The sequence below is a fragment of the Phyllobates terribilis genome, unplaced genomic scaffold, assembly GCF_046119375.1.
Source record: "Phyllobates terribilis strain yellow unplaced genomic scaffold, ASM4611937v1 Scaffold_470__1_contigs__length_1423970, whole genome shotgun sequence".
Taxonomy (NCBI): domain Eukaryota; kingdom Metazoa; phylum Chordata; class Amphibia; order Anura; family Dendrobatidae; genus Phyllobates; species Phyllobates terribilis.
Genome location: NW_027363230.1, coordinates 1,022,910 through 1,167,088, shown reverse-complemented (window position 1 = coordinate 1,167,088; position 144,179 = coordinate 1,022,910). Strand labels below are relative to the sequence as shown.

The 144,179-nt window shown below is 46.5% G+C and overlaps 2 protein-coding genes and 1 long non-coding RNA gene across 3 annotated transcripts; all 3 read left to right on the top strand.

Moving 5' to 3' along the window:
• The first annotated feature begins 25,016 nt into the window (after positions 1–25,016).
• Positions 25,017–29,784, top strand: LOC141229265 (gastrula zinc finger protein XlCGF66.1-like). Its single transcript, XM_073667451.1, has 5 exons — positions 25,017–25,075; positions 28,922–29,056; positions 29,186–29,365; positions 29,456–29,579; positions 29,663–29,784. The coding sequence occupies exons 2-5, from the start codon at positions 28,979–28,981 to the stop codon at positions 29,782–29,784; spliced, it is 504 nt and encodes a 167-aa protein (XP_073523552.1). The 5' UTR covers positions 25,017–25,075; positions 28,922–28,978.
• A 24,816-nt stretch (positions 29,785–54,600) lies between these two features.
• LOC141229264 (uncharacterized) lies at positions 54,601–127,570 on the top strand. Its single transcript, XM_073667450.1, has 16 exons — positions 54,601–54,626; positions 55,161–56,556; positions 88,325–88,429; positions 88,626–88,907; positions 111,271–111,426; positions 111,556–111,732; positions 111,816–111,939; positions 112,023–112,120; positions 112,319–112,409; positions 116,722–116,879; positions 119,359–119,508; positions 119,638–119,814; positions 119,888–120,011; positions 120,094–120,191; positions 120,389–120,479; positions 123,488–127,570. Exons 1-16 carry the CDS (start codon positions 54,601–54,603, stop codon positions 125,431–125,433), a joined length of 5,199 nt encoding a protein of 1,732 aa, XP_073523551.1. The 3' UTR covers positions 125,434–127,570.
• Positions 56,931–61,406, top strand: LOC141229257 (uncharacterized). Its single transcript, XR_012295971.1, has 2 exons — positions 56,931–58,667; positions 60,869–61,406. It is a non-coding gene; the product is annotated as an uncharacterized lncRNA (long non-coding RNA).
• Positions 127,571–144,179: the final 16,609 nt, after the last annotated feature.

Here is a 144,179-nt window from a genome sequence, read left to right as displayed (position 1 = left end):
GCCCCTGATATGCCCCTCATCATTAGTTGGTGAAGAAATTCTATGGTTACATCTAGTCTGGCTTGTTCACATAGGTCGACCCGTCTGCCTGCTACTAATCGTGTCCAGTCTTCCCATGCCTTACCGTATGCCTTCCACGTTGACGGGGCGACTGATGCTCTGATTAATGGCATCAGCTGTTCGCCACTATATCAGTAGGGAGGGTGGGCAACTGGTGCCCGACGGGTGGGCGTTGGGGAGGAGCTCTCTGAAAACCTACCAATTGAATTGTGATAAAGCGTTAGCAGCAGCATTAGACTCTTCAATATTGTAGCTCGCGCAAACCCATATATTGTGTTTTAGGCACAGGAATGCTAGCCGGCGTAGTAGGCCTAGCACTGGGAGAGACGATGATGCCATCTTATTAATGCAGTGCACTAGGCTGGTGTTATTTGTTATGAAGCGTATATTTTTGTTAGCTAGGTACGTGCTCCATATTTCTATGGCTACCACTATTGGGAAGAGTTCCAGGAGTGTCTGTTTTTTTGTTAATCCTTGTTCAGACCAATATGGAGGCCATAAGCCTGTGCACCATTGGTTGTCTAGTATCGCTGCATATCCGCCCGCTTCTGCTGCCCCGGTGAAAAGACTTAGTTCAATGTTGGACTGTTCTGCTGACATAAATAACGTGTGACCATTGAATGATTGTAAGAAGTTTTTCCACACCTCTAAGTCCGCCCGAAGCTGCCTGGTGATTCTGATTCTATGACTCGGTTGTAATGCACGTTTTGTTGCAAGGGATAAACGACGAGAAAAAACCCTTCCGGCTGGCATCACCCGGCTCACAAACACGAGGAGGCCAAGTAACACTTGCATTTGCTGTAAAGTTACTTTCCGTACCGCGCAAAATCCCTCGATCTGGTGTAATGTTTTTTTATTTTTCCGTTGGGACACGGAAGAACCCTGCTGTGGTGTCGATTTCGATGCCTAAAAACGATAGCTTTGTTGTGGGGCCTATGGTTTTTGTAGGGCATAATGGGACTCCGAACCGTCGAGCGATGTTTGTGAATTCGTTAAGTAATGATTGGCATTGATTTGAGTCTTTTGGTCCGACGAATAGGAAGTCATCTAGGTAATGTGTGACGGACCTACTGCCGGTTTCATACCTCAACACCCATTCTAGGAAAGAACTGAATAGTTCAAAGTAATAACAAGAAATTGAACAACCCATTGGGAGGCAAGTGTCGTAGAAGTATTCATTGTCCACTTGGCATCCCAGCAGGTGGTAGCAATCTGGGTGCACCGGTAGTAGGCGAAAGGCGGATTCTATGTCGGATTTAGCGAGCATCGCCCCGGGCCCCGCATCGCGTACTAACATTACTGCTCTGTCGAATGACGCGTAGGAGACCGAGGCGTCTTCAGATGTAATACCGTCATTTACAGACTCTCCTTTTGGGTAAGATAAATGATGGATAAGCCGGAATGAACCCGGCTCTTTTTTTGGTATTATTCCTAGAGGGGAAACTCTTAGGTTACTGAATGGTGGTGTTGGGAAAGGACCCGCCACTCTGCCTAGAGATACTTCTTTTTGTATTTTTTGCCTAAGTATTTCAGGGTGTTCTTTTGCAGATTTAAGGTTATTTGCAAAGGTGGGCGATTTATTAAGTTTGAAAGGGATGAAAAAAACGGATGTGAAACCAAAACGTAACTGCCCCGCTGCGTCTTTCCTAGGATATTGGTCTAGCCAGGGGCCCATCGCGTTTACGCTCACCGGGGTCCTTGGATTCTGACTGTAGGAGTTTAATTGATAATTTGCTTGCGGGACGAGAACATCTCGCTGCAGGGTGGGCTCCTCCACAGGCTGAACATTCATGTTTGTATCTGAATAAGGCGTAGAAGCGACAGTGTCCCTCATTGTACTGCCAGCAGGCCCCTGGTCTATGTACGACCACTGAATTTTGGCCTGCTGTTGCCGGTTGTCCAGTAGCCGTTGTTGAAAAGGGATGGTGTTTCTGTGACAGCATTAGTCTCAACCATACTTCTGTAGCTTTTACCCCCCCAGCCTAGCTGTGGTTGCAGGGCCAACCGCCTCCGGAACTCTTCATCGTAGCGCCACCATGCTGAACCGCCGTGGGCTTTGTACGAGTTATACACTGTATCCTGGTATATGAATAGTTCCGAGCAGCGTTCCGGATGTTTTTGGCCCATGATGCAACCCAGCACAGAAAACGCCTGTAACCAGTCTTTGCGACCTTTTGTCTGTTTCTGTCGAATGGTCGGTCGGCTACACTTCTCTCTTTGTCTATAGTATGTTGGTCAGCGGTTACTAGTGACCAAATGTCGATATAGTCACTATTCCATATTTTTATTCTGGTTTCCTCGCCTATGTGTGAGCCTAATGGGCTAATCCCGCAAAAGAATGCGTCCTTGTGTACGCTGGCTAATGGTGGAGTTGTTTTGGTAGGATTATGTATTGCGCCTGGTGGCGCGGATAGTTTTTCGACTATGGCCTTAAGGGCCGTTATTAAGTTGCTGTTATTATTTCCCATTTCAGTTATACTTATATTGCACTCACCCATTTCTGCGGCTGGAGGAGGGACTCCGATGTTTGGAGACACCAGTCTCGCTCGGGGTGAGCGGTGTGCCTCTGCTTGTAGACCTACGTGAACTCGCTTCATCGTGCAGGCTGTATCATCTCTGCCCCCCGAAGGACGGGATCAGTGCAAGCGGCTGTGGCTTGACGATGGTCCCGACATCTCTGATGCGGAAGATGGTGAGTGCCACCTTGAGGACCGCGACCTATGACCCCTCCTGTGGGATGCCGATCTCCGCTTTGCTTGCGGCGACCTCTTCCTTCGCCGGTGATTCGTGTGTGATGATGTAGATCTGTCGGAGGAGGAACTACAGCGAGTTCGCCTGGAGCGAGTATGCCTGGAGTCTCTGTGTCCCTGACGGTGTATGTGGGGTTCTGCGCAGTATACATGTGTGCTGTCGGGATGAGGCGGTGCAATTTGTGTCCAGCTAGAGGGCGATGCTATAGCGGTGTCAGGCGCGTGAGTCGCTGCGCTATCAAAGGGGTATATGGTATTGATCATTTGACTGGGCGCTGGATGGGCTGTGGTGATTACAGGGGCAGCCATGTCCCCTGGATGTGTAGGGTCACGTGTGCTGTTTTGGGAACTTTTTATTTTATTTTTAATAGGGGTTTTTCTGCGGGGGGTGTTTGGGCGGTTGGCAGAGCACAGTCCCCGGCAGAGGATTCCTGTCCAGAGCTGTGCTCCACCACAGCGCCTGCTGTGTGTTGAGGGGGAGGTGATGGATAAATGTATGACCCGCAACTTCTTTTCTGTGGCAGCGGGGTGCTGTGCCTAAAGCGCTCTGGAGGGCGGGAGTGCCTGCTGGACCTCCGCTCTCCAGGGCGCCCTTCGGCAGGATGCGGGACGGGAGTGTTTAGGGGTTTGGGGTTAGATGTGCTCGGTGCTGTCTCCAGCACCGGCGGCAGGCAGGAGACCTGAATCCCCGCTGTGCCCGCAGCTGACACAGAAGACAACCCACAATCGTAGACTAGTGCAGCTGTGAGTGCGGCGCAGGATCCTCTGCTGCACCAGCTGCCGTTCCTGTTCCATGCTGGGGGAGGCGCAGGCCACGCCCCCCAGTCCAGAATGCCTCTGCAGCCTAGTTACATCGCGCGCCCGCCTCCCTGCTCCAGCGCGCAACCGCCAAAGGAACCCCCCCGCAACCCAACGCCAGCGCGAACACACCGCCCTGCTCCGGCCACCCGCTCCCTCGCTCCTGCAAGAACACGAAGAGGCTCCGCAGCCGATCGCCGTCCAATGCCGGGGGGCGCCTGCCAAACCGCCCCACATGATAGCTCTGCCTCGACGTCGCGTGGCCGCCGAGGTGCGACAGCTACCCGAACCCCCGAGACAGGGGGTGAGCCACGATGAGTGGCCTGCAGCTGTGCATCTGCGGCGGCCGGACGAGAATGGAGGACAGGGCCAGACAGTGGCAGAACTGCAGCCCCTCGTCCCAAAGGATTCGGCTGCAGCACGTTGAGTGGTGAGTGAGTGGGCCCAAGGGGTGAGGGGATTGGGGGATGTGATGTACCCTTAAGGGGTTGAGGGCCAGGGGAAGGGTTATCCGGAGAATTAGAGCTGGGGCCAGGGGGGTGATCGCTGAGCCCCAACATGAGGGCCTGTAACCAGCGCTCGCCCCCCTGTGCAAACCCAGCCCGGAGGGCCTCAGCAATCTGACCTGATCCTGAATTCTCCATGACGTTCCACTCTGGGATCAGCAAAGAAAGGAAGTAACGTGGGATGTCCCGGTGTTTATGTATCCATGGGACGGCTTGTAGCGTCCCCTTTCACTTCTTTGGATCCTTCCGGGGGCATCAGGATCACTGGTCAGTAAGGGGCAGCGAAGGGGGGTCACCAATCGCCACGGCCTGGGGAGGGGCCACCACAGTCAGTGACTCCTTCCTTATTTAGTATGGAGTCTTCCATTCTCTCACCATTCGTATCGCATTCATTCTTTATTCTGAAAACCTTGTATCAACACCTGTATTGAATGTCATCTGAGTTCCCAAAAGCTTCTAAATTAAAAATAAAAATTCACTCAAAAGGTTATATTTTTTTTTTATATTTCTTTTAAAATAAATATGATTATGATTGGATTTGTTAATACATTTCCTGCTGCAATTTTTGCTGAAGACTGTGACCAACTAGTGATGAGCGAGCACTAAAATGCTCGGGTACTCGTTGCTCGGGTCGAGCAAATTGGAATACTCGGGTGGTTGACCCGAGCAACGAGCCCAATGTAAGTCTATGGGAAACTCGAGCATTTTTCAGGTGGTTCCCCCCAGCGGTCTGCAGAGGGCCTAAAAATTGCCCAAATTGATGGGAACAGTGCTCAAATGACATGGGAACAGCATGGGGAACACCCCTGGAAGCGTTTCTGACTCCCAGGTCACTGCTGTCAGCAATGTGGTCAGAGTATTACGCCACTTTTATGGACTCACAATAAAACATACAAAAACTAAACCAAAATGGATTTTCCTGGGAAATATGTTAAGAAACATCCTTTCCAGGGTAATGACTTGTATATAAGGCAAAATAAATAAGGAAAAACAAAAATACTCCTCCACAACTTGGGCTATGTTCACACAAAGCGTTTTTGATTCGTTTTTGCACTTTTGCATTGCTTTCAACCAAAACAAATGCATTCACCAGGTAATCTAATTTTAACATTTTACAACCTTACCTGGCCATGTGGTGTGTGACACATCATCAGACACATGCATACAGTGCTGAAAAGACATGGGAACAGCATGGGGAATACCTCTGGAAGCATCTCTGACTCCCAGGTCACTGCCTAAAAGTGTGCCCATCATAAGTGATCCCTGGCGGATGCGAACATGCCTCCCGCCATGCACCTGTCATTGCAGACTTGCAACAATCACCGTCCACGTCTTTGTCCCAATACAGCGTTCAGTTGTCCTTACCGCATTCCTTGGAATGCAAGCGCAAGTATGCAGTCAGCCACCCACCCACAGGCTGCAATACTATACTGCCAAAATTTTGACAGCTGCTTGCACTTGAAATGTGGCCTTTTAGGCTCATGGAGATGGAAGCTGTCCACAATCTTATGGCGGCAGCGACCGGATATCCATACTCAGTCCCCAGCCGCCACTATTTTTCCCGGTATCGTCTCTGCCTTCCACAAGCACGGGTCCCACAACATTACCCGTGCCCTCCCCCGTGCACTTACTGGGAAGGACCGCCTACCCACAAACAACTGGACAAGTGAATGTTGCCAGGGACGGTACGGAGCCAGTCCACAGCTTTTTTTGCTGAGATTTGTATTTAGCTCGGTGAAAGGACTAGCATAGAGGGAAACCGTATCTACTCTGGGTGTCATTTCTCCCAGGAAGTCCTCTAATGCAGCTTGTTGCAGAAGCAATGGCAGCCCGTCCAACATCAACTCGCACTTGTCGGTGGTGCTTTGACACACACACATCTTTATTTGTGCATTTAATTTCATGACTACAGAGTGGGCCTGATCTGCAATGCGATTTGAGAGATAACATGCATAAGCACATCTGATCTGCATTAAAAAAAGCAGCCATAGAGTGTCCGGGAACCTTCCCCCATACTTTTCTTAGCCAGGACTGCTTCTCGGCAGGGTTGGACGGTCCCACCAGAGAATCCTCTGGTGTGCCTTGGCTTCTACCTCAGGAGAGTTCATGATAGCGCTAACTATGGGGCTCTTGAGCGGGGGAGAAAGGTGAGCCCTCAGAATCAAATCCTCTGCTGGGCACAATGTTTTTCAATCTGAAAGAGCTTCTCAGTGGGAGTTGTATTTCACCACAGTCATATCCTTTAGCTCGGTGAAAGGACAGGCATAGAGGGAAACTGTATCTACTCCGGCTATCATTTCTCCGTCACCAGGTTCCACCCATTGTCACACACGACCATGCCTGGCTGTATGTTCAGCGGTGAGAGCCACAGATCAGGCTGCTGTGTTACAGCTTTCAACAACTCTGCAGCGCTGGCCGGTTTGTCACCTAAGCATTAAGCATGTTATCTTCACCACAGCCTGTCAGCTTGTCACTGATGTGGTCATTTCGGAGATGGAGGAGGAGGTGCAGGAGCTGAACAATGTGATTACATTGAGGTTAAATTGGTGACGCTGTTTTTTATACTAAAAAAAGATCCTATTGTTTTGGTTTTTTTAAGTTATTTTTTTTAAGACAAATGCATTCACCGGGAAATGTAATTGTAACATTTTACAACCTTACCTGGCAATGTAAGAGAGGAGGAGACTTAATAGCTGTCTACAAATATGTCAAGGACTGTCACATTGTAGAAGGATCATCTTTATTCTCATTTGCACAAGGAAAGACTAGAAGCAATGGGATGAAACTAAATGGGAGGAGACACAGATTAGATATTAGAAAAAACTTTTTGACAGTTAGGGTGATTAATGAGTGGAACAGGCTGCCACGAGAGGTGGTGAGTTCCCCTTCAATGGACGTCTTCAAACAGAGGCTGGACAGACATCTGTCTGAGATGATTTAGTGAATCCTGCTTTGAGCAGGGGGTTGGACCAGATGACCCAGGAGGTCCCTTCCAACTCTACCATTCTATGATTCTATGATTCTATGAATGTGCTGTGTGACACATCATCAGACACATCCTGTTTTATTTATGATGGAGGGACTCTGAAAGTCTTAAAGCCTATTTTTATAGGGCTATCAGACGGCCCTTACAATTCTTAAAAGGCCAGCAGTCGGCCCTCGCTATTGTTGGAGAGCCATCAGCCGGCTATGCTTTGTTGTTCCCATTATTTAAAAGTGGGTCTCCTATACTGTTATTGCGTATCCAGTGATTGCAAGGGCTGCCAAAAATTTGGACGCAACCCAATACCCCTTTGAAGAGACATAGAGAAGGGTCTCAGTAAAAAAAAATTTCCCATTATAAAGGAGCGGGTCTCCTATAGTGGTAATGCCCATGCTGTGACTGCAAGGGCTGCCAAAATTTGGGAAAAACCCCACTAAGAATTTAAAGACTCATAGAGCAGGGCCACAGTAATGACAAATTCCCGTTAGAAAGGAGAGAGTCTGCTATACAGTTATAGGGTATGCAGTGTGTCCAACGGCTGACCAATTTTAGGAAAAACGCCACTAAGAATTTAAAGGCACATAGAGCAGGGCCACAATAACAAGTACGACATGTTCCCATTAGAAAGGAGAGGGTCTGCTATACAGTTATAGGGTATGCAGTGAGTCCAACTGCTGACCAATTTTAGGAAAAACCCCACTATATAGGTACTATACACATGATCAGTTTTTAAATACATCAGTTAGAGACTGCTCTGATGTGGGTTACATTGACGTTGATAGAGCGGCTTAGTATACATTTTTTTACAAAAAACGTGTCAACCAAATACCCTGTTTTTTATAACCAACAGAGTATTTTTATATGTTTGTTTTACTTTGTCCTTGTGTGTTACAGTTATAGGGTATGCAGTGAGTCCAATGGCTGACCAATTTTAGTAAAAACCCCACTAACAATTTAAAGATACATAGAGCAGGGCCACAGTAACAAGTATGACATGTTCCCATTAGAAAGGAGAGGGTTTGCTATACAGTTATAGGGTATGTAGTGAGTCCAACAGCTGACCAATTTTAGGAAAAACCCCACTAAGAATTTAAAGACACATAGAGCAGGGCCACAGTAACAAGTATGACATGTTCCCATTAGAAAGGAGAGAGTCTGCTATACTGTTATAGGGTATGCAGTGAGTCCAACGGCTGGCCAATTTTAGGAAAAACCCCACTAAGAATTTAAAGACACATAGAGCAGGGCCACAGTAACGACAAATTCCCATTAGAAAGGAGAGAGCCTGCTATACAGTTATAGGGTTTGCAGTGAGTCCAACGGCTGACCAATTTTAGGTCACATAGAGCAGGGCCACAGTAACGACAAATTGTCATTAGAAAGGAGAGGGTCTCCCATAGTGTTGGCCTATGCAGTGAATGCAAGGGCTGCCAAAAATTGGGAGGCACTCCAATGTCCTTGGAAGAGACTTAGAGGGCCTCATAAAAAAATGTTTCCATTAGAAAAGAGCGGGTCTCCTATACTTGGAATGCCCATGCACTAAATGTATGGGCTGACAAATATTTACACCTGGGGGGTATACATGAACATACTGTATAATTATTTTTTTTTACGGGCATCATAAACACCCTTTAAAAAAATTATGTGGGTGTTGCATCACGGACCACGGTCACCCTGGTAATATGGTAGTGGAGGATGAGGATGAGGAAGACAAGAGCAAATAGCCAAAATCAGGAAGCGTATACCCATGTGTGGGTGTGAAGAGGTGCATAGGAATACACCTCCCAAAAAAAGACACTGGATTTGAGTTTATGTTACGCTGCTAGAATTCAGTGGTGTTGAGAAGTCTGGCCCAATCCAGCCCTTGTTCATTATTATAAGAGTCAGCCTGACAGCATTTTCAGGTGACAGGCGGATGCACTTATCAGTTATAATTCCACCAGCGGCACTAAAAACCCGCTCTGATAAAATGCTAGCGACAGGGCAGCCAGGACCTCCAAGGCGTAGAGAGTCAGTTCATTCCACGTATCCAGCTTGGATACCCAATAATTAAAAGGCACAGAGGAATCACGGAGGACGTTGGTATGGTCGGCAAGGTACTCTCTCAGCATCTTCCCAAACTTTGCACTCCTTGTGAGAATACCCAGCGCCTCAGGGCCTGTGCGATGGGAGGGTCTGAGAAAACTGTCCCAGAACTTTGACAGTGTTCCCCTGCCTCTGCTGGATTGCATTTGTGTCTCTCTCGCCTGTACTCCTTGGTTGTCCAACGAACTGTGACCTCTGCCGCCAGCGTTTTCAGATGGGAATTTTTTAATAGTTCCGCAACAAGGGCCTTCTGGTACTGCCCATTTTTGTACACCTGTCCGCCTCAGGAATAAAAGATATAAAGTTCTCCTTGTAGTGTGGGTCTAGAAGTGTCACCAACCAGTAATCACTGTCACCCATAATGTTGAGAACGCGAGGGTCATGGGAAAGGCAGCGTAACATAAACTCAGCCATGCGTGCCAGACTGCTAACAGGCAAGACTTCCGTGTCCTCACCAAGAGGATGACTGACCATGCTCTCATTCTCCTCCTCCTCTCTGTCCTCTGGCCATCCACGCTGAACAAACGGTATGACAGTTGTGCAGGTAGTACCGTCTATAGCACATGAAACTAGTTCCTGTTCTTCCTCCTCCTCCTCCTCATTGTCACCCAATCCACGGAAGCTGCAAACGCTGCTGAAACATAGCAAGGGTGGCGGAAGCTGGAGGTGAGTTTCTAAAATGGGCACACAGGCGGCGTACTTTAACAAGCAGATCCGTCAGCTCCGGGTTGGATTTGAGAAACCGCTAAACCACGAGGTTAAGCACATGGGCCAGGCATGGGACGTGTGTGAGCTCGCCTCGCCTTAGAGCCGCCACCAGGTTTCGCCCATTGTCACACATGACCATGCCTGGCTGTAGGTTCAGCGGTGTGAGCCACAGATCTGCCTGCTCTTTCAGAGCGGTCCACAACTCAGCATTGTGCGGTTTGTCACCTAAGCATATTATCTTCAGCACAGCCTGTTGCCGCTTGGCCGAGGCAGTGCTGCAGTGCTTCCAGCTTGTGACTGATGTGGTCATTTCGGAGATGGAGGCTGAAGAGGAGGAGGAGGCTGAGGAGGATGATATGCAGGAGCTGTAGACTGTGGGGGCAACCCTGATTGACCTAGGGCCCGCAATCCTCGGCGTCGAGAGGATGTGTTCCATCCCAAGGTCTGACTGGGTCCCGGCTTCCACTGTTAACCCAGTGTGCCGTCAACGAGATGTACCATCCCTGCCCACAAGCACTTGTCCACGTATCCGTGGTTAGGTGGACTTTCCCGGTAACTGTGTTGTTGAGGGCATGGCTAATGTTTTGGGACACGTGCTTGTGTAATGCAGGGACGGCACACTGGGAGAAATAGTGGCGGCTGGGGACCGAGTACCGAGGGACAGCCGCCGCCATCAGGTTGCGGAATGCTTCCATCTCCAAGAGCCTTAAAGGCAACATTTCGAGTGCAAGCAGTCGTGAAATGTGGGAATTTAGTACTGTGGCCTGTGGGGCGTTGGCTGCGTATTTGCGCTTGCGTTCCAAGGACTGGGGTATGGACAACTGAACGCTGAACTGGGACACAGGGATGTGAACATGCTCAAGCTACTACTTGAGAGTATGCAATGACAGGTGCAGGGCAGGAGGCATCTTCGCATGCACCATGGACAGGGGATTGGCTTGCATGCACAACAGCGGAAGAAGCAACGGTGCCAGCCGCAGACACTGTTCCTGGACCCTGGGGTTCGGCCCACAAAGTCAGGTTCTTTGCTGCCATGTGCCTGATCATGCTGGTGGGTGGTGGTCAGGCTGGTCGTTTTGCAACCCCCGCTGATGCTGGCCTGGCAGGTGGTGCAAATGGCCTTTTTGGGGTTATCGGCAGAGTCTTTAAAAAACAACCAGACTTGGGAAGACCTAACAGTTGTACTGGCAACTTCCTTCGTGTTGGTGTTACAGGGAACGGTTGAATGCCTTCTTTCTGCGGCCACCACTCTGCTTCCTGCCTGTTGGGGTGCTCTGCCTCCTTCCCCCTGTGTGCTGCTGTCCTCGCTCTGCATGTCCTCCTGCCAGGTTGGGTCAGTTACTATATCATCCACCACCTCGTCTTCCACTTCTGCACTCTGGTCCTCCTCCTGACTTTCTGGCAATTGTGTCTCATCATCGTCCACCTCTTGGGACACTTTCCCACAGTCGCCTTGGTGTGACCTTGGCTGCTCAAATATTTGGGCATCGGTACATGCGATCTCCTCTTGCCCCGCTTCACCCGACTTGACCGTGTGGAAGACAAGGTGGGGGTAGTGGCTAAGTGACTGGAAGCATTATCTGCTATCCAACCAACAACCTTTTGACACTGCTCTGTGTTCAATAGTGCTGTTCTGCGGTCCCCTATTAATTGGGACAGGAAGGTCGAGTGAGAAGATGTGGGTGTTTGTTTTGGCAGAATTTCAGCTTGCCCACAGCCTCGGCATGCACCATCATCACCATCAGGTCCAGTTCCTCGTCCCTTGCCATGTGCCTTGCCCATTTTAAATGGAGGACAATATCTTCCACGCTCAAAACAAATGACTGAATTTGGAGCGAACTTATATGTGATCCATGTGACGGACAAACCAGTTTTAAATACCTGGCTTGTAGGTAACTATTTTGAACATCAATCTGGTGTCAATTACTTCACTGACACACTGAAACAAATTTTTAATGAAGATCCTAAATGGCAGTATTTTCTGAAAACGTGTATGTGATCCGTGTGACGGAGAAAACACAGTTTTAAATAGCTGGATTTTTAGTGCTGTAGTATGGAAAGGACCTGGCTGTATTCTGCAGTGCCTACAAGCAAATGGTGCAGAAAAACGGTGTTTTCTGTATTGCTTTTTAAGCAAATAATGAGGATTAAGATCCCAAAAAAAATATTCCTGGCCCCTGAGACCTGGGCCTTTGTCTAGAAATATCTAACAGCAGCAGAAGGCAGAACTGGAATGGAGCCTCTTGTGCTATATGCACTGCAGTCTGCTATATACACTGTCTGCCTGATATCTCTGCAGATGGATTAGTCTTCAGAAGGACTGTTTGTTGAGGTGGATATGTGTCTCTAATTTAGTCTGTACACCTACACTAACTAGACACAAGCGAATCTCTCCCTAGCTCAGCAGCAGCTCTCCCTACACTGTCTGATTCCGGATTGACTGTGACGAGCATGGCGGCCTGATGGCGCTGTGTGGCCAGCCAATCACTGTAATGCCACAACCAACATGGCTACGGCATTACAGTGAGTGGCAAGCAATCCCTGCATGTTCATTGGCTCTCTAAAGAGCGCAAAACATGCAGGGAGGAGACCCAAGCTCCCGCCGAGCAACCCCGAGCATGTCGAGCAGTGAGATGCTCGGGCGAGCACCGAGCAGTAGCAAACAAAACATGCTCAGTCATCACTAATCCTAACCACTTATTTACCCACAAATCTGTATGATTTAGCGCAAAATTATATTCTGTAGGCAAATTTCTCATTATTCCTAAAGGTGTAATTCCACTTTGTAATGCCTGTGCATTTGTGCAATCATTTTCAGACTGGTGGAATATTCAATCTGAATTTCTAGACATGCTCTGGCCACTTGGGATTCCTGCTCACTTTCTATTAGAGCTAAAGTAGCATCTTGTAGATGTGACACTGAAGATCCCAGCATAGCAGCAGTGTTGAAAACAATCTTTTCAAGAAGTTGATTCAAACTTTTGTGAATTTTTACTCCTTTGCCTCCATACCCAATATTTTCCAAATCTGATTTAAGTGTATGAATGTCCATAGTATTAAACTTCCCACTGTTCCTAATCCCCCGAAAATATCTTCTAATATCCCCTCTTACTTCTAACCTGTGTTGAAGTTCTTTTCATTCTTTGTAATGTAACATCAATAATGGTAAAGACTTATGGACAGACCACCTGACAAAGGCGCTTGCCGAAACGCGCGTCGGGGTGGACGCAGCCCGGGATTGAGAGCCTTTAGATTGTAAGTCTTTACCATTATCTATGTTACATGCCAATGATGTGGTCTAGTTCCTAATGATTGCTTTACCATAATGATTATTTGACTAAATTTGCTGCTGCATTTCGCCTCTACAAAGCCTTTTCTACACATTCTGTATTTTTTGCATATCTTGGGAAGTATATATGCACTAGCACTTTACATACTTCTCTATTGCATTTACCCTGCTTGAGACTCTATTGTGTCTGTATTATTAATATTGATATGCCTATAGATATACATTGATGGACTCATATCTATATAATATGTAATTTAGATTTATAGCTATTTATTTGTATATATTCAATTGCAGCAGCATTTATCATTTATTATATATCATCTATTACACAATTTTAGTATTTATTTAGTTTTCTTGCTCCACTTGCATGGTTTTGGCATACAATACATATGTATACTGTATTTTATTATTTTTTGCATATGTGACGTTTATATCTTGCTATTTATTGTTTGTGAGATTGGCTGTTCCCATCATGATTTCTATATACTTCCCGGACATGCGCCCCTGTTTTTAGTGTATTTATTTTATATTTTTTTGCCATTGTTTTGTTATCCATTGTTGTCACCTGTAATAAATAAACTTATTTTGATTTCCACTGCACATGACGTTTTGGGACTTTATGGTCGGACTGCTCTCCTTTTTCCTTCCTTCATTTTTCCGACTGTTCTCTGGTTTACATTAGTCTGGATTTCTGATTAGACAATATTATATACCACCAGGGTAGGAACTTTCTTATAATAACCGTTCTCAGGAATCTAATCTTTCGCTCACCCTTGTTTTGCTGTTTTATTATCTATTAGATTTTGTATACTTGATCCTCTTGGTTTCCGTGAATGTAAAGTTCCTTTGATATGTCCATCCACTTCACTAGTATTTGTTCCATGATATAAAATGTCTTCTGCGTAGATCAGAATTGAAACAGTACAAAGTAGCAGAAATGTGGTTCCCATCAGATAGTAGCTTTTCCTGGGAAACGTCTTCTTTTCTTGAAGGATTGGTGTTGAATCCCTTCCATCAAGGACATGGTATTCCGTATTCCAGCTCTTATTGGAATCCATTTCTTCCTAAAAGAAATGCAGTATCATTATTTTGCAATATACAATTTGCATTGATCGACGTGTACCCACAATTTTTGTTGTCTGCGGGTATTTTTAACCACATTGGATGCTGGTTGCACTGGGATCATAACTTGTCCCATGGTGTCGATTATTTCAAAGGGACCTTCCCAGTTACTTTCCCAAGGTCCACTCTTCCTGAAAGTTTTAATCATGACTAGAGCCCCTTTTTTGAATTTGGATTCATATGGTGGCTCCATCCTCTGCATTCTTGATGCAGCATGTGGAAGAATAGTTTCCAAGTTTTCCTGCAACAATTGCAACCATTTGGACCTTGCAACAGCATCTTTTTGAGGTGTGGACAAAAATGGTTCATGTGGGAAAATCAATGGCATTTTCCTTCCTGTCATTAGTTCAAAAGCAGTAAACTGAGTTGTGGAGGAAGTTTTTCCTCTAACACTCAACAGTACAAAAGGTACCGCATCCACCCAAGTATTACCTTTGTCCAATAACATTTTGGCAATTCTGCATTTTATTGTCCTATTCATCCTTTCCACAATACCAGCAGACTGTGGATGGTAAGGCACATGTTTGTAGAATAGTACCAACTGCTCGCATGATTTTTCCTGTGAAGTGACTTCCTCGATCAGAGGTAATCATTCTTGGGATCCCCCAAGTACAAAAGACACGATTAACTAATGCTCTAGCTATAGACAAAGCATCATTTTTCTTGACAGGTAAAACTTCAACCCATTTAGAAAAAAACATCTACTACAACCAATGCATACCTGAGACCATTTTTACCTGATGGTAATGGACCAATGTAGTAGATTTGTAATGTAGACCATGGACCATCGGCAGGTGCGATTCGCAGTAGTGGCGGTTTCTGTCCTTTTGGTCTTGGATTAATTTGGGTACAAATGAGACATGATTGAACAATACTTTGTACAGTCTCTTCCATCTTTTCCCAGTAAAATTTCTCTCTGAGAATGCCTAACAATTTCTGTTGGCCCAAATGACCCAAGCTTTCATGATTGTATCTTGTAAACTCATCCTGTAGATGTTTTGGTACAACAGGACTCAAGTCCCCATTTAAGTCATGACACAAAACCCCGTTTTCACAAACAAAGGGAGGTTTTGGATCAACCCGGGAAGCAACAAGAGTTGTATCTTTTTCTTGTTCTTCCGCAAAAGAAGGGATATGCGTGTCTGTTCTTTGAACTGCTGAAACCTCGAGAGGTTCAGGTTCAAACACTTCTTCTCCTGTTAGGGCTGCCTCTTTGGCTAACATATCTGCGGTTACATTTCCGACAGATAATTCATCATCAGACTTTTTATGGGCAGGAACTTTGACAATAGCAAAACCATTAGGGGTTTTTGAAGCTATTTCAAAAATTGTTTTCAGTGTGTCACTATGTACAAGAGTCTTGTTAGAAGAATCTACATAGCCTCTTTTTTTCCCAAACTGGCTGGTAATCTGTCAGTGATCTCACAACATAGGAGCTGTCACTGTAGATTACAATGGGACACTGATCGTCAGCCTCATTCAGCTGTAGCACCATTTTTACTGCTTCTAGCTCTGCCCTCTGAGCTGAAAAATTACTCGGTAACTTGTGCTTTACCACCTGTCTTCTTGTGGGTTAAAAAATGGCATATCCTGTATAATAGTGCCCATCTGAATAGAATCGGGAACCATCTACAAAAACTGCTTCATCAGTTACCTCTGCCTTCTGTCTGAAAAGTGATGGACTTGGATCCTGAAAAGACTGGAGACAATCATGAGTTTGCCCTTCATATTGCATCAACTGAGGAAGAACATATTTGGTCTTATAATCTACCTCCATTTGATTGGGAGACAATGACAGTAACCAATGGGCAAATCTCTGATGTGACACACCTGGGATATTTTTTTCAAAGAGAAGTTTTAGTGTAGAATGAGGAGTTTGCAGAATGATTTCGTTGAAACCAACAATGTGTTCAGTTGCTCTGACTGCAAAGTAGATGCCTACCAAGTGTCTGGCACAAGTTTCAAAACCTCTTTCAACAGATGAGAGAAGCTTAGAAAAATAGCCCAAAATTCTCCACTCTTCTCCCTACAATTGTAACAGAACAGCCGACACCGCTGTCTCTGATGGGTGAACTTGCAAAGCAAATGGAGCTGAAGGATCTACTGTGGACAAAGCAGGTGCATTCTGTAAATTCATTTTCATTAGTTCAAATGAGGTTTGTTGTTCAACATCCCAAGGACCAAAATAATCATTATTTTCACCTTTCAAAAGATCGTACAAAGACCTGGCCTTTTCAGCAAAATCCTCAATGAAATCCCTAGAATAGTTTACAAGACCCAAAAAATGTCACAATGCCTTGTGTGTGGTTGGGATTGGGAGAGAAGCGATTGCCTCTATTCTTTCCTGCAATGGCTGTCTTTTTCCTGGACTCAACAACACTCCCAGAAACCTGACCTCGGTCTGCATCAATTTGACCTTTTTAGTGTTAAATTTCAACCCTGCATCATACAACAGTTGAAACAATTCTGTCAAAAGAGAAACATGCGACTCCTTATCCTCAGTAGACAACAGAATATCACCACATATTGCTGTATGCAATCAGGCCTAGAAAATCTGGATAATACCCTTACCAACACCTGATGAAAAACACTAGGTGACAAATGTGCTCCTAGAGGTAACCTGCAAAACAGATATTGCTCATCCAAGAAAGTGAATGCAAACTTGTACTGACAGCTCTTTTCAAGAGGTATACTGAAAAAAACATTACTGATGTCTAGTACAGAGAAATATTTTGTCTTTGCATTTAGCCTTGCCATCATGTCATGAGTATCAGCGACAATGGGAGCAACATTGGGAGTATGTTTATTAAACATCCGCAAATCCAATATCATTCGATATGTACCATCAGATTTCAATACACACAATAAAGGATTGCTACTTACAGAGTTAGCCTTAGGTATGACACCTTGAGCTAGCAATTCCTGTATGATCTTATACATAGAACCAATTGAATCTGGAGGCAATTTATACTGACGCTGTGGAGGAGGATCACGTCCTTCTACATTCACAACAAAATCCTTCTTTGTACCCACCTCATTCCTGAACTGAGCCCAAAGAGAAGGAAAACATTGTACAATTTCAATCAGTACCTCATCACCACCAGTTTCAGGCCATAAATGATCTGATGACACAACATCATTCAAGCAAATACTTCCAACATGGCTATATTCACTAAGGCCAATGACTACAGGTTTACGTCCATTAGAATCTTTCCAGATCACTTGATTCCCTAGATCAATTACCCATCCAAATTTCTGCATAAAATCTATGGCATGTATATTTTCAGAATCACGACAATACCAAATGTCAATTCCTGTTTTGAAAGAACAAAGTATTTCCAACATACCATTGGGAATGAGCTTTGCTTTTGTTTTTCCTTTTCAGCTGAATCCGATAATATTACAACTTGGAGATTCTGGTTTTACCATCAACTCAAGGATAGTAACACTTAATTGTGCCCCTGAATCAATAAAAAACACAGCACTTTGTTCTGCCAAAATCACATTGAGAAATGGTCTTCCACATTCATCCAATGTAACACTAGTCACAAATTCCAATGGATGGGGTGTGGGAGCGTTCTTTGCTAGTCAGAGAGATGGAGATGGGAGCAGACCAGTGTGTCTTTTAAAAGCACTGTCCCTGCAATTTGACTCCTTCACTGTCATTTCTCTGATCTGTCTGATTAATGGAGCATACTGTGACTGTGTTTGTGTATTGTCAGTGTGAGGGGATGTGGGAGAATGGAATGGAGGGGCGGAAGGTTTGTTGGATGATTTTGGAATAAGTCAGTTTCCCCTTCCAAGCTTACCTGTTCCCGATGTACCTGCCTCTGATTCTGCTCTCAAAAATTTTCTGCATTGACACTTTAAGTGTCCAGGTATACCACAAAAATAACAATTAATATTGCTCCTCTGTGTGATATTTTTACCTCTATGTTCAGTGTAATCTCTGTTCCTAGATGTTAATGTGGGTTTAGGTTTTGGTTGAGTTTTTTCTGATGTCAGTTATCTATCTTTTTCCTCATGAACTACAGCTATTTTTGCCTTGACCTGGTTCCGCTTCATGGATCTCCTAATTTTGTCGATAAAAGTTGTTGCCTCCTGCAATGATGTCTGAACACTAGCCAAATGCACTGAAACAGGATCTAGGTACTTGAATTTTGTTACATACAATTTGATCATCAATGTTGGTTCCTCATTAGACCCAACAGGCATCACCATTCTATAGGCCTGTTCAAATTTGACCAAAAAAGCAAACGGGTCATCATGGATACTCGCACTCAAATGATGCAAAATGTCAAGAGAGGGCGAGTCTCCTGTGGTAAATAATAGCAATTGTCTAAGTCTGTCTTCTTTTGTAGTATGTATCAGTTCATTATCCTCATTTAATCTGTGTGTGGTCTGTAATCTTTTTGCCATATGTGAGGGTAACCATACTCTGAATGTCTTGTCTTTTTTGTTCATCATTAAGATTGAATTTATCTTTATTAGATTCAAAAATGTCGGCATTATCAAAATCATCCATCTTCTCATTGTACTTTGGAATGTCTTACAATTTTCATTAATGGATCGTGTATTTTAAGCCTGATTCGTGCTACTCTGTCATGTAATTTTTTCCTTTGTAATTAATTTCCCTGTAAAGCTTCTCCTGAAACATCTGGATTTTGTGTGTCTGGTACAAATGATGTGGAGGTATTATCTTCACTTTTACTATTGGATCTTGTATGAACAGAAACCTTTTTTATGTCTTGGTGTAATTTGGACAATAACTCTGTCCGAGTATCAATTTGATCCTCCAATTGTTCAATATGTTCTGCTAAAATCAAACAATTTGGACAATCAAAGTAATCCCCGTCAGTGTCTTGTGTCTCAGTATGACTGGTCTCTTGTGTGTCCACCTGTTTTTTCGAAGACTAAATTATTGTACACACGGACCATAAGCATCACATTTTGAAGTTTTCTCTAACTTTTTTACAGAGAGAAACCTTTTATCAATACTAAGATTCTCTGCTTCACATTGGCTATACAAATAGACCATAATTGTGCATCTGTATGACTATGAACAAACTTAAACTATATGTTACTTTTCTTAGAATAGTCAAGAATAAAATCCATTTCTCACCTAAGGAATGGCTTTTCCCCTCCTGGATTGATTCAACCGTCAATGGATGGTCCTTTGTGGCTTTTCTGAGTTCCGCAGACCTCCACGTGGTTGTATGCTTTGGAAACACACTCCTCACCATCCTGTAGATTCCATTTGATCTTTGTGAATATGTGGAATTCTTGATACTTGGACAACAGGTTTTTGGTGGGTTTTTTTAGCAAAAACTCTCCTCCCCCCATAGAAGTGACCCCGCTCAGTCCACTTCTATGGGAGCAGTGGTGTAAGGTGTAACCCCGCTCAGTCCACTTCTATGGGAGCAGTGGTGTCATGTGTGACCCCGCTCCGTCCACTTCTATTTGAGCAGTGATGTCATGTGTGACCCCGCTCCCTCCACTTCTATGGGAGTAGTGGTGTCATGTGTGACCCCGCTCCGTCCACTTCTATGGGAGCAGTGGTGTAATGTGTGATCCCTCTCCGTCCACTTCTATGGGAGCAGTGGTGTAATGTGTGACCCCTCTCCGTCCACTTCTATGGGAGCAGTGGTGTAATGTGTGACCCCGCTCCGTCCACTTCTATAGGAGCAGTGGTGTAAGGTGTGGCCCTGCTCCATACATTACAAACTGTGTATCTAATCCCATCCTGTATGATACACTCTGCTGAGTTCAATATCTAATCCCATAATGTGATATACTACACTTAGTCCTGTATCTAATAGCAGCATGTGTTACTCTAAGCGTATCTAATCGCGCATGTGATGCAGTCCACATATCTAACCCCAGTTTATGATACAGCGAGCAGCACCATCTATCAGGATCAGCTCTGCCGGCCGTCCTCAGTGACACTGTACTTGTCAGTATCGCTGGCGGTCACCAACAAAATGTGCGATACTCCCCAGACCGGTGTATTTAATCTCGTCATCGTGTGCGCTATGCCCCGGACCGGGGTATCTAATTCCGTCATCGTGTGCGATACGCCCCAGACTGGTGTATCTAATTCCATCATGTGATACACTACACTGAGCCCTATATCTAGATATGTGTAGTGTATCATGTGCTGTGAATAATCCCAGTGTGTGTAACACTCCGCGTATTGTTATGGTAAATATTTATACTTTGCTTTGATTATTATTTTAGACAATTAAATCTATCTACCGTATTTTTCGGACTATAAGACGCACCAGAACATAAGAAGCACCCCATATTTTAGGGTGGAATATAGAAAAAAATATTTTTTATAAGATGGGGGTCCATCTTATAGTCTGAATAGGTATTGTATCTTACCTGGGGGGCAGTGGAGAGAGGGTCACAGGAGGCAGGGTCCCTCAGGAAGTCAACGGCTGCAGCAGAAGAGGTCAGATGCTGTGGAGCCGGTGCCGGGCCAGGGCCTGTGCCTGGCTGAGGCCCTTAGCCTGGCCGGTTCCTGTGCTGGGGCCTGTGGCTGAGGCCTCTGGCTGGGGCTGAGGCCTCTGGCTAGGGCTGATGCCTCTGGCTGGGGCTGAGGCCTCTATATGGGGCTGAGGCCTCTGGCTGGGGCTGAGGCCTCTGGCTGGGGCTGAGGCCTCTATATGGGGCTGAGGCCTCTATAAGGGGCTGAGTCCTCTGGCTGAGTCTGAGGCCGGGGCCCTGGACTGGGGCCTGTACCATGCTGAGACCGGGACCTCTAGGTTTTTCAAAGTAGCCATCTTTTGCTTTGATGACTGCTTTGCACACTCTTGGCATTCTCTTGATGAGATTCAAGAGGTAGTCACCGGAAATGGTTTTCACTTCACAGGTGTGCCCTGTCAGGTTTAATAAGTGTGATTTCTTGCCTTATAAATAGGGTTGGGACCATCAGTTGTGTTGTGCAGAAGTCTGGTGGATACACAGCTGATAGTCCTACTGAATAGACTGTTAGAATTTGTATTATGGCAAGAAAAAAGCAGCTAAGTAAAGAAAAACGAGTGGCCATCATTACTTTAAGAAATAAAGGTCAGTCAGTCCGAAAAATTGGGAAAACTTAGAAAGTGTTCCCAAGTGCAGTTGCAAAAACCATCAAGTGCTACAAAGAAACTGGCTCACATGAGGACCGCACCAGGAAAGGAAGACCAAGAGTCACCTCTGCTTCTGAGGATAAGTTTATCCGAGTCACCAGCCTCAGAAATCGCAGGTTAACAGCAGCTCAGATTAGAGACCAGGTCAATGCCACACAGAGTTCTAGCAGCAGACACATCTCTTCAACAACTGTTAAGAGGAGACTTTGTGAAGCAGGCCTTCATGGTAAAATAGCTGCTAGGAAACCACTGCTAAGGACAGGCAACAAGCAGAAGAGACTTGTTTGGGTTAAAGAACACAAGGAATGGACATTAGACCAGTGGAAATCTGTACTTTGGTCTGATGAGTCCAAATTTGAGATCTTTGGTTTCAACCACCGTGTCTTTGTGCGATGCAGAAAAGGTGAACGGATGGACTCTACATGCCTGGTTCCCACCGTGAAGCATGGAGGAGGAGGTATGATGGTGTAGGGGTGCTTTGCTGGTGACACTATTGGGGATTTATTCATAATTGAAGGCATACTGAACCAGCATGGCTACCACAGCATCTTGCAGCGGCATGCTATTCCATCCGGTTTGCGTTTAGTTGGACCATCATTTATTTTTCAACAGGACAATGACCCCAAACACACCTCCAGGCTGTGTAAGGGCTATTTGACCAAGAAAGAGAGTGATGGGGTGCTACGCCAGATGACCTGGCCTCCACAGTCACCAGACCTGAACCCAATCGAGATGGTTTGGGGTGGGCTGGACCGCAGAGTGAAGGCAAAAGGGCCAACAAGTGCTAAGCATCTCTGGGAACTCCTTCAAGATTGTTGGAAGACCATTTCCTGTGACTACCTCTTGAAGCTCATCAAGAGAATGCCAAGAGTGTGCAAAGCACTCATCAAAGCAAAAGGTGGCTACTTTGAAGAACCTAGAATATAAGACATATTTTCAGTTGTTTCACACTTTTTTGTTAAGTATATAATTCCACATGTGTTAATTCATAGTTTTGATGCCTTCAGTGTGAATGTACAATTTTCATAGTCATGAAAATAACGAAAAATCTTTAAATGAGGTGTGTCCAAACTTTTGGTCTGTACTGTAGATATATAGTAAATTAGTGCCTCCCAATTTAGTTTGGCTATATAATTTACCATGCAAATAGAGAGTGTGTCTGAAACTCTTAACACGTCAGGATGACAATCAAAATGTCAGATATTAAAAGTAAAACACTCCTGTAGTTTGTGTTCTAAACAGGCATAATTTAAAATAATAATAATATTCCTAATGGGATTTGAACCATAATACTGCAGTTTCAGAGGCTGATGCCTTACCATTGAGCTATCCAGTCAAGTGATAGTAACTGGCAGCTTTACTTGTCTTATGAGATTCACCATGAAAATACTCACAGTGACAAAAAGTCATTGTGATTCTGATTTGAAGAAAATCACACATCAGACTCACACATCAAAATCAAACATCATTTGAATTTGGCTTGCTTGCAGTCTGTGCATAAGTCCCAATGAGTTTTATTATTATTACAGTTGTAAAAGTCACTTGTCAAAGTCACTTGTCAAAATCACTTGTCAGAATCACTTGTCAGACAGGGTATTTAGCCTCAAACTGACATCATTCTGAGGTTTGATTTTGATATCTGATCATGTCCTAAAATGGACACTGTACTACAGAGACCCCTGTACGGAAATATTAGGGCTCCAGCGACATCAAATCTATTATACAGAGAATAGCGCTATCTCCAGAGCTCTGTACACAAGGACATAGAGACCAGACAAAGTACTCATATTCAGGCAGCTTCTATTTTACTCCAACCCTCTTTATAAGAACAAGATCAGAATCTCATTATACCGAGCAGAGAAGCTCCAGGGACAAAGACCCCGTCTGCTCCTAACACGCTGGGGGTCTCATTTGTGGCCCCAGCGTTTCTTGTACAATAAATCCCTTTCTCATCCAGTCCTGTAGTAATGACTTTGTTATCAGGTTTTGTAGGAGGGTTCGTCTGACTCCATCATATGTTATCAATATCTGTGCGAGAAACAAGAGACGTCCAAGTGTCTCGCCCAGGGGAAGATATGGGGGAAACTCGGTACCCAGGCCTTTACCTTCTGTGGGATGTCACGGCAGTCGGCTCCCGGGCCCGTACCCTGGGGTCACTCTTTAAAAGGGGGAAGTTATTTATAGGGGAATTGGTGGTTTTTGGAATTTAGAGTTCGGGACGCCACCTGTGGTTCCTGGTAACGGATACCAGCACTGCTTCAGACCGCCGGGGGTGATGGGATGGCAGCTGAGTTGTTTCTGCTCCCCACAGGCGTAGCGGGTCCCCCGGGACAGGGTTAATGGAAGGGATGCAGGTGAGAGGTGGCCCAGTCAGGTCAGGGGAGAATGATCGACACGCACACAGGGGTTTGCTTCAGTACCTTTACTGGTGTAGACAGCAGGTATGGTCCAGGGTACTTGGTAGGAAGGGTTCACTTCTGGACTCTCCCCAGTGAGTGGGTATAAGGCCTCCTGATCCGTTTCTTCCTCTCTCTGAAGCTTCTGACCCGCCTGGAACTGGGCCTAGCTTCTGTACTGTTCACTCTTTCACCTGTCTGCTTGGTGGTAAGAACTTTCCTCCACTATCCCTGGACGCTGGGGCCTTCGTGGTTCCTAGTTCTTTAGATTTTTGTAGCTTCAGGTTGACCAGGGGTCTGGAACCCTCCTGGCATACCGGTTGTTCCTACTGGGCGTAGAGGACCCTGTAGGCACGGACCCAGTGTCTGGCTTGTATTCTGGGGTGAGCCTCAGATGCTCCTCTGCCCCCTTATCACTTCTCTCTCCTTGCCTCCGGCCACACTCGAGGCCCCAGGCTTCAGCACGTGCTTTGGGCCTTCACTTGCCCTCAGCACAGCAGCTGACAGAAGCTGCTTCTTCACTGAGCACAATCTCTGCTCACTAACTAACTAACTAACTAACTCCACCCTCCAGTATATATCCCTAACAGGCTCCCTCTGGTGGTATGAGGTGGAAGGGTGGAGGTGTCTGTGTGTAATGAGGGCCTCTTGTGGAGAGGTCCATCCATGCCCCTTTTGGGTCCTGTGGTACCTGTGAATAGCAGGGTGCCACACAAGCGCAGTTTTTTTGAATGTCCAGTGTCAGTTCTTCTCCCGTCTAATAAAGAGCCGTGGTGTCTCCGCCCGAACATGGGAGTATACAGCGGTATACAGCGTACACACACAACTCCATATATACACCGCTCTGTACACACACGGCTCCATACACACACGATCTGTACACACGCGGCTCTGCTCCGTACACCTCATACACACGCGGCTCCGCTCCGTACGCCTCGTACACACGCGGCTCTGCTCCGTACGCCTCGTACACACGCGGCTCTGCTCCGTACGCCTCGTACACACGCGGCTCCGCTCCGTGCACCTCGTACACACGCGGCTCTGCTACATCCACACTGTAAACCCCTCCTGACCCCACACATAAACTTCAGCTCATCCAGCACCATGACAACCAGCACAGCAGAGTCCTGCATCCACTGAGGCCCCTGATCATGTGACCCCCTGACTCCTCCCCTCCTGTGACCTCATCACAGGTCCTGTGCGCACAGAGCAGCCATATATGTGGTGGCGGCTCTGCAGGTGGAGGTATGTGGAGACCCCATTACTGGGCGCAGGGGGCATTAACCCCTTCAGCACGGAGATTCTTTTGGGGTCTCTGTGTGGTGTGAACAGTGAGGTAACAGCTGTGGACAGAATGCGGCTTAGCTGGTTCCCGTCCACATTAGATCCATTCAGACGACTGCAGGATGAAGGACAGAAGCCCAGAGAAGTCTATCAGGCACCCCCATTACTAAACCAGTAAACTAAAAGAAAGAAAACACCCAAAAATATTTTTTTTGAAAACAACTCCCCGACAGACAACAGAGGAATAAAGTTCAGAGAAGAAGCTTCATAGAAAGACATTAAAGTTACAGACGTCATTTAACTCTTTGGGAGAAAGTGATTCCAGGGAGTAAATCCAGAACACGTCTCTGTAGAAGTTTACTGCGTTGTGATTGTGAATCCGCTGCGGTCGTTTCTTCTAACACCGACCATCGGAGATCAAAACTTTTATCACCATCTCCGGGAAATGTCTGGCCACGGTGGTCTCCCCAAACTTCTGCTCTTCTTCATTCTTTTCTTGCAGCGGCCGCAGTGGATTTCATCCTAGACTCATAGAGCCGAACAGAGGAGTGTTGTTTCTTCAGTCTGATTGTAATTGATCGTGACGTTTGTCCAATGTCCACTTTAAAGAATTTGTCCACTACTTTATATGAACCCCCCAACGTACCCCCCCCCGGGGCCCAGAAATGTTTCTGTAAATACCTTGCGGTGCCTTTTCTGCCTCCTTGCGGCACTACCGCTGGCCACTCAGAGGCATCACGTGACCCGTCACTGATGTCACATCAAGTGAGACTAACATCAGTGACGCGCTCCTCGCGGTGGATGCTGGGCTGTGGGCGGGGTTACCCCGTGCATCACACCCAGCATCCCCCGCTCGCTTTCCCAGTGAATGAGGAGAGGAAGAGCGTGCGGTGGATGCCGGGTGTGACGTGCTGGGTAACCCACGCCACAGCCCAGCGTCCACCGTGAAACGTAGAAGTGAGTACCACCTTCTGCAGCCGGAACTTGACGTGACATGAGCGGATGTCAGAGCTGGCTGCAGCCAGGGGTCACGTGATGCCTGTGAGCGGCCAGTGATAGCGCCACTCACAGGCAGAAAAGGCACCACAAAGTATTGAGAAACACTTATGGGCCCCGGGGGAATACATTGGGGGATCATATAAAGTAGTGGACAACCCCTTTAACACAAGGGCACTTTACCGAGTAAATCACAACAGAAATGTAGCAGGTAAAATTCACCAATATCCACAGGTGTCCCATCTAATTTGTGGGAAAACTATCATCTTTAATAATCCTCCAACAGTTCTTGAATGACAAACGCGGAAAAGTGCCCTTTTATGGATTTGAAAGAAAGTCTGTTTAGACACTTTAGCTTAATAATAAAATGGTTAGAAAGCGATTTATCCTGAAGATTCACAAATTGTGGGGTGGTTTTAAAAATGTTATGTTTAGGGTGTTTTTGTGAATGAATCATGTATTGCTCCCATAGTACAGTGCCCCTTTCTTGGCCCCCACACACAGTATACTGTTCCCCTAGTACCGCCATCCACCCACACACTGTATAATGTTCCCACAGTACCTCCATCCCCAATTTTATTTTTTGGGGGTGTTTTTCATATAATATATGGAAACCTACATGAAAATGCTAAAAAATTCCTATCCTATCCAGAGAAAAAAAATACATTGTATATGGAGAATTTGGCATCAAATACCTCTTGTGTTGGTGTTCTTACAAACAAGCTTTTATAATGTCTCAAACTTCTGTGTGTGAATAAGACATGAGATCTAACGTGTTAGAAGATGACAGTCCGGGGAAGACGGGAAACATTCATATAGACGGCCGGTAGTGATCTAGTGGGTGACAGGACTCTGGCCAAATATGTTTCTAGAGCCGTAGTTGAAGATCAAAATGTCATCCTCATCATGAAGTAGTTATTTCTCATGTCACGTGTAATGAATATCTCCTGCAGTATTGTTAATGCCGATTCCAGTGTCGATAAATGAGACGAGAATTAGCAATAAGGAAGATGAGTCTATGAGAAACGTGTTCAGCTACAGACTCCAAGGAAGAAACTGCTTGTTGTCTGTGGCCTAAAATATACAGTGCCTACAAGTAGTATTCAACCCCCTGCAGATTTAGCTGGTTGACACATGCGGAATTAACTTGGCATTGTGACATTTGTACTGTAGATCAGCCTGGAAGTGGGAAATGCACTGCAGCAAATTTTTTTTTTTTTTTTTTTTTTAAAACGTTAAAAGTTAATTCAGAGTGTCATTTATTATTCAACCCCTCAAACCACAAGAATTCTGTTTGGTCCCCCAAAAGTATTAAGAAGTAGTTCAGGCACCAAGAATAATGAGCTTCACATGTGTGGATTAAAGATCTCTTTTGCCAGCCTTTTCTGACTATTTAAGACCCTCCCCAAACTTGTGAACAGCACTCAGACATGGTCAACATGGGAAAGACAAAGGAGCAATCCAAGGCCATCAGAGACAAGATCGTGGAGGGTCACAAGGCTGGCAAGGGGTACAAAACCCTTTCCAAGGAGTTGGGCCTACCTGTCTCCACTGTTGGGAGCATCATCCCTAAGTGGAAGGCTTATGGAACTACTGTTAGCCTTCCACGGCCAGGACAGCCTTTGAAAGTGTCCTCCCGTGCTGAGGCCAGACTTGTCCGAAGAGTCAAGGCTAACCCAAGGACAACAAGGAAGGAGCTCCGGGAAGATCTCATGGCAGTGGGGACATTGGTTTCAGTCAATACCATAAGTAACGTACTCCACCGCAATGGTCTCCGTTCCAGACGAGCCCGTAAGGTACCTTTACTTTCAAAGCGTCATGTCAAGGCTCGTCTACAGTTTGCTCATGATCACTTGGAGGACTCTGAGACAGACTGGTTCAAGGTTCTGTGGTCTGAGGAGACCAAGATCGAGATCTTTGGTGCCAACCACACACGTGACGTTTGGAGACTGGATGGCACTGCATACGACCCCAAGAATACCATCCCTACAGTCAAGCATGGTGGTGGCAGCATCATGCTGTGGGGCTGTTTCTCTGCCAAGGGGCCTGGCCATCTGGTCCGCATCCATGGGAAGATGGATAGCACAGCCTACCTGGAGATTTTGGCCAAGAACCTCCGCTCCTCCATCAAGGATCTTAAGATGGGTCGTAATTTCATCTTCCAACAAGACAACGACCCAAAGCACACAGCCAAGAAAACCAAGGCCTGGTTCAAGAGGGAAAAAGTCAAGGTGTTGGAGTGGCCTAGTCAGTCTCCTGACCTTAACCCAATTGAAAACTTGTGGAAGGAGCTCAAGAATAAAGTCCACATGAGACACCCAAAGAACCTAGATAACTTGGAGAAGATCTGCATGGAGGAGTGGGCCAAGATAACTCCACAGACCTGTGCCGGCCTGATCAGGTCTTATGAAAGAAGATTATTAGCTGTAATTGCAAACAAGGGTTATTCCACAAAATATTAAACATAGGGGTTGTATAATAATTGACCCACACTTTTATGTTTAAAATTTAAAAAAATTCAACTGAGCAACATAACTTTTTGGTTTGTAAGATTTATGCTTCTGTTCATAAAACCTACTCTCGTTTGCAGTTTGAAGGCTCTAACTTATTTGCATCTTATCAAACCAGCTAAATCTGCAGGGGGTTGAATACTACTTGTAGGCACTGTATAGGTTTTATTACTAGATGTAAAGAAGAAAACTAAATAGTAGAAAATAGTAAATCTCATATGTTTCCCTTATTATCTCCAGTGATTGTATTATTACTCAGGATTTTTATGAATTTACATCGGCTCATGTTCTTCTCATTCAGGTCTCTACAATATCGGATCCCCTAAATAAGAAAATTTTTCTGATTCATTCATTAAGCATGGATATGGACAGGGACAAGATGGCGGAGAGGATATTACGCCTCACCCTAGAGATCCTCTTCCAGCTTACTGGAGAGGTGAGAGATTCTGATGATGTCAGATTACATCATTCTTATCTATGGGAATAACAGATGGACAGAACTGGAGAGGTGAGGACTCTGGAAATGTCTGTAGTGAGATTTATTAATGTGTCTCTCCATAACTAGGGTTACACAGTAGTGAAGAAGACCTCTAGTGAGCGCTGTCAGGACCCTGTGTCTGAGGAATGGAGGAGACCCCTGAGCCCAATCACAGGGCCTCCACCTCACCCCCTGATACATGAGGACATCAATGATCAGAAGATCCTAGAACTCACCTACAAGATGATTGAGCTGCTGACTGGAGAGGTGACACTGCTGGGAATGAGGAATGCTGGGACATTATACAGTAACACTATGAAGGGATCGGGGGGATGACGGTATCATTTTCTGTGTCAGGTTCCTATAAGATGTCAGGATGTCGCTGTCTATTTCTCCATGGAGGAGTGGGAGTATTTAGAAGGACACAAAGATCTGTACAAGGACGTCATGATTGAGGTTCCCCAGCCCCTCACATCACCAGGTAATAGACAGGACTAAATACACACGACCTATAATTATCTGTATTTAAACAATGAATTCAGTCCCTCTATGTGTTTCCTCCAGATCTATCCAGTAAGAGGACAACACCAGAGAGATGTCCCCGTCCTCTTCTTCCACAGGACTGTAAACAAGAAGATCCCAATGTTCCTCAGGATCATCAGGTAGATGGAGAAAAGGTGTCATGAGATCTCCCCTATGATGTGTAGACAGCTGTGAAGGTCTTGTGCTCAGTCTTGTTTTATCCACCAGTATTATATGTTTTATACTTGTGTAATGAGAACAGTGGAGATGGCAGGATTAGAGCTGATCATAGATGGGACTTCTCCATCTGTCTGTGACTCTTACAATATTTGTTTCAGGGTGAAGATCTGACCCATATTAATACTATAGAGACATATGTGAGGGGTGATGAGCGGTGTAAAGAGGATATTCCTACATATGACTACCCAGGTGAGTAGAAACCACTAAATGCAGAGAAGTTACAGATTCATCTCAGATAATAGTGTAGAAAACCGCAGCACTGCTGGAATAGGTGAACAAGTAGGGTCAAAGCCATTCAAATAGCAAATGAATCTTGGCACTCAGACAGGCATAATTTTAATGTATTTAATTGCAGTCCAACACAGATACTATTGTTTTGGTCCTTAAAACCTTCATCAGTGTGTACTGCAGCATAAAGACAAAAAAATTAAAAACTACATATATCAGACAAAAGCATAAAAAGTACCGTATTTTTCGGACTATAAGACTCACCGGACCATAAGACGCACTTAGGTTTTAGAAGAGGAAAATAAAAAAAAAATGTAAGCAAAAAATGTGGCCATGATGCCCTGTTAAGTGGTGGTGAATATTCATTGCCTTTAATAGCGGTCACTCTGAGCGCAGCAGGAGCCGCGCTGCGGCTACAGTGTGCGCGCTATTAGGGAGAATGAATGGTCACTGCTCCCCACGCACACAGTCCCGGCGTGGGGATCAGTGACTATTCAGGCACATAGCGTGACACAGCACTGGAGGAGAGAGGAGGTGAGTATGAAAGTTTATTTTTTTTTTTGTGCCGCGTGAGGGGGATCAGGGGGTGCCAAGCATACCTGGATGAGGGGGCCATACATACAAGGATGAAGGGGGCCATGCATACCGGGATGAGAGAGGCCATACATACAGGGTGCCATACTTACCAGGAGCTGCAGGCACAGTGTGCCGGTTATTAAGGAAAATTTAATATTCACTGCTCCCCACGTCCATGGGCGTGGGGAGCCGTAAATATTAATTTTCTTTAGTAGTGGGCACAATGTAGGCTGCAGAAGGTGGCAGTTGCCTCCTGCGCACCGCTACTCCGCCACTGTCACTTCCCCCACATCCCCCACCACCCACAGCCACAGTATTTTATGTATATCGGACTATAAGACGCACCCCCCCCTCCTCCAAAATTTTAGAGGAAAAAAGTGCGTCTTAAAGTCCGAAAAATATGGTAGTAGAAACAAACTGTCATAAGGTATTTCTGAAATTCATATAATCATCTGAAAATCAATAACATTACAATAGAGAGCTCATAATAATAAGTGTGATCTACTAGACTGCTAGGAATATAGTTAAAGGTGAAAGCAGGAAGGACACAGTGTCTCAGTGGAAAGACAGGATCTAGGGAGACAAACAGCTATAAGAACATCAGCCTCATAGGGAATTATCCAATCGGTACCTGCAGATATATGTAGAAACCTACCCAGTAGTGAGAGCAGGAAGTATGACAGGCGTGAAACGTGGCATCCGCCGCTGGTTCCAAAGGTCGCCATGTCAAGGGAGGAGAAAGCCTAGTATATGTGGTCAGAGGGCGGGACCTAATGTCCCAGGAGACCAATCAGAGTGAACCGCTGGTGTAACGTTCCTGGAAGTGGACTGAAGCGATAGGAGGCGGTGTCTGGATAGCAGTGACATCACCGGAAGTGACGCCGTGTCGAGTGCCGCTATCAATTGCCTGAAGGCATAGGAGGCGTGACTGGAGAAACTGAGGGCGAACGTGCGTTCCACGGTGCAGGACGTGCATGTCAGAGGCTGCGTCCTGCGTTCCACAAGCAAGAAGACTGTGTACTGAGTGGGTAGAGTGCGTTACAGAACAGGGGAGTTTGCGTTCCACTGTGGGATGAGGGATGGACGCCGTGCAGGACTATAGGACAAAAGAATAATAAGCCTGGAAATATCACAGGAGGTGAACAGGTGTAAGTGGATCAGCCTGTGGGCCGTGGAGGATGATGATCAGTGATTAAAATAAGGAGAAGCCGTTCTGCAACATAAAGAATACAAAATAAATACCATGATAATGAGAGAAAATTAATCTCTCTAAAATGACATGCAAATACTGTATCTCAAAACACATACAGTACAGACCAAAAGTTTGGACACACCTTCTCATTTAAAGATTTTTCTGTATTTTCATGACTATGAAAATTGTACATTCACACTGAAGGCATCAAAACTATAAATTAACACATGTGGAATTATATACTTAACAAAAAAGTGTGAAACAACTGAAAATATGTCTTATATTCTAGGTTCTTCAAAGTAGCCACCTTTTGCTTTGATGATTGCTTTGCACACTCTTGGCATTCTCTTGATGAGCTTCAAGAGGTAGTCACCGGAAATGGTTTTCACTTCATAGGTGTGCCCTTTCAGGTTTAATAAGTGGCATTTCTTGCCTTATAAATGGGGTTGGGACCATCAGTTGTGTTGTGCAGAAGTCAGATGGATACACAGCTGATAGTCCTACTGAATAGACTGTTAGAATTTGTATCATGGCAAGAAAAAAGCAGCTAAGTAAAGAAAAACAAGTGGCCATCGCCCAAGCATGCTTGCTGAAAGGGTTAACAGAACATACTCGCTCATCACTAGTTCTAATTTATTAATTTGTCACCAGTAAGAGAAACTATATTCTCTTTTCCATGGTATCACCTATATTCATTGATAATGAACACGTCCACTAGAGGGCGTCTCCTGCTAGTTCGACGTTGTCTCACTGCCAATAGTTCCCATATAATGAGGGACTAACCACGTTACTGGTAGCACAGAGGCTCTGGAAAAGTGAAAATGGCTCCTTGCTCCTCAAAAGAAATTCAGCAAATTCTGCTCTCCCAAATGCAAATGCTCCCCTTCCTTCTGAGCACCACAGTGTGCCCAAACCGCAGTTAGTGTCCATATGTTTGGCATTTGTGTAGCGATGAGAGTCGGCCTAATTAACGGGTGCATGTCTCCAGAAGCATGAGCTAGGCACAATATACAGGCACTACAACGTACTGGCCACTACAACGTACTGGTCACTACAAAGGTAGTTTGCAATTTTCACTCAGCAACATCCACTGCTGCTTGTTTCTGGAAAAAAAAAAATATGGAGTGAAAATCTACACTACACCTGTAGATAAATTCCCAAAGGGGTATATTTTACAAAATGGGGTCACTTGAGTGGGGATTCTGCTCTTCTAGCACTTATGGGCTTTGTATATGGAGTCCTGCTCCGTCCTTCCCGAGTCTCGCTGTGTGGCTAAGCAGTAATGTACAGTCACATATGGGGTATTTCTACATTGAGCAGAAATTGTGGGATACATTTTGGTGCCATTTTTATCCATTTCCCAGTGTGAAAATGCAAAATCTAGGGCTAAAACAAAATTTTAGTGGGAAAAATGTTATTATTTTTTCTTCATTGTCCAATAGTATAAAATTCTGTGACCCCCCATGTGGTGTCAATATGATCACTGCTTCCCTAGATGAATTCATTGAGAGGTTTAGTTTGTAAAATAGGGTTTCTTATGGGGGAGGTTCTATTGTTCTGGCACCTCAGGGGCTCTGCCAATGTGATATGGCACCCTCAAGCCAGTCTAGCAAAATCTGAACTCCAATATGGCACTTTTTCCCTTCTGAGCTTTGCACTGTGCCTCAAAAGTAGTTTTCGTCCACATATGGGGTATCAGCATACTCAGGAGAAATTACGCAACAAATTTTGGGGTCCATTTTATCCTGCTATCCTTGTGAAAATGAAAAAAATTAGGGCTAAAACAACATTTTTGTGGGAAAATATCTTTTTTTCATTTTCACAGATCAACGTTGTAAAATTCTGTGAAGCACCTGTGGTTTCAAGGTGCTCACCACACATCTAGATAAGTTCCCTGAGCGGTCAGGTTTCCAAAAAGAGGTCACTTGTTTAGGCAAATCAGGTGTTCTCCAAAAGCGACATGACACTCGCAGACCTGAAAGGTCTTGGAATTACTGTTGCAGAAGGTCCTTCAGCTGCTTGGCTCCTGCAGCCTCTGTTCTGTTGGTAAGCTTCCTCTCCTGCTCTTCACCGGTCACATAGATCAGTGCAGAGCAGAAGAATAGACAACAGCTCTTTCTGTGATTGGGGAGGATGCGGTATCCACTTTCTACTCCATCACAGGAAGCCGCCTCTGAACTATAAGACGCACACACTTTTAAACAAGAGTTTTTTTCTTGTTAAAAAATGCATTTTATAGTCCACATAATATGGTAACTAAATTCCTTAAGGGGTATAGTTTCCAAAATGGGTTCACTTGTGGAGGTTTTCCTCTGTTCAGGCACATCAGGGGCTCTCCAAACACGACATGACACCCGCAGACCACTCCATCAAAGAAACGTCATTCCTTCCTTTCTGAGCTGTGTCGTACGCCCAAACAGTAGTTTCTCCCACATATGGGGTATCTGCGTACTCAGGAGAAATTGCAGAAGAAATTGTGTGGTGCAATTTTTCTTGTTACCCTTGTGAAGAAGCAAAATGTGTGGCAAAAAAACATTTTTGTGGGAAAAATTAGATTTTCTGTATTTTCACGGCTCAACATTATAAACTTCTGTGAAGAACATGGGGGTTCAAGGAGCTCACCATACTTCTAGATAAGTTCCTTGAGGGGTCTAAAAATGGTGTTACTTGTAGGGTGTTTCCACTGTTTAGGCACATCAGGGGCTCTCCAATCGCGACATGGCGTCCGCTAATTATTCCAGCAAATTTTACATTTAAAAAGTCAAATGGCGATCCTTTTCTTCGGAGCCCTGCCATGCACCCAAACTGTTGTTTTCCCCCACGTGGAGTATCAGCATGCACAACAAATTTTGGAGGAAGCCTAAAAATTTCCTTCCACATTCCATTAATTCCTGTGAAACACCTGGACGGTTACTAAACTTCTTGAATGTAGTTTTGAGCACCTTGAGGGGTGCAGTTTTTAGAATTTTGTCACTTTTGGGTATTTTCTGTCATATGCATATTGACAAATTACCGAGAGGGTAAAAAAAACCCTGGTTGAGGGGTGTATAAAAAAATCTCTTTTATTACTGCTTTACTAAAATGTGGTAAAGAAGTAAATTAAAACTACACTAGTTTGTCTGTGCCCTTACTCTGATATTAAGTCTCTAGAAACTGTATAGTATTAGAATACATCTGATATCATGAGCTCATTATATTCATTATAGTTTTCCTTTATGTCTGCAGTTCATAGATTAGTTGATCACATTATTTACTAGGACATACACAGGTTCCCTAGTGCTACCGAAAATATATACATAGCCACCCCAACAAGTTTCGCCATGTCTGGCTTCCTCGGGGGGCTGGGGCTATTATTGGCTGGACAGAGCCAGCGCCACCCAGAGCTTGTTCTTCCGACGTCTCTTCCATCACCAGCACTGCTTGCAGAATGAATAAATGGTAATTACTTACCGGTAATTTTTTTTTCCTGAAACCCATGACAGCACCATACAAGAGAGTAGTATCCGCCCCTATTACTGGACAGGAAGCCATGAGCGAAAAATAAAAAGGCAACTCCCACTTCCTCCTTCAATGTGGTTTCCAGGAGTCAAGTAAGAGTCACCCAATTCATCATCATTTTTATTTATACATTCACTCAAGCACATTCTTCATTGTGAGAAGAGAAGACTAAGAACCATCAGCCAAAAGTCAGAGGGAGGGAAAATTAGGGTGCTGTCATGGGTTTCAGGAAAATCAAATTACCGGTGAGTAAATATCGTTTTTCCCTCCGCCATAACAGCACCATACGAGAGACCATAGCAACGGAGTCCTTCAATAGGGAGGGAGCACCCCTGTAGGATCTTACACCTGAAGAAAGATACCCAGAATATCCTAGTTTAACAGATAGTGCTTCAAGATTGAATGATATCTAAAAAATTCACAATCAACATAATGTCTATCGATTTGGAGCTTAAACCAAAAGCGCCAAAAGAGTAAACAGGATTTTTACAACACTCTGTCCTCTTTATCTCCCAGAGAAAGGTCTATATTTAGAGACCTCACTTATATACATGGTTGAATATCTTTTGATTTGATTAGATATTGATTTGATTTGATTTAGATTTGATTAGATATTCTGTTTTCATTAAATCAACTAACCAACAACTGAAGTATATAAGAACTGGTGCTAAGACTCGGCGTGTAATAGAAGCAGAAGTTAATTGATTCAGGGAACCTGGTAACCTTAACTAGGCTTTGACTAGGGTTTCTACCTTAATATTTTTGGCATTTTCAATTGAAGGCCCCACGTAAGGCCAAGATCTGGGCCATAAGAATCTTTTTTAGGGTCAATGATCACATAATCGTTCAAAACTACTCAACTCTATGCTATCAAGAGTAGATAGAGCATCCCAGATTGCCAAAATGGGGATTTCAAAACCAGCAGAAATATTTAGTACTCTATATCCCTTAAGGTGTAACGTTAAGTTCCCCTAAGAAATGTATTTAAGCTGAACGGACACTTATAGTTCGAGATTTCCATCCTGGGGAGTTTCTGGCTACCACAATCTAGCCAAGTACCTAGAAAGGGTAAGACACAAATCTAAGCTATTCCAAAAGAAAAGTCACAATCCACCGTTCATGCAGGGATGATCGTATTTACGCTATTCTCCTATAATAGCATCAATTCAGCAACTTTATAATCCAACCATGGAGATTGTTAGATTAAAGTACTTCAAATGCCAAATAGTTTAGTTTTCAAGCAAAGAAACTAAGTAAACCGAGTGATAACCATCACCTCTGATACACTTTTTTTTTTTTTTCCAAAGCAACTCATTCAGAAAGAGATCTAGATCTCTTATGGTATTGGTCAAATCTCAGATGGTCTTAAGCTAAGGTATTAGCATCCCGTCCCGTTAAACATGTACCATAAGTACGTATCATCCTGTGCTTGAGTAATAATCAGAACGGTCTTACCTCAGTGTGAACGCATTTGTCTTAACTTGCAAAGATGCTTCTCCTTCACCACAGGAGTCTCACGGGTACGGGGACATTTTAACTCATCCACTGATTCCTCCTTTTATAGGTTTATTGCAGCGCTGCCGTCTTATCACTCCCAAGAGCGCACTGACTGAATATTTAACCAACTCGCCACTTAGTTGAGTCTACCAGTTTATGACTTTAATCCCAAGAATACATAGTGTAATATGGCTCCATTGACTTAGTTTCCAATTAGTCCATCTGCACTTCTAACTGGGAGAATACACTGGTCTTGAAATAATTTTACCAGATCCGGTATAATCGTGTCTGTCGGGCAACTCCATTAGGAGGATGGACTGGGATATTTACCGGTTCGTCAGTCCCATAACGGCGAGTCCAACTCCTACCTCCCTTAGTAGGGCAGACCGGTAGTGCTGGCCAACTCAATACAATCAAGTTTATCTTACCATTCCGAATCAGGAGGGTAGATTGAGGCAATGTTTTGTTTATCAACCATCGATACCGGTGAGTCCAGCTCGCACTTCCCTTAGGAAGGCCGATCGGTATAGTGCTGCCTTACTTGGCACAATCAAGTTCATCTTACCATTCCATACCAGGAGGGTAGATTGAGGCAATTGGTGGTCTATCAACCAACTCATACCTCCCTTAAGAGGTCAGACCGGTATAGTGCCGCCCTCTTGGCACGATCAAGTTTCCTATCACTCTAAACCAGGAGGGTAGATTGGGGCAAATGTTGGATTTTCAGCCCCCCACCGGTGAGTACAACTCGCAGCTCCTCCTACCATTTCCTATTTGGTATAGAGAGTTTAATCACTTAACGTCCAAAAGGTCATTCGAAGACTCTAGGTAGGAGTTTTAAGTGGACTTATAGTGGTTTCTTTTAAGCTTAGCGCAGGAGGAGGGGGGGGGACTGAGCTGTAGATGTTTATCAGCCAGTTCATCTAAAGAGATTGAGGCCTCTCATATGATGAGAGGTTGAAAAAGTTGAGCTTGTTTAGCTTAGAAAAACGACTCCTCAGAGGGGATCTCATTTACATCTATAAATATATGTGTGGTCAGTACAAAGGACTAGCACATGACTTATTCCCTCCAATAACCATACGAAGGACCAGGGGCACTCATTACGGGTGGAAGAAAGCCGATTCCAGCACCTAAAATAGGAAAGGGTTGAACTTTATGGACCTAGGTCTTTATTCAACCTATGTTACGTTACTAATGATCCTAGATTGTGAAGATCAACTGGACTTAAATTGTTATTATTCTTTTAGCGCCCCCATTCACACCTTTACCAAGAAGACCACTGGGACACAAATGTTAAATGCAGACTATTTCAATATGCTATCCAAGTATGAGGGATTGACTGAATCTGGACTCAGCAGCTATCCTTTGGACTGTATTTAATAGAATCACCCCAGACCGAGGGCATCGACTAGAAACCTTCCTTACCAATATCAGTAATATTGCTAGTAAAGGGTAGTGAAGCTTTGAGACCTTAGTGAAACAGATCTACAGGCCCCAAGTTGCCTGGCTAATCGGGCAACCCCCTGTGAGGCAGACAGCTGAGGAAAATTCTAGACCTAACGTGGCAGGTTTTTCCACAACTATGAAGCGGTCTGAAAAAACCTTCAGACAGGCCAGCGTTAGACATAAACCCACACCTGAATTGGCATGAGGCCTAGCCCTGAGGCTCAATACGCAAGCCCTGAGGCTCAATACGCAAGCCACGAGGCTCAATACGCAAGCCACGAGCCCTAGCCGTGAGGCTCAATACACAAGCCATGAGGCTCAATACGCAAGCCACGAGGCCTAGCCGTGAGGCTCAATACGCAAGCCCTGAGGCTCAATACGCAAGCCCTGAGGCTCAATACGCAAGCCACGAGGCTCAATACGCAAGCCATCAGGCCTAGCCGTGAGGCTCAATACACAAGCCATGAGGCTCAATACGCAAGCCATGAGGCTCAATACGCAAGCCACGAGGCCTAGCCGTGAGGCTCAATACGCAAGCCATGAGGCCTAGCCGTAAGGCTCAATACGCAAGCCATGAGGCCTAGCCGTGAGGCTCAGTACGCAAGCCATGAGGCCTAGCTGTGAGGCTCAATACGCAAGCCATGAGGCCTAGCCGTGAGGCTCAATACGCAAGCCATGAGGCCTAGCCGTGAGGCTCAATACGCAAGCCATGAGGCCTAGCCGTGAGGCTCAGTACGCAAACCATGAGGCCTAGCCATGAGGCTCAATACGCAAGCCATGAGGCCTAGCCTTGAGGCTCAATACGCAAGCCATGAGGCCTAGCTTTGAGGCTCAATACGCAAGCCATGAGGCCTAGCTTTGAGGCTCAATACGCAAGCCATGAGGCCTAGCCGTGAGGCTCAATACGCAAGCCATGAGGCCTAGCCGTGAGGCTCAATACGCAAGCCATGAGGCCTAGCCGTGAGGCTCAATACGCAAGCCATGAGGCCTAGCCGTGAGGCTTAATACGCAAGCCATGAGGCCTAGTGACTCGCCCCCTGGGCCGTGGGGCACTCGGATCCGGACAATAGGGAAACGGTGGGAGTAGTAGTGGCAACCCGGTTCCGTGGCTCAGGGTGGTCAGGCCAGTGGTAGTCCGTTATGTGCTGTTGATATTATCCGACTACGCCACCCGTGGATTTGCGGTCATTAGGAACCGCCGCTGCAAGGCAGACCGCTGGGGCTGATGATGTATGCAGCTGGGATGGTGTGACTTCCCACGGGAAGAGTGCGGCCCCAGGGCAGTGTAGTGGATGTTGGGAGTGATGGTAGTGAGAGTCCCAGTGCTGATAGTGCTGGAGGAGCAAGGAGCACACAGACAACAGGTTGCAGTTCAGGGTCTTTACTAGAACAGGTAAATTGACCCACAAACAGTCCCGGCTAGGAGGGGACCTGGATGTCTTAGAGCAACGGGGAAATTGGCCCTGGTCAGGGTGAGGGTGTAGGCCTACCGTGCTTTCTGTGCTCCTTCTGGCTATCTCCTCCTTATAGGGTAACAGCCCACGTTTCCGAGCTCTCCGTGTATTCTCGCCTGTATGGCCTGCGACGTGGGTTCCTTTCTGCTCCCAGCCTTGTACGGCTTTGCTGGTCCCTTCTGTTGTGGCAGGGCCTCCAGGCTTCTTAGGCCAAGGAATATACAGTCCCCTGCGAACTGGTTATCTGCTGGGGGATGTGGAATCCTCCCAGCCTCAGACACCAAAGTCTGGTAGATTAAGTCCTCTATCTGCCAAGACAGGCTCACTTCGCCTCTTGTCTCTGGCTTGTGGCTCTCCTCCTGCCACACTTCCTCTTAGGTGCAATACAACTTTCTGTCCCTGCTCTGCTCTGGGACACGTCTCAGTCCTGAGACAGGTCATTCGGTTCTCCCTAACCCTGCCCCCAGTACCAGCTTTTATAGGGGCAGCCAGCTCCCCCTACTGGCCTGAGACAGGAGGCATTGCATGCTAATGTTCCCCTGACTAGAGAACCTCCCCCTTGCTCTCAGACACAGCTTTAATATATTTGTGGCATCCAGGCCAGGGTGACACATTCCCCCCTAGTGAAATTTAGTACTCCGGGACTAAACAATAAACAAAGACAATATGCATAACCATAAAACATTAACAGACAGACGACGCACAGATTGAGTTCTTAAGGTCACAGTGTGGCCTGTGACCGGGTGTCCATATCACCAGCACAACGGGGAGCCTTAACCAGGTGGGGGTCTGTCCTACCCCAAGTCCTTTACAGTCTTAGTTCATTCCTGGGCTAGGCTCCGAACGCAGTCCATACAAGGTCCCGGTTATAAAAAGTCCATAACCTTTGAGTCCTTACGGTAGCTGCAAGAAACTGAAACACAGAATTACCAAATGTAGTGCCGGCGTCCCTGCCCTCTGCTAGGCAGGGACGCTGCTCCTCTCACCGCTCTGCTCCGTGCCCGGCTTCCTCCCCCCGCTCTGCTGTCAGCGCGCGCTCCGTCCCGGCGTCCTCCTCCTGCTCTGCTCTCAGCGCGCGCTCCTTCCCGGCCCCTGTGCTTAGGGTGCGCGCGCGCGCGCTCCCCTCCTCTTAAAGGGGCCGCGCGCGCCGCCCTAAAGAGTCCCCGGCCAATGGCCGGAGGACTTCATCATATATAAGGCACCTCCTCCAAAATGGAGGTGCCCGAGCAATGTTGTTTGCACCTGTGACTCACCTGTGCTTCAGCCCTCAGGTCCCGTTGCCAGTTTCCTGCCAGTTTCCTGCCAGTTTCCTGCTAGTTACCTGTCAGTACCTGCCAGTTACCTGCCTGATTCCTGCCTGAATACTTGTTACCTGTCTGCCAGTCTGAGGTCCGACGGTCTGCCTTACTACTCCTGTCAGTCTGTCTAAAGGACCAGCCTGCCCGCTCACCTGGGAGCGCATATCAGCTACCTGCCTGCTTGCCTGAGGTCCGACGGTCTGCCTTACTACTCCGGTCAGTCTGTCTATGGACCAGCTTGCCCGCTCACCTGGGAGCGCTTCTCCGTTATCTGCCTGCTTGCCAGCCCGGAGGCTCCGTTGTCACGTGCTGTGACCACCAGCTACTCCAGACTCTTGCCCGCTCACCTGGGAGCGCATCTCCGTTACCTGCCTGCTTGCCAGCCCGGAGGTCCCGTTGTCACGTGCGGTGACCATCAGCTATTCCAGAGACTCTTGCCCGCTCACCTGGGAGCGCTTCTCCGTTACCTACCTGCCTGCCAGCCCGGAGGTTCCGCCGTCACGTGCCGTGACCACCTGCTATTCCAGAGACTCTCGCTTGCTCACCTGGGAGCACACATCTACCACCTGCCTGCTAGCCTACCCGGAGGCTCTGCCATCACAGGTCGTACCTACCCCTTACCCAGAGACTGCCCTGATCACTTGCCGTAACTCCCTGTCCGTTCACCCAGAGACTGCCACCCGCTCCCTTACAAGGGCCGCCCCCTTGTATAGTAGCTCAGAGGTTCCGCCTCCCGGACCCGTTACAGTTTGCTCGGGCACCGGAACCCGGTGGCACCCAAGCTCCCTCACTCTCGGACCTCGGTCTTGAACTGTCCCGTCAGAGGTCCCAACAGGAGGCCATCCTGGGTCACCTGCGGAATGTTAATACTCGCCTGAACACTCTGTCTGATCCACCAACAACCTCCGCCAGTGCCATATCTTGCAATCCGGCGGCTCCGCTGCTCACTAATACTATGGTATCCTACCCCGGACCCCGGCTTTCTGCACCTCCTCGCTTCGGAGGCGACCCCGTCCAGGCTCGGGGCTTCTTGAATCAGTGCACCCTGCATTTTGAACTTTTGTCCTACCAGTTTAACTCCGACCGGGCCAAAATTGCCTTCATCATGTCCCATCTCACCGGGGAGGCCCTGGCCTGGCTGAATCCTCTATGGGAGAGAGGAGACCCCCTGGTGTCCAACTTGCCTGCTTTTCTCACGGCTTTCCGGAAAGTCTTCGACGAACCCGGACGGAAGACCTCATCTGCATCATCGTTGCTACGCCTCCGTCAGGGGAGTCTCACCGTGGGCCAATATGCCATACGGTTCCGTACCCTTGCCTCGGAGCTGGCCTGGGATAACGACGCTCTGGTTTCCGTCTTCTGGGAGGGTCTGTCCGGCCGTATTAAAGATGAACTTGCCGGTCGGGACATTCCTACCACTCTCGATGACTTAATAACTCTTGCCACCCGAATTGACCTACGGTTTCAGGAGCGTGCCAAAGAGGTCACCCGTGAGAGAAGGATTCCACGTTTAGCTCCTACTTTCCAGAAACCCGTCATTCCCTCCATCTCTCCCCAGGTACACTCTCCTGAGCCTATGCAGGTCGACCAGACCAAGATGGTCAAAACCCGTCAGGACTCACGCCGTGCCGAGGGGAGCTGCTTCTACTGTGGCAGTAAGGAGCACCGGATCCGTGCCTGCCCGGAGAGGTTGGGAAACGCCTGTGTCTAGGTTCGCTCAGAGAGGTCCACCTAGACAAGAATAAATCCTCTCCATCCCTGCTGTTGTCAGTTTCGATCATCTACGGGGAGAACCGTTATTTCGAACTAGCCCAACTTGACTCTGGAGCAGCCGGGAACCTTATTTCACAGTCCCTGGTTGAGAAATACCGCATCCCCACCAAACCTCTGGCTGTACCCTTGTCTGTCGCTGCCGTGGATGGGGGGCCTCTTACCTCGCCCCATTCAACTCATCACCGAATCCATTACCCTGCAGGTGGGAATGCTGCATTCTGAAAGTATCTCCTTTCATGTTCTGCCTGGACTCTCTCACGCCCTCTTGCTAGGTCTGCCCTGGCTCCAGAGACATGCACCCGTGCTAGACTGGCAAACCGGAGAGGTCCTTCGCTGGGGACAAGACTGTCATAAAACCTGCCTGGTTCCCGTCCATCCCGTCCGTCCCTCTCCTACCCCAGCTAATCTACCTGGACTTCCGATTCCTTATTGGTCTTATGCAGATGTCTTTAATAAAAAGGAGGCAGAGACATTACCACCACATAGACCATACGACTGTCCCATCGATCTGCTACCCGGTACTACTCCTCCCCGTGGGCGTATCTATCCTTTATCCGCTGCTGAGACCCGGTCAATGTCCGAATATATTGAGGAGAATCTGGCCAGAGGATTCATCCGGAAATCTACCTCCCCGGCGGGAGCAGGCTTCTTTTTCGTCAAAAAGAAGAACGGCTCTCTCCGTCCCTGTATAGACTATAGAGGCCTAAACCTGATCACGGTGAAGAATAAGTACCCCCTTCCGCTCATTCCAGAATTATTTGATCGTCTGAGGGGGGCTAGGATCTTCACCAAACTGGACCTTCGTGGGGCGTACAACCTGGTTCGTATTCGTCAGGGGGATGAATGGAAGACGGCATTCAACACCCGGGACGGCCACTATGAATACCTGGTAATGCCCTTTGGTCTCTGTAACGCTCCTGCCGTCTTTCAAGAGTTGGTCAATGACATCTTCCGGGACCTTCTCTACTCCTGCGTAGTGGTGTACCTGGACGACATCTTGGTCTTCTCTCCGGATCTCCAGACTCACCGGAGGGACGTTCGTCAGGTCCTGCTCAGGCTAAGGCAGAACCATCTCTACGCTAAATTTGAGAAGTGCCTCTTTGAGCAGACCTCGCTTCCGTTTCTGGGCTACATTATCTCTCAGACCGGCCTTCAAATGGATCCTGAGAAACTGTCTGCCATCGAGAAATGGCCCCGACCGGAGGGGTTGAAGGCCATTCAGCGTTTCCTGGGCTTCGCCAACTACTACCGCCTCTTCATACCACACTTCTCTTCCCGGACGGCCCCAATTTCTGCGCTCACCCGTAAAGGTACTAATCCCAAAGAGTGGCCACCCGAAGCAGAGGAGGCCTTTCTTTCCCTTAAACAGGCCTTCTCTTCCGCCCCGGTGCTGCATCGCCCAGATGGCAACAAGCAGTTCTTCCTGGAAGTTGACGCCTCCTCCTCTGGAGCCGGAGCGGTACTTACTCAAAAATCATCTTCCGGGAGGATGGTAACTTGTGGCTTCTTCTCTAAACTCTTCTCCTCCTCTGAGCGCAACTATTCCATAGGAGACCGAGAGTTATTGGCCATCAAACTGGCATTGGAGGAGTGGCGTTACCTGCTCGAGGGGGCTCTTCACCCGGTAATAATTTACACTGACCACAAGAACTTGGCTTACCTCCAGCATGCCCAGAGACTTAACCCGCGCCAAGCCCGGTGGTCCTTGTTTTTTGCTCGTTTTGATTTTGTCCTTCATTTTCGCCCGGCTGACAAAAACGTCAAGGCGGATGCCTTGTCTCGATCCTTTCTGGTGTCTGATCTCGAGGAGGATCCGAAACATATCATCGATCCCGCCAGAGTAATGCAGGTGGCTCCCGTGAGTCTAAATCGTCTTCCTCCTGGTAAGACGTTCGTACCAGTACCTGATCGGGAGAAGATTCTACACTGGGGTCATTCGTCTAAACTAGCTGGCCACGCCGGTCAGAAAAAGACCCTCCAGCTTATTACCCGGCACTACTGGTGGCCTAACCTGCACAAGGATGTAATAGACTTTGTTTCTGCCTGTGTGTCCTGCGCCCGCAACAAAGTTCCGAGACACCTGCCGGCCGGCCGCCTCCTACCTCTGCCAGTACCTGCTGCCCCCTGGCAGCATATAGCGATGGACTTCATTACTGATCTGCCCGTCTCTGCCGGTTGTACGGTCATTTGGGTGGTCGCTGACCGCTTCTCCAAGATGGCTCACTTCATTCCACTGCCAGGTCTTCCGTCTGCACCCGAGCTGGCTAAAGACTTTATCCGCCACATCTTCCGTCTTCATGGCCTGCCCCGTCACATCGTGTCGGATCGTGGGGTACAGTTCACTTCCCGTTTCTGGAGAGCCACTTGTAAATTGCTGGACGTCACCCTGGACTTCTCCTCCGCTTACCACCCACAGTCTAATGGTCAAGTGGAGCGGATCAATCAGAACCTGACCAGTTACCTTCGGCACTTCGTTAATGCCCACCATTCTGACTGGGTGGATCTCCTGCCATGGGCCGAATTCTCGTACAACAATCACGAGAGCGAGTCTTCCTCCAAATCCCCGTTTTTTGTAGTCTACGGTCAGCATCCTCGGATCCCGTTTCCCGTCTCCACCTCGGCGGACAATCCGGCTGCGGAATCTCTTGTTAACAAATTTTCCTCCATATGGGAGAGTACCCGGTCCGCACTCCTTCTGTCATCCGAGCGTATGAAAAGACACGCTGACAAAAAACGTCTGGACCCTCCTCAATTCCGCCCTGGGGATAAAGTCTGGCTCTCGTCCAAATATGTCCGGCTCAAGATCCCTTCCTATAAGTTAGGGCCTCGGTTCATCGGCCCACTGGAGGTCATCAGTCAGATCAACCCGGTGGCCTATAAATTGAAACTCCCGGCCAACTTACGGATCCCTAACTCCTTCCATGTGTCTCTCCTCAAACCTGTGGTACTTAACTCTTTTTCCAAGTCTACAGGTACGCCTCCTGCTCCGGTTTCTGCTGAGGACGAGTTTGAGGTAGAGAACATTCTTGCCACCAAAAGGGTAAGAGGAAAGACCTTTTTCCTGGTAGATTGGAAGGGGTTTGGTCCTGAGGAGAGAACGTGGGAGCCCCGGGAGAACATCCATGCCCCTCTCATCCTAGCTAAATTTCTGTCTGGCCTAAAAAAGGGGGGGCCTAAAGGGGGGGGTACTGTAGTGCCGGCGTCCCTGCCCTCTGCTAGGCAGGGACGCTGCTCCTCTCACCGCTCTGCTCCGTGCCCGGCTTCCTCCCCCCGCTCTGCTGTCAGCACGCGCTCCGTCCCGGCGTCCTCCTCCTGCCCTGCTCTCAGCGCGCGCTCCTTCCCGGCCCCTGTGCTTAGGGCGCGCGCGCGCTCCCCTCCTCTTAAAGGGGCCGCGCGCGCCGCCCTAAAGAGTCCCCGGCCAATGGCCGGAGGACTTCATCATATATAAGGCACCTCCTCCAAAATGGAGGTGCCCGAGCAATGTTGTTTGCACCTGTGTCTCACCTGTGCTTCAGCCCTCAGGTCCCGTTGCCAGTTTCCTGCCAGTTTCCTGCCAGTTTCCTGCTAGTTACCTGCCAGTACCTGCCAGTTACCTGCCTGATTCCTGCCTGAATACTTGTTACCTGTCTGCCAGTCTGAGGTCCGACGGTCTGCCTTACTACTCCTGTCAGTCTGTCTAAAGGACCAGCCTGCCCGCTCACCTGGGAGCGCATATCAGCTACCTGCCTGCTTGCCTGAGGTCCGACGGTCTGCCTTACTACTCCGGTCAGTCTGTCTATGGACCAGCTTGCCCGCTCACCTGGGAGCGCTTCTCCGTTATCTGCCTGCTTGCCAGCCCGGAGGCTCCGTTGTCACGTGCTGTGACCACCAGCTACTCCAGACTCTTGCCCGCTCACCTGGGAGCGCATCTCCGTTACCTGCCTGCTTGCCAGCCCGGAGGTCCCGTTGTCACGTGCGGTGACCATCAGCTATTCCAGAGACTCTTGCCCGCTCACCTGGGAGCGCTTCTCCGTTACCTACCTGCCTGCCAGCCCGGAGGTTCCGCCGTCACGTGCCGTGACCACCTGCTATTCCAGAGACTCTCGCTTGCTCACCTGGGAGCACACATCTACCACCTGCCTGCTAGCCTACCCGGAGGCTCTGCCATCACAGGTCGTACCTACCCCTTACCCAGAGACTGCCCTGATCACTTGCCGTAACTCCCTGTCCGTTCACCCAGAGACTGCCACCCGCTCCCTTACAAGGGCCGCCCCCTTGTATAGTAGCTCAGAGGTTCCGCCTCCCGGACCCGTTACAGTCCGCCTCCCGGACCCGTTACACCAAACATGCATGTAACTTTGCAAACAATTCAATATTTGGCAACAGGGTCATTTACAATCTTAGCGCGCTCTATATTTTCCAGCGAGCGGGTATCTGCCCCTTTGTGCTCCTGGTTGACCTACGTAGCCCACTGTCTGGTGGTGGACCAACCTGGCTTTCCCCACTAGCGTTAGGGGTACAGCTACCAGCTGGGTGTACAGGTAGGGCAGGCAGCTGTCTGCGGGTCCTTTGGCTTACCGCAGGCATGGCAGGCTCACTGTCAGCAGAGGGTTGACTCTCCTGGGCTGCTGGTACAGGCTCTTCTGCCTCTGGAACTGCTTGCTCCTCTTCACCTTCCGGCTCTGGTGTTGGTTGTTGCTGTGCCGGTTGCAGGAAATGCAGGACGGGTACCACTATGGCATCATTTATGCGAGTCCAGGACTGAGGGAACTCTCCGAGAACGGTGCTGATCATTTCTTCCTTGTCCTCTGCGGGTTCAAGGTCACTCTGATCCTCTTCTGCACTACGGAGTTGCTCGGGGCATCTTTTGAGGTGGTCCCTGGAGACAACACTAGTGGTTTCTCCTCCGTCCTTGGTGATTACGCACACCTTTGGGTTGTCATGGTCAGACTGCAGTACGGTGTAGGGTTCCCTTTCCCACTGGTCGTCCAACTTATGTAGCCTTCTCTTCCACTTCAGGACCTGCTCACCAGGTTCTAGGGGACCAGCAAGGGCGTGTTGGTTGAAGAGTCTTTCTTGCCTTTCTCTCACCTGGGCCAGGCTCCTCTCCACACTCTCCTGTACCTTCTTGTACAGCAGTTGCCTTTCTGTATCCCAGTCTGCATCCAGGGAGGTGTCCTCAGGCGTTAGGACTCCCATCTCCAGGTCTACGGGCAGCTTACCTGGTCTGGCTCGCATCAGGTAAGCCGGGGTGCAGTTTGTAGCATTCACAGGGATATTGTTGTATAGGTCTACTAGGTCCGGCAGTTTTTCTGGCCACAGGCTGCGTTCCTCCAGGGGCAACGTCTTCAGGAGATCAATGACTATATTGTTCATCTTCTCACACATCCCGTTGGTTTGGGGGTGGTAAGGCATTGTACAAATCTTCTTACAGCCATAGAGGTTGCAGAACTCTTGGAAGATTTCAGCCTCGAACGCTGGACCCTGGTCTCTCAGGACCTGTTCCGGATACCCGTGTGGACGACAGAAGTATTGCTGGAAGGCTCTGGCCGCTGTTTGGGCTGTCAAGTCTTTTACCGGGACCACCACGAGAAAACGGGAATAGTGGTCCACGATTGTCAGGGCGTAGATGTACCCTGACCGGCTTGGAGCCAACTTGACGTGGTCTAGAGCTACCAGCTCAAGAGGCTGCGTGGTGACGATGGGCCTCAAGGGTGTCTTCTGGCTGGTGCGGTCCTTCCTCCTTAGGTGACAAGGGCCACAGTCTCTGCACCACTTCTCCACAGCTCCTCTCATGCCGACCCAAAGGAACCGTCCTCTTAGCAGGAACTCCAGTTTCTTCCAACCGAAGTGCCCCGCTCTGTCATGGTAAGCCCCCAGGACCATAGCTGCATCCCGCCTTGGAACCACGACTTGCCAGGTCAGCTCGTGCATCCGGTGGTTGACAATCCTTCTGCACAACTTGCCTTCGTAGAGGAACAGCTTGCTCTTCTCTTTCCATAGCTGCTTAGCTTCCTCTGGAGCATCCGGATCCATGCGGGCGTCTTCCTGGGTCAGCAGATCTTTCACCAGGCGGATGGCAGGGTCACTATCTTGGGTCTCAGCCCAGCTGTGGTGAGGTAGGGGATTGATCGTCACGGTTGTTAGATCCTCCTCCTTCACGCGGTGGGAGTATTGAGCGGCTCCATACCGGTGAAACGCGGGGAGTTCTATCTCCTCCAGCTCTTCTGGGTCTTCGTCACCTTCAGGTAAGTGAGGCTTCCTCGATAGGGCGTCAGCGTTGGCATTGGTTTTGCCGGCCCAGTACTTGATCACAAAGTCATAGTTGGAGAGACGGGCCATCCACCGCTGTTCTAGGGCACCCAGTCTTACATTGTCCAGGTGTGTCAACGGGTTGTTGTCCGTGTACACGGTGAACTTTGCGGAGGCCATGTAATGCTTGAAGCGTTCCGTTACGGCCCACACCACTGCCAAGAATTCTAGCTTGAAGGAACTGTAATTCTCCGGGTTCCTCTCGGTGGGCCTCAGCTTCCGGCTGGCGTACGCGATCACCCTTTATCTGCCCTGTTGGTTTTGGGACAGTACGGCTCCCAGTCCCACATTACTGGCGTCCGTGTGGAGAATAAAAGGCTGGCCATAATCAGGGTAGGCCAGGATCTCATCCCCCGTGAGGGCCATCTTCAACTGGCGGAAGGACTCCTCTTCCGGTTTATCCCACTTGAAGGGTGGCTTTTGACTTCTGGACTTAGACTGTCCGATCAGGAGGTCCTGCATAGGAGCTGCCATCTTAGTGAACCCGGGGATGAACCTTCGGTAGTAGCCTACCAACCCGAGAAACTGTCTCACCTCTTTGATGTTCGAGGGGCTTGGCCAGCTCTTGATTGCCGTGACCTTGTCAGGGTCGGGGGCTACTCCTTCCGCACTTACCACGTGCCCTAGGTACTGGACCTTTGGTTTCAGCAGGTGACACTTCGATGGTTTCACCTTCAGGCCATAGCCTGCCAGGGCTTCGAACACCTCGGCCAGGTGCTTCAGATGGTCCTCGTAGGTCTTCGAATAGACGATCACGTCGTCCAGGTAAAGGAGGACCGTCTCGAAGTTTCGGTGCCCTAGACAGCATTCCATCAGCCTCTGGAAGGTCCCTGGTGCGTTGCAGAGCCCGAAGGGCATACAGTTGAACTCACTCAGTCCCATCGGGGTGGTGAAGGCGGTATTCTCCTTGTCAGCCTCTGCCACAGGAACCTGCCAGTACCCGCTAGTAAGGTCCAAAGTAGAAAAGAAGTTAGCTGATTTTAGTGCGGCTAAAGACTCCTCTATTCAAGGCAGCGGGTATGCGTCTTTATGGGTGATACGGTTGATTTGTCTATAGTCTACGCACATTCTCATGGTGCCATCTTTCTTTTTCACCAGAACCAAGGGGGCTGCCCAGGGGCTACAGCTATCTGTAATGACCCCAGCTTCTTTCATTTCTCTTAGCATGCCCTTTGCGTTCTGATAATGTGCAGGGGGTACAGGTCTGTGTCTTTCTTTTATCGGTGGGTGGCTCCCTGTGGGGATGTGGTGTTCTATCCCCTTTACTCTGCCAAAGTCTAGCGGGTGTTTACTAAAGACTCTCTCGTACTCCTGTACCACCCGGTAGACTCCTTGTTTTTTGTGCAGGGGAGTGGAGTCAGCACCCACATGGAGTTTCTGGCACCAGTCCTCCTTTTGTTTCTGGGAGCCGTTACCCTCCGCCTGTGGAGATGGAGGCAAGGGTTCCACGGCCCTGATAGCTTTGTGTTCGACAACAAACAGTTTGGCGAGTGTAGCGTACCTGGGTAAGTGTACTTCCCTCTCACCAATGTTGAGGATGCGGACGGGCACCCTCCCATGACGGACATCAACCACCCCCCGGGCTGTCAAAATGGTGGGCCTGCTGTCCGAGTATGCGGGTTCTACCATGGCTTGGTTGTCTCTACCTCTCAACCCGATTGCAGTCCGACATCAGATCATCATTTCACTTTTCGGAGGCATGGAAATGGGGAATGGGTCACTCAGTCTTACGCTACCGATCTCACCACCAGAAAGTTCTACCTGCTGCCGTCTCATCAGGGCTTTTATCTCCTTGTTGAGGACTCTCTGTTGGCTGGAACAAGCATTCACCGCCACCTGTTGTAGAATTACAATTACCTCTGAAAGACAATTTTCAATCACGTTAGTACCCACAGTTATTTTAGGGTGACTTTCACGACGGTCAATTTCCACAATAATCACTCCCTGTGCCGGTAGTTCAACTTTACCAATTTTAATGGTCATCTCCTTGAACCCCATCTGCGGCACGGGTAAGCCATTACTGGCGATGATGCTCAAGTTACTGTCTGGATACCGTGTGATATCAGCATCAGTCCAATACTGCTTAAAAAGTACATAAGGGATAGTGGTTACTTGTGACCCAGTATCCAGCAAGGCACTCATGGGGATACCGTCCAGCACCACGAGTAAAACCGGGCGCCCCCCAGCGTACTTATCACGCCAATTATAAGGGCCTGGTGATCTTATGCCTGGGGGTTGGCCCTCTGCCCCAGGTTGGACCCGTTTAAATTACAGTACCTGGAAATGTGTCCGGGCTGGTTGCATCGACGGCAAATGGGCTGTCCATCCTCTGCGTAGGGGTCTGTGGGCCTCCCTCGGAACGACGGGATCCTCCTCTGTCGACGCCACGGGACATCCTCCGGACTTGAAGCCAGCTCGATGGGTCTTGACGGGTCCACTTGCAACGCCTGGACGGTCCTGGTCAATGCCGCGACGCTCCTGGTCAGCTCCTGGACTTGGTGGTGCAGGTCTTTCGATGGGGCTTGGTTCAGGGCCTGTGCATCAGCCCCCACGGGGTCCATAGAGGAGGGCGCCCCTCCTGGTGGTAGGTGAGAGCAGGGGGCCGGGGGTTTATAGCGCCACTGGTTGCAGGTTCACGGAGCACCCTTATGGTCCTGTCCTTAAATTGGGCAAAGGTCAGATCAGGGTTCTGAAAGAATATGAGGCGCAGTTGGGCCCTGTGGGCGCTGGACAGCAGACCTTCTATGAATTGTTCTGTTAGTAGTCTATCCGTTTCCTGCACACTGCCAGGGTCAGTTTGTTGGATGGCCCTTAGGGCTTCCTGCAAATTTAGGGCATAGTCTCTGATGCTGTCCTGTGCCCGCTGCTTACATCCATAGAACCTCATTTTAATTTCAGCTTAGGTACGTGTGTCAAAGGTACCCCGCAGCCGGGCCAGAATACCCTTCACGGTTCTTTTCTCCTCAGCGGGCCATGACTTTACCTCCCTTTGGGCTGCGCCAGTTAACTGCCCTGTTAATATGCTAACCTTCTGTTCCTCTGTCAGGGGGTAAACCTGGAACAAACTGTACAGCCTTTCCTTAAAGTCAGTTAGGGCATGGGGCTCCCCTGAGTACTTGGGCAGCCAGGTCGCTCCAGGGATGTAGGGCAGGGAAAAGGGCATCACCGCTGCTGCAGCCGCGTTGGTGGTAATGGGTGCCTCTGTGTCCGACATCTTCCTCCCCCCTAGTTAAGCGTGGCCTACCTTCCGACGATCCTCTTCTGTAGGCCGCGGCTCCGCTGCTGCTGCTCTGGACGAGGACCTTGTGTCGCATCCTGATGACGTCAGCGTTGCTCTCTCTCCCTTCCAGGACCTTGCGCAGCGTCGGTGCGTGGGGCGGAGCTTCGGATCTCGGCGGTTTGGACGTCCACGCCCCTCTTCTTCCCGTGCGGCGTACAGAAGATGGCGTCCGATGGCGGGAAAACGGCTGAAGATGGTGGGAACCGATGGAAGATGGCGGGAGATGGCTGGAAATGGCGGGAAATGGCTCAGGACGGCGGGAAACCTCTTTTCAGGTAAGTGCAAAGTCTTTTTCAGGCACGCAATACCCGTTTGTGGCGGGTTGGTTGCAATCCTGCCGACTACGCCAAAGCTGACTCGCCCCCTGGGCCGTGGGGCACTCGGATCCGGACAATAGGGAAACGGTGGGAGTAGTAGTGGCAACTCGGTTCCGTGGCTCAGGGTGGTCAGGCCAGTGGTAGTCCGTTATGTGCTGTTGATATTATCCGACTACGCCACCCGTGGATTTGCGGTCATTAGGAACCGCCGCTGCAAGGCAGACCGCTGGGGCTGATGATGTATGCAGCTGGGATGGTGTGACTTCCCACGGGAAGAGTGCGGCCCCAGGGCAGTGTAGTGGATGTTGGGAGTGATGGTAGTGAGAGTCCCAGTGCTGATAGTGCTGGAGGAGCAAGGAGCACACAGACAACAGGTTGCAGTCCAGGGTCTTTACTAGAACAGGTAAATTGACCCACAAACAGTCCCGGCTAGGAGGGGACCTGGATGTCTGAGAGAAACGGGGAAATTGGCCCTGGTCAGGGTGAGGGTGTAGGCCTACCGTGCTTTCTGTGCTCCTTCTGGCTATCTCCTCCTTATAGGGTAACAGCCCACGTTTCCGAGCTCTCCGTGTATTCTCGCCTGTATGGCCTGCGACGTGGGTTCCTTTCTGCTCCCAGCCTTGTACGGCTTTGCTGGTCCCTTCTGTTGTGGCAGGGCCTCCAGGCTTCTTAGGCCAAGGAATATACAGTCCGGTGCGAACTGGTTATCTGCTGGGGATGTGGAATCCTCCCAGCCTCAGACACCAAAGTCTGGTAGATTAAGTCCTCTATCTGCCAAGACAGGCTCACTTCTCCTCTTGTCTCTGGCTTGTGGCTCTCCTCCTGCCACACTTCCTCTTAGGTGCAATACAGCTTTCTGTCCCTGCTCTGCTCTGGGACACGTCTCAGTCCTGAGACAGGTCATCCGGTTCTCCCTAACCCTGCCCCCAGTACCAGCTTTTATAGGGGCAGCCAGCTCCCCCTACTGGCCTGAGACAGGAGGCATTGCATGCTAATGTTCCCCTGACTAGAGAACCTCCCCCTTGCTCTCAGACACAGCTTTAATATATTTGTGGCATCCAGGCCAGGGTGACACACTAGCAGTGAGGCTCAATACGCAAGCCATGAGGCCTAGCCGTGAAGCTCAATACGCAAGCCATGAGGCCTAGGCCAAACAAACGTAGGTAGGTACGGAATCATTAAATTTAGATTCTTCCAGACTGATGTTATCATTTCAGCGCCCAACTGGGCCGCTGCTTATTGCCACTCACTAGAGGTTGCTATAGAACACAGCATGGTGTTTCATGATTCACTGGTGTTCCATGATTCACTGGTGTTCCATGATTCACGGCTGCTCCTGCCGTGAGCTCCAGGCTTCTACATCCTTGAGGATATGAAACCACATTGAAGGAGGAAGTGGGAGTTGCCTTTTTATTTTGTGCTCAGGGCTTCCTGTCGGGTAATAGGGGTGGATCCTACTCTCTCGTATGGTGCTGTCATGGGGCTCCCAAGGAAAAAGATGGCTCCTGGTGACAGAAGCACATGTTGCAGTTGGAGATCCCAGAGGAGATGGGACCCACCATTTGCAGAAGCCCTTATATGACAAAATGGCAGAAAACCAGAGCAGTAGAAATCACCATAAAGTGGCTCCATTTTGGAAATTATATTCCTCAGTGAATTAATCTATAGGACAAGTGACTATTTTGACTCCAAAGCCACTTTCCTGAAATTAGCACGCAGTGGATCTTGTAGAGTGAAAATTGCACATTTGTCATTTTATAACCCAACACATAGTGACCAGATTGTGCTCCAGGAGACACACACCGTAAATTAAGTGGGTTCTTCTCACTATAGTAATGCCAAATACATGGAGGCTAAATGTGGTTTGGGCGCACTGCAAGGCTCAGAATGAGGGGGAGATTTCACTTTGAGAGGTAAGATATTGCTGGATTGGTTTATGGAAGCCATGTTGCTTTTCAAGAGCCTTTGAGCCACTAATAATGTGGAAACCTCTGTTTTTCCATTAACAGATGATGGACCTGAGCGGTGACTTGTTTTTTTGCGAGTAGAAGTTTTTATTGGTATTATTTTCACCTACATAACATTGGTGGCTTCTTATTCCATATTTGGGAGGCAGAATGAATAAACAGTTGAACACTACACTCTTCTGGTTCATCCTATGAGGTTTTCTATTAGACTGTGAACTGTCATTGTCTTGGTGAATAATTAGATTTTTTTGCATAACTTCCCATTTTTACGGACAGTTTAAGTAGAAATGTTCAAAAATATATAATTACAAGGATTTTTATTAAAAAATAATAATTGGTTTTATTATTGGCAGATGTCTGTACCAGGAGATCAGAGGGACACCTGACATCTTCAATTTTCAAATCAGATAATTTTGAGATCCCACAGGATACAATTGAAATGAATGCCATTACTCCAGATATACCATCATCCCTTCACAGCAAAGATCTGTCATCTGATCCTATGAAACAGGTCCTGTCTTCTGATTCATTACCGACTACTAAGGAAAATCAAAGTCACAAAATAAGCATTAAAAAACAAATTGCTACTAAAGCAAAGAAGCCATTTTCACGTTCAGAATATGGAAATAGTTTTCCCCTCAAAAAGTCTTTTCTTAAACATGAAAAAATTCACAAAGCGAAGAATAGATTTTCTTGTTCCAAGTGTGGGAGATGTTTTAATCAGAAATCAGATTTTGTTAGGCACCTGAGAACTCACACAGGGGAGAAGCCATTTTCCTGTTCAGAATGTGGGAAATGTTTTACAAAGAAATCAACTTTCATCAGACATCAGAGAACTCACACAGGGGAGAAGCCATTTTCATGTTCAGAATGTGGAAACTGCTTTACAGCGAAATCAAATCTTATTGCACATCAGAGAACTCACACAGGGGAGAAGCCATTTTCATGTTCAGAATGTGGGAAATGTTTTATAAAGAAATTAACTTTTATCAGACATCAGAGAACTCACACAGGGGAGAAGCCATTTTCATGTTCAGAATGTGGGAACTGCTTTACAGAGAAAACATATCTTATTGCACATCAGAGAACTCACACAGGGGAGAAGCCATTTTCATGTTCAGAATGTGGGAAATGTTTTGCAAATCAATCAAATCTTATCAGCCATCAGAGAACTCACACAGGGGAGAAGCCATTTTCATGTTCCGAATGTGGGAACTGCTTTACAGAGAAATCAAATCTTATTACACACCAGAGAACCCACACAGGGTTGAAGCCATTTTCATGTTCAGAATGTGAGAAATGTTTTGTACAGAAATCAAAACTTATTGCACATCAGAGAACTCACACAGGGGAGAAGCATTTTTCATGTTCAGAATGTGGGAACTGTTTTACAGAGCAATCAACACTTATGGAACATCAGAGAACTCACACAGGGGAGAAGCCATTTTCATGTTCAGAATGTGGGAAATATTTTGCAAAGAAATCAAATCTTATAAAACATCAGATAATTCACACAGGGGAGAAGCCATTTTCATGTTCAGAATGTGGGAAATGTTTTGTACAGAAATCAAATCTTCTCAAACATCAGAGAACTCACACAGGGGAGAAGCCATTTTCATGTTCAGAATGTGGGAACTGTTTTACAGCGAAATCAACGCTTATCGAACATCAGAGAACTCACACAGGGGAGAAGCCATTTTCATGTTCAGTATGTGGGAAATGTTTTGCAAAGAAATCAAATCTTATCAAACATCAGAGAGCTCACACAGGGGAGAAGCCATTTTCATGTTCAAAATGTGGGAAATGTTTTAACCAGAAAGCAAATCTTGATAGCCACCGGAGAACCCGCAAAGAGAAGAATGCCGCAACTACACCCAACTAGTCTCTGTACAGATTATAAAGGCCCTAGCTGCACAACTAAAAACGCCACGGACCTAACTCTCTTAATAGGCCATTGAGGAGTTTTTTGTACCTCCTGAGGAACCAGAGGGGAGGCCACAACACGCTGTCAACCAGGGGAAAGGAAAGTATAAAGTAAAATATGAAAACCCTGAGTGAGAAACTAAAATACATTCATATACACTCCCTGACAGAAGTTATGTCGCTTATCCATGTTATGTAAATAAAAGATTATAACCTGACGTTAAATTCATCCATTGGTTTTATAAATTACTCTTTTGAAAGCTGAAACCCTCCCAAATTTGGTTTCGGTTAAGAAAATAGATTGGCATCAATGGTGAAATATTGATCATTTAATGAACACCGAATGGTCAGATTTTGGCAAGACCAAAGTTTTGTCGCCCACAGAAAGTAATGTGATATTCAAGCAAATAATTATCTTAAAATAAAAATATATGTTGCATAACATTGATGAATGAAGTTGTGGTGCTATTAGAGTCATATTTAATATTTTGTGTGACTTCCATGAGCTTGAAGGACTGCATCCATGCGGTTCAACAATGATTCATACAATTTATTAATGACGTCATCAGGAATAGCAGAGAATGCAGTCTTACATGCCTCCCAGAGTTCATCTAGATTCTTTGGTTTTGTCTTCCAAGCTTCCTCTTTTATCCTACCCCAAACTTGCTAAATGATGTTCATGTCTGGTGACTGGGCTGGCCAGTCCTTGAGCACCTTGATCTTTTTTGCCTGGAGGAACTTTGTTGTAGAGATGGATGTATGAGATGGAGCATCATCCTGCTGCAGAATTTGACCCCTTTTATGATTTGGAATGTAAGAGGTAGCTAATACTTCTTGATATTTTAGGCTATTGATATTGCCTTCCACCTTGCACATGTTTCGCACCCCCCCATACTGAATGTAACCCCAGACCATGATCTTTCTGGGTGTATTTTGGATCCATACGGGCTCAAGTAGGGCTCCTGCAGTATTTGCGGCGGCTGTGGTGTAATTCCACTGAACATTCATCAGAGAAATCCACCTTCTGCCACTTTTCCAGCGTCCATTTGTTTAGCAGGCTGTGGGACTTTGCAAATGCCTCATGGTTTTTTATTTGTCTTTTGTTTAGTGCTGGCTTCTGGGCACTGATTCGACCATGGAGGCTATTTCGAGACAGAATCCTACAAACTGTTCTAGTTGACACAGGGACTTGAGGTGACCAGGCCTGTTGGAGCTCTGCTGCAGTGGAAGAGGGGCTTGCTTTGGATTTCTAACCAATTAACGTTCATCCTGTGCAGTTGTCTTACGGGGTCTGCCTGACCTGGGCTTGTCAAACACATCTTCAGTCTCTTCAAATCTTTTTTTAATTCTTTGTACTTGACGCTGAGACACATTAAAGGTGCCAGCCGCCTCTGCAGTGGATCTGGTCTCCAGCCTCTTGATAATCAAGGCTTTGGTCGCAGGGTGGATTTTTGGCATGTTGTCAGAGCTCAAGTTGCAGTTCAAGTGAAGGTCTGGGGTGCTGAGTTTCTTTTTATACACACCCACTAATTAACCGATCATTTACTGAGCACTGGTGAGGATGTAAATTAGGATTGGGTGCATTATATGACCAGGCGACAAAACTTTTGTCTTACCAAAATCTGACCATTCTGTGTTCATTAAATGATCAATATTTCAGCATTAATGCCAATTTATTTTCTTAACCTAAACCAAATTTGGGAGGGTTTCAGCTTTCAAAAGAGTAATTTATAAAACCAATGGATGAATTTAACGTCAGGTTATAAGCTTTTATTTACATAACATGGATAAGCGACATAACTTCTGTCAGGGAGTGTAGGGCAAAGAAGGCAAGCTAAGGAGAACCAAAAATAAAAGGAACAAGTATAATCTCCCAGAAACCTAACATTGTTAGAATGAAAAGGTACTGGGAGGGAAAGCAAACTGACCGGGAGGATATTTTCACCTTTGTGGTGAAACTTACAAAATTCATCCTCACCAACTGTAAATGTAAAACCTGTCCATGTGTAATGACCACGGACAAGATAAAGATTCCCAACTCACATCAGGACCACAAGATCCCAGGTACTTTCAGCTGCATCACAACTAATGTAGTGTACTTAATTATATGTACCAAATGTCCAACTGGGGGTCTGTATGTAGGGGAGACAGGGCAAAAACTTAGAACAAGGATGAATTCTCATTGTCACACAATAAAAGAAAAAAGAATAGATCTATCTGTGGCCAAACATTTTTGTATCCCTGATCACAGCATCATGGACATGAAATTACTTGTATTAAAAGGTAACTTCAAATCTCAGAGAGACAGAGTTATGACAACCTTTTACACACTCGGAGCAGGAATGAATGTGTCACTTGGATTTATGTCTTTTTACTAGTGATGAGCGAATACATTCGGCACTATTCGTTACTCGCACGAATAGTACACAATTCAGGCTATTCTGCAAGTAATTACCTATTCACCTCGGTATATTCGAGTGACCCGCCCAGAATTTTTGGCGCTTTATTTGCAGCCAATGAACATGCTGGGCTTGCTTGCCAATCACAGTAATACCGCTGCCATCTTTGTTGTGGCATTACTGTGATTGGCTGGCCTTACAGCATCGTAGGGGGATATTTAAGCCCTGCCGGCGCCATTTTGCACATAGTAAATGAGGAATCTACGTAGTGTGAGAGCAGGGAGAGTGAAAGCAGCGTATAGGGAGTGTTTGAGTCCAAAAAGCTCTTTTAAGAGCTATTTAGAGTGAAGATTAGTTCTCTAAATTTAAAAAGCCATTGCGCTGATACACTGAGGAGGATAAGTGAGGATTGTTGGAAGGATAATAATGAATGGGTTTTCAAATGTTCAGTGAATTTTATTATTTTATTAATTCATTAAAATACTGTTAGAGATTTCATAGATATATAAATTAGTATAAAACCAAGGAGTCGAGCTATATTAAAAAAGAGACCACTTGGTCAGTCTTCCAGGGATCCAGAGCTGATTAGGACCTGTAATAGGATATATAAAGACTGTGATTACTAGCCTGTATAGGTTAGATGTTTTATGGTAGGACTACTGTACATGTATTTACCTTAAAATGTGAGAAGGTCTCTGTAGATGATGAAGAGGAGGATGAGGAGGGGTGTGGGTCCTCTTGTGAAGTAGGATGTCAGAATTGATGCTGAAATTAGAAATCTCATTAAAGAGAAGAAGCTCTGTCTTGTTTCGGTTAATTCGATTATTTTGAATTATTAGAGGACTTACATAAAGAGCACAAATCTTGATGTTTAATTATTATCCAGGGGTGTCCCCCAGGTGGAAGGGTGTATGTTCCTGTGGGGCTGTAGGAGGTTGATTCCGATTGATGTAGCTGGTTGAGCCTGTGGCCTAAACCGAAAATATACAGTTTTATGGTGTTTAAAGCTTATTGTATGTTGTATCTGGTAGTTCGAAGGTTTACCTGGTTATGCTAGGGTGTTACTTATGGGTGATCCTTGAGGGCCCTATTAAGGTTTTGCTTTTATCCTGAAGAAGCAAGAATCCCGGTGTCAGCTACAATAAGATGGTGCCCTAGGGTAGTAAAGTTGTTTAGGAAAGTTCGTATACAGTGTGGCTCACCTATAGAGATGACTTGGCGACCTAAGCGATGGGCATCTGTAACTGGCAGATAGCCCCCTTCCGGGGAGTAGCAGCTGGATAATAATTAAACATCAAGATTTGTGCTCTTTATGTAAGTCCTCTTATAATTCAAAATAATCGAATTAACCGAAACAAGACAGACGCCTGGGAAGCCAGGAGGGTGAGTAGCCCCGCGCATGCGCACCGCCAAACCAGGAGGCCAGGTATAGTTACCAAAATACTCTTGTCCACATATGCATTATATCACCATATGATCATAATGATAAAATTTGTTAGATGGATCATCACCCTTAACACTCTGGCACCGCGGGGTTGGAATGAAAGTTTGGGCTTCTCACCTTTTTTGTGACACATATCGTGCTTTTTTGTCCTGCGCCTCTATTGGATTGACGGTCCTTACAATCCCCTTTTGGGTAATATGGAGGAACAAATTTTATCATTATGATCATATGATCATCCTCCTTTTGGATACTATTTACTATGCAGCCTATGCGCCATTTACTGCATGCTCTCCTGTGGCCCCTTCTGTACATATTTCCTCATAGGCAGTGAGCCTCCGTGGCTCATGTTGTTTTTAATATTTATTAGTATGGATTTATTATTTTTAATTTCTTAATTTCTTTCTTTTTGTATGTATATATAGTGTCCTTCTCTGTGGACCTTATACCTATCGTGCAGCCTGCTTCCAGTGATATCCTCCCTCTCGCTGACAAGATCGAAGATAAGGAAATGGATTGATTTTTGACATCTTCAGATACTGCCCCCAGGTTGCCTTTATGTCATGGACATTTCCACCTCCCTTTTTCTACATTTGCATCTATTGTCTCTATGTATTTCAATTTGTGTAGTTGTACTCACTTATATATGTTCCATGTGAGACTTATTGCATTTGATTATGGTGATATAATGCATATGTGGACAAGAGTATTTTGGTAACTATACCTGGCCTCCTGGTTTGGCTGTGGGGTCTTATATAGACAGGTGTGTGCCTTTCCAAATCAAGTCCTATCAGTTTAATTAAACACAACTGGACTCCAATGAAGGAGTAGAACCATCTCAAGGAGGATCACAAGGAAATGGACAGCATGTGCCTTAAATATGAGTGTCTGAGCAAAGGATCTGAATACTTATGACCATGTGATATCAATTTTTCTTTTTTAATAAATTTGCACAAATTTCTACATTTCTGTTTTTTTCAGTCAAGATGGGGTGCAGAGTGTACTTTAATGAGAAAAAAATGAACTTTTTAGAATTTACCAAATGGCTGCAATGAAGCAAAGAGTGAAAAATTTAAAGGGGTCTGAATACTTTCCGTACCCACTGTATATATTAGTATAAAAAAAAACTATACATTTAAGAACCACATCTAACATAGTGATACATTAATTCACATAGCCGACTATATTGTCACTGTAGTCTTCTATCCCACACGTATAGAGTCATCCGCGAGGATAGACGTGCAACTGCCTTGCTCGTACAGTTGAGCTGGTCCCCCAGCCACTGGAAACAGACATCCCGCATGACCCATCAACCCAGGCAAAAGCTTTCCTAAGGATGAATAAAAACAATTAAAAACAAGCACCAATACATATACAATAAAACCATAAGATATTAAAAGAAACCCCCATCTACTCTTTAGCCTCTATTATAGGAAGGAACTGAACCCAAAGCTTTCATTAAGTCCTGCCGGTGCTAGGGTACCCAGTCGATAGATCCACTTACTCTCCAATTGTGCTAAAATCTTCCCCAGGTCCACTCCTCTTGCTCCCATGGTGACTTGATCAATATCTATGATGCGGAATTCTCTTGGGCTGCATTGATGGTGATGTAAAAAAAGGCGTGGTAAAGTTTTGAGAGTGCTAGGGTCTTCCACCGTTTTGGCTTTGATAATGTCCCTAACATGCTCTCTTACTCAAATTTTTAATTCTTTAGTAGTAAGTCCGACATATATCTTTTTACAAGGACATTGGGCATAATAAATTACGCCCTTCAAGGTACAATTTAAATGTGCTCTTATTTCAAATGTTTTGGAGCCACCAAAATTATCAAACTTCTTTGCCTTCTTCAAATAACCACACGCCTTACAAAGCCTGCATGGGAAACAAACATTAATTTCTTTCCTGTTTATCTCTACATCTCTCCAGATTATAGTGACTGTAAACCAACAGATCTTTTAAGTTTGGACTTCGCTTCGCCACCATTGAGGGTGCTGGGGGGGAGGATTTGACAGAGGATAGGATCTGTTAATAGAACTTACCAGTGCTTCTGTATTATTGATCTCACTTCAGGCCACTGATTGTTATATACCAAAATAAATCATACCTCCTCCGATTTGTTGATGTTTTTTTTATTGCCATAAATTTATTGATCTCTTGGGGTTCGTGCTGCTATCCTGTAACTCCGTCTGATTGACCTACGGCTATATCCCCTCTTCAAACCGATTTGCCAGTTCTGTCACTTGTTCCTCAAATGTTTTCTCATTAGAGCATATCCTCTTGGCCCTAAGGAACTGACCTATTGGAATTCCTCTTATGGTGGAGGGTGGGTGTGCCAATTCTGCGTGCAACAACGAGTTTGTCGCAGTTGGTTTCCTAAATATGTCAGTAGTTATAATACCATTCTCAGATACCCTGATTTTTAAATCCAAGAAGTCCAGACTTCTTCCAGATTTATATGTTAGCCGAATATTCAAATTATCATTCAGCTTGGTCATAAGCCTCTCCAAATCTCTGGCCGTAGCCTCCCGCGCAAACCATATATCATCAATGTATCTCATCCTTCCCTGGACGGTGTCCATCTCAACAGGTGGTATCCACCTGGAATATATCCCGCTCCCACGAACCCAAAAAAAGGTTGGCGTAGGAGGGGACACAGGAGGCCCCCATATCGGAGCCCTGTTGTTGTAAGTAGACACATGTCGAAGGACAAATTCCAGGAGGACCACGAGCAGCTCGGCCAGGGACAGCTTAAGACCACTTGACTTCAGATACCACGAAACCACCCTAATACCATCTTCATGTTTGATGGACATATAAAGTGTCTCTATGTCTGCAGTGACCATGACTATATGGTCACCGAGGCAGAGGTGATCCAATCTTTGTAGGGCGGCCGTGGTATCTTGTAGGAGGGCAGGCCAGAGACCAAGGGCTTCAAGTAGTGATCAATTACATTAGATATAATTTCACACAAACTGCCGTTACTGGCAACAATTGGCCTGCCTGGCGGATCAATCACATTTTTGTGATGTTTTGGAATTAAGTCAAAGGTGGCCAAACGGGGCTGTAGTTTGCGCACCGTATCCAACAGCTCTTTTGGTATCACACCCTGTTTGAATGCCCTTTCGAGGATAGACACCAATTCATCCTGGAAAGAGGATAGGGGGTTATAAGAAAGTTTTTTTTATAACAATGGGGGGTATTCAGAAGTTTACATGCTTGCTTTTTGTAAAGGCTGACTGGCCCGACAACGAGGTTTCCCCATTTATCCGCAGGTTTAAAAATAACATCTTTCAATTTTTGTAAATATTTTAGCGACATTTTTTTCCATTTTACTTAGGTTAGATTTCCAAGGCGTACATTGGGAAAGATTCTCAATGTCCAAAGTGACCAACTTAGTGAATACCTCAATGGCAGGACATAGGCTGAGGGCTGGAAATTTCTTAGATTTGTTACATAGATTACGGGGAAAGTCACTAACCTCTGAATTACTTTCTGCCTCCAGAGATTCCAGGGTTTCCAATGCTTCCCTTTCTTCTCTGGTAGGAAATAGGTCATGTAACGCTGTTTTGTAATGTAATTTTTTGTAAATGAGTTTCCTTGCAAATTGATGTGTATCTTTCACCGTAGTGAACTGGTCTAGGTGATGAGAGGGAGGATAGGTAGGGCCCTTCTCTAAGAGTGTTAGTTGAGTTGTGAATAAGGTATGGGTAGATAAATTAATTACCTTATCTGTCACCACCTACCTTTTATATACAGCTGGTATCTCTTCTTTGTCCAGACGTTTAGTATATATTGATCTGGATATTTTGGTTGTTTAACGTAACTTACAAGCACGGTATACAATCATACATATGTGTTATCCTGGCACAATTTTGTGCACAACGCCCCCCGAAGAGCCTCACGCGAAACACGCGTCGGGTCCCCAGCGAGACACCGGTCCATACAGCACTATGGGTATGTTATGACTCATCTTTATGTCAGTGTCAATTTCTCTTCCCAGGCAATGTCAGTATATTTCTGAACATCATAGAAGGTTACACATGTCTTATGGGCACCTTTACTGTTATGATGCCAAAACAACACATATGCATGATTGTATACAGTGCTTGTAAGTTACGTTGTCCAATTACTTGGTAACTGGATTTATTGATACTTGGATTGATAATATTGTCACTTCTTTTCATGTACCCATATTGGTGGACTCACATGGTTGTCTCTCTGTCCTTTGTGTAGTTTTCACCTATGACCTACTATTTTATTGGTTGTGCTCTATTTAGGAGTGTCCGTGGGACCTCCTTTTTTATATTTTTAATACACAATAAAACTGATTTTTTATCTGGAATCATTATGCCTGCTGAGCTATGCAAACTAAACTATTTACCAGTAGTTTTCCTGAGTCTGCTGTTGGCGTGTGTCATAAAGGCAATATAACAAAAAAATTACTCTGCTATTGGTTAAATAAAAAGCGTATATTTATCTAGCAGTTGTGCATTTAGCGCAAAGCCTTCTGAGATACGCAAACTAAATTATTTACCACTAATTTTCCTGAGTCTGCTGTTGCCGTGTGTAATAAAGCTGATAGCTTACAAAAATTGCCCACACATTGCTACATACAGGGAATTTATACATAACACATCTGTGAGGCTACTTGTGAAAAATAAAGCCAGGGAATTTTTTTCCATAAAGCATTCAGTATGGGAAAGGGTGACGTTGAGGAACGGGGATGTGGATGTGGTGGTGCCCAAAGGTCAGAAGTAGTGATGAGCGAGTGTGCTCGACACTGCTTGGTTCTAGCCCAAGCATCTCACTGCTCGACATTCTTGGCGAGTATTTCCGGGATGCTTGGGCGGGAGCTCGGGTCCCCGTCCTGCATGTTTGGTGCTCTTAAGAGAGCCAATGAACATGCAGAGATTGTCTGCCACTCACTGTAATGCCGTAGCCATCTTGGTTGTGGCATTAGAGTGATTGGCTGGCCGCATATCGTCATCGGGTATATATAAGACCTGGTGCCCCTATGCTCATCACAGTCTAACCCGGAAACAGGCAGAGTAGGGAGAGGTGCTGCTGTGTGAAGGACAGAATTGGCGGTGTAATAGTTAGGTATAGGTATTCCACACCAAGATAGATATCCATCTGAACTAACAGTCCTTCTGAGGACTAATCCAGCTGCATATATTCAGTGGTGATAGCAGGAGTTAGGCAGGCAGGTTTTGTGGACACTGTATACAGCACAATAGGGTCCATTGCACGTTCTGTCTGCTCCTGCTGTTACAGATATCTGTAGACATGGCCCCAGATATCAGGGGCCAGGGCTAATTTTTTTTAATCTTAATCCTGATTAGTAGCTTAAAAAGCAATACAGTACACCATTTTGCTGCTCCATATGCTTGTTAGCAGAATACAGGCATTTTGTTTTATTTTATTCACATTGCTGTATTGTAAAGCGGAGACAATTTTCCATCATCACACCTGATCCCATATTACTGCCGTAATAATAGACATTTTGTTGAGCGTGCGAAATATACTCTATTTAAAGTCAGCCAGCTGTGTGTTGTTGAACCTATTCACACTTGGTGGTTGAACAATGCTATACTAAGAGGCCCCAGCCTAAAACCATGGTCGTCACACCTGATCCCATATTACTGACATAATAAGACATTTTGTGGAGCATACCAAATATACTCGATTTAAAGTCAGCCAGCTGTGTGTTGTTGAACTTATTCACACTTGGTCGCTGAACAATACTACACTACAAGGCCACAGCCTAAAACTGTGGTCGTCACTAGTGTTGAGCGAATTTGTTCGGCGAATGTGCGAAAGTTTCAAATTCGGCACGAATATGACACGTTCGGATTCGTGATCACAAAGGCGAGCAAACTTTCTTAAAATCTGAAAAGTTTAAGAATTTGCACGGGACCATGAATACAGGGCAACCACGACATTTTGAACAGTTTTGCTAGCATAGTGCAAGTGTATGATGGGTGGTGATATGTGTCGGGTGAGTGTGGGGGCTGTGGAGAGCTTAGAACAGGTCAGATCAGCGGCGCACTTTTCTTTTTTCCTGTGGGCGGTAACTTTAACTGAGGAAAGCGCAGCCAGCCAATCATAGCGCAGGAAGCATTTACACTGTCCAGACATAAGGGCTTCTGCAATTGGCTGCAGAAATCACATGTCCTCTCAATATAAAAAGCGGCCATGTTCCCTCAGCTCCATTATATCCATGTCACTGCTGGACGCAGACGCAGCTCAGTGTTCTCCTGTGTAATGAGAGATATTAGCTAGATAGATGGGCGCTTGTGTGGTAGTCAGATAGTGTAGATAATTCCTGGCCTGTGTACCTCTGCAACCGCTGGGGCAGCACATTTTTGGTGTTCTTGTGCAAGTACTGAGATTCTGACAGAAACAGAGGGCCAATGCCATACAATAGTGCTGTGCACCGCTGGTATAGAGCTCCATGTCTCAGTACACCTTGAATCTTTTTTTGCACTTGCTAATGTGATCAAGCAAGCGCAGTGCACCTTTTCATTTAGTGGGGTTGACATTGTGCTCTGCTATTTTTCTGTTGCTATTGTGATATTGAAAGCTGTGTGCACTAAATATTTTTTTAGTGTCAGATACTATTTTAGTGGAGTTGAACTTCAGGTGGTTTCAGAGTGAAAAAATACATTTTCACTCTTGCTACGCCCAGTCCAAAAAATGTTTTTTCCTGTGCCAAAAGTCATACAGTGCTATAAGCCTGCTACTACGTCAGTGGCGGTCAAATTCAGCTTGTACGCACAGTCAAACCTATATATATTTTTGGTTGGCAGACAGAGTCCACCAAAAGTTTTTTACTGTGGCAAAGTTGATCCAGTCTGTTAAAAGGCGGATCCTATTTTAGTGGAGTTGAACTTGTCCTGGTTTCACAGTAAAAAAAACAAAAACTTCTCTTACCTGGCCCAGTCCAAAAAATATTTTTTCCTGTGCCAAAAGTCATAGAGTGCTATAAACCAGCTACTACGTCAGTGGTGGTCAAAGTCAGCTGGACGCAGAGCTTATGCAGAGTAACCCAAATATATTTTTAGCTCTGAGTAAAGTGATACAGCTGGCTAGATCTGAGTTTGAAATACTTTGGAGCATATATTCTATGTCATACTGGCCTCATCCACATTCAAAAAAAATAATTTCTTCTGTTCCTAAAGTAATACAGCAGGGGACATCTCAGTTTGAAATTGTTTGGAGAACATCTCGTAGGTTTTATCGGCCTCATGCACACTAACAAATTTCTTTGTCTGTTAGTAATGTTATACGGCAGGCCATATCTTACCTTGTCATTTAGTGTCACTGAAATTCAGGTGTGTGCTGAGCTATTGCACAGGAAAAAAACATATTTTTCTTTAGTTAATTGTTTGTTCCTACGTCTGTATCTGACCAACATGAGTGGGAAAAAGAGAGGGCGTGGTAGAAGGGGGAATAGGCTTGGTGTTCAAGGTGTATGTGGGGTATGTGGTAATGTTAGTGAAAGCACTAGTGAACCAACACAAACAGGTCCTATCCAAAGACAACTGACAACTTATGTTAGTCCTTTGGCAGCCGCACAGCGATACGCCTTGTTGATAAGGCCCAGAAAGAGCAGGTGCTCCAGTGGATGGCAAGCTCTGCTTCCAGTGGCGTCTCCGCCTCTTCCTCCACCTCAACATCACACGCAGTACAGTCCTCAGAGGTGGCACCCCAATTACTCATGTTTTCCCCTCGTCACAACTGCCCAGCTGACTGTAGCGAACCACAGATGGGCGAGTCTGTAGAACTATTCACCCATTCTACACCATGGGCATCAGAAGTGTACTCCAAACAGTCACAGAGTCAAGGGGAGGAAAGCATCTGCACCGATGCCCAAAATTTTTTTAGCTTGGATTCGGGGCAGGACGAAGTAGGGTAAGAACAGGTTCCTGAACCTCATCACCAGACGTTAACCACAGGGGAGGGAGGTGATCAAGATGAGACTCGGATACCTGAGGCTCATGCGGATTGTACTGTGCTGTCAGGGCAACAAGAGGAGAGGGGTCACTCTGAGGGCGGGGAATGGGATAACACATTTGATGATGACGAGGTTGAAGATCCTACTTGGTGTGAACTCAGAGTGACGCAGCGGAGTAGCTCATCAGAGGAGATGGAGGAGGAAGACGAGGAGGTTACATTTCACCCTATGGCACAGACATGGAGTGATGCAAGCACGAGGAGCACTGCATCCTTCCTTGTCTAAATCTACGTGTGCCTGGGTGCATTTCACCACAGACACCTTGACGACTAAGCATAGCCAAGGGCGTTACATCTCGCTGACTGGGCACTGGGTGACTCTGGTGGCCGTGGGGGAAGGGGCTGATCCACAAATCTTGGAATCCCCAAGGCTTGCAGAAGAAACCTCTGCATTTCCCACTTCCTCCCCTGCTTATGCGTCCTCCACCTCCTCTAGGGCCTCCAACTGCACAAACAACCTCGGCCTTAACGAGACACGCATTCCAAGGGTGCGGAGCGAATACACACCACCTCCATAATGCGCAGTCAGGGCTCACCATAATCAGGCAGTCTTCAAATTAATATGCCTTGGAAATCGCAGTCATACAGGTGAAGAGTTGTGGGCAGCTCTCCAGGCTCAGTTTGAGCAATGGCTGTCTCCGCTGAATCTAGAGCCAGGGAAGGCCATGTGCGATAACGGTGCGAACCTGTTAGCGGCCCTAGGCTGAGGCAAGCTCGCACACGTGCCTTGCATGGCTCACGTAATCAACCTGGTGGTACAGCGATTTCTCCGCCACTATCCTGGCCTGGATGAGCTGCTTCACAAAGTACAGAAGCTGTGTGCTCACTTCTACCGTTTGCAACCCTCATGTCATGGTAGAAGTTGAGGGTACAGTCAGCGTTCCCACGTTAGGCCTAACGTGGGAACGCTGCCTGTACCCTCCACTTCTACCATTTATGGGACTCCCCATCTAGAGACACCCCTGATACAGGAACTGCAGCTCTTCACAGGCTGATGAACCCCTGTCTTTTGTTAAGCTTCTGACTGCAACTTCTCTCTACATTCTATGGTGCCTTCCTACTAAAACAAACTTGATACAATAGCGACTTAATGAATAAGGCCAGTGTGGCTGAAACGTCTACCTATTGTCGCCTTCACCACTGTTATTTTTCCTACATTTCATTTGTATGAATAAATTGGCACTAAAAAGCAAAACTTCCTATGAGTTTGCGATGAATTAATTTTTACGTGATTTGAGGACATTTCCAGTCCATTGCATCTGCACCTCAACTCTATTTGACAGTGTGCACGCTAATTTTCTATTTTCTGCCTAGCAGGGGTCAGAGACGCCGATGCTACAGTACCCCCCCCCCTTTACGCCCCCTCTTTTTTAGGCCAGAAAGAAATTTTTCAAGGAGAAACGGGCATGGATGTTCTCCCTGGGTTCCCAAGTTCTTTCTTCTGGGCCAAACCCCTTCCAATCCACCAGAAAAAAGGTTTTTCCTCTTACCCTTTTGGTGGCCAGAATATTCTCTACCTCAAAAACGTCCTCAGCGGAAACCGGAGCAGAGGAAGAACCTGGATTGTTGGGAAAAGAATTAAAGACAACTGGTTTGAGGAGAGATACGTGGAAGGAGTTGGGAATCCGTAAGGTGGCTGGGAGTTTTATCTTGTAGGCCACTGGATTGATTTGTTTAAAGGACTTCAAATGGACAGATGAACCGAGGGCCCAACTTGTAGGAAGGTATTTTGAGCCGAACGTGTTTGGAGGAGAGCCAAACCTTGTCTCCCAGACGGAATTGAGGCGGATCCAGACGTCTCTTGTCAGCATATCTCTTCATCCGCTGGGAGGACTGAAGAAGTGCGGACCTAATATTCTCCCAAATGGTGGAAAAATCGCTGACCAGAGACTCCGCGGCAGGGTTGTCCACAGAAGCGGAGACGGGAAACGGAATTCGGGGATGTTGACCATAGACTATAAAGAACGGAGACTTGGAAGACGATTCGCTCTCATCGTTGTTGTAGGAGAATTCGGCCCATGGCAGGAGATCCACCCAATCAGTATGGTGAGCGTTAACAAAGTGCCGGAGGTAGCTGGTAAGGATCTGGTTTATCCGCTCCACTTGACCATTGGACTGTGGATGGTAAGCAGAGGAGAAATCCAGGGTGACATCCAGCAGCTTACACGTAGCTCTCCAGAAACGTGAGGTGAACTGAACCCCTCGATCGGACACGATGTGGAGGGGTAGGCCATGGAGACGGAAGATGTGAAGGAAGAAGTCCTTAGATAACTCAGATGCAGATGGGAGACCAGGCAGAGGGATGAAGTGAGCCATTTTAGAAAAGCGGTCGGCGACCACCCAAAATGACAGTACAACTGGCAGAGACAGGGAGATCTGTAATAAAGTCCATAGCAATGTGTTGCCACGGGGCATCAGGTATGGGAAGAGGCAGGAGATGACCGGCTGGTAGATGTCTGGGAACTTTGTTGCAGGCACAGGACGAACAGGCTGAGATGAAGTCTACCACATCCTTGCACAGGGTAGGCCACCAGTAATGCCGGGTGATGAGCAGGAAGGTCTTCTTTTGGCCAGCATGGCCGGCTAGTTTAGATGAATGACCACAGCGAAGAACTTTCTCACGATCTGGTACTGATACAAACTTCTTAACGGGTGGAAGACGAGTCAGATCCAAGGGGGCCACCTTCATCACCTTGGAGGGGTCGATGTTGTGCATAGGCTCCTCCTCTTTATCGGAGAAGAGGAAGGATCCGGACAAGGCGTCGGCTTTGACATTCTTGTCCGCTGGGCGGAAATGTAGGACGAAGTCGAAGCGGGCGAAGAACAAAGACCACCGGGCCTGACGCGGATTGAGTCTTTGGGCATTTTGGAGATATGCCAGGTTTTTGTGATCCGTATAGATGATCACCGGGTATAGAGCCCCATCAAGCAGGTAGCGCCACTCCTCCAGCGCCAATTTAACGGCTAACAATTCTCGGTCTCCAATGGAGTAGTTGCGCTCAGACGAGGAGAAGAGTTTGGAGAAGAAGCCACAGGTTACCATTCTCCCGGATGAAGACTTTTGGGTGAGCACCGCTCCAGCTCCGGAGGAGGAAGCATCAACCTCCAGGTAGAATTGTTTGTTGCAGTCCGGACGGTGCAGAACCGGGGCAGAGGAGAAGGCTTGCTTTAAGGAGAGGAAGGCCTCCTCAGCTTCGGGCGACCATACCTTAGGATTTGCTCCCTTATGGGTGAGCGCAGAAATGGGAGCAGTCCGGGAAGAGAAGTGCGGAATGAAGAGACGATAGGAGTTGGCGAAGCCCAGGAATCGCTGAATCGCCTTCAACCCCTCCGGACGGGGCCACTTTAGGACAGCAGAGAGCTTCTCGGGATCCATTTGTAAGCCTGTCTGGGAGATAACGTAGCCCAGGAATGGAAGAGAGGTTTGCTCGAAGAGGCACTTCTCGTATTTTGCACAGAGGTGGTTCTGCCTGAGCCTAAGCAGGACCTGATGAACATCCCTCCGGTGTGTGGGAAGATCCGGAGAGAAGACCAAGATATCGTCCAGGTATACCACCACGCAGGAGTAAAGAAGATCACGGAAGATGTCGTTGACCAGTTCTTGGAAGACAGCGGGAGCATTGCAGAGACCGAAGGGCATCACACGGTATTCATAGTGACCGTCCCGGGTATTGAATGCCGTCTTCCACTCGTCACCTTGACGGATTCAGACCAGGTTATACGCTCCACGTAGATCCAGCTTGGAAAAGATCCTGGCGCCCTTAAGGTGATCAAATAACTCGGAGATGAGCGGCAGGGAATATTTGTTTTTTACGTGATCTGATTGAGTCCTCTATAATCAATACAGGGGCGTAGCGAGCCATCCTTCTTCTTGACAAAGAAGAATCCGGCTCCAGCCGGGGAGATAGATTTCCGGATGAATCCCCTAGCCAGATTATCCTCAATGTATTCAGACATGGCCCGGGTTTCGGCCGCCGACAACGGGTAAATACGCCCACGGGGTGGAGTGGCGCCAGATACCAGGTCGATCGGGCAATCATATGGCCTATGAGGTGGCCGTGTCTCTGCTTCCTTTTTACCGAAGACATCCGCGTAGGACCAGTAAGGAGCCGGTAGACCGGGTAAATTAGCTGGGGTAGGTAGTGGATGAGTCGGGCGAACCGGAACCAGGCAGGTCCTATGGCAGTCCTGCCCCCATCGGAGTACTTCACCGGATTGCCAGTTCAGCACGGGTTCATGTGTCTGGAGCCAGGGTAGACCTAGCAATAGGGAGTGAGAGAGTCCGGACAGCACATGGAAGGAGATCTTCCCTGAGTGCAGCATTCCCACCTGCAGGGTTAGGGGCTCAGTGATGAGCAGGATGGTCACCGGAAGGAGTCTTTCATCCACGGAGCCGACAGACAATGGTTCAGCCAGAGGTTTGGTGGGAATTCGGTATCTCTCTACCAGGAACTGGGAAATGAGGTTTCCAGCAGCTCCAGAATCCAGATGAGCAGTTTCAAAGAGACGGTTCTCTCCCCAGGAGATAGAGACAGACAAAGTCAGGGATGGAGAGGGCTTACTTTTGCCTAGGGCGACCTCTCCAAGTGGTCCTAGGCACTGAAGTTTCCTGGCCTCTCCGGGAAGGAACGAATCAGGTGCTCTTTACTGCCACAATAGAAACAGCTCCCCTCGGCTCGACGTGACTCTTGGCGAGATTTGACCATCTTGGTCTGGTCGATCTGCATGGGTTCGGGCGAGTGCGCCCAGGGAGTGACTGGTTGAGAGGCAGGTCTCTGGAAAGTAGGAGCAAGGCGGGAGAACTTTCTCTCCCGGGTGGTCTCTTTGGTGCTTTCTTGGAACCGGATGTCAGTCCGGGTAGCGAGTGACACCAGGTCATCCAGGGTGGTAGGAATGTCCCGACCGGCTAGCTCATTCTTAATTCGACCGGAAAGACCCTCACTGAAGACGGACAATAGAGCCTCGTTATCCCAGGCAAGCTCAGAAGCGAGGGTACGGAACCATATGGCATATTGGCCCACGGTGAGACTCCCTTGGTGGAGACGTAGCAGAGAGGAGGCTGAAGAGGTTTTTCGCCCTGGTTCATCGAAGACTTTCCGGAAAGCAGCGAGGAAAGACGACAGGTCGGACACCAGGGGATCCCCTCTCTCCCACAAGAGATTTAGCCATACCAGTGCTTCCCCAGTGAGATGGGACATGATGAATGCCACTTTGACCCGGTCGGAGATGAACTGATGTGCCAAGAGTTCAAAGTGCAGGGTACACTGGTTTATGAAACCTCGAGCTAAGGCGGGGTCGCCACCAAAACGAGGAGGTGCAGAAAGGCGGGGACCGGGGCTGGATGCCATGGTATTGGTGGGCAGCGGCGCTGCCGGAGCGGGAGTCGTACGACTCGAGGTGGACGAAGGAGGAACAGGCAGTGTGTCCAGGTGGGAGTTGACACTCCGCAGGAAGTTCAGGATGGTTTCCTGTTGGGATCTCTGACGGGACACCTCCTGGTATAGGTCTGAGAGCGAGGGAGCTTGGGTGCCACCGGGTTCCATGGCCCGAGCAAACTGTTACGGATCTGGGTGGTGGAACCTCTGTGCCACGGTGCAAGGAGGGACCCAGAGGGGCATAACTAAGTATCAACTCAGACCGACCCTGGTCGTACGGCGGCTAACGACTCCGTGACCAGGGAGGGACCGAGCAGAGGGACCAGGTGCTACTCTGGGGATGACCTTGTAAGAGAGCAGGTGGCTCCCACGGGTCAGAAGACTGGGACTGACCGGTATAGCGGATGGGCACAACAAGCAGGCAGAAGTCTCTGGGTTAGTTGACGGGTGGTCATGGCACGTGACGGCAGAGCAGGCTGAAGTCTCTAGGTTAGCAGACAGGTAGTCACAGCAGGTGACAGCAGGAGCCTCCAGGTAGGCCATCAGGTGGTCACGGCAAGTGACGGCAGAGCCTCCATGTAGACTAGCAGGTAACAGGAGGGTAACAGGCGAGTGCTCCCAGGTGAGCAGACTAGCAGGCACGGCAGGTATCAGGCAGGTAACTGGCAGGTGCTTCCTGGTAATCAGGCGGACTTGCCCATAGACAGACTGGCGGGTTGAACGGAAGACAGACTGTCGGGCTGGAGAGTAGTCAGACTGGCGGACTGGAACAGTAGTCAGGCTGGCAACTGGACCTGAGGGCTGAAGCAGAGGTAAGTATGCTGTGCATCAACTATTGCTCGGGCACCTCCATTTTGGAGGAGGTGCCTTATATATGGGAGGTCCTCTGGTTATTGGTCGGGGACTCCTTAGGACGATGCGCGCGGCCCCTTTAAGAGAGAGGGAGTGCACGCGCCCCAAGCACAGTGCCCGGGAAGCTGCGCGCGCCGGCAGCAGCAGGAAGAGGAGCGCAGGAGGACGCCGCGTGGGGAGCGGGGAGGTGAGAGGGACGGCGTCTCTGCCTAGCAGGGGGCAGAGACGCCGATGCTACAGTGTAGTTTTCAAAATGGTGTTACTTGTGGGGATTTTTCACTATTTAGGCACATCAGGGGCTCTCCAACATGACATGGCGTCCACTAACGATTCCAGCCAATTTTGCATTCCAAAAGTCGAATGGGACTCCTTTCCTTCCGAGCCCCCAAACACTAGCTTTCCACCACATATGGAGTATCAGCGTATTCAGGAGAAATTACACAACAAATGGTATGGTGCATTTTCTCTTTTTATTATTCTGAAAATGCTAAATTTGGGCATAAAACAGAAGTGTTGTGGTAAAAATAAGATTTTTTTATTTTCTCGGCTCAACGTCATAAACTTCTGTGAAGCACTTGTGGGTTCAAGGTGCTCACCACATATCTTGATAAATTCCTTGACGTGTCTAGTTTCCAAAATGGGGTCACTTGTGGGGGTTTCCACTGTTGAGGCACATCAGGGGCTCTTGAAACGCAACATGGCGTCCACTACCGATTCCAGCCAATTTTTTGTTGCAAAAGTCGAATGTGCTCCTTTCCTTCCGAGCCCTGCCGTGCCCCCAAACACTAGTCTTCCACCACATATGGGATACCAGCGTATTCAGGAGTAATTGCACAACAAATTGCATGGTCTATTTTCTCATGTTAGATTTGTGAAAATGCAAAATTTTGGACAAAAGTCAAATTTTTGTGAGAAAAAATAAAATGTTCATTTTTTTCCATTCACATTCCTGTGAAGCACCTGAAGGGCTAATAAACTTCATGAATGTTGTTTTGAGCACCTTGAGGGGTTCAGGTTTTAGAATGGTGTCACTTTTGGTATTTTCTGTCATATAGACCCCTCAAAGTCGCTTCAAATGTGATGTGGTCCCTAAAAAAATGGTTTTGTAAATTTTGTTGGAAAAATGAAAAATCGCTGGTCAACTTTTAACCCTTATAGCTACCTAATAAAAAAAAAATTTGGTTCCAAAATTGTGCTGAAATAAAGTAGATATGTTAGACATGTGGAAAATGTTATTAACTATTTTTTGTGAAATATCTCTCTGATTTAAAGGCATAGGAATTCAAAGTATGAAAATTGTGACATTTTAGAAATTTTCCATATTTTTTTTCACAAATAAACGCAAGTCATGTCAAAGAAATTTTACCAATGTTGTGAAGTACAACATGTCACAAAAAAAAAAAAAACAGTCTCAGAATCAGGGGGATCCGTTTGAAGCGTTCCAGAGTTATTACCTCATAAAGTGACAATGGTCAGAATTGAAAAAAAATGGCCTGGTCACTAACCTACAAAGTGGCTCGGTCCTTAAGGGGTTAAACGGAGTATAATTATTATTATTTATTATTATAGCGCCACTAATTCCTTGGTGCTTTACATGTGTAACAGGGTATACATAGCAAACAATGAGTACAATAATTTCAACAAAAATTAGTCACCGACTGGTACAGGAGGAGAGAGAACCCTGCCGGCGAGGGCTCACAATCTACAAGGGATGGGTGAGTACAGTAGGTGAGGAAATATTTGACAGGTTCCCTAAAAATTTCTGGATTAGTACCGCAGTAATATCTGATATGTATGACGACCACGGTTTTAGGTACTGACCTTGTAGTATGGTATTGGTTAGCGACCAAGTGTGAATAGTTTGGAACAACACACAACTGCCAGACTTTAAATGGAGTATAAAGAACACCTTGTAAACACCACAACACACGGCTCCACTTCGTACACCTCATACACGTAAAGCTCTGCTACGTACGCCTTGTACACGCACGGCTATGCACACCTCGTACACGCACGGCTCCGCTTCGTACCCCTTGTACATGCTGTGACGGATCAGCAATTGGGTAGGCGCAGTTTCACACAGGAATGCAGCCTGCAGGTTCAAAAACAAAGTGATGGTTTATTAAATGTCCATAAACCAACCAGGAAAACAAAACATATACCTTTTTGTGCCAGAAAAAAAGCTGTTAACAGAACAAAACTCAAAATAACCAGTCCATATGCAGCACGGCTTCAGCCGTTTAAATGTAGTGTTTTTCTCTGCCTCCAGCAGACTCTGAGCAGCACATGCAAGGTCTGCTCACCTTGCACAACACACAGCACACAGACAGGCGCAGCTGTCTTAAATCAGGCCTTCCAAGACCTGAACGGAAGGTAAGTGAGCAGCTGATCCCCTCCCCCAGCTTTTTCAGCTGCTTGTAAAACCCGGCCCTTTAATGCGGGCCCATTAACTCCCTCTCAGCACTATGTGTGCTGGAGCCTGCTTCTTCGGCGGGTCCTACATCACCGAAGCTTGGTACTTCGGGGACACATACCTCCCGTCCACGACCTGTCCGGTAGCAACCTTACAAACCCCCATTCTGCCCAAAGCGGGAGCCTTGGCACCTTCTGCCACCATACAACAAACCCTTGACAGGGCATCAGCATTCCCATGTTGTTTCCCAGGCCTATGCTCTACCTGGAAACTAAAATCTTGTAGGGCTAGGAACCATCTAGTTACTCGGGCATTGTTCCCCTTCTTTTCTCGCATTCACCGCAGTGGGGCATGGTCCGACACTAACCTGCACCATCTACCTAACAGGCAATATCTCAGAGTGTCCAACGCCCACTTGATGGCTAAACATTCTTTTTCCACTATAGAGTAGTTCTTCTCGCATGTGGACAGTTTTCGACTGAGGTACATTAGAGGGTGTTCGTCTCTGTTAATCTCCTGGGACAAGACTGCTCCCAGCCCGACATCCGATGCATCCATCTGGACCACAAACTCTTTGGAGAAGTTGTGCGCCACCAAGACTGGCTGTTTACAGAGGGCCAGTTTCAATTCCTGGAAGGCCACTTCAGCTTCCGTGGACCATTTGGCCATAGCTGACTTCGTCCCTTTCAGCAGATCCGTCTGCTATCAGGGCAAAGTTAGGGACAAATCTTCGATAGTAGCCCACGATGCCTAGAAATGCCCTGACCTGCTTCTTCGAGAGGGGCTGTGGCCAGTTCAGGATCGCCTCGACCTTATTTATTTGTGGTTTTATTTCCCCTCTACCAACCACATAGCCCTGATACTTTGCTTCTTCAATCTCCATGGCACATTTCTTCGGGTTGATGGTAAAGCCCGCCTTCCTTAGGGCGTCAAGTATGGCTTGAACTTTTCCAAGAATACGTTCCCAGTCCTGGCTGAATATGAGGATGTCATCTAGGTAGGCCGCTGCATACTTTTTGCGGGGTGCTAAGATCCGGTTCATGGCTCTCTGGAAGGTGGCCGGAGCTCCCTGCAACCCAAAAGCCATCCTGATGTATTGATAACATCCGTCTGGCATCGAGAAAGCCATCTTCTCTCTGGCCTCTTTGGACTGGGGAATCTGCCAATATTCTTTGGTGAGGTCCAGGGTGGTGATGTACCGAGCGGGTCCTAGCCTTTCAATAAGCTCATCTAACCTAGGTATTGGGTAGGCGTCAAACTTCAAGACCTCGTTCAGCTTCTGATAGTCGTTGCAAAACCGCGATTCTCCATCTGGTTTCGGCACAAAGACTATAGGACTGGACCAGCCACTCTTGGACTCCTCAATGACTCCCAGGTTCAGGATCCGCTTCACCTCTTTCGAGATCACCTCTCTGCAGGCCTCTGGGTCTGATATGGTTTTAGGTTGACATGAACATGAGGCTCTGTGAGTACTTCATGCTCTATGGCCTGATTGAGTCCTGGCAACTCCGAAAACGGGTCTTTATTTTAATGTAGCAACTCTTTGCACTGTTGCTTTTGGGCACGTGACAGTGACTCTGCCACCTTGACCTCTTTCACATAAGAGTCAGGCTCCGCCACTAAACACGAAGCTTCCACGGGTTCCCTATCTCACTATGGCTTAATCAAGTTGACGTGGTACACCTGGTAGGGCTTCCTTCTCTCTGGCTGGTAGAGTTTATAGTTGACCTCACCAACCTTTTCAACTATTTCGTAGGGGCCCTGCCACTTCGCTAAGAATTTGCTCTCCGCTGTAGGTACCAGTACCCGATCCCTAGGATTGAAATGTCTCACTTGTGCTGATCTATTGTTCACCCTAGATTGCGCCTCTTGTGCTTGGAGGAGGTGCTCTTTCACGATGGGCATCACCCTGGCAATTCTCTCTTGCATTTGGGCCACGTGTTCGATTACACTCTTGCAGGGTATAGACTCCGCCTCCCAGGTCTCCTTTGCCACATCCAGGAGTCCTTGGGGGTGTCAGCCATCCAACAGTTCAAAAGGGGAGAATCCAGTACAGGACTGTGGTACCTCTCTGATGGAGAAGAGAAGGTACGGAAGTAGGCAGTCCCAGTCTTGGCCGTCCTCTCTACGACCTTCTTTAACATTGCCTTCAAGGTTTTGCCAAACCTTTACACCAAGCCATCCGTCTGTGGATGGTAGACTGAGGTCCGTAGTTGTGTGATTTGCAGAGTTTTGCACTACTCTCTCATCACCTTTGACATAAATGGGGTCCCTTGATCTGTTAGGATCTCCTTAGGTAACCCCGTTCTAGAAAAAAAATGGACAAACTCCCGAGCTATATACTTGGAGGAGTTACGTAGCGGCACAGCCTTCGGATACCATGTCGCATAGTCGAGTACCACTAGGATGCACTGATGCCATCTGGTGGACTTTACCAGGGGCCCCACCAGATCCATGGCTATGCGATCAAAGGGCACCTCGATGATAAGTAACGGCACCGGAGGCGTGTCAACAGAGTGGTCAGCTGGGACAGGACCTACAATAATTTACAATTTCTCGGTGACAACCGGGTCAATACAACCTCTGGAGGATTCGTTCCTGTGTTTTTTCTACCGCCAGGCAACCACCTAACACATGTGCATGGGCCATGTCTAATACCTTACGACTGTATGTTCCCAGCACCAGCAACTGCTCGACGAGCTCCCCTCTCACCTTGGTGACTCAGTCCCCATTGACGGCAAAGTATGGGTATCTGGTGTCACCCCCGGCTCTTGAGCAACAACGTGAAGTATAGACACATTATCAAATGTCCCTTTAAGAGTTAAATCCCTGAGTTGGGCAGTTCCACAGTTTCCCTTGGACACCTCCAGCTCAGGGATGTTGGCGTCAGGAGATGCTGCCCCATCCTCATCGCCCACAAACACACATGGGAAACTCTTTGGTTACGGCCTGCGGCGAGGTTTCTTCAGGGGTGTTCTGGCTGTCATCTAAGCAACCAGGTGTCACCACTTTCCCCCTCATGTCCCAGAATAATGCACAATCCCGTCCGATTATTATCAGGTGCAACAAGTCTTTAACGACCCCCACTTCCTGAGCTGTGGTGCCACAGTCCGTGTTTACATCCACCCTGGCAACAGGACATTTTTTAGCGTCCCCATGGATACACCAGACACCCACCACCTTCCCAGGAACCAGCCAATGAGGGAGTTTGGCGCTTATCAGGGTTACCAAACTTCCTGAGTCCAGCAGTTCAGACACTTGCATCCCGTTCACGGACACTGAGCACGCCAGAGGGCTCTCGCCGTGTTGATGAACCGCACTAGAGGCAGGGTAGGCAAAGTAGAAGCAATGCCGGCCTATGCTGCAGTCCATTGGCTCAGAGTTCCTGGGCCACCAAGCAGCTATATGGCCAGGGGCATCACAACTACAACAGAGGATGGATTGGGACTGATTCCCCAGCTGCGATTCATCTGCCTCTTGGACTTTGGACGAACGCCCAGTGAAGATTTAGTCCCCTTCTTTTGGGAGCCCCAGAAAGGTGACCTAACCACTGCTAGACCACCCAGGGAGCCCTCTACTGCCCGGTACCTCTCTACTAGGCCCACCAGGTTGTCTGCATTTTGGGGATCTCTCTGGGCAACACAGGACTGAATCGGCTTCGGCAGAGAGTGGACAAACCGATCCACGATCCATGACCACTCTCTCTACCATCTGGCTGGGGAACAAGTCTCTGGCTGCAGCGACTTTTGTACCAGGTGCAGAAGATCAAACATTTGTGACAAAGGAGTTTTGTCCCTGTGGAAGTCCCAGAGGTGGACTCGTACTCTGACTGCCAGGGTTATGCCCAGCCGCCCCAGGATCTCAGCCTTAAACTTGCTATACTCCTTAGAGTCCTGCTGTGCCAGATCAAAATACGCCTTCTGTGGTTCCCCGATCAGATATGGCGCCCACTGCTCTGGTAGTAGTATCTCATGGTCCGCCACCCTCTCAAACACGGCCAGAAACGCCTTGACGTCAACCCCCCGGAGTCATCTTTTGCAACGCCCCTCTCACGGTTTTCCTCACCTGGGTCTCATCGCTTTGGCCTGGAGGTGGTGCGGCTTCTCCGATACGGAGGGCCTCCGCCAGGAGCGTCATCTGTTCCTGCTGCTGTCACTGCTGTATCTATTGCTGTTGAAGCTGGAACTGTTGTTGGTCTGCTGAGCTTGCTGCTGAGGTATATTCGCCTGCACCAGTTGCTTTATCAGCTCCTCCATGTTGCCGGACGAACCTTGCTGGCTGGCGGCCTTCACCCAGGACATATACGTTTTCCTGTAGCAGTCACACTGCCCCTTGGGATTTGTGCCCGCATTCTCCACCAATCTGTGACAGATAAGCTCTCGGGCCGGCGCAGGTTCACACAGGAATGCAGTCCGCAGGTTCAAAAACAAACTGGTGGTTTATAAAATGTCCATAAACCAACCAGGAAAACAAAACATAACAGCCTTTTTCTGGCACAAAAGGTATAATAGAACAAAATTCAAAATAACCCGTCCATATGCAGCACGGCTTCAGCCGTTTAAATGTAGTGCTTCTCTCTACCTCCAGCAGACTCTGAGCAGCACATGCAAGGTCTGCTCACCTTGCACAACACACAGCACACTGAGACAGGCACAGCTGTCTTAAATCAGGCCTTCCAAGACCTGAACTGAAGGTAAGTGAGCAGCTGACCCACCATCCCCCACCCCCAGCTCTTTCAGCTGCTCGTAAAACCCGGCCCTTTAATCCGGGCCCATTAACTCCCTCTCAGCACTATGTGTGCTGGAGCCTGCTTCTCCGGGTCCTACATCACCGAAGGTTGGTACTTCGGGGACACATACCTCCCATCCATGACCTGTCCGGAAGCCACCTTACAGCGCACAGATACGTACACTTCGTACACGCGCGGCTCTGCTCCGTACATCTCGTACACACGCGGCTCCGCTCCGTACACCTCGTACACGCGCGTCTCCGCTCCGTACACCTCCTACACGCGCGGCTCCGACCGTACACCTCGTACCTGCGCGGCTCCGCTCCGTACACCTCGTACACGCGCGGCTCTGCTCCGTACACCTCGTACACGCGCGGCTCTGCTCCGTACACCTCGAACACGCGCGGCTCTGCTCCGTACACCTCGTACACGCGCGGCTCTGCTCCGTACACCTCGTACACGCGCGGCTCTGCTCCGTACACCTCGTACACACGCGACTCCGCTCCGTACACCTCGTACACACACGGCTCCGCTCCGTACACCTCGTACACACACGGCTCCGCTCCGTACACACGCGGCTCCGCTCCGTACACCTCGTACACACACGGCTCTGCTCCGTACACCTCGTACACACGCGGCTCTGCTCCGTACACCTCGTACACACGCGGCTTCACTCCGTACACCTCGTACACGCGCGGCTCTGCTCCGTACACCTCGTACACACACGGCTCCGCTCCGTACACCTCGTACACACGCGGCTCCGCTCCGTACACCTCGTACACACGCGGCTCCGCTCCATACACCTCGTACACACGCGGCTCTGCTACATCCACACTGTAAACCCCTGCTGACCCCACACATAAACTTCAGCTCATCCAGCACCATGACAACCAGCACAGCAGAGTCCTGCATCCACTGAGGCCCCTGATCATGTGACCCCTGACTCCTCCCCTCCTGTGACCTCATCACAGCTCCTGTGCGCACAGAGCAACCATATATGTGGTGGCGGCTCTGCAGGTGGAGGTATGTGGAGACCCCCATTACTGGGCGCAGGGGGCAGTAACCCCTTCAGCACGGAGACTCTTTTGGGGTCTAGTGTTGCCCCTTTATAAGAATCATAAGGTTTTTGTTCTGTTTCCTGTAATAGATACATACGACCCAACTATGGAGACAGGAAGGGAGGAAACGTATTGTTCTCATAGTACAGGACCCCTTTACTGGCCCCACAGTGTAATGCCCCCATTATGCCCCTTATGCACTATGTATGATGCCCCCACACAGTGTAATGCCCCCATTATGCCCCTTATGCAGGATGTATGATGCCCCCACACAGTGTAATGTCTCCATTATGCCCCTTATGCAGGATGTATGATGCCCCCCACAGTGTAATGCCCTCATTATGCCCCTTATGCACTATGTATGATGCCCCCACACAGTGTAATGCCCCCATTATGCCCCTTATGCAGTATGTATGATGCCCCCACACAGTGTAATGTCCCCATTATGCCCCTTATGCAGGATGTATGATGCCCCCACACAGTGTAATGCCCCCATTATGCCCCTTATGCAGGATGTATGATGCCCCCCACAGTGTAATGCCCCCATTATGCCCCTTATGCAGGATGTATGATGCCCCCCCACAGTGTAATGCCCCCATTATGCCCCTTATGTAGGATGTATGACGCCCCCCACAGTGTAATGCCCCCATTATGCCCCTTATACAGTATGTATGATGCCCCACACAGTGTAATGCCCCCATTATGCCCCTATGCAGGATGTATGATGCCCCCACACAGTGTAATGCCCCCATTATGCCCCTATGCTGGATGTATGATGCCCCCCACAGTATAATGCCCCCATTATGCCCCTTATGCAGGATGTATGATGCCCCCCACAGTGTAATGCCCCCATTATGCCCCTTATGCAGGATGTATGATGCCCCCACACAGTGTAATGCCCCCCATTATGCCCCTTATGCAGTATGTATGATGCTCCACACACAGTGTAATGCCCCCATTATGCCCCTTATGCAGGATGTATGATGCCCCCCACAGTGTAATGCCCCCATTATGCCCCTTATGCAGGATGTATGATGCCCCCACACAGTGAAATGCCCCCCATTATGCCCCTTATGCAGTATGTATGATGCTCCACACACAGTGTAATGCCCCCATTATGCCCCTTATACAGGATGTATGATACCCCCACAGTATAATGCCCCCATTATGCCCCTTATGCAGGATGTATGATGCCCCCACACAGTGTAATGCCCCCATTATGCCCCTTATGCAGTATGTATGATGCCCCCACACAGTGTAATGCCCCCATTATACCCCTTATGCAGTATGTATGATGCCCCACAGTGTAATGCCCCCATTATGCCCCTTATGCAGTATGTATGACGCCCCTACACAGTGTAATGCCCCCATTATGCCCCTTATGCAGGATGTATGATGCCCCCACACAGTGAAATGCCCCCCATTATGCCCCTTATGCAGTATGTATGATGCCCCACAGTGTAATGCCCCCATTATGCCCCTTATGCAGTATGTATGACGCCCCTACACAGTGTAATGCCCCCATTATGACCCTTATGCAGTATGTACAGTGGTGGCCAAAAGTATTGGCACCCCTGCAATTCTGTCAGATAATACTCAATTTCTTCCTGAAAATGATTGCAATCACAAATTCTTTGGTATTATTATCTTCATTTAATTTGTCTTCAATGAAAAAACACAAAAGAGAATGAAGCAAAAATCAAATCATTGATCATTTCACACAAAACTCCAAAAATGGGCCAGACAAAAGTATTGGCACCCTCAGCCTAATACTTGGTTGCACAACCTTTAGCCAAAATAACTGCGAACAACCGCTTCCGGTAACCATCAATGAGTTTCTTACAATGCTCTGCTGGAATTGTAGACAATTCTTCTTTGGCAAACTGCTCCAGGTCCCTGAAATTTTGAAGGGTGCCTTCTCCAAACTGCCATTTTGAGAACTCTCCACAGGTGTTCTATGGGATTCAGGTCTGGACTCATTGCTGGCCACCTTAGAAGTCTCCAGTGCTTTCTCTCAAACCATTTTATAGTGCTTTTGGAAGTGTGTTTTGGGTCATTGTCCTGCTGGAAGACCCATGACCTCTGAGAGAGACCCATCACCTCTGAGGGAGACCCAGCTTTCTCACACTGGGCCCTACATTATGCTGCAAAATTTGTTGGTAGTCTTCAGACTTTATAATGCCATGCACACGGTCAAGCAGTCCAGTGCCAGAGGCAGCAAAGCAACCCCAAAACATCAGGGAACCTCCGCCATGTTTGACTGTAGGGACCGTGTTCTTTTCTTTGAATGCCTCTTTTTTTTCCCTGTACACTCTATGTTGATGCTTTTTCCCAAAAAGCTCTACTTTTGTCTCATCTGACCAGAGAACATTCTTCCAAAACGTTTTAGGCTTTCTCAGGTAAGTTTTGGCAAACTCCAGCCTGGCTTTTTTATGTCTCGGGGTAAGAAGTGGGGTCTTCCTGGGTATCCTACCATACAGTCCCTTTTCATTCAGACGCCGACGGATAGTACGGGTTGATACTGTTGTACCCTCGAACTGCAGGGCAACTTGAACTTGTTTGGATGTTAGTCGAGGTTCTTTATCCACCATCCGCACAATCTTGCGTTGAAATCTCTCATCAATTTTTCTTTTCTGTCCACATCTAGGGAGGTTAGCTACAGTACCATGGGCTTTAAACTTCTTGAAGACACTGCACGGAAGACACAGGAACATTCAGGTCTTTGGAGATGGACTTGTAGCCTTGAGATTGCTCATGCTTCCTCACAATTTGGTTTCTCAAGTCCTCAGACAGTTCTTTGGTCTTCTTTCTTTTCTCCATGCTCAATGTGGTACACACAAGGACACAGGACAGAGGTTGAGTCAACTTTAATCCATGTTAACTGGCTGATTTAGTTATTGCCAACACCTGTTAGGTGCCACAGGTAAGTTACAGGTGCTGTTAATTACACGAATTAGAGAAGCATCACATGATTTTTCAAACAGTGCCAATACTTTTGTCCACCCCCTTTTTTAGGTTTGGTGTGGAATTATATCCAATTTGGCTTTAAGACAATTCTTTTTAGTATTTTTTCATTGAAGACAAAATAAATGAAGATAATAATACCAAAGAATTTGTGATTGCAACCTTTATCAGAAAGAAACTGAGTATTATCTGACAGAATTGCAGGGGTGCCAATACTTTTGACCACCACTGTATGATGCCCCACACATTGTAATACCTCCATTATGCCCCTTATGCAGTATTTTTGATGCCCCACACAGTATAATGCCCCCATTATGCCCCTTATGCAGTATGTATGATGCCCCCACACAGTGTAATGCCCCCATTATGCCCCTTATGCAGTATGTATGATGCCCCCACACAGTGTAATGCGCCCATTATGCCCCTTATGCAGTATGTATGATGCCCCCACACAGTGTAATGCCCCCATTATGCCCCTTATGCAGTATGTATGATGCCCCCACACAGTGTAATGCCCCCATTATGCCCCTTATGCAGTATGTATGATGCCCCCACACAGTGTAATGCCCCCATTATGCCCCTTATGCAGTATGTATGATGCCCCCACACAGTGTAATGCCCCCATTATGCCCCTTATGCAGTATGTATGATGCCCCCACACAGTGTAATGCCCCCATTATGCCCCTTATGCAGTATGTATGATGCCCCCACACAGTGTAATGCCCCCATTATGCCCCTTATGCAGTATGTATGATGCCCCCCACAGTGTAATGCCCCCATTATGCCCCTTATGCAGTATGGATGATGCCCCCACACAGTATAATGTTCCCACAGTACCGCCTGAGGTCCTGCAGTTTGAATAAGTCCTGAGGTTTTACAGTTGGAATAATCCCTCTGGAGTTGGTTTTCCCTCTGCCTGCTCCCCTACATATACCCTCGAGCATGTATACATTCATGTAGGGGAGCAGGCCTTACTAGATATCGAGGCTTTGTACAGTAATATATCGCATGAGGATGATATCAGTGGCGTAAGATGTTTATTGAAATCGATATCAATAGAGTGTAGTAGACATAATGACTTCATGGAGGATCTTCTAAAATTCATTCTTACTCATAACGTCTTACTTTTTGACAGGAAGTACTTAAACGAGCTCAGGGGTACTGCAATGGGGAGCCCCTGTACCCCCTCATCTGCTAATCTATTCCTGGGATGGTGGGAGGAAACCAAAATACTCAGTGATGATTATAAGTAGTGGCAACCATATATTGGGGTATGATATAGATATATTGACAACATTTTTATCATCTGGTCAAGGACGAGTGAACAATTTCTTTAATTTGTCAGGGAACTCAATATCCATAGAGTGGCCCTTAGATTTATATCAGAGTTTAATTATTACCAGTTGCCTTTCCTTGATGTACCAATCAAGAAAGTACGGGATGGGAGCCAGGGCTGTGGAGTCGGTAAGCCAAACCTTTGACTCCTACTCCTAAATTTCCATGACACCGTCTCCGACTTCATGACTCCGACTCCCTCATACATGGCTCATGTTTAAGTGATTTACAGTAGGACACATTTTATTCGTTCTCCCATGACAGCACCACGAGAGAGAGGATCTGCCCATCAAGGACAGGAAACCTACGGGTTAAAAAGGGCGGCACCTCTCTCTCGCCTCAGTTTAGGTTTCCTGTCCATGATGGGAGACCTCGCAGGCTTACCTGCAGAAGATGGTCTCTTGCCCCAGAGGGAGCCACAGGGCGTTGGATGGAGCTGTCTGTCCTGGGCCTCTGGAGACGCCACGGCAGGGCTCATTGGGGCACCTCCATGTGCGTTGCGGCAGGCAGTACGAGGCAGGAGATCCGGGCCGCGCCGGCGGGGCACGTGACAGGCGCGGCCCTGTGACGTATTTCCGGTGCGTCGGGGACGTCACCGGAAGTGGGCGGAGCTCGCGTGCGCAACCAGGAAGTGCGCGCGAGCATGAGGACGCCGAAGCCACGAGGAGGACAACGTCAGCTGGGCAGGCGGCGGTGAGCCCACCTGGGGGGGGGGAACCACGTGGGAACAATTGACTCCCTCCTGGGTTCTAAAAAAGAAAAAAACCCACACATGGTACCTGGCATGGCCAGTATAAAAGAGTCCTGGCAACATACAAAGGTGCTTCCCAGCCCATTGTTATCTTGGTAGACATGGGAGATTCATAGGAGCAGCTTTCACCTCAGCAAGAGCAGCTGCTGCAGGAGCAGCCCTCTGGGGAGCCCTCACAACTGGTGGTGCAACGTTATTCCCGGTCTGGGTCTAGTCGTTCACCACTAAGAGCAGAAAAAATAGTCCGGTTCAGCGTGATTCCCCGCCTTTTATGATGGATTCTTCTGCTTCTACGGTACCAGATATTCTGTGGGGTAAGTGGAATCTTCGTGGAAGTTCTACTAATAGTTTCCTCCTCCTTTTTTCTTTCTATAAACTCCTCTTTCAGAGCAAGAAATGTTCAGCTAAAACGAAACATAAAGAATGTGCCTTATGCAGCAATCCGCTCCCAGATGCATATAATAAGAAATTGTGCCAGCTGTGTATTAACAAAGTAATGGCGGAGGAAACCCCTGGGTTGTCCCTGGACCTAAAGACTTTAATTAGAGAGGAAATAGGCAAGGCTTTGCAAGGCTCAGAATCTACTCATATTTCTCGGGAACCTGAGCCGGGTCCAGATATCTGACATTTCCTCCTCCGCTCTCTCTTCTTCTGATAGTGAATCGGATAGACAGTGTTTTCCTCTGCAGGAGGTTGATGCCTTGGTAAAAGCTGTCCGGTCTACCATGGGCATTGTAGACATGAGGGCAGAAAAGTCTGTGGAGGACTTAATGTTTGGTGGATTAGGTCAGAAAAAGAGAAAACGTTTTCCCGTGAATACAAGAGTAAAAGACCTCAATGATAGAGAGTGGAAAAAACCCGACAGGAAGGGCAGTGTTCCTCCATCTTTCAAGAGGAGGTACCCATTTGAGGATGCCATATGTTCCTCTTGGTCAAAAGCACCAAAGCTGGACGTTGCTGTCGCTAAAGCGGCAAAAAAGACTTCCCTCCCGTTTGATGACATGGGAGCATTAAAAGACCCCCTGGACAGACGAGCCGATACCTTCTTAAAAGGTGCATGGGAGACAGCTGCAGGAGCACTGAGACCAGCAGTAGCAGCCACCTGCACATCTAGAGCCCTGATGGTTTGGCTGGAACAGTTAAACAGTCAGCTAAGGGATGGTGTCTCTAGGAAGGAGATTATTTCTTCCCTTCCACTGATTCAGGGTGCAGCGGCCTTTCTTGCTGATGCGTCTGCGGACTTAGTCAGATTCGCAGCAAAGTCATCAGCTCTGTCAAATGCGGCTCGACGAGCGCTATGGATTAAATGCTGGCTTGGGGATGTACAGACAAAGTCCAGGCTGTGTGCAATCCCTTGCGAAGGGGAATATCTCTTTGGCCAGACTATGGACGAATTATTGGAGAAGGCCGGAGATCCTAAGAAGTGTTTTCCATCAGTACCTCTACCCTCCTTTAAGAGATCGTTTCGGAAAAGAAAATTCATCCGAAGAAGATTCTTCAGGGAACCGGACAAGTCCGAAGAAAGAGGTCGAAAAGGTAGAGGCCTTCTCTTTGGTTCATCTCCAAAAAATCAGCAGAAGCCAGGGAATGCACAATCAGCCCAGGTGGGAGGGAGATTGTCATTATTTTCCCCAGCTTGGGAACAGATTTCTCATAGTAATTGGATTTTGAGCCTGATTAAATATGGTCTAAAATTTCAATTTCAAGCTTTTCCTCACAAGAGATTCATGATTGTTCCCTCTAGTTCCTCCCCAGAACGCCAGACTGCCCTCGTATCGGAAATTCAAGTCTTAATAAGGAAAAACGTCCTGATTGAGGTTCCGGATTCAGAAAAGGGTCTCGGATTCTACTCCCCGCTCTTCTTGGTCCCAAAACCGGATGGGAGTTTCAGGACAGTTATAAATCTAAAATCCTTAAATAGCTTCCTTAAAGTAGACACTTTCAAAATGGAATCCTTGAAAACAGTAATAAAGTTGCTTTTTCCCCACTGTTATATGGTAGTTCTCGATCTCAAGGATGCGCATTACCATATTCCCATTCATAGTTACTATCAGAAATACCTGAGGCTGGCCATTGAAATTGAGGGGGTGGTTAAACACTTTCAGTACACTGCACTTCCCTTTGGGTTAGCAATAGCCCCGCGAATTTTCACCAAATTAATGGCAGAGGTTATGGCCCATATAAGAGAAAGAGACATTCTAATAATCCCTTACCTAGATGATCTCCTGATAGTGGGAAACTCTGTTGTTCAATGCGAGGCCCACCTTCGGGTGACCATGTCTGTCTTGGAGGGCTTGGGGTGGTTTCTAAATTTGGAAAAATCTAGATTAACTCCACTCAAAGCTCAGCAGTATCTGGGGGTCATGTTAGATTCTAAAAAACGGTTATGTTATTTATCTGAAGAAAAAATCACAAGAATCCAGGGTTTGGTAAGACAGTGTATGGATAAACCCTCTATGTCACTCCGTAAAGCCATGTCGTTATTAGAGACCTTAACCTCGAGTTTTTCCGCAGTTCGTTGGTCACAATTTCATTCAAGGGCTCTTCAGTGGGATGTATTGTATAACAACTCAGTCCTAGAAGGACATTTAGACCGTGAGTTTACCCTGTGTCCTCGGGCCATACATTCCCTTCATTGGTGGTTATGACACGATAATCTTTCTAGGGGGGTCCCCTGGGAGTGTAAGCCGATGGGAGTCTTAACTACAGATGCGAGTGCTGCAGGTTGGGGAGCTCACTTCAATGGGAACTTAGTTCAGGGGACCTGGTCAAGGAGTGAGATACAGTTGTCATCAAATGTTAAGGAGCTTTTGGCGGTGGATTATGCGTTCAACAAGTTCCTTACAGGGCCAGCATGTCCGTATACTCTCGGGCAATCAAGTCTCGGTAGCTTATATAAATCACCAAGGGGGAACCCGCTCAAGAGACTTAATGAGGGTAGCGGACAGACTTCTTCAGAATATCATTGTCTCTCCCTTTCGGCTATTCATCTAAAAGGGAAAGAAAACGTCTGTTATGTTCTGCTACCAGAGCTAAGGAAAGAGAGGAAATCTGTCCCTACGATAGAACTCAGCTGAATCCCGACGATGTAACAGGGAACCTGATCCTGCGATCAGACCTGCTAAAGTCCTAAGCTAGTCTGTACGGAGACCTATAGATGTGGGGAAGGAATCCCTACAAGTACTAAGGACTGGGAGGAAAATGGGACACCTCCTAACAGAAATAGTAGCAGTCAGACAAACAAACAAAATATATAGAACACTGAGGTCCGTAGACCAAGCAAACTAACAGAGTTAGATACAGAGCACAGGCTAGCTAGAAAGTAGTTATACAATGAAGTCCAGCAAAGCCAGAAGGGCGGAGCAGGATTAAATAGGCCAACGAGGTCATGTGACCAGCAAAGGAAAAAACCTAAGAGCAAGGTTCTAACAGTACCCCCCCTTCTAAGAGGATCCTCCGGATCCCCTAGGACCAGGCTTATCAGGAAATCTCCTGTGAAACGCTCTGATAAGTCTGGACGCGGAAACATCATCTGACCTCACCCAAGAGTTATCCTCGGGTCCGAAACCTTTCCAGGCCACCAGATACTGCAAACTACCTCTATACCGTCTAGAGTTAAGGATGCGAGAAATTTCATATTCCCCGTCCTCCACCACCGGAGGAACAGAGGCAGAGGCGTCACCATCCGACACAACAGCTTTTTTTAACAGAGAGACATGAAATACCGGATTAGTTCTCCAGGAGGTAGGAACCTCCAACCTAACAGCAGATTGGTTGACAACCTGAAGCACCTTAAAGGGCCCTACAAACTTGGGACCCAATTTCTTAGAAGGAATCCTCAACCGCAGATTCCTAGAGGACAACCAAACCATGTCACCAACAGCGAACAAAACCTCCTGTCGTTTCCTATCAAAGTAGTCTTTAGATTTTCTGTTGGCCTCCTGAAGATTACCACGCACATCCGTCCAAACTCTCTCCAAATCACCGGAAAAATTCTCCTCCTCAGGCACGGCAGATCCCAACTTGGAGAACGACCCAAACGACGGATGTCTCCCAGAACAACAAAAAAAAGGCGAACAACCAGCAGAAGAAGATGTATGATTGTTCAGAGCAAATTCAGCAAGTGGCAGAAACTCAGACCACCCCTCTTGATTGTCTGCCACAAAACAACGCAAGAACTGCTCAACATCCTGGTTTTTCCTTTCTGTCTGGCCATTAGATTCAGGATGATATCCGGACGAGAACGACAAATGAATTCCCAACCTATCACAAAAGGCACGCCAAAAACGAGCCACGAACTGAGGACCCCTATCAGAAACAATGTCAGTAGGAACGCCATGAAGTCTGACAATTTCCTTGACAAAGGCCTTAGCGAGAGTTTTAGCGCAGGGCAGTTTGACGAAGGGAACCAAGTGACACATCTTGCTAAAACGGTCCACGACCACCCAGATGACCGTAAAACCCTCAGAGGGGGGAAGGTCAGTTATAAAGTCCATAGCCAAATGTGTCCAAGGAGCACTAGGAACCTCCAAAGGACAAAGCAACCCCGCAGCAGGAGTATGTGAGGACTTAGATCTAGCACATATAGTACATTGACGCACCCACTTAATGACTTCCTTCTGCCATCCAGGCCACCAAAAACTGCGACCCACCAGTCTCTTGGTCTCAGAGATTCCGGGATGACCTGCCAACCGAGATTCGTGACACTCAATAAACAAATCTCTCCTAAAGGTCCCAGGCACAAACAACCTCCCATGAGGAGTGTTAGATGGGGCATTCTCCTGTGCTTTAAGAATCTCGTCTTCCAAAACGGAGTCCAAAGCAGCTATCACAACACCTTCTTGTAAAATGTTCTCCTCTTTCTCAGCACCAACTATGGGAGAAAAACTGCGAGACAAGGCATCCGCCTTAACATTCTTAGTACCAGGGATGTAAGTAACGGAGAAATTAAACCGCGAGAAAAACAGTGCCCACCTAGCCTGACGGGCATTCAGGCGCTTGGCAGCATCAAGATATATCAGATTTTTATGATCCATAAGAACCTGAACGGGAAATTCCGCACCTTCCAAGAAGTGGCGCCAGTGTTCAAATGCGAGTTTAATAGCCAATAATTCCCGATTACCAATATCGTAATTCAGTTCAGTCTCCGAAAATTTTTTTGAAAAAAAAGGCACAGGGATGTAATCCATCCCCGTTATCCTGAGACAATACTGCGCCAACCCCCACCGAAGAAGCATCAACCTCAACCAAAAACGGCTTAGTCACATCAGGCTGCATAAGGATGGGAGCAGAGGTGAACCTCTCCTTGAGATACACAAAAGCTTCAATGGCCTCAGAAGACCACTGAACCGCATCAGCACCTTTCCTGGTGAGATCGGTTAGAGGTTTGACAATACTAGAAAAATTTTTTATGAATTTTCTGTAATAATTGGCGAAACCTAAAAACCTCTGTATCGATTTCAAACCAGTAGGCCTAGGCCATTCCTGTACAGCTTGAACTTTAACCGGGTCCATCTCAAAACCTTCGCTGGAGATAATGTAACCCAAAAAACTAATTCTCTGTACAGCGAACTCACATTTCTCCAGCTTAGCAAAAAGCGAATTGTCCATTAACAATTGTAATACCTCACGTACGCTCCGCCAATGAGACTCAAGATCCGGCGAATAAATCAAAATGTCATCCAAATACACAACCACATTTTTGCCGATCAAAGGTCTAAGGATGTCATTAATAAGATTCTGAAAAAATGCAGGAGCATTAGTAAGACCAAAAGGCATAACCAGATTCTCAAAATGACCCACAGGAGTGTTAAAAGCAGTCTTCCATTCGTCACCCTCCTTCATGCGCAACAGATTGTATGCCCCCTTAAGGTCAATTTTAGAGAACCACTTGGCCCCCATTAACTGATTAAACAGATCAGGAATCAATGGCAGTGGGTAAGGATTGCGTACAGTAATTTTGTTAATCTCACGAAAATCCAGACAAGGACGTAAACCGCCGTCCTTTTTTTTTACAAAAAAAAATCCAACCGCCACAGGAGACTTAGAGGGCCTAATGTGACCGGCGGCCAAACTTGTCTGTATATATTCATCCAAAGCCTTCCTCTCAGGAATAGTAAGGTTAAATAAACGACTTTTAGGAAGAGTCGCTCCAGGGACAAATTCAATAGAACAATCATAGTCTCTATGGGGAGGCAAAACCTGCGATTCCTTCTCAGAAAAAACTCTCCAAAAATCCTGAATAGGAACAGGCAATTCTCCCCTATCCAAAGCTGCAATACGCCCGTTACAACACTTGTCATAACATTTATGGCTCCAGGATTTAATTTCATTGGTAGACCAATCCAGTACAGGATTGTGAAATTTTAACCAGGGCAATCCCAATATTACTGGAGAAGGCAAGTTATTCAAAACTACCAAATCCAATTTCTCATGGTGAACACCATTAATAGTGAGAGGAAATTCACAGACCTTAAGAGTAATATTCTTCAAAGGGGAACCATCCACAGAAACCACAGCAATGGGGGATGATAAAGGTTCGGGTTTTAAATTGAGTCTTTCCAAGAATCCCCCATCAATTACATTCAGAGTAGACCCACAATCAACAAACACCCGAAATTCCATTAATTTTTCCTGAGCAATCGTGGAAGCAGCTAAAAATACACCCTTGGAATTTAAACAGGCAATACGGGCATGACTGACCATTTTTTTTTCTTTCTTCATACGAAGCTCACAGCCTTTAATCAAATGACCAGATTTTCCGCAATAGAAACACAAGCCTTCAGAAAATCGACGGTCTTTTTCTTGAGAGCGAGGTGCCACCGATCCAATCTCCATCGGTTCACCACTGTTCGTACACACATTCTCATAACCAGAAACTGACATAGCAGAGGATTTGCTCTCATTAACCCTTGCACGCAGTCTCCTATCCACCCGTATAGCTAATTGCATAGCCTGTTGCAAATCTTCAGGTGTAGGATAAGCAATTAGCAGGTCTTTAACCCTTTCATTGAGCCCAGCAAGAAATAGACTTTTCAGAGCAGAATCGTTCCACCCTGTTTGAGTAGACCAACGACGGAAATGAGTACAATATTTTTCCACATTACCTAATCCCTGTTTCAAACGTCTCAACTCAGTCTCAGCTGATGCGACACGGTCAGGATCATCATATAATAGCCCCAAAGCAGAAAAAAAACTATCCACTGATCTGAAGCATGTATCACTAGGTTGCAAAGAAAAGGCCCACTCCTGAGGCTCTTTGCGCAAAAGTGACATTATGAACCCTATGCGCTGGGATTCATCCCCAGAGGACTTGGGTCTCAAACGAAAATACAATAAGCAAGCATTTTTAAATGAAAAAAATTCTCGGTGTTCACCAAAAAATAAATCCGGCAAACATACCTTAGGCTCCAAGAAGAAATGTGCTCCAGGACAGTTACTCACGTGCTGACGGAGCTCGGCCACCTCCAGAGAGAGTCCCTGCAGGCGATGAGCCAAATCCTGAACCGACACCATGATGGAACAGAAAAATCTTTCCTTAGAGAATTTGCAGGCTGGACTTACTGTTATGTTCTGCTACCAGAGCTAAGGAAAGAGAGGAAATCTGTCCCTACGATAGAACTCAGCTGAATCCCTACGATGTAACAGGGAACCTGATCCTGCGATCAGACCTGCTAAAGTCCTAAGCTAGTCTGTACGGAGACCTATAGATGTGGGGAAGGAATCCCTACAAGTACTAAGGACTGGGAGGAAAATGGGACACCTCCTAACAGAAATAGTAGCAGTCAGACAAACAAACAAAATATATAGAACACTGAGGTCCGTAGACCAAGCAAACTAACAGAGTTAGATACAGAGCACAGGCTAGCTAGAAAGTAGTTATACAATGAAGTCCAGCAAAGCCAGAAGGGCGGAGCAGGATTAAATAGGCCAACGAGGTCATGTGACCAGCAAAGGAAAAAACCTAAGAGCAAGGTTCTAACAACGTCACAGCGGATTTCCTAAGCCGTATTTCCATAAAAGAGGGAGAATGGTCCTTGAATCCTCAAATCTTCTCCAGAATTGTGGCAATGTGGGGTCTTCCGACAGTGGACTTATTTGCGACGAAATGCAACCGGAAGGTGACAACATTCTGTTCCCTAGACCCCAGAGAAGAACCCCTGACAGTGGACGCCTTTATGGTTCCCTGGAAATTCCCTCTGACATATGCATTTCCTCCCATGATCCTGCTTCCAGCAGTTATAAGGAAGATCAGGGCAGACAGGGCCAGAGTAATACTCATATGCCCCTTTTGGCCCAAAAGACCGTGGTTCCCTTGTCTCCGAAAAATATCCATATCAGATCCCTGGATCCTTCCGGAGATTCCAGACCTTCTCACACAGGGTCCGGTTTCCCATACTCCAGCCTCGAGTCTCCATTTGACGGCGTGGAATTTGAGAGGGTGCTGTTAACCAACAAGGGATTCCCCGCAAATGTAGTAAATACTCTCTTGTCTAGCAGAAAACCCGTTACCACCCGCATTTATGCTAGGACCTGGAGGAAGTTTTTATCATTTACTGAATTTAAATCAGAGGAGGGGCCCCCTATTGGGAAAATACTAGAGTTTCTGCAGCGGGGCTTAGAATTGGGGCTTACCACTAGTACCTTAAAAGTACAGGTGTCGGCTTTGGGAGCTTTGTTTTCTTCCGATATTGCAGCTAATTATTGGATAGCACGATTTATAAAAGCTTCCTTTAGGTGTAGACCCATTATCAAAGCAAAATCCTCTCCCTGCGATTTGAATTTGGTCCTAGAGGCCTTAACTAATCCTCCCTTCGAGCCCCTAGATTTAGCCTCCCCAAAAATTATTCTCCTAAAAACAGCCCTGTTAGTGGCCCTGACTTCAGCCAGAAGAGTGAGTGACATACAGGCTCTTTCCATATGTCCGCCATTTACTCAGATTCTGGATGATAGGATTGTATTAAAACCTGACCCAGCCTTTCTTCCAGAAGTAGTCACTCGGTTCCATAGAACTCAGGAGGTAGTTCTCCCAACCTTTTGCTTTCCCCCCAAAAATCAAAAAGAGGAGAGGCTACACACTTTAGACGTGAGGAGGTGCGTACTCAAATACCTACAGATTTCACGCAGTTTTAGGAAGGATAATTCCCTATTTATATGCCATCAGGGGGCTAGAAAGGGTTGTAAGGCCTCAAAGTCTACGATTGCAAGATGGATTAGAGAGGCCATATCCCTCGCCTACTCCTCAGGGAATAAGGAGGTTCCGGAGGGGTTGAGAGCTCATTCCACCAGAGCGATAGCAACCTCCTGGGCGGAGAAAACGGGGCTTTCCATCGAAGAGATATGTAAGGCTGACACTTGGTCTTCTCCTTCTACCTTTTATAGGCATTATAGATTGGACCTGGGTGTCTCTGCTGATCTCACCTTTGGGAGAAGGGTGCTTCAAGCGGTGATCCCTCCCTAATTTCCTTTCGTCTCTGTAATTCTCTCGTGGTGCTGTCATGGGAGAACGAATAAAGCCTTAGTTACTTACCGGTAACGGGATTTTTCGGAGCCCATGACAGCACCCGTATATTCCCTCCCTTCACTGGTGTTTTGCACTCCCGTAGAGTTGGCTTTCCTTTGTTTTGTGCACCTTTGGGAGAAGTTGGTGAAAGTAATGTACTTAATGTAATGATGTGTTTATTGTAACTAACCTTGGCGGTCCTCTCATGCTCTGTTAACTAAACTGAGGTGAGAGAGAGGTGCCGCCCTTTTTAACCTGTAGGTTTCCTGTCCTTGATGGGCGGATCCTCTCTCTCGTGGTGCTGTCATGGGCTCCGAAAAATCCCGTTACCGGTAAGTAACTAAGGCTTTTCTCAGCTAAAAGTCTAGACTCTTAGATCAGGAATAGGCAAGACATTTATAGGATTTTTACAGGATGAAAATGGAGAAATGGTAAGAGAGGATGTTGAGAAGGCCGAACTTTTTAATTCCTATTTTGCATCTGTTTTCTCTCAGAAAGAAAATGTAACATCAACTGATCTTCACTGTCCTTTTAAAGGAATAGAAGAATCCAAGTTATCTGTAAACAGAGAGATTGTGAGGGAATATTTAGCTAATATAAATGAGTTCAAGTCTCCAGGTCCAGATGAATTACACCCCAGAGTACTGAAGGAGATCGTAGAAGAAATTTTAGAACCACTCTCCATAATCTTTGAAAATTCTTGGAGAACAGGAGAAGTCCCAGAAGACTGGAGAAGAGCAAATGTTGTTCCTATCTTCAAAAAGGGGAAGAAGGTGGACCCAGGGAACTATAGGCCGGTGAGTCTGACTTCTATACCAGGAAAGATCTTTGAACAAATTATTAAACAATATGTATGTAAGTACATGGATAAGAATGAAGTGATTAACCAGAGTCAGCATGGGTTTGTAACTAACAAGTCATGTCAGACTAACTTAATTTCCTTCTATGACAGAATCACTGACTGGGTGGATCAGGGAAATGCTGTAGATATAGTATATCTTGACTTCAGCAAAGCATTTGACAAAGTATCTCACACCATCCTTATTGAAAAAATGACCAAGTATGCAATGGACCAGGCAACTGTTAGGTGGATTCATAACTGGCTTAGTGATCGGACTCAAAGAGTGGTTGTAAATGGCTTCACATCCAGCTAGATGAATGTCTCAAGTGGGGTACCACAGGGCTCTGTCCTGGGACCTGTATTGTTCAACATCTTTATCAATGATTTAGATGAAGGAATTGAGGGTAAACTGATTAAATTTGCTGATGACACAAAGCTAGGAGGGATAGCTAATACTAGAGAAGAGAGAGAGAGGATTCAAAAAGACCTAAATAAACTGGAGCAGTGGGCAGCAACCAGAATGTTTTTTAACAGGGAAAAATGCAAAGTACTACATCTGGGCAATAAAAATGAAAAAAGCATATACAGAATGGGAGGAATAGAGCTAAGCAACAGTACATGTGAAAAAGACTTCGGTATACTAATAGATCATAGACTGAACATGAGTCAACAGTGTGATGCAGCAGCAAAAAAGGCAAATACAATTCTGGGATGTATTAACAGAAGCATACAGTCTAGATCACGTGAAGTCATTATCGGTCTTTACTCCTCTTTGGTCAGACCTCATCTGGAATACTGTGTACAGTTTTGGGCACCACATTTTAAAAAAGATATAGACAAACTGGAGCAAGTTCAGAGAAGAGCGACCAGAATGGTGACTGGTCTGCAAACCATGTCCTATGAGGAAAGGTTGCAGGATTTGGGAATGTTTAGCTTGCAAAAAAGAAGACTGGGAGAAGACTGAATAGCTGTCTACAAATATGTCAAGGGCTGTCACATTTTAGAAGGATCATCTTTATTCTCATTTGCACAAGGAAAGACTAGAAGCAATGGGATGAAACTAAATGGGAGGAGACACAGATTAGATATTAGAAAAAACTTTTTGACAGTTAGGGTGATTAATGAGTGGAACAGGCTGCCACGAGAGGTGGTGAGTTCCCCTTCAATGGACGTCTTCAAACAGAGGCTGGACAGACATCTGTCTGAGATGATTTAGTGAATCCTGCTTTGAGCAGGGGGTTGGACCAGATGACCCAGGAGGTCCCTTCCAACTCTACCATTCTATGATTCTAGGACATTTCATAACTTTCCCAAATTCTTATGAAAAAATATTCCTCACAAACTGCATTGAACTACTGTACCCAATTTATTATATATTTTAGGCGTCGGAGTGGGTCCATTTTATACCGAATCCACCAAAATGGGCACCGACTCCGACTCCACAGCCCTGGTTTGGACCCTAGGGACACTCATCTACCATAAACTATTAAAGTGGGATAGCCACCACTGCATCCTACTAAAAAAAAAAAAAATATCCAAGGGCCAATGTTTTACAGTTGAGAAGAAACTGCTCTAATGTCACAGATATTAATATACAGGCAATAGACATGAACACCAGATTCAGGGAAAAAGGTATCCAAAGTACATTTTGGATTCCGCACGATTGTTTGCTGAAAAACAGGAGAGAGAGACACTTCTACATACCTAACCAAGACGCCAAGAAAAATATGGGATAACACAAGTAATAGGAACTTGTGACCATATCTTTAATATCCTCAGAAAACACTAGGATGTACTTGTGGCTGACCTGGACCTGAGGGTGCTTTGTGATCTGCTCCCACAATAACTTTCAGAAAGGGTTAGTCAATTAGGGACCGTTTAGTGCATAGTTTCTAAAAAAAACTGCACCCAAGGGGACATGGCTGGATAGAAGAATCTGGTTTCTTTAGATGTGTAGAAAGTTGTACATGTAATTGGATGAGACCATGTAAATCTTTCTCGAGTTCCTCTACAGGTGAAACCTCTTTCCAGAGGGATTATTCCAACTGTAAAACCTTGTATACTTGTATATGTGGCCACATGCACCTACCTCCTAGGTTATGTAAGCACGACCAAGAGGCAGTCTAAGAGGAGTGTCGGGGGGGGGGGGGGGGAGCATTTGGGCGAAATACACCATGGTTGGGTGTCACCGGTGTGTCAGAGGTGACAGACAGTCGCCCTGCAGGGGTTTGCAGGAGATCTCCACGTTTGGCAATGCAGACAGCTGCCTAGATGAGAGGCTGTGTTTAGGACCCAGATTCTACCTCCATTTAGTCTGGGTGTATATATACCTGGTGTGTCTATGTTGGCGTCGCCGGGTATACTCATTTCTACTTGGAACTTGGCTGAAGCAGTATCACGTCCTCTTTGGAGTCTTGAGGCCGTGTGCCCTGTTGGAGTTTCTTCTAAAGCAAAGTTTTAATTCCCCTGTGTTGTCTTTCCCTTTTGTCTTTAGAGTGCTAGCGGAGGTTGACTAGTGCTCATCTCCTTCCACCCCCAGCTATAGCCTTACGACAGGGATAGTTGGGCAAGGCATGTGATGGGCGACAGCTGCGGAGGCTGTATAGAGACGTTAGGGGGAGACAGGGTGATGCTAGTCCAGATTAGGAGGTCACCTCTTCCCCCTTTTCCATAATGTCTGGGCTCCCTTTCCCTTTCTCCTCTGTGTTGCACTCACACCTGGCGTGACATTGGGACACCCCATTAGTGAGACACATGAACAGTGCACATTGAGGTGAAACAAGCGACATCTCCTTTTGCATCATTGAGGTGGTTAAACCCAATGTGAGAGGTGGTGATCTTAATAGATGTATCCTCAAAAAAGAAAGTGAATGTATTTCCAGACTGGATTCACTAGGCCCTAAGGGACTGAATGAGCAAATTTCCTATGCCTGTTTTGTATGAATACAGCCCCATTCTGGATTACATTTTAGGATTTTATACTCTACCCATTGCTACTCAGTTCCCTGTGAACGAGGTTCACATATTGTTTTACTTCATCAAGAGATCTGAGCTTCTATATCAGAATTATTTCTTATCAGTTATATCCCAATTATACTATTTAGTAACTAACAAGTGTGGTGTTCCTTGTGTATCTCTAATTATGCAATAGGGGTCAAATATGACCATTTAGGAGTATACTGTGGGCCACCATACCATATATTTTGTAGTGATAAAGTAGATCCACATGCCGATTGCATGATGGAAGGATGTGCAATACTTGTTTTTAGTCTCCCATGATACTGATCTCAGAGGATTTTTCTGTTGGTGGAATGCAATCCAATACCATATGCACTCCGGTGTGGAACGCAGACATATGGGCATGCACATTTGTGGACAATGATCCTAGATGGAATGATGACTACGGGCATGCGCAGTCACAGGTACGAGTTTCACGGCGGCAATCAGTTTATCTGGTGTTTCAGCATAAAGCACGTCACTTCCGGACATGCACACTAGGTGATGGACATTATCGAACCTCTAGCTCATGAGAAGTAGCGTAGGTGCAGTATATTATTGTAGACAGACTCTATTCTGTATATCCTGTGACAATTCACCTCTAGGAATGGGAATGAGCATCATAGTCTGGGAGGGGTTTTGGATGAAGTGGGATATTTAAACATGGACACCTGGCTATTAGGCACGCTATGTTGAACATCATGAATTATCATCCCTGTATCAAGCCTCCTAATGAACCTGTTGGGAAAATGCATTGAGGCGAATTATTGAAACATTCTCTGAGTACCATACCCTTTCCTTTATACATATTGTAGGGGATTTACTCACTGGGGCACAATAGGAGGAAAACAGGAGGCATGTTCTTAAATTTCATGTGGGTTTATTACTTCATAAACCCAGAAGCCAAACAGAAAAGCAAATAGCCTTTAGATCAGGCAAACAAAGTAAATGTCCTTAGCAGGTCTCTACTCAGCCAGGCCTGTGTGGCACACAAGCTGGGGTAGCGTCCAGTGTCTTGGCTTGGTCTGAAGACAAACATACACAGTAGGCCTTCTACCTCCAAACACACAGACTATGTGCCAAACAACAGCCTTCATTTTATAGGCTGTTAACCACACCCAGAGATGAGGTATGTGGGTAGCTGGACCCGCCCATTCTCTCCTAGCTACCCGTAACCCGGCTCCCAGGTGCACCAAACGATCTTCTTAGTGCTTATGTGCTCTAGAGAAACACTCCGGGTTACATCACACAGACCAGCCATCTCTGTGACACATACCTCCCATGGACTACGCGACCATTAGCCACCTTACATACCCCCCCGCCTAAACCTGTGGGGTTGACACCTTTTACTACCAGACAGGGGATTCTCGAGAGAGCATCGGCATTACCATGTAGCTTCCCTGCTCTATGTTCTACAGGGAAGTAGGAGTCCTGTAGGGCTAAAAACCCGAGGGTGACTCTGGCATTTTTTCACTTTTTTCCCTCATCCATCTGAGTGGAGCATAGTCGGATAATAATCTAAATTTTCGACCTAACAGTACGGTAAGGTGTCCACCGCACACTTTATAGCCGAGCGTTCCTTCTCTATGACCGAATAATTTTTCTCGCAGGAGAACAGCTTTCTACTCAGGTAGAGGACAGGGTGCTCCTCCCCGTGTATCTCCTGGGAAAGGACTGCTGCTAACACGACATCTGAGACATCTGTCTGGAGTATAAACTCTTTCTTGAAGTCCGGGGCAACCAGGACCGGTTGCCTACACAGAGCCAGTTTCATCTTTTGAAAGGACGTCTCCTCCTCTGCTGTCCACTTGGCCTTGGCTGATTTTGTCCCTTTAAGGAGGTCAGTCAGGGGTGCGGCCATCATGGCGAAGTTTGGGATGAATTTTCCTGTAGTATCCCACGATTCCCAGGAAGGCTCTGACTTGCTTTTTCGACACCGGTCTCAGCCAATTTTGGATTGCTTCTACTTTAATATTTTGGGGTTTTATCTTGACTCTACCCATTACATATCCGAAGTACTTGGCTTCTTATTTCCCCATGCCACATTTCTTCGAGTTTATTGAAAACCCCACCTTCCTCAGAGCATCAAACACAGCCTGAATCTTTTCCAGATGACTCTCCCAGTCTGGACTGAAGATAATAATATTGTTCAGGTATGTTGCAGCATATTGCTTATGGGATGCAAGGATGCAATCCATAGCTCTCTGGAATTTTGCAGGGGCCCCCTGCAGTCCAAACGGCATACGGGCATACTGGAAGCATCCGTCCAGCGTAGAAAACGCAGTCTTCTCTTTGGCTACCTGTGCCATGGGGGTCTGCCAATATCCCTCCGTCAGATCCAAGGTGGTTATGTGCCTTGCTGGCCCAAGCCTCTTGATCAGCTCGACGACGCGTGGCATGTGATATGCATCAAATTTCAAACCTCATTCAACTTCCGATAGTCGTTGCAGAATCTCCACTCACCATTGGGATTTGGGACCAAGACAATCAGGCTCGACCAACTGCTCTTGGATTCTTCAATGACACTGAGCTTCAGCATACAAGCTACCTCTTTGGATATCAACTCTTGTCGGGCCTCAGGTATCTGATAGGGCTTCAAGTTCACCCGCACATGTGGCTTCGTCAGAACCTTGTGTTCTATGACCCTTGTGCAGCCCGACAATTCCGAGAACAGATCCCTATTCTTCTGCATCAACTCCCAGCACTGCTGTTTCTTGGCCTTCGTTAGCGTTTCCGCTATTGCGACTCCTCCAACGTCACCTTCTAGCTTGCCCAGCAAGCATGGAGCTTCCACAGCCTCTCTGTCTTGCCACGGCTTGATGAGGTTGATGTGGTATATCTGGTACAGCTTACGTCGTCCCGGTTGATGAACCTTGTAGTTCGCTTCACCCACTTTTTCCACCCTTGCCACATGGCCAAGAACTTACTTTCCACCGTAGTAATTAGCATGAGGACTCCGGTCTCCCGGATTGAAGTGCCTCACTCTGGCTGACTGGTTGTAGACTCTGGCATGAGCTTCTTGTGCCTGGAGGAGATGTTCTTTTACAATGGGCATCACCTTCACAATCCTCTCCTGCATCAGAGCAACCATGCTCGATGACGCTCCTATGGGGCGTGAATTCGGCTTCCCAGATTTCCTTTGTGACATCCAGAAGACCCTGCGAATGTCGGCCATACAGAAGTTCGAATGGCGAGAACCCTCTAGAGGCCTGTGAAACCTTTCGGTTGGAGAACAACAGATACGGTAGGAGACAGTCCCAGTCTCTACTGTCCCTTTCTATGTCCTTCCTCAGTATACTCTTCAGAGTCTTGTTAAACCTTTCGACTAGGCTATCCGTCTGAGGATGGTATACTGAAGTCCTCAGTTGGGAGATTTGGAGGGCTTTGCATAACTCCCTCATCACCTTACTCATAGAGGGAATTCCCTGGTCAGTGAGTATCTCCCTTTGGTAAGCCTGTTGGGGGGAAAAAACGTGGACCAACTCACGGGATTTATTCTTTGCGGAGGAGTTTCTCAGTGGAATCACTTCAGGATAGCGTGTGGCATAGTCCAGGATAACCAATATAAATTGATGCCCACAAGCAGATTCAACCAGGGGACTGACCAAGTCCATAGCAATTCTCTCGAACGGCACTTCAATAATGGGCAATGGCACGAGGGGACTTCAAAAGTGAGAGGTGGGGTCGGTTAACTGGCACGTAGTGCAAGACCTGCAATACTTAAATATTTCCCGGTGACATCTGGGCCAATAGAACCTTTGTAAAAGATAATGCCTTACCAACACCAGATGTAGCAAGCCTCCATGATAAAGGCGGGGCCAGCACATGTGCAAAATACTGATGCAGACAGCCACTCACTAACCTACCAATTCATGGAGGGGGGTGGCTGTCTAGTATTATACATGCACACCGATGGAGTCTGCATAGGGCGCCAGTCACACAGATAAGTGTGGTGCACAGTTTCTGGCTTGCAGCTTGTTGATGACACCCATACTATTAGATCAGGCGGGCTGCCCAGCACTATATACGTGCACCCCCACAAGACATACGCCCCAATTCCCCCAGCCAACACTAAAGAGGCCTGGCCTCATCCTGCAAAAAAATGTGCAAAAAAGATGAAAAATAGTGTAGAAGATAAATACACCACATGAGGTGTTGGTCGATATTTTGGCCAAAATACAGAAGCTCGCAACCCAAACGTCAAGGGTCCTCATACTTGCGAGTCCTAACACTAAACATTAAAAATGGTGAACATTGGACATAATTTCAAAAAACATCACAGTAAGGCTGTATGCCCACTATGCGTTTTTTAAGCGTTTCCGCAGCGGCAATTCCGCTGCAGAAACGCTTAAACGCTTGGTAGAAGGTCTGTCATGTTCCCCAATGATAATCCCATGTGCTGTGCACATGCTGCGGAAATTTCCGCTGCGGATTATCATTGCGGAAAAATCCGCAGCACTACCAATTATTTTGCGGAAGCGCGGCATGTTCGCCGCCATTGACTTACATTGGAACGCATGGAATCCGCATCATTGCATCTGCAGATGCGGAATCCATGCGTTTCAATGTGCGGATGGTACCCGGGTTTGGAGAAGAGGAGACTCTCCTCCGGACCCGGGTACCATAGAACCTGTAAAAAAAAGAATAAAATAAAAAATATACATTATACTTACCTTCTGATGGCCCCCGGTGTCCTTAGCGATGCGTCTTGGCTTGCTGGCAGCTCACGATGGTCTGAAAAGGACCTGCCATGACGTCAATTAGTCATGTGAGGGGTCACGCGACCGCTGACGATGGCAGGTCCTTTAGTCTACCGCGAGCTGCCGGCAAGCCAGGACGCATCGGATAAAGACACCGGGGGCCATCAGAAGGTAAGTATATATTTATTTTTTACCATTCTTTCGGTCACACTATATAAATCCATGCCGGTTGCATGGATTTATATAGTGTGACCAAGTTGTCAAGCACTTTCCAAGTGATGTTAAAATCGCTTGGAAAGCGCTTGACAACCCGCATGCGGAAATGCTTGTGAAGAACACTTCACTTCCGTACAATCCGCATGCGTTTTTTCTGCCAAGGAGATGCAGAAACGCTCAGGAAAAAATCCAGAGCATTTCTGCATCGTGGGCACATAGCCTAAAAGATAATGCCTTACCAACACCAGGTCAGATTACCAATGCACTGCAGGATGCAGCAAGCCTCAATGATAAAGGCGGGGCCAGCACATGTGCCAAATACTGATGCAGACAGCCACTCACTAACCTACCATTTCATGGAGGGAGTGGCTGTGTAGTATTATACATGCACACCGATGGAGTCTGCATAGGGCGCCAGTCACACAGATATGTGTGATGCACATTGTCTGGCTTGCAGCCTATTGATGACGCCCATACTATTAGGCTGTGTGCCCACGATGCGTTTTTAATGCTTTTCCGCAGCGTTTTTGCATGTAGAAGGGCAGCAATGTTCCCCAATGATAATCCGCAAATTTAATTTACGGTGTGGATTATCATTGCGGAAAAAACGCAGCACTACCAATTATTTTGCGGAAGCGCTGCGTTTTCGCTGCAATTGACTTGCATTAGTACGCGCCAATTCCGAAAGACTGCATCTATACTTGCGTAATTGGCACGTTCTAATGTGCGGATGGTACCCAGTTGTGGAGGACAGGAGACTCTCATCCACACCCAGGTACCATTAAAAAAGCTGTAAAAAAAGAAGAATAAAATAAAAAATAAATATATACTTACCTTCTGGCGGCCCGCAGTGCACTCCTCCTTGCTTCCCGGCACTTAGCGATGGAATGAAGGACCTGCTCTGATGTCAGAGTCATGTGACGGGTCACACGACGCTGACGTTGGCAGGTCCTTCAGTCTACCACTGCCGGCGGCCGGGACCGAGCGAAGCAAGACAGCGCAGGCCATCGGAGGGTAAGTATAGATTTATTTTTTTACATTCTCTCAGGTCACACTATATAAATCCATGCTGGTTGCATGGATTTATATAGTGTGACCAAGTTGACAAGCACTTTCCAAGTGATGCTAAAATTGCTTGGAAAGCGCTTGTCAACCCGCATGCGGAAACGCAAGTGAAGAACGCTTCACTTCCGCATGTCCCTGGCAGGAAAAAGACATGTGCAATCCGCATGTACAATCCGCATGCATTTTTTTCTGCAAGGGAGATGCAGAAACGCTCAGGAAAAAATCCTGAGCATTTCTGCATCGTGGGCACATAGCCTTAGATCAGACGGGCTGCCAAGCACTATATACATGCAAGCACACAAGACATATGCCCCAATTCACCCAGCCAACACTAAAGAGGCCTGGTGGGGTATTTATCATGTGGTGTATTTATCTTATACACTATTTTTAATCTTTTTTGCACTGTGCACCCGCCCTATGCAGACTCCATCGGTGTGCATGTATAATACTACACAGTCACCCCCTCCATGAATTTGGTAGGTTAGTGAGTGGCTGTCTGCTTCAGTATTTTGCACATGTGCTGGCCCTGCCTTTATGATGCAGGCTTGCTGCATCCTGCAGTGCATTGGCAATCTGACCTGGTGTGGGTAAGGTATTATCTTTTACTGTGATGTTTTTTGAAATTATGTCCAGTGTTCACCAATAGAACCTTTGCACGATCCGTTCCTGCGTTTTAACCACTCCCAGATGTCCCCCCAAGACATGTGAATGGGCCATGTCCAACACCTTCCGTCTAAAGGGGCCCGGCACTATTAACTGCTCCACACTCTCCTCCCTCACTTTCTTGACCCGGTACAACAACTCCTTACTCATCATAAAATGGGGAAACCTTGTGTCAGTCCCTGACTCCTGTGCAACCCCATTTATAATAGTGACATTATTAAAGGCTTCCTTCAGAGTTAGGTCCCTATGTTGGGCTGACCCAAAATTCTCGCTGGTCACCTCTAACTCTGGAATTGCAGACTCAGGGGGCACTACCTCCTCATCCCCCACAAGGACACAAAAAGGAAACCTGTCTGACTCTGGGTGTGGTGATATCTCATTAGGGTTAATTTTTTTCTTATCTGAGCCAGCGAACTCAGAACCCTTCCTCCACAGATCCCAAAACAAGCAAAAGTCCCAGCCTATAATAATAGGGTGCAACAAGTCCTGAACGACGCCGACCTCGTGGGACTCTGTACCGTGGGCCATTTCAATGTCCACTCTGGCCCGTAGGGTAGTCTTTAGCATCACCATGAATGCGCTGAACGCCGACTTTTTTCCCCGGGATAATTTGGAGGGGGTCACCAGGCTCCCGGAGTCTAGCAGTGCCGTTACTTCCCATCTGTTCACCTTCATGTGACATGCTTGTGGCCCCTCGCTGGGTGGACAGTTCACCCTGCAGGCCGGATAAGCATAATATGAACAACGTTGTCCTATGCTGCAGTCCATCGGCTCAAGGGTCAGGGGATGACGGGCGGCTATATGGCCTGGGCCGTGGCACCGCCAGCAAACAACATCACCTGTATGGACCTTGGGCACCACCTCCCTCGTCCATTTGGACCTTGGAAGTCCCACCACCTTTTGGGCCTGCACCCCCTGTTGGGAACTCCAGCATGTAGTGGGCTGCCTTCCCAAGGAACCTTCAACCCCCTGGTATCTCTCGATCAGTCCGACCAGTTAATCCGCATACCGGGGATCACCCTGGGCAACCCAAGGCTGTATGGGCCTCGGCAGGGAGTGCACAAACCGGTCCATCACCACCCACTCTACCATCTGCGCAGGCATTGAGGACTCTGGCTGCAGCCACTTCTGGACCAGGTGCAGCAGGTCAAACATTTGGGACAGAGGTGGTTTGTTCTGGTGATACGAACCCACTGTGCCCTGATAGTCATTGTCAACCCCAAGCGTGCGAGAATCTCACTTTTTAGCTTGCCATACTCTTTGGCATCCTGCAAAGCTAAATCATAGTACGCCTACTAGGCGTACTTCTGGGGCTCTCCAAGTCAAGTATGGCGACAATACCTCTGCCCACTGCTCTTGTGGAAATTTCTCCCTCTCGGCCACCCTTTGAAACACCATCAGGAAGGTCTCAACGTCACCCCCCCGGGGTCATTTTCTGCAAAGCCCATCATACCGCCTTCCGGACATGGGAGTCCTCAGTCGGACCTGGGGTTGGAGCGCTCATCCTGTCCTGGATGGCGGTTGCCAGAAGCTGCATCTGCTGACGTTGTTTCTGCTAGTGCTGCTGGATCTGCTGTAACTACAGCCTGTTGGTCTCCTGTTGATGCTGCTGCGACTGGACCAGGTGTTTCAGCAGGTCCTCCATTTCGTCTGGCGATGCTTGCTGGCTTGCGACAGACTTCACCCAGGGCATGCAGTCCATCCTGTAGCAGTCACACGTCTCTGCTGGTAATGCTACCCGCAAGTCTAACACTAATTGTGGAGGTTTTACTCACTTGGGTGTGACAGGAGGAAAACAGGAGGCATGTTCCTTTAAAAGTTCATGTGGGTTTATTGCTTCATAAACCCAGAAGCCAAACAGAAAAGAAAATAGCCTTTAGATCAGGCAAACAAAGTAAATGTCTTTAGCAGGTCTCTGCTCAGCCAGGCCTGTGTGGCACACAAGCTGGGGTAGCGTCCAGTGTCCTGGCTTGGTCTGAAGACAAACATACACAGGAGGCCTTCTCCCTCCAAACACACAGACCATGTGCCAAACAACAGCCTCCATTTTATAGGCTGTTAACCACACCCAGAGGTGTGGTATGTGGGGGGTAGCTGGACACGTCCATTCTCTCCTAGCTACCCGTAACCCGGCTCCCAGATGCACCAAACGATCCTCTTAGTGCTTATCTGCCCTAGAGAAACACTCCGGGTTACATCACACAGACCAGCCATCTCTGTGACACATGCCTCCCATTGACTACACAACCATTAACCAACTTAGAATACTTTGATACATATCTGGTTTTATGATTACCCCACGGCTGATGAAAGGGAATCTGTTACCCCCTGGAACTTATCTGACCTCTAATATTGGCATACAGGTGATAGAAATGTGAATCTATACATACCTTTATGCCTCATATTAGAGGTCTGTTTGCTGAGAAATGGCTTTTTATTCAGTGAAGATTCTGATGCTTGCTGGCCTTGGGGAGTGGATTCCCTTTAATAAATACTCACTTAGCCCCATTCTTCGTGCAGATACTAATAAATACAGGACCTATGAGATTTTTACCATATGATAGTTGGATAGTTAGGGGTGTATCATCCATAGCAGCAGCCCACAGGGCCACTATGGTGCCTGTTAAAAAAACACAGAATTTGAGCTTGGTTTAAGTTGGTATCCATGCAGCACATAAATGCTTGTTTACTATGGCCATAAATGAGAAAAAAACTATAAGAAGAAAAATGATCTTAAACCCTGCTGTAAATAAATAAATAAAAAGCAAAAGTGCATTTAAATAAAATAGGGTTCCTAGTAACACTGTTTTTGATCAAAAATAGCATGAAAGCTATCCCACCATGGTAAAATGAACCCATTCTGGATAGTCCTACTCTGCTTAATATTAAAAAACTTACCATGTATCAAAGCCTCAAACTTCTGTGTGTGAATCAGACATGAGAACTAACGTGATAGAAGATTACAGTCCGGGGAAGACGGGAAACATTCATATAGACGACCGGTGGAGATGTAGTCAGTGAAGAACTCTGGCTAAATATGTTTGTAGAGCCGTAGTAGAAGATGAAGATGACGTCGTCCTCCTCATGAAGTAGTTATTTCTCATGTCACGTGTAATGAATATCTCCTGCAGTATTGCTAATGCCGATTGCAGTGTCGGTAAATGAGACGAGAATTAGCTTTATGGAAGATGAGTCTTTGAGAAACGTATTCAGCTACAGACTCCAAGGAAGAAACTGCTTGTTGTCTGTGGCCTAAAATATATAGGTTTTATTACTAGATGTAAAGCAGAAAACGAAATACTGTAAAATAATAAATCTCCTCATATGTTTCCCCTTATTATCTCCAGTAATTGTATTATTACACAATATCAGATCCTCTCAGTGAAGATCTTCTATTTAAGAGAATTTTCCTTATGGACCCATCAAAGATGGATATGGATAGAGACAAGATGGCAGAGAGGATATTACACCTCACCCTAGAGATCCTCTTCCGTCTTACTGGAGAGGTGAGAGATTCTGATGACTCCACATTACATCAATTTTATCTATGGGAATAACAGATGGACAGAACTGGAGAGGTGAGGACTCTGGAAATGTCTGAAGTGAGATTTATTTATATGTCTTTCCATAACCAGGATTACATATTAGTGAAGACCTCTAGTGAGCGCTGTCAGGACCCTGTGTCTGAGGGATGGGAAAGACCCCTGAGCCCAATCACAGAGGCTCCACCTCACCCCCTGATACATGAGGATATCAATGACCAGAAGATCGTAGAACTCACCTACGAGATGATTGAGCTGCTGACTGGAGAGGTGACACTGCTTCGAATGCTGGGACTTTATACAGTAATGCTATGAAAGGATCGGGGGGATGACTGTATCATTGTATGTGTCAGGTTCCTATAAGATGTCAGGATGTCACTGTCTATTTCTCCATGGAGGAGTGGGAGTATTTAGAAGGACACAAAGATTTGTACAAAGACGTCATGATGGAGGTTCCTCAGCTCCTCACATCATCAGGTAATAGACAGGACTAAATACACACGGCCTATAATTATCTGTATGTAAAGAATAAATTCCGTCCCTGTATGTGTTTTTTCCAGAGCTATCCAGTAAGAGGACAACACCAGACAGATGTCCCCATTCTTTTCTTCCACAGGACTGTAAACAAGAAGATCCCAATGTTCCTCAGGATCATCAGGTAGATGGAGAGAAGGTATCATGAGATCTCCCCTATGATGTGTAGACGGCTGTGAAGGTCTTGTGTTCAGTCTTGTTTTATCCACCAGTATTATGTGTTTTCTATTTGTGTAATGAGAACGGTGGAGATGACAGGATTAGAGCTGATCATAGATGTGACTTCTCCATCTGTCTGTGACTTTTACAATATTTGTTTCAGGGTGAAGATCTCACCCATATTAATACTATAGAGGCATATGTGAGGGGTGATGAGTGGTGTAAAGAGGAGATTCCTACATGTGACTACCCAGGTGAGTAGTGACCACTAAATGCAGAGAAGTTACAGATTCTTCTCAGTCACCGGCTGTGGCTGCTTTATCGGTGGTGTAGTCCGGCCGTATCACAATCATATGATCACCATTTTGCCTCTAGACCACAACATTCTCTTCCACCCAAAACTGTTCAAATGATTTTGGGCATTGAAACCCTTTTCCATAGAACTTACAACCTGGAGGATCCACCTACTCACTGTGATTAGGAGACGTTACCTGCCCAGATCTGTAAACCACAAAGCCAGAAAATCACTTAAAAAATATTATGATGGGCCTGTAAGAGAAAGTGGAGGGTAATGATGCTGTTGGCTTCCTAGAACCCTGATATCTTATTGGATGAATCTACCTTTCTCCCTTCTGTTTTGCTGAATGTGCTCATATGGTCCCTACAAGACCAGGTCCAGTCTTTCTGGCCAAACTTCACTTTTATGATTGACCACATTAAATGTGCAGTGAGGCCAAGTGTGAATTTCTGTACAATAACAACAGAGTTTCCCTTTATCCTGACTTTTCAATTTCTTTTAAAACCGACTAATTTCAAACCAAATTGTGATAAACTACACAAAAAAAAACATTACACATGTGACCCGGTGTATCTTTAAGCTAAATTTAAGACTCCTCATCTCTTCACTATTATAAAAAGTTCTCTTTAAATGTCAATATTTCTTGAAACTCATCTGACAGAAAATATTGTCCCTTACGATAGTTTAGATTGCCAAGAGCCACCGAGCCCCATACTCTAATTACCCCAGAGAGGTTTCACCACTAGTTACTCACTACTTACTGATGGAGACTGTTGAGTTTGATCATTTCAGTAGATGTGTTATGGTCTATACTCACAGTTTTGACTATAGTAGTTAGTGCCCAAAATAGTCTGATTTCACCCCTTCCTGCAGCCAGTTTTGTGTTCCTATCTGGGCCCATTTTTCAAATCTGACGTGTGCCACTTTATATGGTGACTAGCTACTGAACTCGTTCTACGCCCGGGTGGTGAGCATTTTTATTGGTATATGGTCTCCCATGCTGGTATGTGTGGTATGTGCTGCCCCCCTCCTGGTATTTGTGCTGCCCCCATCCTGTCCCCACCATCTTATCCTGGTATGCATGGCACCCTCATCCCCAATCCAGGTATGCGTGGTACCCCATCCCTCATCCCCAATCGCGGTATGCGTGGCTCCCCATCCCCAATCGTGGTATGCTTGGCTCCCCTCATCCCCAATCGCGGTATGCTTGGCTCCCCTCATCCCCAATCGCGGTATGCGTGGCTCCCCTCATCCCCAATCGTGGTATGCGTGGCCCCCCTCATCCCCAATCGCGGTATGCGTGGCTCCCCTCATCCCCAATCGCGGTATGCGTGGCTCCCCTCATCCCCAATCGCGGTATGCATGGCTCCCCTCATCCCCAATCGCGGTATGCGTGGCTCCCCTCATCCCCAATCGCGGTATGCATGGCTCCCCTCATCCCCAATCGCGTTATGCGTGGCCCCCCTCATCCCCAATCGCGGTATGCGTGGCTCCCCTCACCCCCAGTCCTGGTATGCGTGGCTCCCCTCACCCCCAGTCCCGGTATGCTTGGCTCCCCTCACCCCCAATTCCCGGTATGCGTGGCTCCCCTCACCCCCATTCCCAGTATGCGTGGCTCCCCTCACCCCCAATCCCAGTATGCGTGGCTCCCCTCACCCCCAATCCTGGTATACGTGGTACCCCTCACTCCACAATCCTGGTATATGCATGGTCCCCTCACCCCACAATCCTGGTATATGCATGGTCCCCTCACCCCACAATCCTGGTATATGCATGGTCCCCTCACCCCACAATCCTGATATGTGTGGCCCCCTCATCCCTTCCACACTGTACACACAAACAAAAAAAATAAACAGTTATACTCACCTTTCTTCTCTGTACTCCAGCGCTGCAGCGTCCTGTTCTGCCGTAGGCCGGGGGAGGAGAGTGGCGTCATTTTGCTGAAGACACACTGTAAATGTGTCTTCAGTAAAATGGCGAAGGATAGCGCTATGTGCACGCGCCGATCCGACGCCTCACTCCGCCCCCTGTCTCCGGCCAGATTAGAGGCGCCACGGCAACGCTCCTCCTGGTCAGGTAAGTATGCAAGTATGGCGCTGGAGATCGCGGTATGCGTTCAGTGTCTACACATACCGCGATCTCCGGCGCCATACACCTCCTCTTACCTGTAACGGCTGGATGCCTGCTTCTGTCTGGAGCCAGACTGCGCGTCACACATGCGCAGTCTATCGAGGCTTCGGACAGAGGGACTCTTAGCCGATTATATTATAGATAACTTTTGAATTCTTCACAAAGGATTATAGGAAACAAATGGACCTTACAAATAATATTCTAACTTCTCTTGAATCCGACAATCCCCTATATATGGTTGTACACTACTGTCTGGGCACATGGCAGGTTAAAAAGGGAAGGAGCGGCATTTAGCTATTTGAATGCAGATTTTGCTGGGATAGTGTGAAGACACAATGTATTGGGGACACTGTTCGTTGTCACCTGGCAGCTCAAAAGATGGCTACCACAAACAGGCTTGGCGCTATCTACTCCATTTTCCAGATCACAGGGTTTGCCTTGCTCATCATCCTTTAACCCCTCTTCATGTATTTGGACTTAGACAGAGACCCCCTAAGCTTGGGCCACAGTGTTACCTAATGTTCTGTGGTGTGAGATGGCAAGAAGAATAGTCAGATAGCCGGGTCAGAACATGGAGGTCAGAGAAAAGCCGTTAGCTGAGCACATAGGACTGAACCAGAGGAGAACAAGGCTGTATCTGGCAGCTTCCGGCAATATGCTTCCAGCTTTAGCAGGGTGCGGTGCTTTCCAGTTGGCTGAAGCAGGGAGCAGATTACTCCAGCTGGACAGCACACACACCCACACTGCCAGACTGGATGGTACTACAGGTCCCAGCAATCCTAATCTTAGTGGCTGGACAGAGCCTGCGCTGCCCAGAGCTTCTGGTTCTATTGTCTCCTCCATCACCAATGCCGCCTGCAGGATGAATAAGGAGGTGAGAGAAGCAGACGTCGCAGGAGCAGATCCCAGAGGAGATGGGACACACCATTTACAGAAGCCCTAATGTGACCAAATTGCAGAAAACCAGAGCAGTAGAAATCCCCATAAAGTGACTCCATTTTGGAAATTATAACCCTCAGTGAATTATTCTATAGCAGTAGTGACTATTTTGACTCCACAGTCACTTTCTGGAAATTAGCACACAGTGGATGTTGGAGAGTGAAAATTACAAATATATAATTTCATTACCCAACACATAGTGCCCAGATTGTGCTCCAGGAGACACACACCGTAAATTAAGTGGGTTCTTCTCACTATAGTAATGCCAAATACATGGATGCTAAATGTGGTTTGGGCACACTGCAAGGCTCAGAAGCGAGGGGGAGATCTGACTTTGGGAGAGTGGATATTGCTGGATTGGTTTATGGAAGCCATGTTGCTTTTCAAAAGCCTTTGAACCACTAATGATGTGGAAACTTCTGTTTTTCCACTGACAGATGATGGACCTGAGTGGGGACTTGGTTTTTGTGAGATAAGTAGAAGTTTTTATTGATATTATTTTTGCCTACATAACATTGCTTGGTGGCTTTTTATTCCATATTTGGAGGCAGAATGAACAAACAGTTGAACACTACGATCCACTGGTTCATCCTATGAGGTTTTCTATTAGGCTGTGAACTGTTATTGTCTTGGTGAATAATGATGGCTAACATAAGGCAAAATTTAAAAAAAATCACAGAAAAAGATACAGCCTTACCAACACAAATCATATAAGAAATGCACTAGCAGGATGCCGCAGACCCCCATGATAAAGGTGGGGGCAGCGCAGGTGCAAAATACTGATGGAGCAACCACTCACAATCATACCAATTCATGGAGAGGATGGTTGCCTAGTATTAAAGATGCACACAGATGAAGCTTGAATAGGACGCCAGTCACACAGGTAGGTTTGATGCACAGTGTCTGACTTAGGATACTGATGATGTCCATACTATTACATCAGGAAGGCTGCCCAGCACTATATAAGTGCACTACACATGGACAGACACCCCAGTACACCCAACCAACACTAAAATGCTAATGCATTTGTTATCTGATTTGGTGTTGGTAAGGCTGATTTTTTCTGTGATGTTTTCTTGGTAGATAATGATACTTTTACGTAAAGTACATTTTTACGGAGAGTTTAAGTAGAAATATTCAACATTATAAATTTTAAGGATATGTTATTCATAAATAATAATTGGTTTTATTCTTGGCAGATGACTGTACCAGGAGATCAGAGGAACAGCTGACATCTTCAATTTTTAAATCAGATGATTTTGAGATCACACAAGATACAATTGAAGTGAATGCCATTACTCCAGATATACCATCATCCCTTCACAGCAAAGATCTGTCATCTGATCATTTGAAACAGGTCCTGTCTTCTGATTCATTACCGACTACTAAGGAAAATCAAAGTCACAAAATAAGCATTAAAAAACAAATTGCTCCTAAAGCAAAGAAATCATTTTCATGTTCAGAATATGGAAATAGTTTTTCCCTCGAAAAGTCTTTTCTTAAACATCAAAACATTCACACAGCAGAGAATAGATTTTTTTTATTTCAAGTGTGGGAATTTTTTTTAACCAGAAATCAAATTTTGTTAATCACCAGAGAAGTCACACACAGAAGAAGCCATTTTCCTGTTCAGAAAGTGGAAAATGTTTTACTGAGAAATCAAGTTTAACCAAATATCAGAGAACTCACACAGGGGAGAAGCCTTTTTCCTGTTCAGAATGTGGGAAATGTTTTAGCCGGAAATCTCTGGTGCTTAGCCAAACCTGAACTCACACAGTGGAGAAGCCTTTTTTCTGTTCAGACATGAAACCTAACGTGATGGAAGATTACAGTCCGGGGAAGATGGGAAACATTCATATACAGTCATGGCCAAAAGTATTGAGAATGACACCAAAATTATATTTTCACATGATCTTCTGGCCTCTGGTTTTTATTAGTGTTTGTCTGATGTTTATATCACATACAGAAATATAATTGCAATCATATTATGAGTACCAATAGGTTATATTGACAGTTAGAATGAGTTAATGCAACAAGTCAATATTTGAGGGTTGCCCCTTCTTCTTCAAGACCTCTGTAATTCTCCCTGGCATGCTCTCAATCAACTTTTGGACCAAATCCTGACTGATAGCAGTCCATTCTTGCATAATCAATGCTTGCATTTTGCCAGAATTGTTGGTTTTTGTTTGTCCACCCGTCTCTTGATGATTGACCACAAGTTCTCAATGGGATTAAGATCTGGGGAGTTTCCAGGCCATGGACCCAAAATCTCTATGTTTTGTTCCATGAGCCATTTAGTTATCACCTTTGCTTTATGGCAAGGTGCTCCATCATGCTGGAAAAGGCATTGTTGGGCGCCAAACTGCTCTTGGACGGTTGGGAGAAGTTGCTCTTGGAGGACATTCTGGTACCATTCTTTATTCATGGCTGTGTTTTTAGGCAAGACTGTGAGTGAGCCGATTCCCTTGGCTGAGAAGCAACCCCACACATGAATGGTTTCAGGATGCTTTACAGTTGGCATGAGACAAGACTGGTGGTAGCGCTCACCTCTTCTTCTCCGAATAAGCTGTTTTCCAGATGTCCCAAACAATCGAAAAGGGGATTCATCAGAGAAAATGACTTTGCCCCAGTCCTCAGCAGTCCACTCCCTGTACCTTTTGCAGAATATCAGTCGGTCCCTGATGTTTTTTCTGGAGAGAAGTGGCTTCTTTGCTGCCCTCCTTGAAACCAGCCCTTGCTCAAAGAGTCTTCGCCTCACAGTGCGTGCAGAAGCACTCACACCAGCCTGCTGCCATTCCTGAGCAAGCTCGGCACTGCTGGTAGTCCGATCCCACAGCTGAAACAGTTTTAAGATACGGTCCTGGCGCTTGCTGGTCTTTCTTGGGCGCCTTGGAGCCTTTTTGACAACAATGGAAGCTCTCTCCTTGAAGTTCTTGATGATGCGATTGTTGACTGAGGTGCAATCTTTGTAGCTGCGATACTCTTCCCTGTTAGGCCATTTTTGTGCAGTGCAATGATGGCTGCACGTGTTTCTTTAGAGATAACCATGGTTAACTGAAGAGAAACAATGATACCAAGAACCAGCCTCCTTTTAAAGTGTCCAGTGATGTCATTCTTACTTAATCATGACTGATTGATCGCCAGCCCTGTCCTCATCAACACCCACACCTGTGTTAATGGATCAATCACTAAAACGATGTTAGCTGCTCCTTTTAAGGCAGGACTGCAATGATGTTGAAATGTGTTTTGGGGGTTAAAGTTCATTTTCTGGGCAAATATTGACTTTGCAAGTACAGTAATTGCTGTTAAGCTGATCACTCTTTGACATTCAGGAGTATATGCAAATTGCCATTACAAAAAATGAAGCAGTAAACTTTGGAAAAATTACTATTTGTCTCATTCTCAATACTTTTGGCCATGACTGTAGACGGCCGATGGAGATGTAATCAGTGAAGAAATCTGGCTAAATATGTTTCTAGAGCCGTAGTAGAAGATGAAGATGTCGTCCTCCTCATGAAGTAGTTATTTCTCATGTTACGTGTAATGAATATCTCCGGCAGTATTGCTAATGCCGATTGCAGTGTCGGTAAATGAGACGAGAATTAGCTTTATGGAAGATGAGTCTTTGAGAAATGTATTCAGCTACAGACTCCAAGGAAGAAACTGCTTGTTGTCTGTGGCCTAAAATATATAGGTTTTATTAGTAGATGTAAAGAAGAAAACTAAATACTGTAAAATAATAAATCTCCTCATATGTTTCCCTTGTTATCTCCAGTAATTGTATTATCACACAAGATTTTTATGATGTTACATCGGCTCATCATCTTCTCATTTAGGTCTCTACAATATCGGATCCTCTCAGTGAAGATCTTCTATTTAAGAGAATTTTCCTTATGTACCCATCAAAGATGGATATGGACAGAGACAAGATGGCGGAGAGGATATTCCACCTCACCCTAGAGATCCTCTTTCGGCTTACTGTAGAGGTGAGAGATTCTGATGACGTCACATTACATCATTCTTATCTATGGGAATAACACATGGACAGAACTGGAGAGGTGAGGACTCTGGAAATGTCTGGAGTGAGATTGATTTATATGTCTTTCCATAACCAGGATTACATATTAGTGAAGACCTCTAGTGAGCGCTGTGAGGACCCTGTGTCTGAGGGATGGGAAAGACCCCTGAGCCCAATCACAGGGCATCCATCTCACCCCTTCATACTTGAGGACATCAATGACCAGAAGATCGTAGAACTCACCTACAAAATGATTGAGCTGCTGACTGGAGAGGTGGGAATGCTGGGACATTATACAGTAACGCTATGAAAGGATCGGGGGATGACGGTATCATTGTATGTGTCAGGTTCCTATAAGATGTCAGGATGTCACTGTCTATTTCTCCATGGAGGAGTGGGAGTATTTAGAAGGACACAAAGATCTGTACAAGGACGTCATGATGGAGGTTCCCCAGTCCCTCACATCACCAGGTAATAGACAGGACTGAATATACACAGCCTATAATTATCTGTATGTAAAGAATGAATTCAGTCCTGTATGTGTTTCCTCCAGATCTATCCAGTAAGAGGACAACACCAGACAGATGTCCCCATCCTCTTCTTCCTCAGGACTGTAAACAAGAAGATCCCAATGTTCCTCAGGATCATCAGGTAGATGGAGAGAAGGTGTCATGAGATCTCCCCTATGATGTGTAGACGGCTGTGAAGGTCTTGTGTTCAGTTTTGTTTTATCCACCAGTATTACGTGGTTTATACTTGTGTAAAGAGAACAGTGGAGATGTCAGGATTAGAGCTGATCATAGATGGGACTTCTCATCAGTCTGTGACTTTTATAATATTTGTTTCAGGGTGAAGATCTGCCCCATATTAATACTATAGAGTCATATGTGAGGAGTGATGAGCGGTGTAAAGAGGAGATTCCTACATATGACTACCCAGGTGAGTAGTAACCACTAAATGCAGAGAAGTCACAGTTTTATCTCAGTCACCGGCTGTGGCTGCTTTATCGGTGGTGTAGTCCGGCCGTATCACAATCATATGATCACCATTTTTCCTCTAGACCACAGCATTCTCCTCCACCCAAAACTGTTCAAATGATTTTGGGCATTGAAACCCTTTTCCATAGAACTTACAACCTGGAGGATCCACCTACTCACTGTGATTAGGAGACGTTACCTGCCCAGATCTGTAAACTACAAAGCCAGAAAATCACTTGAAGAAAAATATAATGATGGGCCTGTAAGAGAAAGCGGAGGGTAATGATGGTGTTCCTTCCTAGATCCCTGATATCTTATTGGATGAATCTACCTTCTCTCCCTTCTGTGCTGCTGAATGTGCTCATATGGTCCCTACAAGACCAGGTCCAGTCTTTCTGGCCGAACGTCACTTTTATGATCTACAACATTAAATGTGCAGTGAGGGCCAAGTGTGAATTTCTGTACAATAACAACAGAGTCTCCCTTTATCCTGACTTTTCAGTTTCTTTTAAAACCGACTAACTTCAAACCAGATTGTGATAAACTAAAAAAAAACCATTACACCTGCGCCATGATAGATCTCTAAGCTAAATTTAAGACACCTCAACTCTGCACTATTTTAAAAAGTTCTCTTTGAATGTCTAATATTTCTTCTTGAAACTCATCCGATAGAAAATATTGTCCCTTATGATAGTTTAGATTCCCAGGTTTCACCACTAGTTACTCACTACTTACTGATGGAGACTGTTGAGTTTGATCATTTCAGTAGATGTTATGGTCTATACTCACAGTTTTGACTATAGTAGTTAGTGCCCAAAATAGTGTGATTTAACCCCTTCCTGCAGCCAGTTTTGTGTTCCTATCTGGGCCCATTTTTCAAATCTGACATTTGTCACTTTATATGGTGATAACTTTGGAATTCTTCACAAAGGATAATAGGAAACAAATGGACCTTACAAATAATATTCCAACTTCTCTTGAATCTGACAATCCCCTATATACGGTTGTACACTACTGTCTGGGCACATGGCAGGTTAAGAAGGGAAGGAGCGGCATTTAGCTATTTGAAAGCAGATTTTGCTGGGATAGTTTGCAGACACAATGTTTTGGGGACACTGTTCATGGTCACCTGGCAGCTCAAAAGATGGCTATCACAAACAGGCTTGGCGCTATATACTCCATTTTCCAGATCCCAGGGTTTGCCTTGCTCATCATCCTTTAACCACTCTACATGGATTTGGACTTAGACACAGACCCCCTAAGCTTGGGCCACAGTGTTACCTAATGTTCTGTGGTGTGAGATGGCAAGAAGAATAGTCAGATAGCCGGGTCAGAACATGGAGGTCAGAGAAAATACGAAACCACACAAAAGTAGTCAGTAAACGGGTCGGAGTCACAACAGGAAACAAATACACAAGCCGGGAGCTGAGCACAGAGGTCTGAACCAGAGGAGAACAAGGCTGTATCTGGCAGCTTCCGGCAATATGCTTCCAGCTTTAGTAGGGTGCGGTGCTCTCCAGTTGGCTGAAGCAGGGAGCAGATTACTCCAGTTGGACAGCACACACACCCATACTGCCAGACTGGATGGTACTACAGGTCCCAGGCACCCTAATCTTAGTGGGTGGACAGAGCCTGCGCTGCTGAGAGCTTCTGGTTCTGACATCTCCTCCATCACCAGCGCCGCCTGCAGGATGAATAAGGCGGCGCCTGGTGAGAGAAGCAGACGTCGCAGGAGCAGATCCCAGAGGAGATGGGACACACCATTTACAGAAGCCCTAATGTGACCAAATTGCAGAAAACCTGAGCAGTAGAAATCCCCATAAAGTGACTTCATATTGGAAATTATAACTCTCAGTGAAATAATCTATAGGAGTAGTGACTATTTTGACTCCACAGGCACTTTCCGGAAATTAGCACGCAGTGGATGATGGAGAGTGAAAATTACAAATATATAATTTCATTACCCAACACATAGTGTCCAGATTGTGCTCCAGGAGACACACACCGTAAATTAAGTGGGTTCTTCTCACTATAGTAATGTCAAATACACGGATGCTAAATGTGGTTTGGGCACACTGCAAGGCTCAGAAGCGAGGGGGAGATCTGACTTTGGGAGAGCGGATATTGCTGGATTGGTTTATGGAAGCCATGTTGTTTTTCAAGAGCCTTTGAGCCACTAATAATGTGGAAACCTCTGGTTTTCCACTGACAGATGATGGACCTGAGTGGGGACTTGTTTTTTGTGAGATGAGTAGAAGTTTTTATTGATATTATTTTTGCCTACATAACATTGCTTGGTGGCTTTTTATTGCATATTAGTGAGGCAGAATTAACAAACAGTTGAACACCACGCTCTACTGGTTCATCCTATGAGGTTTTCTATTAGACTGTGAACTGTTATTGTCTTGGTGAATAATGATGGCTAACATAGGGCAAAATAAAAAAAATCACAGAAAAAGATACAGCCTTACCAACACAAATCATATAAGAAATGCACTAGCAGGATGCCGCAGACCCCCATGATAAAGGTGGGGGCAGCGCAGGTGCAAAATACTGATGGAGCAACCACTCACAATCGTACCAATTCATGGAGGGGGTGGTTGCCTAGTATTAAAGATGCACACAGATGAAGCTTGCATAGGACGCCAGTCACACAGGTAGGTGTGATGCACAGTGTCTGGCTTAGCCTAATGATGCCCATACTATTACATCAGGAAGGTTGCCCAGCACTATATAAGTGCACCCCACATGGACAGACACCCCAGTACACCCAACCAACACTAAAATGCTAATGCATTTGTTATCTGATTTGGTGTTGGTAAGGCTGATTTTTTCTGTGATGTTTTCTTGGTAAATAATGATACTTTTACATAAAGTACATTTTTACAGAGAGTTTAAGTAGAAATATTCAACAATATAAATTTTAAGGATATGTTATTCATAAATAATAATTGGTTTTATTCTTGGCAGATGACTGTACCAGGAGATCAGGGGGACAGCTGACATCTTCAATTTTTAAATCAGATGATCTTGAGATCCCACAGGATACAATTGAAGTGAATGCCATTACTCCAGATATACCATCATCCCTTCACAGCAAAGATCTGTCATCTGATCATTTGAAACAGGTCCTGTCTTCTGATTCATTACCGAATACTAAGGAAAATCAAAGTCACAAAATAAGCATTAAAAAACAAATTGCACCGAAAGCAAAGAAGCCATTTTCATGTTCAGAATATGGAAATAGTTTTTCCCTCGAAAAGTCTTTTCTTAAACATCAAAGCATTCACACAGCAGAGAATAGATTTTTTTGTTTCAAGTGTGGGAAATTTTTTAACCAGAAATCAGATCTTGTTATTCACCAGAGAAGTCACATAGAGGAGAAGCCATTTTCTTTTTCAGAAAATGGAAAATGTTTTACAGAGAAATCAGGTTTAATCAAATATCAGAGAACTCACACAGGGGAGAAGCCTTATTCATGTTCAGAATGTGGGAAGTGTTTTAGCCGGAAATCAGATTTGGTTGAGCATAAGAGAACTCACACAGGGGAGAAGCCTTTTTCCTGTTCAGAATGTGGAAAATGTTTTAGCCGGAAATCAGATTTGGTTGAGCATAAGAGAACTCACACAGGGGAGAAGCCTTTTTCATGTTCAGAATGTGGGAAATGTTTTAGCCGGAAATCATATTTGGTTGAGCATAAAAGAACTCACACAGGGGAGAAGCCTTTTTCCTGTTCAGAATGTGGAAAATGTTTTAGATTGAAATCAAGTTTTATCAGCCATCAGAGAATTCACACAGGGGAGAAGCCTTTTTCCTGTTCAGAATGTGGAAAATGTTTCAGATTGAAATCAAGTTTTAGCAGACATCAGAGAACTCACACAGGGGAGAAGCCTTTTTCCTGTTCAGAATGTGGAAAATGTTTTAGATTGATATCAAGTTTTATCAGCCATCAGAGAATTCACACAGGGGAGAAGCCTTTTTCCTGTTCAGAATGTGGAAAATGTTTCAGATTGAAATCAAGTTTTAGCAGACATCAGAGAACTCACACAGGGGAGAAGCCTTTTTCCTGTTCAGAATGTGGAAAATGTTTTAGATTGAAATCAAGTTTTATCAGCCATCAGAGAATTCACACAGGGGAGAAGCCTTTTTCCTGTTCAGAATGTGGAAAATGTTTTAGATTGAAATCAAGTTTTATCAGACATCAGAGAATTCACACAGGGGAGAAGCCTTTTTCCTGTTCAGAATGTGGAAAATGTTTTACATTGAAATCAAGTTTTATCAGCCATCAGAGAATTCACACAGGGGAGAAGCCTTTTTCCTGTTCAGAATGTGGAAAATGTTTTAGCCGGAAATCAGATTTGGTTAAACATAAGAGAACTCACACAGGGGAGAAGCCTTTTTCCTGTTCAGATTGTGGAAAATGTTTTAGCCAGAAATCAAATTTGGTTGAGCATAAGAGAACTCACACAGGGGAGACGCCTTTTTCATGTTCAGAATGTGGGAAATGTTTTAGCTGGAAATCAGTTTTGGTTAAGCACCAGAGAATTCACACAGGGGAGAAGCCTTTTTCCTGTTCAGAATGTGGGAAATGTTTTAGCTGGAAATCAGTTTTGGTTACGCACAAGAGAAAGCACACAGGGGAGAAGCTTTTTTCCTGTTCAGAATGTGGGAAATGTTTTAGCTGGAAATCAGTTTTGGTTACGCACAAGAAAAATCACACAAGGGAGAAGCCTTTGTCCTGTTCAGAATGTGGGAAATGTTTTAGCTGGAAATCAGATTTGGTTAAGCACCAGAGAACTCACACAGGGGAGAAACCTTTTTCCTGTTCAGAATGTGGGAAATGTTTTGTGAAGAAATCATCACTTCTTAGTCACCAGAGAACTCACACAGACGAGAAGCCATTTTCATGTTCTTAATGCGGGAAATGTTTTACACGGAGATCAACTCTTAACAAACTTCAGAGACGTCACACAGGGGAGAAGCCTTTTTCATTTTTAACCGAAAATTATATCTTCATAAAGGGGTTGTCCACTACTAGACCAACTCCTTCTCATTCCTCATGTTTAGCCTTTTTAAAATAAAAACCCTCATACGCACTTCCTGTTCTGGCGCAGTTCCATTGGTGTCACAACTCGCGTTTCCGTAAGGATGTTACATCACACAAGATTGTTACATCACACAATCCTGCTCCCAATCATCGCCACCTTTAGACGTATTGTACATCAACAGGAAGGACATGGCCTGGACACAGCATCAAGAGAACGCACACACTGAGAGCACTGTCTTCAGACCATGTTCCTGGGGCAATTATAAGCAATTTACAGCCTCAAACATGACGTTCGATATGGGAAAGAAAGAAGAGATCGGAGGTTAATCTGAGGTCCTCCACCTCTGTCAGCATGTCTGGTATGCAGCGTTTCTTATGGAAGGTCTTATCTTCCTGCTCCTGAGCCATTACTGCCTCACCTCAGCGTGGAAAAAGAAGCAGTCTTAACCCTCATGATGCCAGACAGCTCCAGACTGTCAGTCCTGCACCAACTTCTCTCTTAATGTCGGCCTCACGAGAAAACAGCTCCACAAATCTCCCTGTACTCTCACCAAAGCCCACATACTGAGCAGTGCTTGCTTCACAGGGACATTTACCCCCCAGCCACAGGTTATTCTGATATGGGGAACAACATAACTTATTTGTATATTAGATTGCGTCTAGCCCTACTAAAGAAGATATGGAGTAATATAGTCAGAGGCTGGAGACCACATACAATACTGAAATACGTCCCCTCACTTCTATCCTGTCACAGCTTACTGACAAGGTACAGAGATTAGAGGATAATGTCCAAGTTAGAGGCCATCATAATGCTCAGAAACTAACACTAGATCTTCACAGGCAGTAAATAAACCATCTGTTTAATATGGTTGATGATCAAGAAAATCACAATAATATCTGGATAAGGGGTATACCTGAGCGCATCAATGCACAAGTGATTATGCCAACACTGCGATCATTATTCACTAATATTCTTGGTGATCCTATTGATAAGGAGGTGGAGATTTATAAGGCGCACCGTACAATAGGCAATCATGGCCCAGATCCTGAGCGTCCAAGGAACACTATCTCTCGCATACATTTTTTCAATGTAAAAGAGGCCATTGTGAGGAAAGCAGAGGAGTTGGATCCTGGTGATTTCAATGGAAAACGCATATAATTGCTCACACATCTATCCTGAATGACACTTGCTAAAAGAAGGGTATTGAAACCACTACTTGATGCCATCCGGGAAAATGGCCTGATGTACTCCTGGGGGTACCCATTCCAGCTGTATATTTTCAAAGATCCAAGCAACATGAGACCTATTTGTGATGCCCTGGACATTCCATATATCTGACTGGCCACCTGCTCCACCATTGCCACAGAGAGTTCCAGCACGTCACAGAAGGTGTTCAATGGATCAGGAACTTGATGGTGATGCAGCCAGATGGGAAAGGAACCTGGCAATCATATGAGCTCCTGAAATGAATCTTGTCTTCCCTGATGAGAGACAGTTTGCAGATGCTTACTTATTTCTTTAAGCATATAATTAGATATATCTAAATAGAGCATTAGGTGCCACTCTTCCACTATATAGAATGTCTAAGTTCATATAAGATCTTAGACCAGGATATAAGTTGAGTCCACATGATACTACTGTAATATAAGGCTTTATTACTTTACTTGCTTTATATTCCATGGTTCCACCTAATAGGAATCCTAGAACTGAAAGTTTGACTTACGCCTGTAAAGACAACCCCCAGTTAGGGACTTGCATTGGGATCTGCTTGTTTCGCAATTTCCTACTGTTTTGATATATTCATAATCTATACTTCTTAGACACTGAGAGGTAGACGTTACTATCTACCGTCTATACTTCCTCTTTTAATCTTTCTCTCTTCCATTCCCCCTTTTTTTCATATAATATGGCACAACTCAAAACTTGTTCATTGAATGTCAGAGGACTTAATGTTCCAGAGAAAGGAGCTCGTGTTATATCATAGGCATAAACAGCACGTACATTTTCTCTTTCTTCAGGAGTCACACTTTAGAGGCGATCATATATTGTACCTCAGATTACTAATAGATATTATTCATCTTGGCGTCCCAGAAAAATGCTGTTTTGAAGTCTAAGGTGCTGAGTATCGGCCGCCACAGATCACTGCTGCATACTATTGTAGAAACACTGTCTGACACGAAGAGGAGGTATGTGTTTGTTAAGATCTCCATCTACTCCAAAATTTTGACTTTGGCAAACTTCTATCTCCCTAATTGTGACCAAATTAAGACATGCTGTCATTACTTAAACAAACTAAAATATTTTGCGGAGGACCTTATCATCATTGGAGGTGACTTTAATTTTGTCTTGGATCCTTCTTTAGACGCGTCCCTGGGCTGGAGTCACCAATCTAAAACACAAACGAAAGCTTTGCTAATTGTGCTTTGGTCTCAACCGGGCGATGTATGGAGGATACTACATCTAGACGTAAAGGATTATACCTATTATTCTCCTTTACACAATATACATAGCCATATAGTCCTTTTCTTAATTAGCCGTCACTTGCCTACATGGCAACCTACATCTCAGGTAGGAACTGCTGTATGGTCAGATCATGCTCCTGTATATTGTAACTAGCTATTGAACTTTTCTATGCACGGGTGGCGAGCATTTTTATTGGTATATGGTCTCCCATGCTTGTTATATGTGCTGCCCCCCTCCTGGTATTTCTGCTGCCCCCATCCTGTCCCCACCATCCCATCCTGGTATGCATGGCACCCCTCATCCCCATCCTGATATGCATGGCACCCCTCATCCCCATCCTGGTATGCATAGCACCCCTCATTCCCAATCCTGGTATGCATGGCACCCCTCATTCCCAATCCTGGTATGTATGTTACCCTATCCCTCATCCTGATATGCATGGCACCACTCATCCCCCAATCCTGGTATGCATGGCACCCCATCCCTCATCCTGGTATGCATGGTGCCCCTCATTCCTATCCTGGTATGCATGGTGCCCCTCATCCCTATTCTGGTATGCATGGTGCCCCTCATCCCTATTCTGGTATGTATGGTATCCCTCATCCTGGTATGCATGGCACCCCATCCCTCATCCTAGTATACATGGCACCCCTCATCCCAGAAACCTGGAATGCATGGCACCCAATCCCTTATCCTGGTATGCAATGCACGCTTCATCCCCAATCCTGGTATATATGGCTCCCTCATCCCTATCCTGGTATGCATGGCACCCCATCCCCTATCCTGGTACGTATCGCACCCCTCATCCCTATACTGGTATGCATGGTACCCTTCATCCCTATTCTGGTATGCATGGTACCCCTCATCCTGGTATGCATGGTACCCCTCATCCCTATCCTGGTATGCATGATACCCCGCATTGCTATCCTGGTATGTATGGTACCCCTCATCCCTATCCTGGTATGCATGACACCCCATCCCTCATCCTGGTATACATGGCACCCCTCATCCCAATTCTGGTATGTATGGCTTCCTCATCCCAGAAACCTGGTATGCATGGCACCCAATCCCTCATCCTGGTATGCATGGCACGCCTCATCCCCAATCATGGTATATATGGCTTCCTCATCCCTATCCTGGTATGCATGGCACCCCTCATCCCTATACTGGTATGCATGGCACCCCTCATCCCTATACTGGTATGCATGGTACCCCTCATCCTTATTCTGGTATGCATGGTACCCTTCATCCTGGTATGCATGGTACCCCCTGCATTCCTATCCTGGTATGTATAGTATCCCTCATCCCTATCCTGGTATTCATGGTACCCCATCCCTATCCTGGTATGCATGGTACCCCGCATTCCTATCCTGGTATGCATGGTACCCCATCCCTCATCCTGGTATGCATGGTGCCCCGCATTCCTATCCTGGTATGTAGTGTACCCCTCGTCCCTATCCTGGTATGCATGTTACCCCATCCCTATCCTGGTATGTATGGTACCCCTCATCCCTAATCTGGTATGCATGGCACCCCGCACCCCCCAATCCTGGTATGCATGGTCCCCTCACCCACCAATCCTTGTATGCATGGCACTCCTCATCCCTATACTGGTATGTATGGCATCCCTCACCCCCCAATCCTGGAATGTGTGGTCCCCCTCATCCTGGTATGCATGGCACCCCATTCCTCATCCTGGTATGCTTGGTTCCCCTCATCCCCCAATCCTGATGTGTTGCCCCCTCACCCGCCAATCCTGGTATGTATGGCTCCCCTCATCCCTTTCACGCTGCACACATACAAAAAAATAAACACTTAATCTCACCTTTCTTTGTGCTCCAGCGCTGCGGTGTTCTGTTCTGCCGGAGGCTGGGGGAGGAGTGCGGCGCCAGAGTACGTGCATGCCCATACTGCGCTGTCTGGCGCCATTTTGCTGAAGACACACTGCAAATAGCGCTATGTGTATGTGCTGATTCCGACACCTTCACTTCTGCCCCGGTCTCCGGCGAAGAGAGGCAATGCTCCTCCCGGTCAGGTAAGTATGGCGCCGGAGATCGCGGTATGCATTCAGTGTCTACGCATACCATGATCTCCGGCGCCATACACACTCCTCTTACCTGTAACGACTCCATGCCTGCTTCTGTCTGGAGCCAGTCTGCGCAGGCGTGTCGCGCTTGCACAGTCTATAAAGGCTTCAGACAGACACACGCATCCCCGGTTTTATTATAGATCTGACTATGCCGGCCTCCACCAAGGCTTCAGATGTTGGAACCTAAATGATAATCTGCTGAAAGACTCGCTCTGTGTCTCAGACCTTCTTGAGACTATAGACTCCTTCAAATATATGAGCATGATGAAACTGCCTTACCATTTAAATGGGAAGCACTGACATGTGTCCTCAGAGGTATAATAATAAAACCTAGATAAAAGCTAAAAAAGGAGAGAACAGCTAAAGTCTCATTTGCTTGAGCAGATTGATCTCCTTGACAAACAACATAAATGATCTGCTTGCCTCCAGGTATATGTAGACCGGCTTAACACTAGAAGGGAGCTAAAAGTAGTTTCATGGATGGGGTACTCGCAAATATTGTGTAATTTCAGGGCATTTACTTATGGAAGGAACCAAGTGGAAGCTTCCATTCTCGGTACTAGATATGGGGCCTCCTCGAGAAAATGACTTAAAATGTCGTACACTAAAGTTAATATATAAGGTGTGGGATAGGGGTAAAAATATTCTGGGGATTGGAAAGTACACAAACTATACTCCTTTATGGCACACCTATAACTTACCAGAGCTATAGAAGCTAAATAATATTAGTGAGTGGCAGGATAGGGGTACTAGAATAAACGCCATACTGATTGATACATCACCCAATGGATACCATTGCTAAAGCAGTGGATACAAAAGGTCTATTAACCCTTATTTATAGGCAGTTACTGGCCCTACATTTGGATAAATATCCTTTGTTAGTAAAGACAAAATGGGAGGAGGATGTGAGTCCGTTATCTGAGGAGCAATGGGGGAAATACTGGATTTGACACCGAATCTTTCATTGTCAGAGTCACAAAGATTGTCCCAAATTCTTCTCATTCATAGGGTATATAGATACCCAAGTATTTTATTTAAAATTGAAATACAAACGGATGACACATGTCCTAGATGTGGTCAAAAGGACGCCCACCTGATGCATATGACGTGGAAATGTGTAAATATTGGCGACTACTGGAAGGGGGTGATCGCTCTTGTACTATCTGTATTTGGGATACAACTTCAGTTGGAACCTAAAATCTGTATCCTAGGACTCCTGGGAGAAGACGTAAATCCAGACTCCCATATGGCAATAGCTAGCTCAAGAATATTATTCCAAGCCAGAAAGTTGTTGGCACTACATTGGATAGACAATTCTCCCCCAACGATAACAGAACTAAAATCCAGGATAAATAACACTCTATGCTTGGAAAGGGGATCTTATATTAAAGGAACGCTCTCAAGAAATCCATACACATATGGGATCAATGGTTAAATACACCGGGTATTGCTTCAAAGAACCTTCTCAGAAATACTATCCTGGATCGTTTGTACATTTCCTTACAGTAAACCAGGAATGTATATCCTTATATCCAAGGTGTCAGCAAATGATAATCTCAGTCCACACAATTGTCCCTTCTTAGATATATTCTTTTTCTTTTGAAGTCTCAATAGGGAAAAAAATAAGCCGTCAGGAAGTATTCAGATATTTATGTACAAATGTAAAATTACTGTTCCAAAACCTTGTACTATAGAGCGATATTGGGATTTATATCATTGTAAACCGGTTCTTGTATTGTTACTGGTTTTTATTTTTATTTTTTTTTGTCACAAAGTTTATTTAAAAAAAGAAAATGTTGGTAATTCTTAGTTTTGTTAAATAAAAATGATCTGATTGAAAAAAAGAAAGGAGCGAAGGTCTTTACTAGATCAAACATATACAAAATGCCAAGATCACATGTGAAGGTACTCGTACGAATTCACAGATAAATGTGGTCTCTCATTGGCAAGAAGGTTACATCCACACGTGTAAAGGACATACGTATCCAAAATAAAAGGGGCACCCGGGCCAGAAATTCATAACCCCTCTGACATAGCGGAAGCATTTAGTTTCTTTTATAGTTCGCTATATAATATTCATGGACAATACCACGACATGCCACCTAATATTCTTGAAACTAAAAATGACAATTATATTAACCTCTTAACAACATTAGACGTACTAATACGCGTCTGTGCCCTGGGACTTAAGAGCCAGACCCGTATTAGTACGTCATGGCGATCGCCGCCGGGTGTCAGCTGATTGTCACAGCTGACACCTGGTACTATGTGGAGGGAGAGGTCACGCACCGCTCCCAGCACATTAACCCCCGCGATGCTGCGATCGAAATCGATCGCAGCATTGCGGTGGCAAGGGGAGGTGATCGCAGATACTCACCTCCTCTTCCGGCTTCCAGCGCTGTCTGCCGTGGCTTCCAGGATGTTGCCATGACGACCCGATGTCGTCATGACAACATCCGGGTCACCAGACAGCAGGAAGATTTTTTGGACATGCGCAGTGCATGACAAAAGAATCTTCTCCCTGTGCAGCCCTGACAGCCTGTATAACACAGGAATGGTGCTGCATCCCTGCGCTATACAGGCGATCAGAATAAAAAAAGTGAAAGTCCCATAGTGGGACAAAGTAATAAAGTATAAAAACTATCAGAAAGTGAAAAAAAAAAAAATAATCCACCAAAAATAAAAATATAATGTACCCATCAATAAATATTATAAAAAAAAAACCAAACAATAAAAGTACACATATTTGGTATCGCCGCATCCGGAACAACCTGACCTATAAAACTGTCCCACTAGTTAACCCCTTCAGTGAACATGGTAAAAAAAAAAAACGAAGCAAAAAACAATGCTTTATCACCCTACCGCCAAACAAAAAATGGAATAACACGCGATCAAAAAGACAAATATAAATAAAAATGGTACCGCTGAAAACGTCATCTCGTCCCGCAAAAAACAAGCCACCATACAGCTCCATTAGCCGAAAAATAAAAAAGTTATAGCTCTCAGAATAAAGCTATGCTAAAAAATAATTTTTTCTATAAAATTGCTTTTATTATGTAAAAGTGCAAAACATAGAAAAACGATATAAATGTGGTACCGCTGTAAACGTACTGACCCAAAGAATAAAGCTGCCTTATCAATTTTACCACACGCAGAACAGAATAAAAAAAAACAATTCCTGAATTGTTGGTTTTTGTTTATTCTGCCTCCCAAAAATCGAAATAAAAAGTGATCAAAAAATGTCACGTACCTGAAAATGGCACCAATAACAACGTCAACTCATCCCGCAAAAAAACGAGCCGTCACATGACTGTCTGCCAAAATCTGGAAAAATTATAGCTCTCAAAATATGGCGATGCAAAAACTAGATTTTACAAAAAATGTGTCTTTTAGTGTGTAACAGCTGTCAGTCATAAAAACCCCATATGATTCTGGTATTACTGTAATCACACCGACCCGAAGAATAAAGTCGTCTAATCACTTATACCGCACGAGGAACGGCGTAAAAAATAAACTCTCGGGTTAGGGTTGGGCTAGGGTTAGGGCTGGGTTTGGGGTTAGGGTTGTGATGGGGTTGGGATTTTTTTCAAAAGTAAGAAAAAAGATGACGATATGGCGACTAGTGTTGAGCGCAAGTGCTCGTTACTTGAGTTTGCATCGGGTGCTCTGGTATGCATTGAGTATCGTGGGTATTTGAGTGACATGCTCGAGTCTCCGCCCCATATGCTTCGCGGCCAAAAAAACTTTGCGGGGATTGCCTGCCATGCACGAGCGATCCCCGCATGTTTTTTTTTTGGGTGTCTAATAACCGTGAAACATGCGGAGCAGGGACTCGAGCATGTCACTCGAGCACACGCTGTACATGGTGCATACCTGAATACCCGATGCAAACTCAAGTAGCGAGCACTTGCGCTCAAGACTAATGACAACTTATTCAATATGATGACCTAATGTTATCAAATTCTGTGTCGTACCTCTGGGTTCAAAATGTTCACTATACACCTTAATAAAATCCTTGAGGGGTATAGTTTCCAAAATGGGGTCACTTGTGGGGGAGCTCCACTGTTTAGGCACATCAGGGGCTCTATGCTCAGTATAGAGCATCGCAATAACAATGTCCAATAAACAGATAAAACGCATCAATGTCTAAATTGTGAATAGAAATATTGTTCTTATCGATCTGACACGTAAAAATATAATATAAAATAATATGCACAATAACCAATATGGAGAAACTATAAACCTATAACAATGAACATATAAAGGGGAAAAAAATATGCAAATCAAAACTGATTACATAGTAGAAGATTTACAAGGAAATCCACCCGCATCTGATCTGGTGCAAAGTATAATATCCTGGCAAAGGATCATAGAGCCGCAGATATACCGAGCATTATCTGTCATATCAACGGGAGGCAAATAGATGCATCATTGTAAAACAGACAAGAACAAGTAGAGAACACTGGTGAGATTACTGTGGAGCATTGTAATGGCGAATCAGATTACTGTGGAGCATTGTAATGGCGAATCAGATTACTGTGGAGCATTGTAATGGCGAATCAGATTACTGTGGAGCATTGTAATGGCGAATCAGATTATTGTGGAGCATTGTAATGGCGAATCAGATTACTGTGGAGCATTGTAATGGCGAATCAGATTAGATGGAGCGTACAAATCCATGATATCCAAGAGCTGGATGTATAACAGATCAATGGCAATGGGAGACATCTGCATAGAGTCTGATGGAGAACCTGATCGTGAGGCTATAGATGGAGCAAGCATTTCTATCTGTATCAACGACAAACAGGTAATTACATTATAATAAAGCTGACAAAAACAAATATCTGATGCAGAACTGAATCGTGAAGCTGTGGATGTAGCGGGAATTTCCATCTGTAGCAACGAAAAAAAAATAATTGAATTATACTGCGAAAAAACTGACAAAAATAAATATATGAGAAATTGAAGATAAGCTGCAGAACATTGCAATGGAAATACTCAGTCATTGCTGAAAAATCTTTAAGATATTTGCATCATTTATGTGCGTTCTGCGAAGATGAATCAGCGATGATAGCGCAATATACAGAAAGGCAAATAAGTACACCGGCAAATAATAACCGGAAAAACACAAAATAAATTCAGAAAACCTGGAATGTCACCATATAGATGTCTGCTGGGAATAAACCAGTATGGATTTCATCAATAGATGTAAAACAGGTCATTGCGGAAATTCATTACCCGAAGGGTATTTAGTATTTACACGTCAGATCCAGAAGGCTTCACGCATATTAAGGTGTTTCTGTCTGTTTCCACCCCTTACAGAATAATTAACTTTTTCAAGACCAAAGAAAGAACAATGTGTGAGATCATTATTCTCTATGGACACGACATGTTTTGATGCCCCGGAGTATGTGCTATTAGAACTGTTGATATTGGAAATCTGCTCCGGTGCTCTCTATGAATCCTACCAATTTGTATAAAACAATGTTGTCCACTATTCTGGAGGAAGGCATTTATTTGTCGGTGTTTAATAACAAAATTCAGCGCTGGCTGTTACCTGATTATCCCATTTTACCCATTTTTCATGGGCTCCCCAAAACAAACATGGGTATCCCCCCCCCCACCACCCTTCACCCTATTATCTCGGGTATGGGTTCATTGAATGAGAATTTAAGCCAATGGCTGGTGAACATTTGTATCCTCTGGTTATTCAAACACCAGGCTATGTGAAAGATACTACGTCTGTCCTGAGGGTTTTTGACAGGTTCGTGTGGCAGGAAGAATATAGGTTTGTCACCAGCAATGTTGTCAACCTGTATTCCTCCATCCCTCACGCATTGGCCATCATTGCCGTTCAACACCATAAATAAATATAGTGGATATTCTGTGAATTTAAAAAGGTTCATTATAACATAAAATATTTGTTGTCCCACAACAATTTTATGTTTGATTCTAAATATTATTTACAAGTACGTGGAGCCCCCATGGGCTACAAATTCTCACCATCTTTGGCTATTCTGTACATGTTGTGGTGGGAAGAAATTTACATTTTTTCTGATGATAATCCATTTTTGAGCACATTTTTTGGTTTGGTAGATATGTTGATGATGTACTTTTGGTATGGAGAGGTGACCCCCAGTTAGTGTCACAATTTGTTTTGTATTTGAATTCCTATTCCTTAAATTTAAAATTCACAGTCGGCGAACCTTTGATTTCCACTCCATTTCTGGATATTTTCCTGACAGGGATAGTAACATCTCATAAAGTGGACACCACACTATAGAAAACCTTTGTCAGGCAACACATTACAGTAATGTGTCTTTCAATTCTCAACTTACTCTATACAGTTCGCAGGGGAGACTCAGTATAGTTGGAGGGAAGCACTACAATGCCTGTTCAGTGAATGTGACCCATACTACACAAAATATGTAACTTCCAACATAAGTTCTGATCCATCCTCCGTGGATGCTTTTATGCCTAAGGGGAGACCTGCCCACACAACCCCGTGATGACATCACGGGGGCTGGTCTCCAGCCTTTATATTTTTATTAGATTTCTGTTTTTTGCGATAACTTATCGTGGGTTGATCGTAGAGGCCCGAAAGTGACTCCATATGTTCTGTTATGATTTTACCTTTCTCCAGAGACCACACACGGTATAGCTGCCGTCCATTTTGTTACTGTTCGCCACAGCTCCCCGAAGGGACTTACAGCCACAGGAAAATATCCATATTGTTCCTTAGCTGACCCTGCCACCCAAAATATTATCTATGTGGTATTAGAGTCTGTATTGTCAGTTACCCTACCAGTTCTACGTGTGACTAAGTTGTAAAACTGCCTTAACCTCTCTCTGGGACTAGCAAGTTCACCATTAGCTGGGCCCTCTTGCTCCGCTCCTACCGGGGATCCTTCGTCCGGGGATACTTCTTGAGCTGGCTCTTCTGCAGCATTAGGCTCTTCTGCAGCACTTACAGGTTCAACTTGCTGTGGAGGGTCTTCTGGCTGTTCGAAGAATTGGAGTGTTGGAATGATTACTGCTCCTCCTATTTGAGGCCAATCTGCTAGGAAGTCTCCTAAGTCAGTGTGTATCACTGCTTCTTTAGGCTCCTCCGGGATTGTGAGAGGCACTTCTTCTTGAGGCTTTAGCGGGTCTGGACACAACTTTAGGTGATCCCTGGACACTGTTGCAGTCGTCCTTCCTCCTCTAATTAAGTAGGTCTTCTTATTGTCAAATCTTGAATGTAACACAGTGTAGGGTTCTCTCTCCCACTGGTCATCAAGTTTATGATTTCTCTTTTTCCTTTTCAATACTACTTCACCAGGTGTGAAGGGCTCTGCGGACGCGTTTTTGTTGTAGTGCGCCTCCTGCTTATCTCTCACCCGAGTGAGACTGTCCTCGACACAGGCTTGTACCCTCCTGTACTGCTCTTGTCTGGTCATGTCCCAGTCCTCAGTGGTCATATCAGCTTCAGGCTCAACAACACCAAGCTCCAGATCCATGGGCAGCTTTCCTGGCCTTGCCCGCATGAGATATGCTGGAGTGCAATTGGTTGAACTTACTGGTATATGATTATACAGATCTACTAGGTCAGTTAGTAGGTCTGGCCACTGATTTCTCTCCTCAAGTGGTATGGTCTTTAGCAGGTCGATGATGATGTTATTCATCTTCTCACAGAGACCATTTGTTTGTGGGTGGTACGGTGTAGTTCTTATCTTCTTACACCCGTAGAGATGGCAGAGTTCCTTGAAAAACTCAGCCTCAAAGGCCGGGCCTTGGTCCGTCAGCACCTGCTCAGGATAACCATGGGGTCTACAGAAATACGCTTGGGACGTCTTTGCTGCTGTCTCTGCCGTCAGGTCTTTGACGGGGGTGACCACCAGGAAACGTGAGTAGTGATCCACCATGGTCAGAGCATAAGAGTACCCTGACCTGCTGGGGGACAGCTTGACATGGTCCAGGGCCATGATCTCCAGGGATCGAGTCGTCTTGATGGGTTGCAGGGGTGCCTTCTGGCTGCTGTAGTCTTTTCTTCTAAGGCCACAGGGCCCACAGTCCTGGCACCACCGCTCAGTGGAGCTGCGCATTCCTACCCAGTAGAATCGACACTTCAGCAGGGTCTCTAGCTTTTTCCAGCCAAAGTGCCCCGCCAGATCGTAGTAGGCCTCCAACACCATTTGGATGTCTGTCTTGGGGACCACTATCTGCCATACCATCTCATGGGTTTTTGGATTGACGTACCTCCGGCACAGCTTCTCACGGTAGATAAACAGCCGGCTTCTCTCGTTCCACAGCTGCTTTGCTTGCGGAGACGCTTCTTTTTCCAGGGAGGCACCTTCTTGGGTTATCAGCTCCTTGATGCGGCTGACAACCGGGTCACTGTCCTGGGTCTCTTTCCAGCTGTGGTGAGGCTGGGGGTTTAACGTCTTTCCACGCTGCCTCCTGGAGGCTCGTTGCTCGTGGATCATCCCATTCCGGTGACAGGCAGGTAGCTCAATCTCTTCCAGGTCATCCACTTCTTCTTCTGTGTCTGACTGGTGAGGCATCCTGGACAGGGCATCGGCGTTCTTGCGGCCCGCCCAGTATTTAATTGTGAATTGATAATTTGACAGCCGAGCCATCCATTGTTGTTCCAGTGCCCCTAGCTTAGCTGTTTCAAGATGGGTCAAGGGGTTGTTATCAGTGAAGGCAGTGAACTTGCTGGAGGCCAGGTAGTGCTTAAACCTTTCAGTGATGGCCCAGACCAAGGCCAGGAACTCCAACTTAAAGCTGCTATAGTTCTCCGGGTTCCTCTCGGTCGGGCGGAGCCTCCTGCTTGTGTATGCAATCACTTTCTCTTGGTGATTCTGCTTCTGACTTAAGACAGCTCCCAGTCCTTCGTTGCTGGCATCGGTATACAGCAGGAACGGTTGGCTGTACTCAGGGTAGGCTAGGATCTCATCGCCTGTCAGGATCTCCTTCATCTCCTGAAATGACTTGGCTTGCTCCTTACCCCAGTGGATTTCTGCCTTTGGGGGACTGCCCTACCAGGAGGTCTTGCAGAGGAGCTGCTTTCTTGGTGTAGTCTTTTACAAACCTCCGGTAGTATCCTACTAGTCCCAAGAACTGACGCACCTCCTTGAGGTTCTTCGGCTCCGGCCACTTCTGAATGGCAGTGACCTTCTCCGGGTCTGATGCTACCCCTTCCGGACTGACAATGTGCCCCAGGTACTGTACCTTTCTCTTGAGCAGGTGGCACTTTGAGGGCTTCAACTTCATCCTGTACCGGGACAGTGACTCAAATACCTCTGCCAGGTGCTTCAAGTGGTCCTCGTACGTTTTAGAGTACACTATCACATCATCCAGATAAAGTAACAGAGTCTCGAAATTGCGGTGTCCCAGGCAGCACTCCATCAATTTCTGGAACGTTCCAGGGGCATTGCAGAGTCCAAACGGCATACTGTTGAACTCGCAGAGTCTCATCGGGGTAGTGAAGGCCGTCTTCTCCCAAGCCTCCTCAGCCACAGCTACTTGCCAGTACCCACTAGTGAGGTCAAGGGTGGAAAAGTAATTTGCAGACTTTAAGGCAGCTAGGGACTCCTCTATGCGTGGTAAAGGGTATGCATCTTTATGTGTAATGCGATTTACTTGTCTGTAATCTATACACATTCTTATGCTCTCATCCTTTTTCCTAACTAGCACTAGGGGAGCTGCCCAGGGACGACAACTATCCCTTACTACCCCCGCCTTTCTCATGTCGTGCAACATTTCCTTAGTCTTCTGGTAGTATGCTGGTGGTATAGGCCTGTAACGTTCTTTGATGGGTGGATGGTCACCTGTGGGGATATGGTGTTGAACCCCCTTAATCCTCTCGAAGTCAAGTGTATGTTTACTGAACACCTGCGCGTATTCTTGAACCACCCGGTGTACATCCTGTTTCTGATGGGCAGGAGTGGTGTCTGTCCCAACATGGAGCTTTTGACACCAATCCTCCACCTGGGTTGCAGGGTCATTATCCTCCACTTCATCTGGTGAGGTTAAGGACTCCGCCTTGTGAATGCAGTTGTTATTTACAGCATGCAATTTGGCAACAGTGGCATAACGTGGCAATCTGACCTCATCTTCCCCACAGTTGAGAAGATGGACGGGCACCCTCCCATTGCGTAAATCTACCACTCCTCTGGCGGTTAAGAGCGTGGGTCTGTGCTCGGAGCAAAGGGGTTCTACTACCGCCTGGTAGCTCTGTCCTCTAAGACCTATGGCAGCTCTACACCAGATAAGCATTTCACTCATTGGGGGGATCACAATGGGTATGGGGTCCGCCACCCGCACATTACCGATTTCACCATCTGTTAACCTTACTTGCTGTTGGTACATCAGGACTCGGATCTCCTTCTGCAACGCCCTCCGCTGTCCTGGTCTGGCAGTGTCAGCTATCTGTTGGAGCAAGAACACAACTTTTCCCAAACAGTTACCAACAATGTTAGTGCCTAGTACCATATACGGATTGGTATAATCAGGATTAGTCTCTACTACAATTAGTCCCTGGTCCTTCAGCTCCATTCTCCCCACCTTTACAGTCACATTCTTAACCCCGATTAGGTTAAGGGGGAGTCCATTTGAGGCATAAACCGAAAGATTTGGAGCTGGCGGGCTTAAGTCGTCCATGGACCAGAACCTCTTGTAGAGGACATCAGGCATTATGGCTACCTGTGATCCTGTGTCCAGCAGAGCGTGCGTCGGGATGCCATCCAGCACAATGGACAGGAAAGGTCTTCCTCCGACGAACCTGTTATACCAGTCTGATGGGCCTGGGGAGTTTACTCCTGGGTGTCGGCCCTCGGCCCCAGGGTTTTCTTGTTTAAAGGACAATTCTGGGCGGTGTGTCCTGTCTTGCGGCAGCGGTAGCAGGTAGGGTCCTTCTGTGGATGGCGCTGGTCACTGATCCTCGTAGAGGGTGGTGTTGTCCTCCTCCTCCTTCGCATCCAGGAGACATCCTCAGGGCTGTCGGCTAACAGGATTTTCCCTCCTTCCTCGGGCTCCGTCCGCAGCTGCAGAGCACTCAGCACAGTGGTCAGGGTTTTGCTCAACTGGCGCACTTCAGAGCGCAGACTGTCCAGCTCTCTAGGGGACGTTGCTGGAACCTTGGCTTCAGCAGCCACTGGGGAAAAGGTGGGTGTAGCAGGCACTGGGGTAGCCCCACCCTGGTAACATTGGATGGCATTTGTTTCCAGGGGCTGCAGTCCTTTTATAGCTGTAATGCACACGCCCGGGCTGAGCGGCATGTGCGTGTGATTCCACTGGACCGTGCCGGAGAGTCAATGCCTGGAGGGGCGTAACTAGGTATTCACTCGATCCGACCAGGGTCGCACAACGGCATACGACGCCAGTGCACCAAGGAGGAACCGAGCAGAGGGACCAGGTGCTACTCCAGGACAGACCCCGGACACGGCTGTTGACCCACACAGGGGAATACAGGAACAGACAGGTTAGGCTGGCACACAGACTGGTGGGTATGCAAACAGGCGGGTATGCAGGCAGGGGAGTACAGGCAAGCACGGCTAGAGTGCAGACAGGGAGGCACTAGCAGGTAGGAACACAGGTGGGATAGGACCCAGTACACACTGAGACTCAGGAACAGAACCACAGATGTGGCGGACAAACACAGCAGAGTGAGGCCGCCCAGAGAGGTGAGCGAGAGCAGGGCAGGACAAGACCGCCTGGAGCGGTGAGCAAGAGTAGAGCGGGACAAGGCCGCCTGGAGCGGTGAGCAAAGGGTCAGAGCTGAGCGAGACTGCCGGAGCAGTGAGCAAGGAGTCAGAGCAGGACGAGGTCGCCTGGAGCGGTGAGCAAGAGTAGAGCAGGATGAGGCCGCCTGGAGCGGTGAGCAAGAGTAGAGCAGGACGAGGCCATCTGGAGCGGTGAGCAAAGGGTCAGAGCTGAGCGAGACTGCCGGAGCAGTGAGCAAGGAGTCAGAGCAGGACGAGGCCGCCTGGAGCGGTGAGCAAAGGGTCAGAGCTGGATGAGGCCGCCTGGAGCAGTGAGCAAGAGTAGAGCAGGACGAGGCCGCCTGGAGCGGTGAGCAAGAGTAGAGCAGGACGAGGCCGCCTGGAGCGGTGAGCAAGAGAAGAGCAGGACGAGGCCGCCTGGAGCGGTGAGCAAGAGTAGAGCAGGACGAGGCCGTCTGGAGCGGTGAGCAAGAGTAGAGCAGGACGAGGCCGCCTGGAGCGGTGAGCAAGAGTAGAGCAAGACTGCTGGAGCAGTGAGCAAAAGGATAAGAGCGGAGCGAGACTGCCGGAGCAGTGAGCAAAAGGGTAAGAGCGGAGCAAGGCTGCCGGAGCAGTGAGCAAAAGGGTCAGAGCGGAGCAAGGCTGCCGGAGCAGTGAGCAAGGCAGAGCAGGCTAGAACCGCCGGAGCGGTGAGCAAGGCAGAGCAGGCTAGAACCGCCGGAGCGGTGAGCAAGGCAGAGCAGGCTAGAACCGCCGGAGCGGTGAGCAAGACAGAGCAGGGGGGACAGGGCTCTGTTCACACGGAACAGACAGGAAGGGAAAGGCAGAGCCAGATACCCACAGGGTACTTGCAGTGAAGTAGCGAGTGGACCACAAACTCACAAACGTGAGTACAGAGACAACAAGCAGGAGTTAGGTACGAGTTCAGACTCTGCAGAAAAAGGAAAGGAATGGACATAGAGAAAAAACAGGTAAAAGATAGGAGAGAGTTCAGACTGGAACTGAGTGTACGGAGGAGACCGACACTGCAGCGGGATACAGGAACGGGTCTGGGAATACGGCCCCCAGAGAGGCGGAACGAACAGGCAAGGAGCGTGTTCAGACAGGACAGACAAGATACAGGAGCGGGTCTAGGTAGTCGGCCCCTAGAGGCGGGAGGAACAGGCTAGGAGCAAGTTCAGACAGGCCTGGAAATACAGCCTCCAGGATAGGCAGACAAGAGAACACAGAACGGGACCTGGCATCTTCAGAGTGAAAGCACACACTGAATGAAACACAATGCTCAGGCAGGGATTGATTGGAGCAGCTGGGTTAAATACCAGGTGACAGACAGCAATAGGCTGAGGACGCACAAGGGGTGTGACCCACAGCAGGTACAAAAAGCAGGAAGTGATCGGGCGCCGCCCTTAAGCAGCAGAAACAGACACAAACAGAAAGCATGGAGGGAAGCCAGAGAGACATTCTGGACTGGAGATCAAGTGCGCACTCTTGCACAGTGGGAGATGGACCACTATGCAAGGACGCCGCCAGGTATGTTACAGTACCCCCCCCTTACGCCCCCTCTTCTTCAGGCCTGCCAGAATCTTCCGCAGGGAATTCGAGGGCCAATCCTTCACTTCAAGGAGATCACTTCCACTGTCCACAGGAAAAACTGGTCTCATCTGGTTAGCTAGGATGCTACCTCCTATCCAGCCATCCTCAGCAACAGACGAAATGGGTGGAGTACCAGGAACAGCACACAAGGAAGTCTCTCCACATATTTTCAGGTGGCACCCCAGAGGGTACAGGAGACAACTGGAAGTCCTCCACCGGGTTGGAGGGGGGCAGAGACTTGGGGATAATCTCTGCTTCGAGGTACATCTTGTCAAACTCACAGGAAGAAATAGACGGGTTATCAGGTACAGGGTGAGAAAAAATCACTGTCTCTTTGTTATCTGGTGGTACCCCGGAGGATTCAGGAAACAACTGGAGGTCCTCCGCCGGGTCAGAAGAGTGCAGAGGCTCAGGGAAAACATCTGCTTCAGAGTACACTAGGTCGGACACACTGGACGAAGCAGGGGAGGTATCGGGTGCCGACTATAGGAAAGTCTCTGTCCATTCACCACCAGGTGGCACCCCGAAGGGTTCTGGAGACAACTGGAGGTCCTCCGCCTGGTCGGAGGGGTGTAGAGACTCATGAATAACCTCTACTTCGGAGTACACTAGGTTAGACTCACTAGGCGAAGCGAGCAAGGTATCAGATCCAGGATATAGGAAAGTCTCTGTCCATTCACCACCAGGTGGCACCCCGAAGGGTTCTGGAGACAACTGGAGGTCCTCCGCCTGATCGGAGGGGTGTAGAGACTCGGGAGTAACCT

Bases quoted from the DNA above. Each gene is read 5' to 3' on its own strand.
- LOC141229264 (XM_073667450.1), top strand. From the start codon at position 54,601: ATGAGGGGGAGATTTCACTTTGAGAG. The intron at 88,430-88,625 runs GTAATGGCGGAG...TTTCCTCTGCAG, and splicing joins GCCAGCTGTGTATTAACAAA to GAGGTTGATGCCTTGGTAAA. The intron at 88,908-111,270 runs GCAAAAAAGACT...TATCTCCAGTAA, and splicing joins ACGTTGCTGTCGCTAAAGCG to TTGTATTATTACACAATATC.
- LOC141229265 (XM_073667451.1), top strand. From the start codon at position 28,979: ATGGATATGGACAGGGACAAGATGGCGGAGAGGATATTACGCCTCACC. The intron at 29,366-29,455 runs GTGACACTGCTG...TTTCTGTGTCAG, and splicing joins TTGAGCTGCTGACTGGAGAG to GTTCCTATAAGATGTCAGGA. The intron at 29,580-29,662 runs GTAATAGACAGG...TGTTTCCTCCAG, and splicing joins CCAGCCCCTCACATCACCAG to ATCTATCCAGTAAGAGGACA.